Source organism: Erinaceus europaeus, unplaced genomic scaffold, assembly GCF_950295315.1.
Source record: "Erinaceus europaeus unplaced genomic scaffold, mEriEur2.1 scaffold_258, whole genome shotgun sequence".
Taxonomy (NCBI): Eukaryota; Metazoa; Chordata; class Mammalia; order Eulipotyphla; family Erinaceidae; genus Erinaceus; species Erinaceus europaeus.
In genome coordinates, this window is record NW_026647665.1 from 64,335 (window position 1) to 191,361 (window position 127,027).

General features: G+C 39.3%; 1 protein-coding gene across 2 annotated transcripts; it reads left to right on the plus strand.

The window, feature by feature from the left end:
* Positions 1-22,262: 22,262 nt before the first annotated feature.
* On the plus strand, positions 22,263-108,478 carry LOC103128537 (calcium uptake protein 1, mitochondrial). Of its 2 annotated transcripts, none has more exons than XM_060184225.1 (8): positions 22,263-22,417; positions 53,266-53,427; positions 55,500-55,674; positions 62,960-63,122; positions 68,318-68,361; positions 81,187-81,301; positions 105,496-105,578; positions 108,218-108,478. In XM_060184225.1, exons 2-8 carry the CDS (start codon positions 53,267-53,269, stop codon positions 108,461-108,463), a joined length of 987 nt encoding a protein of 328 aa, XP_060040208.1. In that variant the 5' UTR covers positions 22,263-22,417; position 53,266; the 3' UTR covers positions 108,464-108,478. The 2 variants fall into 2 exon arrangements, with proteins under 2 accessions (XP_060040208.1, XP_060040209.1); XM_060184226.1 differs by having other exon boundaries at positions 22,300-22,441.
* Positions 108,479-127,027: the final 18,549 nt, after the last annotated feature.

Consider the following 127,027-nt stretch of genomic DNA (forward strand, 5'->3'; position numbering starts at 1 on the left):
CTATCCCTCTGGGAGTATGGACACAGGGTCTTGCGGGTTGCAGAAGGTGGAAGGTCTGGCTTCTGTAATTGCTTCCCCGCTGAACATGGGCATTGACTGGTTGATCCATACTCCCAGTCTGCCTCTCTCTTTCCCTAGTAGGGTGGGGCTCTGGGGAAGTGGAGCAGTACACATTGGTGGGGTTGTCTGTCCAGGGAAGTCTGGTGGGCATCGTGCTGGCATTTGGAACCTGATGGCTGAAAAGAGAGTTAACATACAAAGCCAAACAAATTGTTGAACGACCATGGACCTAAAGACTGGAATAGTGCAGATGAAGTGTTGGGAGGTATTCCCTCCAGGCTCTTGTGTACTTCAGCTTTCAGGTATATATTTTTCCCTAGCTTATGGGCACTTGTGAACCTATGCTCTATCTCAGGGGACCTGAACTATATCTAGGTTTGGGGACTTTATTGGGGAGTGGAACACTGGGAATGGAATTAGAGAATACTGTGAAAGGAAAGGTCTCACCCGAGTGATGAAGCTGAAGGGTTGTCATTCCACACCTGAAGTCTCTGGACACAGTCTGAAGTGAAGCATGCTGGGGTGGCACTCGTTGCGTTGATTGTGTTTCGATCCGCGGATGCAATTATTATTTGATTTAAATTGAGAGAAGCATGCAGGAAAGTGGGCCTCACCCTAAGGTTCCAGGACTGGGGGAAATATAGGCTCTATAGTGGAAATGTGAGGTTCCTGCTGTCATAGGGTTCAAGAAGACAATGGATAGTTATTGTTATCATCACATTATTTGGTGATTGGGTTAACTTTGAAAAGTCCCTTTGTTAGGGTTTGGGGTATAATACCCAGCATCTTGTATATAGCCATGCTACCAGTTGCTTCTGTTCTCCCTGGTCTAGGCTTTTGAGAGAGTCAACATATCAAAGACAGCCCATGTATTAAAAAGACTCAGTCTGTTTTAAGAAGTTCTAGACATATGATCAATTTTTCCCCTCTCATATTAAATAAATAGTGGTTTATATGTCTACAATTTAATAGGAGGGAGTGTACATAAACACCATTCCCACCACCAAAAGACTGTGTCCCATCCCAACCCCCCCCACCGCGATGGGAAGCCCAATGGCCATCCTCCCCTTCACCACAGGGTTTTTACTTTGGTGCCCTGCTCTAGATTTAATCAGATCCTGCTTTTAATTCCCCTTTCTGTTCTTCTTAACTTCTGTTGATGAGTGGGGACATTCCATACTCATCTTTATCTTTCTGGCTTAGCTGACTTAACATAATTCCTTCTAGCTCTGTCCAAGATGAGTCAGATAAGGTGGGTTCATTGTTCTTAATAGCTGCATAGTATTCCATTATGTATATGTACCACAGCTTTCTCAGCCACTCATCTGTTGTTGGGCACCTGGGTTCCTTCCAGGTTTTAGCTATTATGAATTGTGCTGCTATGAACATAGATGTACACATATATTTTTGGTTGGGCATTATGGAATACTTGGGGTATATCCCCAGGAGAGGAATTACTGGGTCATATGGAAGGTCTATGTCTAGCCTTGTGAGAGTTCTCCAAACTGCTCTCCAGAGAGGCTGGACCAATTTACATTCCCACCAGCAGTGCAGAAGGGTTCCTCTGTCCCCACAGCCTCTCCAACATTTGTTGCTGCTGTCCTTTTTGATGTATGCCATTCTCACAGGAGTGAGGTGGTATCTCAATGTTGTCTTTATTTGCATTTCTCTGACAATCAGCAATCTGGATCAGTTTTTCATATGTTTGTTAGCCTTTTGGATCTCCTCTGAGGTGAATGTTTTGTTCATATCCTCTGCCCATTTTTGGATGGGGTCATTTGCTTTTTTGGTGGTAAGTTTGCTGAGTTCTTTATATATTTTGGTGATTAGTCTCTTGTCTGATGTATGGCATGTGAAGATCTTTTCCCATTCTGTGAGGGGTCTCCTTGTTTGTGTGATAGTTTCTTTGGCAGTGCAGAAGCTTTTTAATTTGATGTAGTCCCATTGGTTTGTTTCTGATTTAGTCTTCCTTGCAATTGGGTTTGTTATTGGGTTTGTTTCATCAAAGATGCCCTTGAGGTTTAGGTGGGAAAGTGTTCCACCAATATTTACCTCTAAGTATTTGATAGTATACGGTCTGACACCCAGGTCCTTGATCCATTTGGAGTTGATTTTTGTTTCTGGTGAGATAAGGTGGTTCAATTTCATTTTTCTGCATGTTACAACCCAGTTTTCCCAGCACCATTTATTGAAGAGAGCCTCCTTCTTCCATTTAATACTTTGGGCCCCCTTACCAAAGATTAGATGTCCATAGGTGTGCGAGACCAGTTTTAATTTTACAGAAAAGCTGAACAGATAGTAAAGTTCCTGTATTTACCCCACCTCCACTACTGCAATATTTCCTATCCCTAACATTTTACATTAATGTCTTTGTTAGTATTAATAAACCAATATTGATACCCTGTTAGTAACTAAAGTAATAGCATATTCAGTTTTTGTTAGTTTTCTTCCTAATGTTTTTATGTGCCAAGATCCATCACTTAGTAATTATTAAATTTATTGATAATAATGGTAATTGTGGTTAATGGCTTCCAGTATTTTGGGGGACTGAGGGAGAGGGGGTAAATCCATTATAACATTTTCCCTTTAATCTTTCTCTTGGTGGTTTTAACATCTGTTGGTTATCATTGCTTACTTACATCTACTCAAACATTGGGAATTGCAAAATTGTGATAAAAAATAAATAGGGTTGAGGACCATTGGTATTAAAACAGTTTTTTATGCCTGAGGCACCAGAGGTCCCAAATTCAATAAATCTCTGGCACCCACTATAAACCTGAGCTGAGCAGTGATCTGAAAAGAGAGAGAGAGAGAGAAGGGAAAAAGGAGGAACAAAAACCTCTGGCTTTAACAATTATTGACTAGAATTCAGTAAAAAAATAATTTTTCCTGTTCAACTATTTGGTTACTTTGAAATACTACATAATTTCTCTTGCATACAGTTTAATGGTCTTAAATGTTAATGATTCTATAATACCCATGTGATATGTACAAAGAATCCCAATTACTTTTAATTTGTTAATTATTCACACAAAAACACAAAGAAGTTATTTTATACTGATATGTAAAACTGTAGTTTTCATCATCTTTCTTTTTATATATATTTTTAATCTTTATTTATTTGCTAGATAGAGACAGTCAGATATTGAGAGGGAAGGGGTGATAGAGATGGAGAGAGACAGAGAGACACCTGCAGCACTGCTTCACCACTTGTGAAGATTTCCCCCTGTAGGTGGGTGCCAGGGGCTCCAACCTGGGTCCTTGCGCACTGTAAGATGTGCACTCAGCCAGGTGCACCACCACCTGGCCCCTGTCATCTTTCATGAAGGAATTTCTGCCACTTAAACAAACCACCTGAAAACATGTTCATGTTGAAAGTTTAATTGTTAAGTTGCTTTAAAAGAAGACTATATTGTGGTGGCCCAGGAGGTGGTGCAGTGGATAAAGCATTGGACTCTCAAGCATGAGGTCTTGAGTTCAAACCCTGGCCGCACATGTACTAGAGTGATGTCTGATTCTTTCTTTCTCCCCTCCTATCTTTCTCATTAATAAATAAATAAAATGTTTTTAAAAAGACTATATTGAGTATATTTATTTTGAGTCAAAAAATGTTAGGCACATAATTGACATTAACAATTACTCCTCACAGATTTTTTTTTGCCTCCAGGGTTATCATTGGGGCTCCATGCCTGAGCTATGAACCCAATGCTCCTGGAGGCAATTCCATCCCCCCCACCCAACCCCCGATTTTTGGAAAGAGAGAGATTGAGAGGGGAGGGGGAGATAGAAAAATAGACACCTGCAGACTTACTTTACCTCCATCCTTTCCCTTTTTTTTTTTTCTTTTCCTGATAGCAACAGAGAGAAATTGAGAGGGGAGAGAGAGGAAAAGGGAGAGGAAGGAAGACAGACACCTACAGCATTGCTTCATTGTACAAAACCCTCCGCCTGCAGGTGGGGGAGTGGAGACTTGCGTCTGGAGACTTGGACATTAAGGTGAAGCCTAAGCAGGTGGACATATTCCTAGACTATGAGGCAGGCAATCTGTCCTTTTGCAGTGTCTCAGGTCCTTCTCATATCTACACCTTCCCTGATACTTTTACTGAGAAACTGTGGCCTCTCTTCTACCCAGGCATCCGGGCTGGTCAGAAGAATGCTGCACCACTCACCATCAGCCCCCCCCCCCCCCCCCGCACGAGCGCAGGGTAATTAATATATGTGCTCTACCAGGTTGCCACTACCCGACTCCCACAATATAGTACTATAATTCCCATGATTTTTTTTTGTTGGTTTTGACACTTGTTATTTATATATTTTAAAAATTGTGACTTTTAATAATTAAAATCGTCAAACAAAAAACCGGCACTCATTAAACTGCAATTTAGAGCCTGCAGGCACTTTGGACCAACACATGCTATTCCTTGTCTTTTGGATAATAGTTATTCTATCAGATGTGAGATGATATCTCACTGTGGTTTTGATTTACATTTCCTTAATGATTAGTGATGCTGAGCACCCTTCTATGTACCTACTGACCTTGATGAAAGACTTTATGTTAATCTGGGATGCTTTTTTTCCTATTCTTTTTCTGTAATGTGTAAATCACATTAAGTAAAATGGGAATTTAGACATTGATCTGCTAAATACTTTTTGGAAAGAAATGCCACTTATGAAGAAGTTTCATAAAGTATCAAAGAAACATAGAGGAAAAAATTGTCAAAGAAATAAATCAAGAGTTCTTAAAATTCTAAGACAAGAGCCTCCTGATAAAGAACCAACAGACTGACGAGCAGATTAAGTAAGAGAAAGGTCCACAATACTACACTCCATGCACGGGTGGAAAGTGAGGGCAGAGAAGATCCTAAGCACTTTTCAAGAAAAAAATATAAAAAGGTCAGTTACTAAAATTGCACCTCATTTCTTGAGACCAACACTGGCAGCAATAAGATAGTGGTACAAGTTTTTCAAAATTCTCAAAGAAAATTACATCGAATCTAGAGCACTATACCTAGTCATACTGTGAATTAAACATACAACTAGACTGAAAACGAATTTAGACATTTAAAAAAATCTCAAAATCTTTCATTTTTCTCCTATCCATTTTATTGGGGGAGGGGACATAATGGTTTACAGGGCAGTTGCTGATACATAAATACATTTTCTTCCTTCCTTCCTTCCTTTCTTTCTCTCTCTCTCTCTCTTTTCCCCCCAGAGTTATCGTTGGGGCTCGGTGCCTGCATTACGAATCCACTGGAAGCCATTTTTTCCCTTTTGTTGCCCTTGTTGTTTATTGTTGTTGTTATTACTGTTGTTATTGCTGTCATTGTTGTTGGGTAGGACAGAGAGAAATCGAGAGAGGAAGGGGAAATAAAGAGGGGGAGAGAAAGAGAGACACCTACAGACCTGCTTCACCTTCAGTGAGGCGACCCCCCTGCAGGTGGGGACCCAGGTCTAACCTGAATCTTTATGCTGGTCGTGCGCTTTGAGCCATGTGCGCTTAACCCGCTGTGCTACCGCCGCCCCCCTCCATGAGTACAGTTTCTTATCTCCCTATGACAGATATTTGCACATGGCTCCTACCACCAGCCCAAGTCTCCTTTCACCATTATGTCTTGGTTACCCAGTTTTCTCTCCCCACTCCTATTTCTCCCTAGTCCAGGGATTTTCACTTTGCTGTAACAAGGATACCACAAGAAAGAAATAAAGTAAGAACATGAAAATAGTCATTGAAAAAGAGAAAGAACATAAAAAAGATGAAGAATTGCTACATTGTACCATAAGCTACACTTGAGCAGTGCTCTGGTAAAACAAAACAAAAACAAAATATGAAGACAAGCAAATGGAAGGCAGCTGTAGAGGAGTGAAGAGAGGAAGGTGAAAACCAGAAGTTCCAAAAAGGGTTAGCTTTTCTGATGACCTTGAACATCTTAAGAGTGAAGATATTCATTCACAACGAATATTCTCTGAGTCTCCACCTGGGTTCATAAATATTAATATTTTCTTGGAACTTTCATTCTAGGATAGGGAGTAAATATTGTAATTAAGTTCTATTTTAGAAAACAAATCAATGAGGGTCTGGTGGTGGCACACTTGGTTAAGTGCTCACAATATAGTGCTGAAGGACCCAGGTTCAAGTCCCCGGCCCCCACCTGCAGGGGGAAAGTTTTTCGAGTGGTGAAGCAGGACTGCAGGTGTCTCTCTGTCTCTCTCTCTCTCTGTCTCCACCTTCCCTCTCAATTTCTGGTTGTGTCTAGCCAATAAATAAATAAATAAACATTAAAAAACAAAAAAGGAAGAAAAGAAATCAATAATAATAAAAAAAAGTAAACCAGGGCAAGGAGAATTAAAATTGCTCTACATGAGAGGTATGGTAGTGTGACTATTACAAATTAAAATAGAATGATGAGAATAGACCTCTTTGTAACTCCATATGTTAGCTAGTATCTGAGGGGAGGTAAGGAATTAGTTATGTGCCCATCTGGTACATAACTTTCTAGGTAGAGAGGCCTGCCAGTTGAGGAACAGAAGTAAGAAAGAGAAAGAGGGGAGAGAGAGAGAGAGAGTCGTGAACAGTAGGAAATAAAGTTGGATAAGTACAGGGTGAAGGCAGTGTCATGTAGGGTTTTGCAGATGATTATAATAACTAGCTTTTGTGAAATGACACATCAGAGAAGACTGAATCAGAGAAAGATTAAGAAAGTAAATGGAGGGGGCTGGGTGGTGTCACACCTGGTTGAGCACACGCACTACAATGCGCAAGGACCCAGGTTCAAACCCCCAGTCCCCACCTGCAAGGGGAAAGCTTCACACGTGGTGAGCTGGTCTGCAGGTGTCTCTCTGTCTCTTCCTCTCTAACTCCCCCTTCCCTCTCAATATCTGGCTGCCTCTATCAAATAAATGAAGATAATAAAAAAAATTTTTTTAAAGGAAGTAAATGGTTTGCCTTATAGAGGTTAAGAGGTTACCTCAATAATGCAAGCAAGGGGTATTGGTAGCACAAACTATATTCTTACATCTGTTGAATGGATGTACAATGAATTAGTCACTCAGCAAAGTTAAGAAGTGAATCAATTGTAATCTATAGGAAAATCAGAAATAGTGTAAGAAAGAAAAGGCAAGAAAGTAGTCCACATAACTCCATGATGAATAGCACATCTTTCTTTGTTTCTTTGCCTCCAGGTTTATTACTGGGACTCAGTGCCAGCACTATGAGTCCACTGCTCCTGTGGCCAATTTTTCAATTTTTTTTTTTTATAGGACAGGGAGAAATTGAGAGGGAAGGGGGAAGAGACAGAGGGAGAGAGAAAGACAGACATCTGCAGACCTGCTTCACCACTTGTGAAGCGACACTCTAAAAGTGAGGAGCCTGTGGCTCAAAGTGGGATCCTTGCCTAGGTCCTTATACTTTGTACTATGTGTGCTCAAACCAGAGAGCCACTACCTAGCCCCCGTGAATAACATTTCAATTAAAATAATTTTACCATGTGTTTATATAGGAAGGATATGTGGTGAGATTGTGGGTAATTTCCTAACACTGAGTTCCTATATAACATTTATTTTTTAAAAAGGGAGGGGCATGTGTAAATGCTATAAATAAATACATGTAAATACTATAAACACTATAAACAAGTAGTTCAAGGAAGGGGATGGGGACAAATGAGTCTTATCCATATTAAAAAAAAAGGTTCAACTTGTCTAAAAATTAAATAAGATATAGGAAAAAAATAAAACTATATTTTTATCTAATTAGATTGGCAAAGATATAGCAAAAGTCAGAAGCATGATAAGACTAAGTTGGGAGAGAGTATTGGCAAAAAGGCATTCCATTTTTTACCTCCAGGGTTATTGCTGGGGCTCAGTGCCAGCACTATGTATCCAGTTCTCCTGAAGGATATTTTTCACCCTTTTTTTATTGGGTAGGACAGAGAGATCTAGAGAGGAGGGGAAGATAGTGAGGGGGGAGAGAAGGATAGACACCTGCAGAGCTGCTTCACCACTTGTGAAGTGACTCCTATCCCCCAGGTGGGGAGCCGGGGCTCGAACTGGGATTCTTGTGTGGGTCCTTGCTGTTCTTACAATGTGTTGTAAATTAACTTTAAAAAGGGGTTGGGTTGGGGGCTGCTGAGGCGCGTACACTGTGTCACCACAACAATGTGTGCTTAACTTGGTGTGCTACTGCCCGGTCCCCCAAAAGGCATTCTTATACATTGCTGGTGAGAGTATGAATTGGTTTGGTAGTGTGGCAAGACACAAAAATAACAAACTAAAAAAACTCTGTCTCACACAAGGTCTCACTCAGTAGGGCAAACATATCCGATTACTCATGGAGAAGGAGTATAAAAAGGCCTCCTCATTTCCGTAAGGGCTGACTTTGATGGGTTATTTTAGTTCCATGGCTTTCCTATGGGGTCAGTAGAGGCAGCATAGAGAACCTCAAAGCTCTACTTCTCCTTCTGCCTAACCCCACTTCCTCCTTCTCTTTGCCACATATGTTAAACCTAGTAAGCATCCAGAACTCTGAATTTCTGTTCCAGAACCCACAAAACTTTTGACCTACAGATTTACCTCCAGGAACTTATTACATAAATTATTCACACATAAGCAAAATAATGTCTATTGCAGATTATACATAGCAGAATATTTGTAACAACATAAAATTGGAAACATACTAAATGTCTGATTAAATCAAGTGACTGACTAAAAGCATATGTATAAACAGGACACCATTTATCAATATAGCAAACCAAGGAATCCTTTACATAATAATAATAAAAGAAATCTTCAAAGGGAAATGATGAATCATTGTAGGAGTGAAGTAGCGTATCAAAGAAAGCTCATCTGTCTATCTCTAGATCATTGTGTATGCATTTGTAAATGCATGAAGGAGACACCAACACTACTCTTATATAATGTCAATGTTGTTTATACCCCATTCAAGAAAGCAATTATTATCTGTTGCCTTTGAGATTTAAGTGTCTCAGAGATTGAGGTAAAAAGTGAATTTTCATAGTATATACCTTGTATGTACCATTTTAAAAACTGAAATGAGAGATTCGACTTCCGGAGGCGGAGCTACGAGCAGCAGATCACTTTCTCTCCTCTCCTCTCCTCTCCCAGATCAACTAGGAATACCAAAGGAGACCACCCGGACCGAAACAAAACAGGACTAGAATGACCACAGAAACCCAGTAAATCACCTGTGAGTACAAACACACGTGGCTGGTGACAGAGAGGAGAGAGGGGCCTAAGGAGAGATTAAGTGACTGCTAACAGTTCAACAGTTTGTCAGTGGAGACACCACCTCCAGTCTGCTCCACCAACAAGGGGACAGCTGAAGGGAGGAAAGGACTCCCTAGAGACTCACCAAGTGCAACTCTGAGTCTCCATTGCTACTACCCTCAGAATCTGGAGCAGCAACAGGGAGGGACACCAGGGTACAGAGATCTAACCGGGAAACTCAGGAGAAGACCTATACCTCGGTGGCATAGCTGAGGGGCTGTGAAAGTCTCTCTGCATAACCACTGGATTATCTCTGCCACACCCTGCTTTATCTCTTGGTCAGGAGTCAGTGGTTAAGCTAAGAAGCCTATTGATAGTTTAAAAGCCCTCAGGCTCCCATAGCCTACAGGGGAAAAAAAAAAAGGCTTTTACACCACTGAACTCCAACTCAGGGATTGAAAAAACTGTTAACTTATATAAAATGGTTAAAACAACAAGAAAAAATATTGGAGACTCGAACCAGGACAAGGAGTCCAGCTAAAAGTCCTCCAGAGGGTGAAGCACAAAACAACGAGTTCAACATCCAAACATTAGCTAAGGAAATAATAACAGGAGTGAGTAAAGAATTTGAAAAAATTGTAATCAGAAATGCAGGAACAACAAATGAGAATATGGAAGAAAATTCTAATTATCTCATGGTTATTAGAGAACTGAAAGCTGAAATCGCTGAGCTAAGAAGGCAACTAGCTGAACAAGCTAAAACAGTATCAGAGCAGGGCAACAAAATAGGTGAACTCCAGAAAGCAGTAGAGGGCAGAGAGAATAGAATTAATGAGGCTGAAGACAGAATTAGCAAGATTGAGGATGAATTAGAGACAACTAAAAAAGAAGTAAGAGATCTCAAAAAGAGATTAAGAGATGCTGAAAACAACAACAGAGTCCTATGGGATGACTTCAAAAGAAACAATATACGCATTATTGGCTTACCAGAGGAAGAAAGAGAAGGGGAGGAAGAAAGCGTTCTCCAGGCCATAATAGCTGAAAATTTCTCTAGTCTAGACAACACCAAAAACATAAAGATTCAAGAAGCCCAGAGAGTCCCAAACAGAATTAACCCAGACCTAAAGACACCAAGACATGTCATACTTAGATTGGAAAGGAATAAGGATAAAGAAAGGATCCTCAAGGCTGCAAGAGAAAAACAAAGAGTCACCTACAAAGGAAAACCCATAAGATTAGCAGCAGACTTCTCCATACAAACACTACAGGCCAGAAGAGAATGGCAAGATATCTATCGAGTGCTCAATGAGAAAGGCTTTCAGCCAAGAATACTATATCCTGCCAGACTGTCATTCAGACTAGATGGAGGCATCAAAACCTTCTCAGACAAGGAACAGTTGAAGGAAGCAACCATCACCAAGCCTGCCCTGAAAGAAGTTCTGAAAGGTCTCCTATAAACAACCAGACCACCACAAATAGGACATATATCAAAAACACTCTAAAACTCTACAAGAATGGCGTTAAAATATCTTCAATCTTTGATATCAATAAATGTGAATGGCCTGAATTCACCTATTAAAAGACACAGAGTAGGAAGATGGATCAGAAAACACAACCCAACAATATGTTGTCTACAGGAAACTCACCTAACGCAACAAGACAAACACAGACTTAAAGTGAAAGGATGGAAAACTATCATTCAAGACAATGGCCCACAAAAAAGGGCAGGAACAGCTATTCTCATATCTGACATGATAGACTTTAAAATAGATAAGATTAAAAAAGATAGGAATGGACACTACTTAATGCTCAGAGGATCAGTCAATCAAGAGGACTTAACAATTATTAATATCTATGCACCCAATGAGAAGCCATCTAAATACATCAAACTTCTACTGAAAGAGCTACAGCAATATATTAACAGTAACACAATCATAGTAAGGGACTTCAACACCCCACTATCTCAACTTGGCAGATCATCCAGGAAGAAAATCAGTAAAGACATAAGGGAGCTAAATGAAGAGATAGATAAACTAGAACTATTGGACATTTTCAGAGTCATTCATCCCAAGAAACTGGAATACACATTTTACTCAAATCCACATGGATCATTCTCAAGGATAGACCATATGTTAGGCCACAAAGACAGCATCAGCCTATTCAAGAGCACTGAAATCATCCCAAGCATCTTCTCAGACCACAGTGGAATTAAACTAACACTTAACAATCAACAAAAGATTAGTAACAGTGCCAAAATGTGGAAGCTCAACAGTACACTTCTTAACAACTTCTGGGTCAAAGAGGAAATCAAGGAAGAAATCAAAATGTTTCGAGAGTTCAATGAAAATGAAGACACAAGCTATCAAAATATTTGGGACACAGCTAAAGCAGTCCTAAGAGGGAAGTTCATAGCTATACAAGCACACATTAGGAAACAAGAAAAGGCACAAATAAACAGCCTGATTGCACATCTTAAAGACCTAGAAGAAGAACAACAAAGGAATCCTAAAGCAACCAGAAGGACAGAAATTACTAAAGTTAGGGCAGAAATAAATAACATTGAGAATAGGAAAACCATACAAAAGATCAATGAAAGTAAATGTTGGTTCTTCGAAAGAGTAAACAAAATCGACAAACCTTTAGCCAGACTCACAAAACAAAAAAGGGAGAAGACCCAAATAAATCGGATAGTAAATGAAAGAGGAGAAATCACAACAGACACTGCAGAAATTCAACATATCATGCGAGGCTTCTATGAACAACTATATGCCACCAAGCTAGAGAACCTGGAAGAAATGAATGATTTCCTAGATACCTACCAACTTCCAAAACTAAGTAAAGAGGAAGTGGATAACATGAACAGACCCATCACAGCTAATGAAATTGAAACAGTTATCAAAAATCTTCCCAAAAATAAAAGTCCTGGACCAGATGGTTTTAAAAATGAATTCTACAAAACTTTCAAAGAAGAACTAATACCTCTACTTTTAAAAGTCTTCCAGAAGATTGAAGACACTGGAATACTCCCTGCCAGCTTCTATGAAGCCAACATCACCCTGATACCAAAAGCAGACAGGGACACAACCAAAAAAGAAAACTACAGACCAATATCTCTGATGAACTTAGATGCGAAAATATTGAACAAAATTCTAGCCAACCGGATACAGCAGTATATCAAAAAAATTGTTCATCTTGACCAAGTGGGGTTTATCCCAGGCATGCAAGGTTGGTTTAATATACGTAAATCAATCACTGTGATCCACCACATCAACAAAAGCAAGATCAAAAACCACATGGTCATATCAATAGATGCAGAGAAAGCCTTTGACAAAATACAACATCCCTTTATTATCAAAACACTACAAAAAATAGGAATAGATGGAAAATTCCTGAAGATAGTGGAGTCTATATATAGCAAACATACAGCCAACATCATACTCAATGGTGAAAAACTGGAAGCATTTCCCCTCAGATCAGGTACTAGACAGGGCTGCCCACTATCACCATTACTATTCAACATAGTGTGGGAAGTTCTTGCCATAGCAATCAGGCAGGAGCAAGGAATTAAAGACATACAGATTGGAAGAGAAGAAGTCAAACTCTCCTTATTTGCAGATGACATGATAGTATACATGGAAAAACCTAAGGAATCCAGCAAGAAGCTTTTGGAAATCATCAGGCAATACAGTAATGTGTCAGGCTATAAAATTAACATTCAAAAGTCAGTGGCATTCCTCTATGCAAACACTAAGTTAGAAGAAATTGAAATCCAGAAATCAGTTCCTTTTTCTATAGCAACAAAAACTATAAAATATCTAGGAGTAAACCTAACCAAAGAAGTGAAAGACTTGTATACTGAAAATTATGAGTCACTACTCAAAGAAACTGAAAAAGACACAAAGAAGTGGAAAGATATTCCATGTTCATGGGTTGGAAGAATTAACATCATCAAAATGAATATATTACCCAGAGCCATCTACAAATTTAATGCTATACCCATCAAGATCCCAAGCACATTTTTTAGGAGAATAGAAAAAATGCTACAAATGTTTATCTGGAACCAGAAAAGACCTAGAATTGCCAAAACAATCTTGAGAAAAAAGAACAGAACCGGAGGCATCACACTCCCAGATCTCAAACTGTATTATAGGGCCATTGTCATCAAAACTGCTTGGTACTGGAACATGGGCAGATACACTGACCAGTGGAATAGAAATGAGAGCCCAGAAATGAGGCCCCACACGTATGGACATCTAATCTTTGACAAAGGGGCCCAGACTATTATATGGGGGAAGCAGAGTCTCTTCAACAAATGGTGTTGGAAACAATGGGTTGAAACATGCAGAAGAATGAAACTGAATCACTGTATTTCACCTAATACAAAAGTAAATTCCAAGTGGATCAAGGACTTGGATGTTAGACCAGAAACTATCAGATACTTAGAGGAAAATATTGGAAGAACTTTTTTCTGCATAAATTTTAAAGACATTTTCAATGAAACGAATCCAATTACAAGGAAGACTAAGGCAAGTATAAACCTATGGGACTACATCAAATTAAAAAGCTTCTTCACAGCAAAAGAAACCACTACCCAAATCAAGAGACCCCTCACAGAATGGGAGAAGATCTTTACATGCCATACATCAGATAAGAGTTTAATAACCAACATATATAAAGAGCTTGCCAAACTCAACAACAAGACAACAAATAACTCCATCCAAAAATGGGGGGAGGACTTGGACAGAATATTCACCACAGAAGAGATCCAAAAGGCCGAGAAACACATGAAAAAATGCTCCAAGTCTCTGATTGTCAGAGAAATGCAAATCAAGACAACAATGAGATATCACTTCACTCCTGTGAGAATGTCACACATCAGAAAAGGTAACAACAGCAAATGCTGGAGAGGGTGTGGGGTCAAAGGAACCCTCCTGCACTGCTGGTGGGAATGTCAATTGGTCCAACCACTGTGGAGAACAGTCCCGAGAACTCTCAGAAGGCTAGAAATGGACCTACCCTATGACCCTGCAATTCCCCTCCTGGGGATATATCCTAAGGAACCCAACACATCCATCCAAAAAGATCTGTGTACACATATGTTCTTGGCAGCACAATTTGTAATAGCCAAAACCTGGAAGCAACCCAGGTGTCCAACAACAGATGAGTGGCTGAGCAAGTTGTGGTATATATACACAATGGAATACTACTCAGCTGTAAAAAATGGTGACTTCACCGTTTTCAGCCGATCTTGGATGGACCTTGAAAAAATCATGTTGAGTGAAATAAGTCAGAAACAGAAGGATGAATTCGGGATGATCTCACTGTCAGGCCGAAGTTGAAAAACAAGATTAGAAAAGAAAACACAAGTCGAACCTGAAATGGAATTGGAGTATTACACCAAAGTAAAAGACTCTGGGGTGAATACAGGTCCATGAAAAATGATGAATGAAATAGTGGGGGTTGTATTGTTAAATGGGATTCTGGGGAATGTTATGCATGTAAAAAAAAAAAAAAAAGAAGTAGAAACGCAAAGCAGAAATTGACTGAGTTTGGAGTATGGCACCAAAGTAAGAAAGCAGAAGTACACTAGAGTTTGCAGTGAGTACCTCCCTAACACTTCCTCTCCACTTTTGCAAGCTTTGGGTCCATGATTGCTCAACAATTTGTTTGGCTTTGTATGTTAACTCTCTTTTCAGTCACCAGGTTCCAGGTGTCATCAGGATGCCGGCCAGACTTCCCTGGATTGAAGACCCCACCAATGTGTCCTGGAGCTCCGCTTCCCCAGAGACCCACCCTACTAGGGAAAGAGAGAGGCAGACTGGGAGTATGGACCGACCAGTCAATGCCCATGTTCAGCGGGGAAGCAATTACTGAAGCCAGACCTTCTACCTTCTGCAACCCACAATGACCCTGGGTCCATGCTCCCAGAGGGATAGAGAATGGGAAGGCTATCGGGGGAGGGGGTGGGATATGGAGATTGGGCGGTGGGAATTGTGTGGAGTTGTACCCCTCCTACCCTATGGTTTTGTTAATTAATCCTTTCTTAAATAAAATAAATAAATAAATAAATAAATACACCTAGAGTTTCACAAGCAGGAAGTCCACAGTAAGTCGTTAGAGAGAGACACCAAGACTTGCTCCACCACTCATGAAGCTTCCCCACTGCAGGTTGGGGCTGGGGGCTTAAAACCAGGTCCTTGTGCATGGTAACATGGACTCTACCAAGGATCCCACTACCTGGCCCCTGCAGTTGCTACCTTAATGACATGAAAAATAGGGTTATGGGAGTCAGGCGGTAGCGCAGGGGGTTAAGTGCAGGCGGCCCAAAGAAAAAAAATAAAAAATAAAAAATAAACTGAAATGCCACACCTGTCTGGCCAGATAGGCAGGCCACGACCGCGGTGTGACAAAACAGTGCGGGTGACCTGGTTAGGGAACCGGACAGGGGCCTTACAAGCTCCTGTACGGAAGACCGTACCCAAGATAGGTGGTGGACAGAAGCCTGGATATTTGTGTGGACGGATCCCTGGGTCTCCCGGTTGGCGGAAAGGCCTTGGATGGCTAGGTGGACTTGGTTTCGCTTCTGAAAGCTTACTGTTGTTGTTTATCATGCTTTATGCAGGCCACCCAGGGAATGTCCAGGAGACTCCGGAGACGCTTACAGTGGAACCCCCCAAGTCTAGTCTGGACATTCCAGATGGGACCCCACTGGATGAAAAGCCCCTTACAACAGTAAATCCCAGCACTTCAAGCCCCAATGACTTGGCTATCCAGGTTGAGCAAGGACTGAGCACTATTCTCAGAAATATTACATTCAATCATACAGACAATGGTCCTTTAGCTTTCCCAGGAAACATGTTACATAGCAACCCTGAAATGCACCTGCATATTGTCTTAGGTAGATTACAGGAAAGGGAGCTTGGCATAAGGATCAGAGCAAGACGCCGTGTTCCCACTAGTGCCTCCCCTATTCTGGGTATTAAGGTCCAGTGCTTGGAAGGAGAAAGAATAGCCCTTTGGATAAATGAGAGCAGTGAAAGCATTTAGTTCTTACTGATAAATTGACTTTTGTCTGAAACCAAAGGGATGTGGTTAATAACCCATGAAAGAACAGTATGGCTGTGCTTTCGTTTTGATGGTAGTTGTATGCCTTCAGTTCCTCCTGTCTGTGTTACTTATAAAAAATGTACCCTGCGTACTTTGTGGTCAACTGACTTGGCCAGCTTTTGATTTATGCTTCTTTGTTATGCTATTATAAAAAGAATCTCTATATCAGTAAAAGATTGCAGCAGCATTGAAACTCATGTGTCTCAGTGTTGTCTGTCGCGCCGAATCCACCTCCCACCTATAAGTCTCATTCTCCCTGGATCAGCCTGCTGAGCCCCCAGTTGGGAGGTCGGCGGCACTGAAATGATTAGTTACATGCTTACCTGCTGGGTTAACTTTCAAAACTACCTATAAAAGTCATATACACACATCGTTAGAATAGAAACAAGGTTAAAAAAGAAAACAAGCAGGGGCCGGGAGGAGGCACATCAGGTGAAGTGCACATAGTGCCAAGCACAAGGACCAGCACAAGTAACCCAGTCCAAACCCCTGGCTTCCTACCTGCATGGGGGTCACTTCACAAGCGGTGAAGCAGGTCTGCAGGCTCTCTATCTACCCTCCCCTCTCAATTTCTCTCTATCTTATAGACACTGAGCCCCCGCAATAGGAGGGGAAAAAAAAAGAAGAAATTCAATACAGAAAAATACATAGTTTTTAAAAATACCATAGTATACTGTAGAACTCTGAAGATAAATATAATGAAGTTTAGGACATATCACTGGATTCATTTTTATATGAAATTGAATCATATTTCTATAAAATAGTGCCATTTGCAGTTAGGTGCTTGTTGAAAAGTACATTTAAAAAAAAATGATATGATATGCTGAAAACTGCTGTGATAACACCTCACATTTTGTTTTTATGTGATAAAAGCAGACGAACTACAAAAGTTTGAAATGAGTACTACAATCTCTATTTCTTTATTTGAATGGAATTATTAACTGTCCTTTATAACACAGATCTTCCCAATAATGATCTGTTTTTGACACATTGAAGATGAAAGAATGAGATCACATTTGCAGTATGACAGTAACAGGAACAAAGACTAAAGTGCTTTCCTTATTCATGTATTTAGTATTTACTGTCAAACTCATCATTACAGGGGCATCACTTGCATCACTTTAAAAAAAATCCTATGTTCTGATCACCACCTTTGTTCACTTAAATAGAATATCTCATGATTCCAGAATCTACATTTCAAAAATCTTAGATAATTCTGAAACATTGAGACATTTATCATCAAACTGATTTGGGAATTATGACATGGTGAAAAATACATTTATACCAGTAATAAGCATTACTGGTATAAATGTATTTGTTATATATATATATATATATATATATATATATATATATATATATATATATCAATACAAGTTACCAAAGGGTAGAAACTGTCTTTATAGGATATTTATACATATATATTTTATATGTATATATATTTATATTTATAGGATCAACACCTGTTATTATGAGCCTTGTATATAATAGACATCAAATACATGCTTATGAAAAAGCTTTTCAGTTTCAAATTTTATTTGTCAAAGTAGTTATAATATCAATTTTGGGATCCAAACCTACTTTTGTGATATTATATATACTCATATGACAGGAACTACCTTATATATCAGATTGAAAGATGCTTATAGATTGGGTGAACTGATTTCTAATGCAGAATGTAGCTGTGCTCAGTTATGACCCTGAATCCTCCTAACTTAACTCTACTCCTGATAAATGAGAAAAAAAACTTACATGTCTAGTAGATCTAGTTTACTTTGCATTTTTTGCCTCGAGTTATAACTGGGGCCCGATGCCAGCACCGTGAATCCACTGCTCCTGGAAGTCATGTTTTTCTCTCTCTCTCTCCTTCTCTCTCTCTTTTTGACAGGGCAGAGAGAAATTGAGAAGGGAGGGGAAGGGAAGACAGAGATACCTGCAGACCTGCTTGACCTCTTGTGAAGCTTCCTCTCTGCAGGTGGGAAGCTGGGAATAGAACCCAGATCTACAGCCCCCTAATTTGTAAATTGTTCCTGTCTTATTATGGTTTCCACCTAATGTCCTACTTGATGACAAAATGATTAGACAAAAAACAAAACAAAACAAAACAACAAAAACACAGTAGTAGTAACATTTGTATGATTTAAAATAATGGTTCTCCACAGGAGCTTGAAACAAACAAAAAGCCAACCCATATTCAGAATGTTGAAAACTATAGTGGTTATCTGGGGGTGGGGGGGTGGGGGTGGTCCAGACCTTTGGTGGTGGAAAGGTAGGAAATTATAATTCTATTAAATTATAATCTCATAAATGTCACTATTAATTTAACATGTCAGGGGGAATATAGATTTAATACTTCAAGTTCTCCGACTGCCTAAACCATAGCTCTGAATAAAATATTTTCTTTAGCCTAAAGAAGGCATCATAAATTCTCTAATTGATCAGAATTGGAACAAATAAGCTTGGCAATCTAGCATAAAGGACCAAAGAAGATAGACCCCATAAGCCTAATACCGGTTGAATACAACACATGATACCCAATAGTTCAACAACTGGGAGAAAGTCTAAGCTCGTCAGGTAGAGGAAAGAGTGTAAAATCTGGATAAGGACAAGAGATGGGCACACTTAATAATGGCCTTTTTGGTCAACACCAGACCACCTCATTATCTGGGGCCCTAGTTAGGGAATCCTTGGATTCTCGCACAAATATGATGGGCCAAGACCTCTAATAGATCCCTCTCTCCACCATAATGTCACTTCCATCAGGAACATCATCATAAACTCTCTTGTTGGCCTCTCTGTGACCCTGCCCTCACTATCAAGTAGCAATGGTAGGGACTGCCCTACTCTCAAGGGAGGCTGGGTCATCTGGCTCTGCCACTCAAGTAAGACTGGTCCTGAAGTGAGTGCAGCCTGCAGTGTTCCCAGCTGTGATCATGAACTATGAGCTCAGACTGATAGGCACTCAGAGGGTACACAGGTTCCTCTGTGAGATATGAAAATATATGGGCACTAGGTCAGGTGGATGGGGCAAACAGTTAATTTTATTCATAGATTTTCTTCAAGACTGGGAGCTACTCTCTGCCCTAATTTAACTTTCTAATTCTATTCTCATCTCTGCCACCGTATTCCCAAATATTTTTGTCTGATTCCATGTTATCTATCAAACTCAAGCAAAAACTATGATAGTCACAGGCCCTTAGGAACATACCTAAAATAGATTTCCTAGATTCTTTTTTACCCTAAGATCTCTATTCTCATCTGTCCTACTCCTGCTTTTGGGTTCCTGTTTATGAGACATTTTGTCCTTCTTTATATCTTATTGCTTTTCAGCCACCAAGTTGCAGATGCTCCTATGATTCCATCTTGAACTCCCTAGGCAGACAACCTCACCAACATGTCCTGGAACTACATCTCTAGAGCCCTAGCCCACTAGGGAAAGACAGCAACAGGCTGGGACTATGGACTGGCCTGCCAATGCCCACGTCCAGCAGAGAAGCAGTTAAGGAAGCCAGAACTCCCACCTCTGCACGCCAAAAAGAATTTTGGTCCATACTACCAACAGGGAGAAACAACAGAAGATGACTAGAGGGCTCTGAACTCCCAACTCCATCAGGACTCAGAAAGAGAAGAGGAAAAATGGGAGGGCATTCAGGAATAGTGGTGGGTGTATGTGTGACTTAGAAAGGAAGAGAAGATGGGACCATGGAAAAAAAATGGGCAAATATGTACAAATATAGACAGATAGTTGTAGAAATAATAGTTAACCCATGTCTGCAACCTTTGAAGAACTGCTGTAGCTCCCAATAGAGGGAATAAGGAACAGAACTCTGGTGGTGGAAGCAGTGTGTAATTATACCCCTGTATCTTGTAATTTTGTAAATCAATATTAAATTACTAGTAAAAATGAAAGTAAAATAAAATAGTGGTTCTCAAGGTCTCCTAAGGGTTCCTGAAATACTTCCCATTGATCTATAAGGTCAAGATATTTTTTCTTAGCAATAAGATGCTATTTATCTTTATCATTCTGATTCTCTCGAGTGTTTAATGGAGTTTTCTAAAGGTGATATAACTTGTGATTGCAAAATGGGTAAAGAAAAAATATGAGAGTTAGATGCCTAGGATGAAACTAGACAGTAAAGAGATTTACAAGAATGCAAAAACATTCTGCTCTTATATTTTCTTGAGAAAATATAGTTATTAATAAAATGTTATTTAAGTTAAATATGCCTTAATTATGAAATGAACATTATTTTTAAATTTCTAATATAAGCATTGATACATTTAAGACACATGAACAAAAACTGTTCAAAATCCTCAGTGATTTTGAACTTAAAAGGATCCTGAGACTAGAAGGTTTAAGAACCAGTGACTTGTGTTTTTACATGTTACTAGTTTTATATATACAAATGTTGAATAATTAAGTATGAATTTCACAATTCTTAATAATAGATTTTATCCAACATTTAAAAACAAATTTATATGTAAAACTATTTTTTTTATTTTGGCTACAGATGGAAATTGTTGCTGAAGGGGTAGACATCTGCAGCACTGTTTCATTGCTAGTGAAGCCTCCTCCCTGTAGGTGGGGTCAACTATTGTGTTTTAATGATTTAATATTCTTTTTTTTCTCTCGTGAACTGGAAACATCTGACTTCGCTTTTACTTAAGATACCACGAACCCCTAAAGTGTTCCATAGTAATCTGTGACAATTTGGCATTTCAGTCATTTGAGTTAACAATCTGTCTAGAAGGGGTAACATAGTAAATGACTACTAATAAATGGGGAAATCGTTCTTTAACAAATTTCTCACTTAACAAAGAACAGTCCCTACACGGAAAAGGAAACACAAAAGGTACATTCTGATGACTGAGAAACAAATTATCAAAGATTCCTAACTTTTGCGACAGATCCTGAAGACAGCAGGTTAAAGAACATTGCCGCAGATCCAGGCCTGTGTCCTACTTCCAATGTTTACTGCATACCTTCGAGTCTTAGACTCCACCCGTGAGAGAATATGCAAACACATACTTAACAAAGGAACATTGGGTCATACGCAAAGTGCTAATACGGTGTCTAGGGCACACAATAATCCTTCTCCTTGGGTTATTAGGGAGGCAAACTCTTCTGAGAAGAAATGGAGACAATAATAGTTCGATTACTACACATTTAGCCCAGTAATAGTTATACTTTCTTTTTCTCAGGAGTACTGCTCAGTTTAGGCTTAGTACCTGAGACCTGGGAGTTTCAGGCATGAGGGTCTTTTTGCATAATCGTTATGCTATCTGCTTAACCCAATAGTTAAACTTTCTCTTGTCTACATAGCTGTAGACTTTTCTACAGTTCCGCTAAAGACATTCTTGAAGAGGAAACTTTTATTTGAAAGCTCTTTGGTTCATAATAAAAAATATTTCCATCTTATTTCCACAGCAGGAGGGGCAATCCTTCTTTAAATTTTTCTCTCCAGAGAGCAGCATCTTCCAGGATGAACATGTTGTCTAATTTCTTTAATACTACTACTTTGCAAAACTAATACTTAAGAAACCCATGTGTGGAGGAAGCTGTTAAGGGATTTCTAAATTCAAAGAAAGAAGTTTTCAGGTCAGGAACTAGGGAAGTTACACCAGAAGCTTGAACCTCAAACTCTTGCGAATTCGCAGTGGTCTGGTTTTCTTTCCATCGCCTTCCTTTTGCATAGGCAACGCGGCTGCAGCAGGTACAACACAGCTGTCAGTGGACCGCAGTACCCAGCGCGCGCTTGCCGCCAGCACGCGGAAGGGGGGGCGCGTGGCAGGGCGCGGCCACGCTTGGTCACTGGGCCCCGCCCCCGCCCAGCTCGGTTCCCCCTGCGCCCCACCCACTTTCATTTCGCCGCGATCCCGACATGCCCCAGGGCTAGGAGAGTCACGTGAGGGTGGCCGGGCGGGGGGCGGGGGAGGATGGGAGGTGGAGACTTGACTGTTTCTTCGTCTCGATGGTTATTCGAGGTAGGCGGCTTTGAAGGCGCGGCCGCTGGAACTGGATCTTGGATGCGTGAGCCTGGAGTCTGGAAAGGGGGTGAGGAGACGGCCATTTAGGAAAAGGGGAGGAGGCTGTGTGTGGTGTGCGCGCGCGGAAACAGGTGAAGGAGCTCGACCTCAGCGGCCGGTCGGCCCTGGGGCCCGGCGACTGCTCGGGCCGGGGGCTGAGCTGCCTGCAGCTGCTGCGCCCCGCGCTCGCCTCTGACAGCCGCCCCGCAGCGCTGCTCGCCGCGTGCCCTGCGCTCTCCTCCTCGCCGAGCTCCTGCTCCCCGTCCGGGGAGAACTTTTCCCAGTGCCCGGTGCAGGGCCGATTCATTGGGGCACCCAGGTCCGTGTTCTCAGGTCAACTTGACTTTTCCTTCTGGGCTTTATAGGTGTAGATGCAAATGGGTATGTGTGTACAGCTAGAGCTGTGATTGGGGACAATTGTTAAAACATTGAACCAGAAAGAAAAAGTGACAAATCAGATCCTAGTGCACGCTTTCTAAAAACAAACAAAAAACCCTTTCCCAGCATCGACCCGTTCTCATTTTCTCAAGTTTATCTCCCCCCCTTCTTTAATTGTATTTTCTCATCATCCTCTAGTGACCCACAGAAAGAACTGGGAGTTATTATTCAATGTTGGAAGAGGAGTTTAGAAACGGACTGCTTTTTAAGTTGCTATTTTATGTTTTCTTTTTTAACTTCCCTGTTGGATGCCTAAAAAGTATTGTAGCTATCTGTAAAGATAAGTGGAATAACCATTTTGTTGCCAAGAGAAAACAGAAAAATACTCTTTTCTCACTGTGTCACCTGGCACCTGGAAGGGCTTCTTTTTATTCTTTTTTTCCCCTTTGTTATTTTTTATTGTAGTTATTATTGTTGTTGTTATTGATGTAGTCGTTGTTGGATAGGACAGAGAAATGGAGAGAGGAGGGGAAGACAGAGAAGGGGGAGAGAAAGATAGACAGCTGCAGACCTACTTCACCGCCTGTGAAGCGACTCCCCTGCAGGTGGGGAGCTGGGGGCTCGAACCGGGATCCTTAGACACTTTGCACCGCCGCGCCACCTGCTCTTAACCCGCTGCACTACCGCCCGACTCCTCAGATTCTAGATTTCTTTTTTTTTTAATTGGGCAATTAATCTTTTACATTCAACAGTAAGTACAATAGTTTGTACATACATAACATTCCCCAGTTTCCCACATAACAATACAACCCCCACTAGGTCCTCTGAATCCTTCTTGGACCTGTATTCTCCCCACCCACCTACCCACCCCAGAATCTTTTACTTTGGTGCTATACGCCAATTCCATTTCAGGTTCTACTTGCGTTTTCTTTTCTGATCTTGTTTTTCAACTTCTGCCCGTGAGATCATCCCATATTCATCCTTCTGTTTTCTGGCTTATTTCACTTAACATGAATTTTTCAAGGTCCATCCAAGATCGGTTGAAAACGGTGAAGTCACCATTTTTTACAGCTGAGTAGTATTCCATTGTGTATATAGAACACAACATGCTCAGCCACTCATCTGTTGTTGGACACCTGGGTTGCTTCCAGGTTTTGGCTATTACAAATTGTGCTGCCAAGAACATATGTGTACACAGATCTTTTTGGATGGGTGTGTTGGGTTCCTTAGCATATATCCCCAGGAGAGGAATTGCAGGATCATAGGGTAGGTCCATTTCTAGCCTTCTGAGAGTTCTCCAGACTGTTCTCCACAGAGGTTGGACCAATTGACATTCTCACCAGCAGTGCAGGAGGGTTCCTTTGACCCCACACCCTCTCCAGCATTTGCTGCTGTTACCTTTTCTGATGTGTGACATTCTCACAGGAGTGAAGTGATATCTCATTGTTGTCTTGATTTGCATTTCTCTGACAATCAGAGACTTGGAGCATTTTTCCATGTGTTTCTCAGACTTTTGGATCTCTTCAGTGGTGAATATTCTGTCCATGTCCTCCCCCCATTTTTGGATGGGGTTATTTGTTGTCTTGTTGTTGAGTTTGGCAAGCTCTTTATATATTCTGGTTATTAAACTCCTGTCTGATGTATGGCATGTAAAGATCTTCTCCCATTCTGTGAGGGGTCTCTTGGTTTGGGTAGTGGTTTCTTTTGCTGTGAAGAAGCTTTTTAATTTGATGTAGTCCCATAGGTTTATGCTTGCCTTAGTCTTCTTTGATTCGTAATTGGATTCATTTCATTGAAGATGTCTTTGAAATTTATGCAGAAAAAAGTTCTGCCAATATTTTCTTTTTATTCTTTTTATGAAGAAATGTGACTATCACAGTTTTTGTGAGTGGGGGACTTTTTTTTGTTGTTGTTAGCATGCCAATATTTAAAAAAATTTTTTTTTTTAAATTTTTTATTTAAGAAAGGATTAATGAACAAAAACATAAGGTAGGAGGGGTACAACTCCACATAATTCCCACCACCCAATCTCCATAACTCACCCCCTCCCCTGATAGCTTTCCCATTCTCTAGCCCTCTGGGAGCATGGACCCAGGGTCATTGTGGATTGCAGAAGGTGGAAGGCCTGGCTTCTGTAATTGCTTCCCCGCTGAACATGGGCGTTGACTGGTCGGTCCATACTCCCAGTCTGCCTCTCTCTTTCCATAGTAGGGTGGGTCTCTGGGGAAGCTGAGCTCCAGGACACATTGGTGGGGGTCTTCAATCCAGGGAAGCCTGGCCAGCATGCTGGTGGCATCTGGAACTTGGTGATTGAAAAGAGAGTTAACATACGAAGCCAAACAATTTGTTGAGCAATCATGGATCCCAAGCTTGGAATAGTGGAGAGGAAGTGTTAGGGAGGTACTCACTGCAAACTCTAGTGTACTTCTGCTTTCAGATATATGTTTTGCAGTAGTTTATGGATACATGTGAACATAAGCTCTCTCTCACAGAAACTGGTGTGTATCTAGGTTATGGGACTTTGTTAGAAAGTGAGCCACCTGAGATGAAATTAGAGTGTACTATAAAAGGAAAGGTCTCACCCGAGTAATGAAGCTGAAGGGTTGTCATTCCACACGTGAAGTCTCTGGACACAGTCTGAGGTGAAGCATGTTGAGGTGGCAATCGTTGTGTTGGTTATGTTGTGATCGGCGGATACAATATTATTTGGTATGGATTGGGAGAGGCATACGGGAAAGTGGTCCCTATCCAAGGGTTCCAGGACTGGGGGAAGTAGGGGCTCTATAGTGGAGATGTGAGGTTCCTGCTGTCTTAGGGTTCAAAAAGATAGTTAATGTTATCATCACATTATTTGTTAGTTGGGTTAACTTTGAAAAGTCCTTTTGTTATGGTTTGCTGTACAGTATCCAGTATCTTGTATATAGCTGTGCTATTGGATGCTTCTAATCTACTTGGTCTAGGCTTTTGAGAGAGTCCGCATATCAAATACACAGCCTATATATTAAAAAGATTCAGTTTGTGTTTTGAGAAACTTTGAGACATACAATTGATTTTCCCCCTCATATTAATTAACTACTGATTTATATGTCTACATTTTGCTAGGAGTGTACATAAACACCATTCCCACCACCAAAGGACTGTGACCCAACCCTCCCGCCCACTCCCACCCCCCACTGGCCCAGGAAGCTGCATGTCTACCCCTCACCACTGGGTTTTTTACTTTGGTCCCCTACTTACAATTTGATCAGGTCCTGCTTTTAGTTTCCCTTTCTGTTCTTCTTAGTCAACTTCTGTTGATGAGTGGGATCATCCCATACTCATCTTTATCTTTCTGACTTAGTTCACTTAACATAATTCCTTCTAGCTCTGTCCAAGATGGGTCAGAGAAGGTGGGTTCATTGTTCTTGATAGCTGCATAGTATTCCATTGTGTATATATACCACAGCTTTCTCAGCCACTCATCTGGTGTTGGGCACCTGGGTTGCTTCCAGGTTTTAGCTATTATGAATTGTGCTGCTATGAACATAGGAGTACACACCTCTTTTTGGTTGGGTGTTATGGAGTCCTTGGGGTAAAACCCCAGGAGAAGAATTACTGGATCATATGGAAGGTCCATGTCTAGCCTTCTGAGAGTTTTCCAGACTGCTCTCCACAGAGGCTGTACCAATTTACATTCCCACCAGCAATGTAAAAGGGTTCCTCTGTCAGCATGCCAATATTTTAAAGCATTTCTTTGGGTCACCTGTGAAAGTGGTCGAGCAGCAGAAGAAAGGAATTTGTAGATAATGTGAAATAGTTTGGAGTTGATCATTGTATTAGAGTTTGTTTCATTGAACCAGATGATAAATTAATAACGTGTGATCATCCGTATATATAGATAGGTATTGGCTAGAGAACCAACGTACTGTCTTTCTGGTGTGGGCATGGTAATGACCTTGCTGAGTAGTGCCTTTAGACCCTACTGCTGTTTGTCTGTGAGAGACGTATCTGGCCCTGGCCTGCAGCTACTTAAACTTTTTTTAAATTTACTTTTTAAAATTTTATTATCTTTATTTACTGGCTAGAGATAGTCAGAAGTTGAGAGGGAATGGGGATATAGAGAGGGAGAGAAAAAGAGAGACACCTGCAGTACAGTTTCACCACTGGCAAAGCTTTCCCCCTGCAAGTGGTGACAGCTTGAACCTGTCTCCTTGTGCCTTGTAACATGTGCACTCAACCAGGTGCACCACCACCCAGCCCCTTAAATGTATTGATTTCCTAGTTGAAGTAACATTGGAACATGGCATTATGTAAGTTTCAGGTGCGGTAGCCACAATTTATCATCAGATTTGATCTCTAATTGTCACTTCCATTTAAAGACATCACTGTGGCCACCTAATTATATCATGAAAGGGTCATTGACACCCTTTAAGTGTTTTTTTCCTGAGGCTACAAAATACAGTATGATACTAACAAAAGGAATATTTAGGAGTATATTCTTTGGGGAGAAAGTGAGAGAGACTTATGAAAGCTAGTAAAAGTGGAGCTGGGAGGTGGTGCAGGCAGTAGAGTATCTGTCTGATTTGTAGGTGTGAATTTAGTACCTAATGTTGTGTGTGCCAGAGTGATGCTCTGGTTCTCTGCCTGTCTCTCCTATCAGTCAGTCTTTTTTTTTTTTTTTTCTTTTAGTAGAAGCTAGTAGAATTTAAAGAACATAAGCACATTTTGGTATCTTCTTCTGTAATCTATAGATTACACTTACAGTTTTCAGTAGACTTTTTGTATTCCAAAGGAGTGTTGTTTAATTTTTCCCCATAAAGCAGTATTATATAGAATGATTATAACTGAAAGTTTTTTTTGTAAACTTTTTTTTCATAGTTTGACATTAAATTTATTATGATCTGGTAAACTTTTTAATTAAAACAATTATTGGGATAACTGTGTTTCTTCTAGAGATTATCAAGGGTTCACAATATTGCTGATGCTGTCAGAAGAGATTAGAGATAGATCTTTCTTTTGGTAGTTGAGTAGCTAGAGTGTTTGAGGGAAGTGAAGTAGGGGGTGTCTAGGCCTATGTAATAAATATTTGATTAAAAACTTATGGTGTCTTCTTTGGGCCATTCTACTGGATTGCCAAGATGATTAGATCTAAGTCTAATCACAGAGGACGTTCCTGAGTAATTTTACTATGAGGTATAATGGTATATGGTTGCCTCTAAGGAAATAATTGATCTTTGTGCCAAGGGGAAAAGTTTATTTTTAGGTAGATGTTCTGTTTACTTTGGCAAATTATGAAGACACTGTTGGTACTTTAACAATAGTAAATATTTGTTGGACTGGCTTCATGAACGGGAGACAGACGACCAGGGACTCATGGCTGGGTTGTACGCAGTATCTCTTTATTCATGCAGAACGCAGCACACTCTAAGCCAAATTAAACTAAACTAAACTAATATACTTGCCAAGTAGGGTATAAACAGGATGTGACGTAGAGAGGGTGGAGCGAAAAGTGACTGGTGCAAATCAGGGTGTACTACAAGAGGGGGTGGAGCAAAAACACATCATGAACCAGTGGGGATTAAACCAATGCCCTGCAGTGGTTATGTAAATAGAATACAGTGGTTATGTAAATAGAATACAGCGTTAAGCAGGGGGGGATTAAACCAATGAAACAGAAGGGGTCTTAGAAGCATACCAACAAATATTGATGAAAGAAAAATTTTCAGCTGGTGATGAACTCAGTGGTAGAGGGTAGGCTGCACATTTTTGAGGCTCTGGCTTTGATCCTGGCAGCAAGGTATTTGAGAAGCAAACACAGGTGTAATATTTTTGAATGTCTTTTATTTCCTACTATAAAGGTAATGTGGACTTACTCTGGGAAAAAATGGAAACTTAGAAAATACAGCATTGAAAATTGAAATCCCCAGTTTATCTTTTGTACTTTCACAAGGTAACCACTAGTTCCCTTTGTATATTTAAGGATAAATTCTGGAAAAGTTTTTTTGGGAAATAGAGTCAGACTTTGGGAAAGGCTGAACTAATAGCAGTACACTTAGCATCCTACAATCTTAGAAGACCCAGGCGAGAGAAAATGTCCCTTTGACTAGTGTAGCAAACTACTGTGTGTGAATCTCATTGCCTTTTGTGGAGGCAGTTTTTGGCTAAAGTAGTGGAATAGTTTGACCAGGATTAGATTTTGTTTTTAGTATAGATTGGGCATAGAGATGTATGGTTTCAAACTGTGTGAATTCAGTGTAGGCAAAAGTAATTTGTCAAAGAAAATGAGTTGTTCGGCCTGGCATTGGCTCCCTTGGTGTAAAAGCCTACGTGTGACCAAGAAGAGGATCTGGGTTTCCTCCCTCCCTCCCTCCCTCCCTTCCTTCCTTCCTTCCATCTCAAGGGTTATTGCTGGGACGTGTGCCTGCACTACGAATCCACTGCTCCTGGAGGCTATTTTTCCCTTTTGTTGCCCTTGTTGTTGATCATTGTTATTGCTGTTGTTGTTGGATAGGACAGAGAGAAATTGAGAGAGGAGGGGAAGACAGAGAGTGGGAGAGAAAGATAGACACCTGTGGATCGACACCCCCCCCCCCACAGGTGGGGAGCCTGGGGGCTCGAACCAGGATCCTTACACCCCCCTTCTTTTTTCCCCTCCTCTCTTTTCCCCTCCCCTTCCACTTCTTTATTCATTGCTCAGCTCTGGCTTATGGTGTTGCAGGGGAGTTGGAGGATTGAACTTGGGACATTGGCGCCTCAGGCATGAGAGTCTCTTTGCATAACCATTATGCTATCTACCTCTACCCTGGATCTGGGTTTCAAGCCCCCAGTCCTCACCCGTGAGGGGGGGAAGTTTCACAAGTGGTGGAACAATACTGCTGGTGTTTCACTTTCTCTCTACCCTTCTCTCCCCGTATCCCTCTCTCATTTATCTGTCTCTATCATAAATAGAAATTAATAAGATTAAATTGATGGCTGGGAGCAGCAGAGTTATTATGTAGTCATTAGCCCCAGTAGTAACCTTGGTGGCAGAAAGAAAGGGAAAAAAGAAAAAATGAAGTGTCATTTTCTAAAAGAAAAGATTAATGCTGTATAGGTAAAAATGATACTTAATAGGATTATTTATATGTACATATTTTTATCATTATTCTTTTTAAATTTATGATTAATATGCCTTAATTCAACCCATCACCATTTTTTTGTTCTTCAAAAAAAAATTAATAAAACATTACATTGCCTACTATCCTAGTATGACTGAAATTTCTGTAACATGACACTTAGAAGGACTTTAGAATCTAATTCAAGTATATTTTTTGTGTTTTAGTCTTTCATATTCCTTCTCCCGTGTTCTAGTCATAGTGAACTTCACCCTACAAGCCAAGCCTTTTAGTGTCTGTGCCTTTCCTTAGGTTGTCTGTGGTGCTTGGGATGCCTCTCTACCCTCCTACCATCTTCTAGCTGGTGTGCTCCTGTTTGTTTTCAAATTAAATTAATTAGCAGGTCTTTGACTTATAAAGCTTTCCTCTGCCCTGTGATGGCTGTTTTAGTTGGTTGTCCCCTTAATATTTTTACTTGTAAAAAACATCGTTAGAGCTAGTGAAATAACCTCATTTAGATAGTGTACATAACCCAGGTTTGAGCCAGTCTTCCACCACATTGGAGTAAACGTTGGTGCTGTAGTATCTTTCTCCCTCTATCCCTGTCACTGTCTCTGTCTCTTTATCTCTGTCTCGTTTGAAAACGTTAACCTGGAATGTTGAAGCCCTGGCAGTGACAAAAAAAGAATTCCCTATATTGTGGAGCAATTATATGTATTTTCTGAGTTTGAATGGTTCTTAATGTCAGATTAAGTTGTATGTTGAACATCCAGGAGGGTATCTGTTACCTATACAAATTTAGGGCATGCTTGTTGAGTAAATGAGTAAATAAGATAACACAACACTAGATCATTTCCAATACTGAATGCATAAATTGTGTAAAAACTTTTAGAGAATTGTAATTAATGTTTTGCATTTTTTTTGCAAATTTGACTGCTGAAGTGTATTATAGCAACATTGACTTTGTGTAAGCATTGTGTATGTATATTAAAACAGTGAAATTTGCTCTATAAATAAAAAGATTTTTTTTTACATTTGCATTTGTAGAGCAAAATCTTGTAGGTTTTGATGAAAAATAAAATCTCCTGGGTGGAGGGTATATAGCATAATGGTTATACAAACAGACTCTCATGCCTGAGCCTCCAAAGTCTCAGGTTCAATCCCCTACACCATCATAAGCCAGAGCTGAACAGTGCTCTGGTTAAGAAATTAAAAAAACAAAAAAAAAGAAAATCTCCTTATAGACATTTTTTGTTGTGTAAAGTGATTTTTTAATTTTGTTTTTAAAATTTTTTGTTATCTTTATTTATTTAGTAGATAAAGACAACCAGGTATTGACTGTCGGGCTGCGCTGCTGAGGAGAGAGAGAGAGGAGGTCCTGAGCAAGTGGGGTACACAAATCTTTATTATTGGATCAGGAGGGGGGGCTCAGGCCACGTGGAGTCAGCCGAAAATGGCGTCCCCACTACCTCACCACCCCTGGCAAAGAGCGAGAGAGAGAGAGAGAGGAGGGGGAGGAGAGAGAGAGAGCCCAGAGAGCAAGGGGTGGGGAGTGGGAGAGCTTTTATTGGGCAACAACCAGGGGTGACGTGTGGGGACAGATTGGTTGAAAGGGGCACTGCTAGGATTTCGCTGGGAAAGGGGCACTGCTAGGATTTCGCTGGGTGTGGTAAAACCTGGGGGCAGAGACTGCATCAGAATAATTCCTCAGCATCAGGCTCAACCTGACACTGTTGACTGGCTACAGAAGAAGGGCAAACGCTAGAAGAAGAAGCTTCAATTGACAGGAAGGGGGAATAGAGAGGGAGAGAGATGGAGAGACACCTGCAGCCCTGCTTCACCACTCATGAAGCTTCCCCCCTGCAGATGGGGACAGGGAGCTTGAACCTGGGTGCTTACATATTGTAACGTGTACTCAACCAAGTGCACCACCACCTGGCCCCGTGTAAAGTGAATTTTGACATATTCTGTGGTATTTTTGTTTCTCAAATCTTTGTTGTAAAATGTAAATAAATGTCTTTTAAATATAGTTCAATTATTTTTTCACAAATTTTTATTTTTATTATCTTAATCTTCAAGATTATGATTTTTGTGATTTTAGATGTTAGGGATTTTGATCTTTTAGAACTTGAGTTTACAGTGTTCAGGATTATGTTTTTCAGGAGTATGAACTAAGCTCATGTAGAATATGCAGGATAGTTTTGCATCACAGTGGGTTAAATTAACTTTCATGTGAGAACCATTCTGACTCAGTTTTGTTTGTTTGTCTTGTTTATTTTTTTACCTGAGCACTTTTTATTTTGTGGGTGTCCCTCAAGTCACGGAGGCTTGGTGATATAAATTCACTCTTCTGGTGGGAAGCGGGGGCTCGAACACGGGTACTGGCACACAGTACTGTGTGTGCTTAAAACCCATTGTACCACCGCCTGGCCCTCTACCTGAGCGCTTCTCAGCTCTGGCTTATTGTGTTGCTGGGATTGAACCTGGGACTTCAGGTATTTTGTGAAAGGCATGAAAATCTATTGCGCTATTGCTGGCAGTATTTCCCCAAACCAAACCTAGCCAAAAGTTATTAGAAGCAAGATCAGAAAAGGTCAAGCTCTTTCCAAGAATTTTAATCATGCCCAAGAACCAAGTTCAGGAATAGCTACAGAAATGCAGAAGGAAGAAGGTAAAGTTGACAGTGTGTGGTATCTCATCAGCAATTACTAGAAATGCAAAGTAGCTGGGAAGTATGGCCCATAATGATGACAGATGTAAACCAAACTGAAATAGAAGTGCTACCAGTGATAAAACTGCTAAAAAGAGATGTCACAAGGTTTTATAACTGTATTCTGTATGCCCAAGATATTTGAAGAAAGACTGATCATGTTAATTGGAAACACTGAAGACACATCAACCAAATTTAACTTCCAGTGGTGGAAACTACAGTCTGAGTTGAAAAATATACTTGATGGAATTTTTTTTCTTTTTTTTTTTTTTCCCCCTCCAGGATTATTGCTGGGCTCCGTGCCTGCACCATGAATCCACCGCTCCTGGAGGCCATTTTTTTCCCCCTTTTGTTGCCCTTGTTGTTGTAGCCTCATTGTGGTTATTATTATTGCCATTGTTGATGCTGTTCGTTGTTGGATAGGACAGAGAAATGGAGAGAGGAGGGGAAGACAGAGAGGGGGAGAGAAAGACACACCTGCAGACCTGCTTCACCGCCTGTGAAGCGACTTCCCTGCAGGTGGGGAGCCAGGGGCCCTAACTGGGATCCTTACGCCTGTCCCTGCGCTTTGCGCCATATGCTCTTAACCCACTGCACCACCGCCCGACCCCCAAGGAATTTTTTTTCTTGGAGAAGAAAACCTAAGTCATGCTCATGAAGAATTCAGAATAATCTGTGAAGAATTTTTGCTAAAAGTGCTTGATTTGTTTCTCATCGAGCTTTTAGATGTGCCACTCAGTAAACACAAGGGACTAGGGAAACAATTTAAACCATTCTGCAAGGAAGCAATTAAATAAATCTGGAGTGTGGGAAATGCTGCCCTACAGGTGCCTTTAAAAAAAATTCAAGATTGGTCTGATTAATTCAGCTGATTATATGTTTAAAGATGGTGAAACTGGTAAATTGTATATATATCTTACCACAATTAAAAGCTTACACTTTTGAATCTTTTTTTTTTATCATCTTTATTTATTGGATAGAGACAGCTAGAAATTAAGAGAGTGATAGAGAGGGGAAGGGACAGAGACACCTGTAGCACTGCTTCACCACTTGCAAAGCTTTCCCCCTGCAGGTGGGGGGGGGCTCGAACCTGGGTCCTTGTGCATTGTAATACATGCACTCAACCAGGTGTGCCACCACCTGGCCCCACTTTTGAATCTTTTTAAGTATATAGTTATTTGGAAATCATTAAGCACGTTTGCATTGTTGTACAACCATCCAAAAGCACTTACTTTTCCCCAAACAAAAAATACTTCACAAGGATTATCTATTCCTGCCTCCATCTGGTCCTAGGCATCACCTCTCAACTCTGTTTCTATGAATTTCACTGCTGCAAATAACCTGTGTAAGTTGTAACTCATGAAAGTGGAATGATAAGGTACTTGTCTTTTGGTGGCTGACTTATTTTACTTACCACAAAATCTTTGAGATTCATCCATGTTACAGGATGGATCAAAATCTCCCTCACCCTTTCTATTATGGTGTAAGTAAATAAAATTCACCATCCTAACCATTCTTTATTGGACAGTTTATTAAGTGCATTCAGATGTTTGTGAAACCACCCATCACTTTTGACTATCTCTGGAACTATTTTCATCCTTCAAGAGAGAAACTCTGCAGTAATTAAAAAAAAAATTAACCCTCAAGCCCCTCACAATTACAATTTTATTGTATGTCTATTATTTTTACATACTAAGTAAAATCATACTGTGTCTTTATTTTTTTTCCATTAATATTATAATAGGCACTCAGTGCCTGCATGATGACTCATTCCACTGCTCCTGGTGGCCTTTTTTTCCCCCCATAGACACAGAAATTGAGAAGGGGGTATATATATATATATATATATATATATATATAGAGAGAGAGAGAGAGAGAGAGAGAGAGAGAGAGGGAGAGAGAAGAGAGAGAAACCCCTACAGAACTGCTTCACTGCTTGTAAATTTCCCTCCAGCATCTGAGGGCTGCGGGCTTGATGTTTTGTTAATTTCAGTTTCTACTTATTTTATTTATTCTCACAGGGACAAGAAACCAAACCAAAATACAAAAACCTTTCTGACCTCAGTAAGAATACAGACAATAAACTTTATTCTGACAATCTCATAATATTGCTCTTAAGTATCACTGTAATTTCAGACACTACAAAACATATAGAGTATAAAAATAAACAACTTCAGCTTGGGAAAGATAGCATAGTGGTTATAAAAACAGACTTATATCTGAGGCTCTGTAGTTTGAGGTTCAGTCCCCTGAGCCACCATAAGCCAGAGCTGAGCAGTATTCTGGTAAAACAAACAGCTTTAAATACATGGTTAGAGGCCAGGTGGTGGCATACTCTGTTGAGCACACATGTTGCCATGAACATGGGCCTGGGTTCAAGTCCTGGATTCCCATCTACAGGGGGGAAGCTTCAAAGCTAGTGAAATGGGGCCTGGCGTTAGCATAGTGGGTTAAGCGCACATGGCGCGAAGCGCAAGGACTGCCGTAGGGATCCTGGTTCGAGGCCCCGGTTCCCCACCTGCATAGGGGTTGCTTCACAAGTAGCGAAAGCAGGTCTGCAGGTGTCTATCTTTCTCTCCCTCTCTCTGTCTTCCCCTCCTCTCTCCATTTCTCTCTGTCCTATCCAACAACAGCAATAACAACAATGATGAACAACAAGGGCAACAAAAGGGGAAAAATAGCCTCCAGGAGCAGTGGATTCATAGTGCAGGCACTGAGCCCCAGCTACAACCCTGGAGGCAAAAAAAAAAAGTGGTGAAGTGTTGGTATGCATGAGACCCCTTCTGTTTTATTTGGTTTAAATCCCCCCTGCTTAACACTATTCTATTTACATAACCACTTCATTCTATTTACATAACCGCTGTTAACAAACACCTCCCTCCAGGGCATTGGTTCAATCCCCACTGTTTCATGATATGTTTTTGCTCCACCCCCCCTCCTTGTCACACCCTGATCCCTTCTTTATCACACCCTGATTTTCACCAGTCACTTTTCTCTCCACCCTCTCTATGTCACATCCTGTTTCCACCCTACTTGGGAAGTATATATAAAGACAGCATTGTGAGTTTTAGAGTACTGTACTGTACTTTGAGTTTAACTTAGCTCGTCTTAGATTGTGCTGCGTCCTGCATGAATAAAGAGATACTGCCTACAACCCAGCCATGAGTCCTGGGTTGTCTGTTACCCGCCCGTGAAGCCAGCCTGGCGAAAACAACATAACCCGTTGAAAACAACAGTGAAGAAGTGCTATGGATGTCTTTTTTCTCTTTCCCTATCTTCCCCTTCTCTCTCATTAAGGAGTATAAAAAGATGTAGTTAGCATGCAGTATCTTTTGTGATTAATTTATTTCACTTAGCATTTGTAATATTTTCAGAATGTTCCTTTTTATGGCTGAACACTATTCTGTATATATGTATGTACATTACATTTTTTTTTCTCTATTAATAATTGATGGACACTTGGGTTGCCTCCATATTTTGAGTCTTGTGACTAATGCTGCCAGTGAGCATTCCCCAAAATGCAGTGACTGGATTGTGTGGTAATTGTGTGTTTAATATTTTGAGGCACCTCTATAGGTGGCTGAACTTTTTTTTTTATTAGGGGGAATTAATGGTTTACAGTCAAGAGTAAAATATACTCGTTTCTACATGTGTAACATTTCCCAGTTTTCCACATAACAATTCAGCCCCCTCTAGGTCCTCCTCTGCATGGCCACCAAATGAACACATTGGAGGATGGCAATCCATAGCAAGAGTGAAGTTGCACTAGACTGGAAAAAGGTGTCATCAGCCAGGATTTTGTTTTCCAGTGTTATAACTAAAAGGGCATTGGATGAAACATCAGAGGACTAAATTTTCTTATATTGCCACACAATAAAGTGAAATTGTTGAAGTGAATTTTTAATGAGTTTTCACATATGTGTATGTGAAAAAAATCTTTATGGCCAAGATCATGATCTTTTCACCAAAAAGTGTTGGGCAGTACACCAGCTCCCCCCTGCTTAATGCTGTGGTCTATTTACATAATCACTGTTTTACCTGGGACCGGTTTTGCCTGCAGGGCACTGGTTTAATCCCACTGTTTCGCACTCTCTTTTCACTCCGCCCCCTCTCCTAGTCACACCCTGTTTTTACACCCTACCACTTCCTTCTTGGAGAGTATAAATGCAGATGGATAAAGCCAGCATGGCATTGCATTCCAGCTCAGCCAGGAGAGTTCCTGGTTCCTCTCCCGCATCACTGAGTAGGCAGCAGCCTAGGTTGGCTCCAGAAGAGTTCTCTCCAACCCAGAGAGCACATGCCTGGGAAAAAGCACCCTCAGGCTATCCTGGCAGAAGAGGTTTCCTTGTAATCCATTCTTTTGTCTCTACCTGCAATATGCCACTGCTTTGCTTTCTGTCACTAAATTTATAGGGGCATTTCCGAAGATTTTTTTATTAAATTTTTTAATTATTATTATTTATTTTCTCTTTTGTTGCCCTTTTTTATTGTTGTAGTTGTTGTTGTTGATGTCATCATCATTGTTGTTGGATAGGAATGAGAGCTGGGGTTGGGGCGGGGAGGAATCCAAGTACCACTCCACCATCCATGGTACTTTCCTTCTTGCTCTCTTGTGGTGTCTGGGATCAAACCCCGGAGCCTCCTTTGTGCAAGGCCAGTGCTCCACCATTGAGCCTCCTCCTTGTCTCACGTATGTATGTTGTCTCTTTGCCTAACATAGTAACTTTGAAATATTTTCAGGTTTCACATGCATCATATTTTATTTCTTTTAATTGTGAGATTGTATTTGATTTTATCTATTGTGTTGATGAATCTTTAGGGTACTTCCAGTTTGGGGTTACTATAAATAAAACCAGTATAAACACTTGCTTACTGGCTTTTGTGGAATAATAAAGCATTCATCGGGAGTCGGGCGGTAGCACAGTGGCTTAGGCACACATGGTGCAAAGTACAAGGATTGTCTTAAGGATCCCGGTTTGAGCCCCCAGCTCCCCACCTGCAGGGGAGTCACTTCACAAGCGGTGAAGCAGGTCTGCAGGTATCTATCTTTCTCTCCCCCTCTCTGTGTTCCCCTCCTCTCTCCATTTCTCTCTGACCTATCCAACAACAACAACATTAATAACAACAATAATAACTACAACAAGGGCACCAAAAGGAAATAAATAAATATTAAAAAATCTTTAAAAAAGTAAAGCATTCATCTTGCTAATAAACTTGAGTAGGATGACTGGATCATGTGCTTACTAACTCCATTTAGCATGATGAGAAACATCTGTTGAGTTGCTCCATGTCCTCTCCAACATTTGGTATCTTCAGGCTTTAAAATGCTTGCCATTCATTTGATTGTGTGTTGATATCCCACTTTGGTTTTCATTTGTATCTCACTGATGTTGAGCCTTCTTCCTGTATTCATTTGTCATCCGTTTGTCTTTTATGGCTGAGTGTCTGTGATAAACCTTTGGAACATTAAAAAAAATGGATATTGTCTGAGCTGTGAAAGTTCATTGTATATTCTGCCAGAAATCTTTTTTTTTTAATTTTTAATTATGTTTATTTATTGGATAGGGACAGTCAGAAATCAAGAGGGAAGGGGGAGATAGAGAGTGTGAGAGACAGAGAGACACCTGCAGCCCTGCTTCACCACTTGTGAAGCTTTTCCCCTGCAGGTGGAGACTGGGGGTTTGAACCTGAGTCCTTGCGCATTATAATGTGTGCTCAACCAGGTGCACCACCACCCAGCCCCTTGCCAGAAATCTTTTATTGCTGATGTTTTTTCACATATTTTCTCCCAGTCTATGGTCTACCTTTTTGTTTCATGAATCTTTAAAAAAAAAATTCCTGTATTTATTTATTAGATAGAGACAGCCAAAATTTGAGAGGGATAGAGAGTGAGAGAGAGAGAGAGAGAGAGAGTGTGTGTGTGTGTGTGTGTGTGTGAGAGAGAGAGAGAGAGAGTGTGTGTGTGTGTGTGAGAGAGAGAGAGAGAGAGAGAGAAGCCTGCAGCACTGCTTCACCACCTGCAAACCTTTCCCTCTGCAGGTAGGGACTATGGTCTCAAACCCGGTCCTTGTGCATTGTAATGTGTGTGCTCAATCAGGCGCACGTGTGCACCACCCAGCCCCCTCAGGACAGTCTTTTTAAGAGCCGGAGATTTTTGTTCTGATGTGTAATCTAATTTATCTTTTCCATCTAATTCATTTTCCTCACTTGTTCTTCTGTTATATTAAAAATATTTGTCAAAAGTGAGTCACAAACAGGTTGTAGGATGTAGATCTGTGGTAGAAAGTATGCTTCCATATATAAGACTCTTAGTTTAGTCTCTGGCATCACAAAGAAAGAAGACGAAGATGAAGGGAAAAAAAGAAACTAAAACAGAAAGTGAGTCACAAATATTTTCCTTTTCCAGTATGTAAGTCTTATAGTTTGAGTCTGTGATTCATTTCAAGTAGTTATATGGCATGCAGTCATGATTCATGTTTTTTGCACTTGCTATTCAATTATTTTTGCACCAGTGACTGAATGAATGGGTATTGAAATTTTTATCATCTGTGGAAATGACCATATGGTTCCCCCCCCTTACATCTGTTATGATGGTGCATGTTATTATAGTGTACATAGTTTTAAATAAACCATGCATTTTGGATGCATTCCATTTTTTATTTCTTTATTGGGGATTAATGTTTTATAGTTGAGAATAAATACAATAGTTTGTATATGCATAACATTTCTCACTTTTCCGCATAACAGTACAACCCCTACTACGTCCTCTACCATCATATTCCAGTACCTGACTTTATACACCAACTCCAGTCCAAATTCTGCTGAGTGTTTTCTCTTCTGATCTTGTTTTTCAATTTCTGCATGTGAGTGAGATCATCCCATATTCATCCTTCTGTTTCTGACTTATTTCACTTAACATGACTTCTTCAAGCTCCATCCAAGATGGGCTGAAAATGGTGAATTCACTGTTTTTAGTGCTGAGTAATATTCCATTCTATATATAGACCACAGCTTGCTCAGCCACTTATCTGTTGTTGGACACCTGGGTTGCTTCCAGGTTTTGGCTATTACAAATTGTGCTGCTATGAACATAGGTATACACAAATGCTTTTTTGCATGGGTGTATTGGGTTCCTTAGGATATATCCTCAAGAGATATTTCTATCCTTTTGAGAGTTCTCCAGAGTGCTCTCCACAGGGATTACACCAATTGACATTCCCACCAACAGTGCAGGAGGGTTCCTGTGTCCCCACAACCACTCCAGAATTTATTGCTGCTATCTTTTCTGATGTATGACATTCTCACAGGGGTGACGTGGTATCTCACTGTTGTCTTCATTTGCACTTCTCAGACACTCAATGACTTGAAGCATATGATTGTCGGCCTTTTGGATCTCTTCTGTGGTGAATATTCTGTCCATGTTCTCTCCTCTCCCCATTTTTGGATGGGGTCATTTGTTTTCTTGTTGTTGAGTTTGGCAAGCCCTTTACATATTTTGGTTATTAAACTCTTGTCTGATGTATAGCATGCAAAGGTCTTTTCCCATTCTGTGGGAGGTCTCTTTGTTTGGGTATTGATTTTTTTCTTTTTTTTTTCTGCTGTGCAGAAGCTTTTTAATTTGATGTAGTCCCATTGGTTTATTCTTGCCTTAGTCTTCTTTGTAATTGGATTCATTTCATTGAAGATGTCTTTAAAATTTATGCGGAAAAGAGTTCTGCCAATATTTTCCTCTAAGTATCTGATAGTTTCTCATTTTGTTTTAATTTAAAAACTTCATATTCCATTCTATTTACTGATCTGTAGTTTCATTTTTTCATATCACTATTTCAAAGTGACTTTGCTATGTAGTTTGTTTTTGTATATACTGTCAGGGTTATCTATTAATGTTATGCTTCATAGAAGTATTTGGTGGGGGGTGGTAGCACAACAGATTAAGTGCACACAAAGCACAAGGACCAGTGTAAGGATCCCGGTTCAAGCCCTGGGCTCTCCACCTACAGAGGGGTGACTTCACAAGTGGTGAAGCAGGTCTGCAGGTATCTGTCTTACTCTCCTCCTCTCTATCTTTCCTTCCTCTCTCTGTCCTATCCAACAACAATGACAGTAATAACAATAACAACAACAACAATGATAAACAAGGGCAACAAAAGGGACAGAATAGCCACCAGGAGGAGTGGGTTCGTAGTGCAGGCACGGAGCCCCAGCAGTAACCCTGGAGGAAAAAAAAAGTATTTGAGAAATTCTGTGTCATTATGGATACTTTTGGGGAATATTTCATCTTTGAAGATATGTTAGAATTGCCGTGTGAGAGTATGGACCGACCAGTCAACGCCCATGTTCAGCGGGGAAGCAATTACAGAAGCCAGACCTTCCACCTTCTGCATCCCACAATGACCCTGAGTCCATACTCCCAGAGGTTTAAAGAATAGGAAAGCTATCAGGGGAGGGGATGGGATATGGAGTTCTGGTGGTGGGAATTGTACCCATCTTATCCTATGGTTTTGTCAGTGTTTCCTTTTTATATAAAAAAATTTTTTTTTGCTCTGTGAAGCCATGAAGTCCATTTGCTTTTATAAATGGGGTTAGTTCTGTAGTGATTTTTCTGTTTTAAAACTTGCTCATTTTAAGTTTTTTCTAACTATGACGAGGTATGTTGTGTACACCTTTGTTTCCTTCAGGTAATTTTTGCTGTACCTACACTTTCAAATTTACTTACATAGACATCTGTAAAATAGAAATATTTAAAATTCCTTTGGGATATTCTCCTGTTTGTGTTACAACAGTCTTTTTTCTTTTTTTTTATTTCTTTATTGGGGAATTAATGTTTTACATTCAACAGTAATTACAATAGTTTGTACATGCATAACATTTCCCAGTTTTCCATATAACAGTACAACCCCCACTAGGTCCTCTGTCATCCTTCTTGGATCTATATTCTCCCCACCCACCCACCCCAGAGTCAGAGTCTTTTACTTTGGTACAATACTCCAATTCCAGTTCAGGTTCTACTTGTGTTTTCTTTTCTGATCTTGTTTTTCAACTTCTGCCTGAGAGTGAGATCATCCCATATTCATCCTTCTGTTTCTGACTTATTTCACTTAACATGAATTTTTCAAGGTCCATCCAAGATCAGCTGAAAACGGTGAAGTCACCATTTTTTACAGCTGAGTAGTATTCCATTGTGTATACAGACCACAACTTGCTCAGCCACTCATCTGTTGTTGGACACCTGGGTTGCTTCCAGGGTTTGGCTATTACAAATTGTGCTGCCAAGAACATATGTGTACACAAATCTTTTTGGATGGATATTTTGGGTTCCTTAGGATATATCCCTAGGAGAGGAATTGCAGGATCATAGGGTAGGTACAACATTTCTAACCTTCTGAGAGTTCTCCAGACTGTTCTCCACAGAGGTTGGACCAATTGACATTCCCACCAGCAGTGCAGGAGGGTTCCTTTGACCCCACACCCTCTCCAGCATTTGCTGCTGTTACCTTTTCTGATGTATGACATTCTCACAGGAGTGAAGTGGTATCTGCATTTCTCTGATAATCAAAGACTTGGAGCATTATTCCATGTGTTTCTCGGACTTTTGGATCTCTTGTGTGGTGAATAGTCTGTCCATGACCTCTCCCCATTTTTAGATGGGGTTATTTGTTTTCTTGTTGAGTTTGCCAAGTTCTTTATATATTCTGGTTATTAGCCTCTTGTCTGATATATGGCATGTAAAGATCTTCTCCCATTCTGTGAGGGGTCTCTTGGTTTGGCTAGTGGTTTCTTTTGCTGTGAAGAAGCTTTTTAATTTGATGTAGCCCATAGGTTTATGCTTGCCTTAGTTTTATTTGTAATTGGATTTGTTTCATTGAAGATGTCTTTAAAATTTATGGGGAAAAGAGTTCTGCCAATATTTTCCTCTAAGTATCTGATAGTTTGTGGTCTAACATCCAAGTCCTTGATCCACTTGGAATTTACTTTTGTGTTTAGTGAAATATAGTGGTTCAGTTTCATTCTTCTGCATGTTTCAACCCATTTTTTCCAACACCATCTGTTGAAGAGACTCTGCTTTCCCCATTTAATAGTCTGGGCACCTTTGTCAAAGATTAGATGTCTATAGGTGTGGGGGAGTCTTTTTTTTCTTAATTGAGTTAAATAGTATTCTGTTTATTTTATTTATTTTTATTTTTTTTAAATATTTATTTTATTTATTTATTCCCTTTGTTGCCCTTGTTGTTTTATTGTTGTAGTTATTATTGTTGTTGTCATTGTTGGATAGGACAGAGAGAAATGGAGAGAGGAGGGGAAGACTGAGAGGAGGAGAGAAAGATAGACACCTGCAGACCTGCTTTCACCACCTGTGAAGCGACTCCCCTGCAGGTGGGGAGCCGGGGTTCGAACCAGGATCCTTATGCCGGTCCTTGTGCTTTGCGCCACCTGCGCTTAACCCGCTGCACTACAGCCCGACTCCCTGTTTATTTTATTTTTAAAAAGCACAATATTTAAATAGTTTTTTTTTTGGTGGAGCCTGGGCTTTGCGCATGTGCAGTTTCACTGCTCTCCAACCAACTTTCCCCTATTCAGATAGAGAGGCAGAGAGCAGGGGAAGACAGCATGGCAGCGTTTCTCTGATGCCTTGGTACTTATATATGGTGCTAGGGTTCCAGCATGGGCAAAACATGTGCCTTCCTGATGATCTCTCTCCCTGTGTGTCTTGTGTTTTAATTTACTACTTAGGCTTACTGATTTTCTCTTCTCTCCCTCATTTATCTAATGAGGGAGGTGGAGGGATAAAGAGAATTATCTGGATATGTGGTTCTGAGGATGAATCTGGGGCCTAAGCCTTTTTTTTTTTTAATTTTTATTTACAAAAAGGAAACACTGACAACAACCATAGGATAAGAGGGGTACAACTCCACACAATTCCCACCACCAGAACTCCACATCTCATCTCCTCCCCTGATAGCTTCCCTATTCTTTATCCCTCTGGGAGTATGGACCCTGGGTCATTATGTGGTCAGAAAGTGGGAGGTCTGGCTTCTGTAATTGCTTCTCTGCTGAACATGGGCATTGACAGGTCAATCCATACTCCCAGCCTGTCTCTCTGTTTCCCTAGTAGGGCGGGGCTCTGGGGAAGCAGGGCTCCAGGACATATTGGTGAGGCTGTCTTCTAAGGAAGTCTGGTTGTCATCATGGTAGCATTTGGAACATGGTGGCTGGAAAAAGAGTTAAGATAGAAAGCCAAATAAATGTTGACTAATTATGAACCTAAAGGCTGGAATATTGCAGATGAAGATTTAGGGGTTTCCATTGTGTAGATAGTTAGTAAGCCTATTTTAGTTATATTCCAAAGAGCCCATGACTATATTATTTTTTCTTCCCTGAGCCTGACATCTGATATTCAGGTGGACCCAAGTTATTGTCTGAGGAAGATGATATCATGGATGGAAAAAGGGCTAGAAAGCTGGATCAGGGAAGAGAGTAGCTCCCAAATATGGGAAAGGTGTTATAAATATTGTTGACTGTAAACCCCATCAATTTGATCTGGGGCCTGTATTCAGCTTAGAAGCCTATGTAACCTCTGCATTCCTGTTATCTGAGCTCACATTCTGTGGTCATGAGTAGGAACTTTCCAAGCTGCCCCAGTTTCAGGACCTGTTTTCCTCAGGTAGAAGACAGAGTATGTTGTCCAGCCTTCCTCTACCGTTGTTGCTCCACGTTGTGGGCAAGGTCGTATGGGGGCCCACAAAGGGGTCACTGTGTTGTTCCTGATGGAACAACAGTGATAATGGAGAGAGGGATCTATTCGAGGTCTGTTTGGGAATCTCAGGACTCCCTGACTAGGGGCCTCACACTTGTAAGGCCTGTGCTCTATACCTGCTGAGCCACCTCTTTGGTCACATGGTCCCTCCCCCCAAACCCCTTTTTTTTGGTTTTAGTATGGCCTTTATTGCCTTTTCTGTTTAAGCTTTAGAAAATCTCAAGCAAACAGGGTCAATCCAATTAGGTTAAAATACCTAATTGGATTGACCCTACATAAATAAGAATATTTTATCAAAATCACCTTTTAATTTTTTTCTCCAAGTTTTAAATTTTTATTGAGGCAATGTTAGTTTACAAGGATATATGGTCTAGAGGTATGATATACATCTTCCAACTTCATTCAACCACACCCCTGCCCACTCCCAAATTGTGCGTACTCCCACCCTTTACCTTCACCATCTTCTTCCCACTCCTATTTTTGGGGGCCTCAGCTTTGCAGCGAACCTAAGATCTTAATTCTTTTTGGTTTTGCTCCATGTAAAAGCACTTTAAATTAAATTTCATGGTATATGCTAAGATTTTGTGACTGCTGGCATTGCAACAATGTAGTACAGTTTGAGGTTTAGATGCACTCAAAATTGAAATGTATGGTAGTTTTTAGATACCCCACCTGTGGGGGGGGGGGGGGTCGTTTCACAAGCTGTGAAACAGGTGTCTGTCTTTCTGTCTTTCCTTTCCCTCCCAATTTCTCTGTCCTATCTAATAAAATGGGGGAAAATGTCCTCTAGGAGCAGTGGATTCATAGTGCTGGCACCAAGCCTCAGCGATAACCCTGGAGGCAAAAAAAAAAAAAAAAGATATTAGAAATTTATATTGGTATGGTGGCTTTTGTAACTTTGGGGGTAGCTTTTGTTTTGTTTTGGTATATTGTTTCTATTTTCACACCTTGTTTTCTAGCTTAATGATTTTCATTCTTCTTTCTCTATCACCAGATATATTTCAGTTTGCTGTTGCAATAAAGACTGGGGGTGCTGTGTCGTGTGTGTGTGTGTGTGTGTGTGTGTGTGTGTGTGTGTGTGTTTTGAAGTGAGCTATGGAGATGTTTGCTAGATGAAGGAGTATTTCACAGAAGGCTAATAAGCATTATAGGAACTTACCTGCTTTTCATCTTTCTTCAGCAAGAATATATACAAGAGTCCTATATTAAGCCTAAATTCTATGCAATAATTCTTATCCTTACAGTTATGATTTTTTTTACTGTTAGAAACTTGTATGACTTAAATAAGCTTTACATTCTTACTCAAATCATTAAAATAGCTCTCTGCTGTTAGAAAATACTTCTCAGAACAGAGTTAGTTAGTGTGAGCTCTTCTCACTTATTCTGTCAGCAATGTCACTAAGTGCTGTGAAATGACATTTTTCCTAGACACGAATGCTAATCTGATCTGTATTTTGGCAGTCATACTGATTTTGGTGTAGAACTTTCTGTGTGATTTGTTTCACCTGAAAAAATGTATGGAGATGTTTGAAAAGTTATTTGGCATAATTAGAGTAGAATACATTATTGCCTTTTTAGTAGTACCATAGTTAGGGGCTAACTACTTCCAGTAGCGTATCTCATGCCTCAGATAAAATGATAAAGCAATTTATAAAGACTTGGGGAGTCGGGTGGTAGCACAGTGGATTAAGCACAAGTGGCGCAAAGTGCAGGGACCAGTGTAAAGATCCCGGTTCAAGCCCATGGCTCTCCACAAGCGGTGAAGCAGGTCTGCAGGTGTCTGTCTTTCTCTCTCTCTCTGTCTTCCCCTCTTCTCTCTGTTTCTCTCTGCCCTGTCCAACAACAGCAACATCAATAACAACAACAATAATAACTACAATGATAAAACAATAAGGGCAACAAAAGGGAATAAATAAATAATTTTTAAAGGTTTAAAAATAAATAAAGACTTGTAAGATAATGTATTCAGTTAAACTCTTTTGTAGAGAATGCTTATCTTTTCTTTACCATTATGTAAACCTTGGAGCCTTTCATGAGTCTTTCTGCTTCCCAAATTAATGTAATTTTTATCTTCTTTGAACTGTAAATAGCTGTTTGTGGTTCTGACCTTTTTTCTTGCCTTCCTTTATGGTTACTTGAGGAGTTATTTCCACTATAAATGTTAAGGTTTTTGTGCACAGAACTCAGTCTTGCTCGTCCCTGTGCCTTTTACAGGACCCTCACAAAACTTTGCTCATTAAATTGCTGTTGAATGACTTGACTAAAACAATAGCAACTGGACACTTTTTCTCTTATTTGAAGTTTGCTTAACTTGGTTAAACTAATGCAGGATGTTATCTCATTAGTAATAATTTAGGGTAGCTTACTTTCTCCAAATGGCTCTTAAAAACACATTACATTTTTTAAAGAACTCCTAAAATTGGGGGTGGGGGAGAAGTACCACCTGTGCCCTACATATAGTCTCAGAGACGATATTTAATGGCTACATAGCTGGTTTGTTTTGATAGGTATTTACTGGCTACATAACTGGTTTGTTTTGATAGATATTTACTGGCTACATAGAAAGAGAACCTAAAATTTCTGTATCAATGATGGTATAATTGAACAGTGATACTTGTTGTTACTGCTAAGAATAACTTCATTAATTGGCACCAAGGAAGCTGAAAAACTATACATATCTTTAGATTTGCAACCTACGTTGCAAGCTGACAGGTGTGAATTAAAATTATGTAATAAACAGGAGGATTCCATAATGGTAACTCAGGATGTTAATTCTGGAGAAACTCAGAGGAAGAAATCAGGAGTGGTAATGATTTTATGTAACTTTCATAGGTGAGATGGAGTTTTATTTGAGCTTTAAGAAGCGGAGCCCTACCCCACTAGGGAAAGATAGAAGCATGAGGTATGGATTGACCTGTCAATGCCCATGTTCAGTGGAGAACCAGTTAAAGGAGCCAGACCTCCCACCTTCTGCTCCCCATAAAGAATTTTGATCCATAGTCCCAGAGGGATAAAGAACAGGGAAGATTCTAATGGAGGGGATATAGAAGTCTGGTGGTGGGAATTGTACCCCTTTGATCAAGGTGGGAGTTCTGGCTCCTATAGTTGCTTCTCCAGTGGACACAGGCTTTGGCAGTTTCATCCGTACACCAGACTGTTTCTTACTTTCCCCAGTGGGGTAGAGTTCTGCAGAGGTGAGATTCCAGGACACATTGGTGAGATTGTCTGTCCAGGGAGTTCAGGATGGAAAGCAGGACAAACTTTAATAAACAGGAGCCAAAAAATAGGAACAGAACAGATGAAAATAGGGATTTTAGGGTGGAAAGGAGCTAGGAAGTTAGTATGTTCCTAGGGGCCCATGGCTTTAGTAATTTTTTCTTGAGGTTGATAGCTAACATGCAGGTGAACTAAATATATTGTCTTGGAAGACGGTGTCAGAGTTGAGAATGGGGCTTGAAAGCTCCATTAGGGCAGAGTAGCTCTCAAACTTGAAGAAAATATGTAAATACAATTAACTGTTTACCCCATCCATTTGACCTAAGGCCTGTATATATGTTCTTCAGCACACGAGGCTGTGTAACCTCTGAACCCATGTCAGTCTGAGCTCGCAGTTCACAGTCACAGCTGGGAACATTCTAGGCTGCACTCATTTCAGGACCAGTCTTCCTCCAGTGGCAGAGTAGGATGACCCAGCCTCTCTTCAGAGAGTGGGGGAGCCCCTACCACTGCTACTTTGTAGTGAGGGCAAGGTCATAGAGAGGCCCTCTAGTTACACTATTTATTTGCCATAAAGATAGGACTTAAATTATGATAGATCCTGCTCTCAGAGTTTTTGATTGTAATTTGTTTGCTTGGTGTGTAAAAACTGCATTAAAGGAACAGATATATTTCCTGGTGTGTACTTGGGAAGGTGAGATTTAAACTGGTGGTAAATGACATAGACAGTAATATTTGAATTATTGCATAAAATGTAAATGGATTCTTAGTAAAACAATGATCTTTAAAGGTTTAAGTTTCTAGTAGGTTATAGAAATAGGTCCTCAAAACTACTAACTATTGCATATCGCATATAGTCTTAATTATTCCCCCAAGTGAAATAGCTTGCATTTTGCCATATAATTTTTAACAGAGATAAGAGAGTATTACAGAGATGTAAGAAGTAGGGCCAATAAGGTTGAGTAGGAATTGCAAGTTGGTAGGAGGAAAATATAATGTAATCTCCTTGGTGCTGGATATTACTAGAGCAAGTGCAATGCAGTGAGATGAAATTTGGGATTAAGGATGAATGATGACTACTATAGTAATTGTGTTGCTCTATCACAGGGAGATGGGAAACTGTACCCATGTGCCAGCTACTGTACTATAAACCATTAGCCCCCCTCCCCAGTAAAATTATTTTTTAAAATTATGTAGCAAAACTTTAGGCCAGAGGAAATAAAAATAAAATTAATCATTTTCCCACCTTGTTCACAGGGGCAGGAATTAGTTCTAAGTATACATTGGACCTAGGTTGAGTGATGGAGACTAGGAGAAAGGTTTTCTTAAGACATTTTTGTAATATATTAGTGACCAAGAAGCAGACTTACATTTTAAGGATCAGTACTTTTTAGTAATTTGTACCCTGAATTTTTATGGGAAAGTAATACAGCATCTGCATTGTTATTGGCCTTTTGCTGCACTATATATTTATACAGAAGAAGCAATTCTTTTGACATTAAAGCCATTAAAGAACTCAATGGAGGAGGCAATTTTATGTATAAAATACATGTTAATTGCCATAGGAATTTTCCGACAAAGCACAAGATAATTTTGATTAGAAAGCAGTGGATTATGTTTTGAGAAAATCACAGGTACATGGGCAGTTGATGTGGTTTTAATGAACTGCCACTGAAAAAGTCTTGGGGCTGAGTGATGGCACACTTGGTTGAGTGCACATGTTACAGTGCACAAGGACCCAGGTTCGAGCCCCTCCTCCCCACCTGCAAGGAGAAAGCTTTGCAAGTGGCAAAGCAGTTCTGTAGGTATCTCTCTGTCTCTCTTCATCTCTACTTCCCCCTTCCCTCTAGATTTCTGACGGTCTATCCAATAAATAAATAAAGATTAAAATAAAAAGTCTTGGAACCAGAAGGAAATGCCACATTTTCTGTAAGTCTTCCATATGGAATGAAAGAATGTGGAACTTTCAAATCATTGTCTAAGGGAGTTGGGTGGTAGCACAGCAGGTTAAGCACATGGCGCCAGGCGCAAGGACCGGTGTAAGGATCCTGGTTTGAGCCCCTGGCTCCCCACCTGTAGGGGGATCGCTTCACAGGTGGTGAAGCAGGTCTGCAGGTGTCTTTCTCTCCCTTCTCTGTCTTCCCCTCCTCTCTCCATTTCTCTCTGTCCTATCCAACAACAACGGCATCAATAATAACTACGACAACAATAAAAAAAAGATTTAAAAAAATCATCATCTAAAAGAAAAATGTCATTTTTCAATTAAATTTTTGGATAAAGTTTCCAGAAATGATCCTAAGTCTTAAGGGACATTTCTATCACTTGATCAAAATTTTTTACCAGTCTGAGACTCAAGACTAAACAAAAGCCATTGCTGACTGACCATGCTGCATAGTGGTCTTTTTTTCTTAAATCTCTGGCAGCTGTTCCCTAATAATTCTATACCTCTCCAACTGTAAAACTTAAATTTGAAAATTTAAGTACAAAAATTTCATTTTAGAAATATATCATGTCTTAAAAGTTTCATGTGTATCTTGCCTCATTAGAGTATTAAAACAATCTTTTTAGTTTTGAACATAGGACTGGATAGCATTAACTTAATAAATCCTTCTTGTATGAAAACTTATAATTCTCCTAAATACTGGATTATCAGCTTTTGCTGTAGCAGTAAGTAACTCTGAAATCTTATTACATTTATTTCTTACTCTCTGTTTCTGGTTTGGCTTAGCTGGGATGGTCAGTTCTTGATTCCAGATTGAGATCTGTTTATTATGAAGTCCATGTTGAAGTATCAATGTCTACATTTGTTATGACAATCTCTTGGAAGGGTAAAGGAGCATAATAAAACTAAACAGTAATACTTCTTAAAAATAATTCTTAGAACTGACCCACATTCCATTGGTCAAAGCAAACCATATGGCATATGATATATACCATCAATGAACAGCAGGAAAATAATATTTGCCTATGGGGTAGGATGTGAGAGAGTGAATACTCACCAAGAATAATATAGACCAGTGCAGATGTTTCTGATATAAAACAAAGAATAAAGGGACAGATGGAGTTGCAGGTCTTACACCAAAGTATCTGGTAGTGAGAAAGATTTCCAGTAAATTTGTAGGAAGAAGGATTTTATTAAAACTCAATTTCACAAAAGCAATATCAATATTACAAAGTAGGGGAGCAACCATATGTACTGTTTTTTTTAATATTTATTTTATTTATTTATTCCCTTTTTTGCCCTTGTTTTATTGTTGTAGTTATTATTGTTGTTGTCGTCATTGTTGGATAGGACAGAGAGAAATGGAGAGAGGAGGGGAAGACAGAGAGGAAAGAAAGATAGACACCCGCAGACCTGCTTCACCACCTGTGAAGCGACTCCCCTGCAGGTGGGGAGCCGGGGTTCCAACCGGGATCCTTATGCTGGTCCTTGTGCTTTGCGCCACCTGCGCTTAACCCGCGGCGCTACAGCCCGACTTCCCTATATGTACTGGTTTTAAAAGTCGGGATCTAGAATCAGTTTCATCTTAGATTCTAGATCCACTACTAGTTAGCTGTATACTCCTGTGACTAATGCCTCAGTTAGTGTTTGAATGTTGTCCTCATTCTTATGGGCTTCTACCTCTGGGGGTCTATTAGCTGGCTTTTGTCCTGGTTCATTTCTCCAATGCTTCTTCTTGGTTTAATGGTATATGGTATGTTGTGAGGTCCCTCTCTTAGTACTTTTCAATCCACTAGTGTCATTTGCCTGGATTGACTTTTCTCTAAGTAAGGTGCTTAAAGAGTCCACAGATGTGGAAATTAACAGTTATTTCAATGTTATCTCAATCCCTGAGTTGAAGCATGGTCCCTTGAAGGCTGGAGCAGCAGTTGGGAGGCCCTGTGCCGACATGGGGGTAGGGAGTAGGGAGAGCACCTAATCAGGCAACTCAGAAAACACACTCCTGGTGGTCTAGAAGTGGGGCTGTATAGTGGCAGCCTTTCCACACTGTTCTCCTATTAAATTCAGAGACACTTTGAATAATTGCTTCAGAACCCATGGAGTACAAACAGTTTTTTTTTTTTTTAAAAGAAACTCACAGGGCCAAGGACTACTGCCCAGTTTGGTTCTGGCTGCTGTCTGAGCAGCTGAATTGGGCCTGGGGCTTTGGAACCTGCGGGTGTGGGAGTCTCTTTGCATAACCACTCTGCTATCTCTTCCCTGCCCTATTTTATCTCTTGGTCAGGAGTGAGTGATTAAGCTATAAAAACCTACTTATAGGTAAAAAGTCCTCAGGCTCCCATATCCTATACGGAAGAAAAAGAACACAGGAGGGTTTAACAGCCACCATGCTTCAACGCAGGGATTGAGATAACATTGAAATAACTGTTAATTTCCACATATATAGCAGACCTGCAGCCAACATCAAACTCAATGGTGAGAAACTGGAAACATTTCCCATTAGATCAGGTACTAGACAGGGCTGCCCACTATCACCATTACTATTCGATATACCGTTGAAGTTCTTGCCAAGGAGCAAGGAATTAAAAAAGTACAGTTTGGAAGTTAAACTGTCACTATTTGCAGATGATATGATAGTGTACATAGAAAACCCTAAACCTGAATGTAGCAGGAACTTCCTGAAAGTGTTTTTTTTTTTTTTTTCACGGATGTATCCCATTATTGTTACTCTGCACAGGAACTGAAGTGGTTGCTCCTTATATCTGTTGTTTCTTTGCCCACAGTACTTGTTATATAAGTTATATAAGTAATGGTGCTTTATGATAGACTTTTCCTGTTGAAATTATCATGCTGTTTCTTGTTTTCTGATTGTACTTGAAGCTGAACAAGTGCCTCCTGCCCTACTCCATAGAAAAACTAACTCTCACTCTAGCTTTTACATGGAGAGAAATTGTTTTGTTACTGTTGAAACTTGCCATCAGAGGTCAGAGTATATTAATTCAAATTAACTTCCTTAACTCTACAGAGTATTAAATTTTTGTACAGGTTCAGGGGCAGGTTCGAAAGCCCAAAGTTGGATTTGGGGCAGTCAGGGAATGTTGAACGGCCCCCAGATCCTCCGGTCTCTGGTACTGTGGAGTCTCAAACTTCTTCTTAGAACATAGTTTATAACTGGTTTCACCTATTCTCCATTATTTTGAAAGGACAAGGCCAGCTGGCAGAGGTTGATTATAGGAATCCTTGGGACACTTATTTTGTTTTCAGGTTCAGTTTTAGCATATTGACTATTAGAGTTGAGTTCAACCCAAAATATCCAGCTCAGGTCCCACCTCTCCCCCACCCCCATGCCATATCAGATGATTGGTCCTTTTATGCTCATTTCATTCGTGTGTGTATATGTGTGTGTGTGTGTGTGTGTATTTTTTACATAGTATTTTTCTCTTGTCATTTTCCTGGAGAATAAATGGAATAATGCATACAAAGTTTTTAGAATAGTGTCCTTCCATTGAGTATGTACTTAGTGTGCCTTCATGAGATTAATGCTTATACCACCATCACTGTTATCATCATCTCTTACCACAAACACTAATTAGGAGTAAAATTCTTTTTAAAAAAATATTTTATTTATTTATTAATGAGAGGGGTAGGAGGGGAGAGAGAAAAAACCAGACATGCGCTGCTGGGGATTGAGCTCAGGACCTCATGCTTAAGAGTCCAACACTTTATCCACTGTGCCACCTCTCAGACCACAGGAGTAAAATTCTTCTTTTACCCACAGGATGTTCCGTCTTAACTCACTGACTGTGTTGGCAGAACTGGCTGTGCGTTCTCGATGGTACCATGGAGGAGCACAGCCCACCCAGGTTAGGCGGCGACTGATGATGGTGGCTTTTCTGGGGGCATCTGCGGTCACTGCAAGTACTGGTCTCTTGTGGAAGAGGTGAGTGTTAGCTGAGCACCTTTTCCCTGCATGTTCTTTCATTCTTGCAGCTCTCTTTGTTATCAGAAAGCGGTTGGTTTCTAGTCTAGTGTTGTATTCAAGTTTCTTCCCAATATAGTTTGGCATTAATAGTGTATATTTCTAAAATATGGATGTTTCAAAGAATACAGTTCTCATTTTAAGGCAACAAATGGGAGATACATTAAGGAAATGGATTTGAGGGGCTGGGAGTTTTATTATAATCTATCTTAGAACACATTAATGAATTTCTTCAGGTTTCTAGTTGAAGTCTATTTGGTTGAATATTCATTTCCTTCTCTACATCTGGAAGTTTTGGGCCATAATTTCTCTAAATAAGCTTCCTGCCCTTTTCTCTTCTTTCTGTTGTAACTTGCTTAATGGATATATTGGTTCTTTTGACAGTGACCCTGTTCTCTTAGGTTCTGCTGATTTTTATTCTTCCTCCTTCTCTCTCTCTCTCTCTGTTTTGTTTTTCTAAATACTATCAAATGACCCATCTTAGAGTTTGGAGATTCTTTTTTCTGTTTGATCAAGTCTACCCTTGAACTCCTCTAGTCTTTTTTTCTTCTCTCTTTTCCCAGTTAGTACTTTCTCAGGTCAGCACCATGATTTCTGTTTGGTTCTTTTATATTTTCTCTTGTTGATATTCATGTTTTCATGTATTGTTTTGTTTTTGTTTTCCACTTACAAAGTATCTTTATAAGGTATTTTAAATTCTTCTCTAGATCATCCATGTCTTCTTTTTCTTTAGGATCAATTTTTGAAGATGAATTTTGCCCCTTTGTTTGAAGGTCATATCCCCCTATTTCTTCATGTATCTTGTAACTTAATTTTGAAAACTGCTTATTTGAATAGACAGTCCTTATCTTTGTCTTTATGAACTGGCTTCATACAGGAGAAGACTTTCATCAGTCAGCCCAGATAAAAAATTGGGGCTTTACCAAGTTCTTTTTTGTAGGGGAAGATATCACTCTCCATGGAGATGGACTATTTGTCAATTAAAAAGTCTTTCTGGTTTCTCACTTAGGAACCTGTGATCTTTTGCTCCCTCTGGTGCCTATCTGTGACACTACAAATTTCTGCGTCTGTAGCCCCAAACTATCCTACTTGCTCTCTTCTCAGAAAGCAGTAGGCATTTGAAGTGGATCAGATCTTCATCAGTGCCCCAAGTCCAGCGAGTTCTTTGACAACCCTCTGGAAAATGAGCAATCCAGATTCACAATGAAAATTCTTTCACTTTGCAAGTGAAGCCTTTAGCTGTACTCCTCTCCTGATTATACTCACTGGCATAAAGTCACCCCTGCTCTTCTTTGTTCTCAGTGGCCCTCTGCAATGCAGACTATCTCACTCTCATCAGGGCTCCCAAGTGAAGGAGTCAGAAGTGAGTTCCTCAGGCAACCTTCTGGATAGCTAAAGTCCTGAACACCCATTCCATTCTTTGTGTTCCACTCTGATGGAGAAGTTCCTAGCCAGGGCATTCTCTCCTGGCACTAACCTGTGCCCTCTTGGAGAAAAAGCCAATATGGATAAAAGGGAATACCTTCTTTTTTTTCCCCACTTCAGTGTGGTTGCTCTTGGTATTGTGCTAGCCTGTTATACTGCAGTTTTTAAACTGGATTTTAGAAATCTCAATGGGTATTTAATTTATTTTTTATTATTTATTTTTTAAATATTTATTTATTTAATCCCTTTTGTTGCCCTTGTTGTTTTATTGTTGTAGTTATTATTGTTGTTGTTATTGATATCGTCATTGTTGGATAGGACAGAGAGAAATGGAGAGAGGAGGGAAAGACAGAGAGGGGGAGAGAAAGATAGACACCCACAGACTTGCTTCACCACTTGTGAAGCGACTCCCCTGCAGGTGGGGAGCCGGGGCTTGAACTGGGATCCTTATTCCAGTCCTTGCGCTTTATGCCACGTGCGCTTAACCCGCTGCACTACCGCCTGATTCCCTTCAATGGGTATTTTAATAATATGCCATTGTTAAATCTTTATTAATATGATGAACCATCTTGATTGATAGAGATTTTTTTCTCTTTTTGCATATTCAGGGCCCATGCAGAATCTCCACCATCTGTAAACAACTTAAAGACTGAACTTGGTGATGAAGGAAAAAATAAAGATGAAGGGAAAGTTTGTGACCCTGAACAAAAGGGTGCAGATGCTTGTGTTGAACCTTATCCAGAAGAGAAAAAGAAGAAACGTTCTGGATTCAGAGATAGAAAAGTATGAAACTCATTAGTATAAACTAACTACAACTATATTTACTCCTAAAATGGAATAATGCAATTGGCTGGCTTTTGTCAGCTATTTCAGATAGTTCCTCTTTTCTTTGAAGTTACTCACCTGTCTGCTGGAGCCTCAAACATACTAGTCTTATCTTGTCTTCTGACACTGAACTAACTCCCTGACTCCTTTCATGTGTTTGGTACCACAATTTACATGTGTTTCCATTACCCATTAACAAAGATTGTGGCTTTAGTTATTTTCAGTACTTTTTTCTTCTAACTTATAGTCTTGAGGCACAAGTGTTTCACCCATAACTAGTATAAGAATAAACAGTTCTTATTAGATAAGTGGTATATAAATATTTTCTCCCACTCTGTATGTTACCTTTGTTACTGTGTTATTTTTGTCAGGAGGTACTTAATATCTCATTGTTTTTTTCTTTTGTACTTTTTATTGATGTGACATTGGTTTACAAGGCTATATGTATGTCACCTCACATCACCCACTACCAAAGTACTAGTCATCTCCTACTAAAGTCAGTTTGAATTCCTTTACCCTTCCTTTACTCTTACATCTCCATCACCTCCCACACTTGGGTGACATCATTTCTACAATCACTCTAAGGGCTTGTGTCCCTTGCTTTGTTTTTTATACCCCATATATTGGTGAAGTCAGCTGTAATGGTCCTTCTTTTGAGTTATTACATTTAGCATATTACACACTTCATTTCTGTCCATAATATAGTATAGCAAAGGACAATATTTTAATAGCTGGGTAGTATTCCAGTGTGTGTGTGTGTGTGTGTGTGTGTGGTGACTTTCGCCTGTGCCACAAGAGGTGGTACAGTGGATCAAGCATTGGGTTTTCTGTCATGATGTCTGATTTCAGTCCCCAGTATTACTGCAGGTTTGAAAATCAGAGCCAGCCCATGGAGTCAACAGGAGGAACCTTATTAATGTTAATGGGCCGCAGAAAGAGCTCATGCTCTTAAAGAATTCTGGGCCACGAACAAAGGGATGGTAAAAGCTTATATAGGGGCTGCCGGCTGAGAGCAGAAAGCTTCATCCTAGAAGCAGAGGCTGCAAGTTTAAGGGGTGGGATTTGTAGCCATTGTTCAGGTTCTGGTTGCCTTAGTTACTGTTATGGTTACTGTTACATTTTCTTGCTTAGCTGTCTGGGAAAGTTTAGCCTCAGGACTTAGAAGCTTCATGTCCTTTCAGGATAAGATACACCACTGGGGGGTGGGAGTACCTTTCTCAAGGTCTCCTGTTATCTGGGGACTCTCCCATTCCTGCAGTTTGGTTAGTTAACTCTTTCTTTGGCTTGACAATCTCATTTCCAGCTCAGCTTCACATAATACTCTGGTTCTCTCTCTTTCTTTTCTTCTTTCTCCTCCTTATTTTCTCATTAGTAAGTAAATAAATACTTTAAACACAATACAACTGTTTTTGTATTGGAATCTATATTGCTAATATTTCTATTGGCATCTACCTTGCTCAGGGACACTTTTTCATTCAGAGAGACAGAGGCAGGCAGAAACACCATAGCACCTCCAGTGTGGTGCTAGGTCTTGAACCTGGGTGATCTTCATAGTGAGATATGTGCCCTACCCAGTGAACTAGCTATTCACCTCTATACCACAACTTCTTTTTTTTTTTTTCTAGTACTTCTATTGGCAGGATTAATGTTTTACAGTAAACACAGTGTTGGTACATGTGTAAGATTTCTGTGTCCTGAAAAAATAAAAAAACCCTCACCCCTAGCCTAGGTCCTCCCCCACCATCATGCAGCAGGACCTGAAAGCACCCCACCCCCAGAGTCCTTTGGTGCAGCACACCAAACACAGCTTCTTAATCTGCAGATCTTTTGTTGGACACTTGCATCCTATATTCTGAGCCGTGTGTGTCTGTGTTTCTGTGTGTGTATATGTGTGTGTGTGTGTGTGTGTGTGTGTGTGTATGGTTAGTCTTCCTTTTTAACATGACCACTTGAAGGATCAGTTAATATGGATCTCTAAAATGCATTGCTAAATGGAGATAAAGCAAAATAGATGTCTCTACTATATGTCAGTTTTTAAAATTTTTTATTTGTAAAGTGGAAATATTGACAAGACCATAGGATAAGAGGGGTACATTTCCACACAGTTCCTACCACCAGAACTCCATATTCAATTCCCTCCCTTTACAGCTTTCCTATTCTTTAACCCTCTGGGAGTATGGACCCAGGATTATTGTGGGATGCAGAAGGTGGAAGGTCTGGCTTCTGTAATTGCTTCCCTGCTGAACCTGGCCATTGGCAGCTTGATCTGTACTCTCAGCCTTTCTTTCTCTTTCCCTAGTGGGGCAGGGCTCTGGGGAGGTGGGGCTCCAGGATACATTGGTGGGGTTGTCTGCCCAGGAAAGTCAAGTTGGCATCATGGTAGCATCTGGAACTTGGTGGCTGAAAAAAGAGGTAAAATGTAAAGCAGAACAAATTGTTGGCTAATCATGAACCTAAAGGCAAGAATATTGCAGATGAAGATTTCGGGGTCTCTGTTTTGGAAGAAGCTAGTAGGTCTATTTTAGGTATATTCCAGAGGGCCCATGACTTTGCTAGTTTTTGCCTGAGCCTGACATCTAATATAGTAGGTAGAACCAAGTTATTGTCTGGGGAGATGGTGTCATAGTTGGAAAAAGGACTAGAAAGCTGGATCAGGGAAGATATTTTCCCCAAATATGGGGAAAGTAGATAAATATTGTAAACTGCAAACCCCATCAATTTGATCTAGGGCCCCTAGTCAGCACAGGAGCTGACGTAACCTCTGCATCCCTGTAGTTTCTGAGCTCACATTCTGTGGTCACAGCTAGGAACATTCCAGGCTGCACTAATTTCAAGACCCATCTTCCTTGGGTGGTAGGTAGAGTATCCAACCTCCCTTCAGAGAATGGAACATTCCCTACCATTGTTGATCCACATTGAGGGCAAGGTTCTATAGGAGCCCACTAACGGGTCCATTATGTTGTTCCTCATGGAGATGACAGGTGACAGTGGCTAGAGGGATCTGTTAGAGGTCTAGGTCCATCACGTCATCACGTCTGTGTGGGAATCCCAGGACTTTCTGACTAGGGCCCCAGGTGATGGGGTACTATGTTAGTTTTGTCTCTACTAATATCTTTTTGGGAATGCAAAAAGTCTTATTTTCGTATACTTATTGTATCAAGCTAAAGATAATCAATGTTATTTAGTATGGTAGCATAATTCAATAACTAGTAACAATCAAGGAAATATAATTTTTATATTTATAAATATTGATCTTTTTACCTTTATTTTGTGTATGCTTAACAAAGTCATCTGGCACTACCTGCAGCTAATATCCTAAACATTGTCAAACAGTTTATTTGTTGTTATTTAGAAGGAGAACAATATAGAAGGCCTACTGAAAGGTATCTCTTCTGTTAGCTCTTGCAGATAGTTGTATTCTAATTAAAAATACCTCTGATACTTGTAGCTAAGTCTCAAGACTGCTAAAGAATTGAAACACTCCTTGGTGCATTTGCCACATGCCACATCTTTTGATAAAAGGTCTCCTGAGGTAAAACTTAAAACACACCTACCAGATGATTTTGCTCATATTGGAATATAGAGAATTGAAACACATGAAGTTGGGGGAAAAAAAGAGAAGACAAGAAAGCAGCCAGACTGCAAACTGTCTGTAAGACTTAGAACTATGGAGTGTGTGTGTGTGTGTGTGTGTGTGTGTGTGTATGTGGTGTGTGTGTGGGTGTGGGTGTGTGTGTGGTGTGTGTGTGTGTGTGGGTGTGTGTGTGTGGGTGTGTGTGGTGTGTGTGTGGGTGTGTGTGGGTATGTGTGTGTGGGTGTGTGTGTGGTGTGTGGGTGTGTGTGTGGGTGTGTGTGGGTGTGGGTGTGTGTGTGTGGGTGTGTGTGTGTGTGGTGTGTGTGTGGGTGTGTGTGGGTGTGTGTGTGTGTGTGTGGTGTGGGTGTGTGGGTGTGTGGGTGTGTGTGGGTGTGTGTGTGTGTGTGGGTGTGTGTGTGGGTGTGAATATACATACACGGACATGTTCTGTGGAGATGGTGTGATGTGGAACTATGTCCCTGTAATTTTAATGTAAACCACTAATATTTTGTTAAGATCTCTGAAAACAATTTCTGGTTTTAATGAAAATTGGCATTAAAAAATTCCTGTCATGTCTAGTTACAAATTAGCTAATTTCCTAACTGCTGAAAGCACATCTGGTAGTGTGATTTAGACCTTTGTTAAACATCTGCTTTCAGTGACCTCAGAGTGAGCGTCTAGCCAGGACTGACAGTTACTGTAATAGATGAGCTTATGTGGCAAGTTCAAAACATTAATAATATTTTAATACTATTGAATGTACTTATAGATACAGTTGAACTGGCAGGGTGTTTTTTTGGTCATACTGCCTTGACACGTTTTTCTAAGCACTTATTTTGCAAAGTACATTTATTGTTGGCTAATTCATATATACAATTCAAAATATGAGAGAAATATCAATTAGCCTTTTGGTGGAAAAGATTTTTCTCGTATTTGTAGAAGGTTACTATGCAAAAGATACAGTACATTGAATGTTGCACGCATAGAATTGGAACTTGGGTACAAGATAGGGAAGTGGACTTTCTTGTTGACATCATATTCTTTTAGTTAAATATATCTTAACTAAATATTTGTTTTTGATCTTCCTTTAATATTTGCTTGTGTTTTTCTGAACACCATTCTTACGAGATCAAATGAGACCAGGCGTGTTGAGGGTGGTATGGTCGTAGACACTATTCTTTTCTTTTTAAAAAAAAATTTTTTTTTAATTTACTTATTCCCTTTTGTTACCCTTGTTGTTTTATTGTTGTAGTTATTATTGATAGAACAGAGAGAAATGGAGAGAGGAGGGGAAGACAGAGAGAGGGAGAGAGAGAGAGAGAGACACCTGCAGACCTGCTTCACCGCCTGTGAAGCAACTCTCCTGCAGGTGGGGAGCCGGGGGCTTGAATCGGAATCTTTACACAGGTCCTTGCGCTTTGCACCATGTGCACTTAACCCGCTGCACTACTGCCTCCCACACTATTCTTTTCTTACTATGCTCTTTGTGGTGGACCTCAGCAGTTTGCTTAATTTCATAGTCAAAAGTAAAAGTCTTATTGCTTCAGAACTGTTAATAAGTGAATAAAATTTTTTTATATTTATTTATTTTCCCTTTTGTTGCCTTGTTTTTTATTATTGTTGTTGTTATTGATGTCGTCATTTGTTAGATAGGACAGAGAGAAAAGGAGAGAGGAGGGGAAGACAGAGGGGGAGAGAAAGATAGATACCTGTAGACCTGCTTCACCACCTGTGAAGTGATTCCCCTGCAGGTGGAGAGCTTGGGGCTCAAACCAGGATCCTTACACAGGGTGCTGTTGTTTAATATAGTCTTTTCCAAATACTATTATTCAAATCTGTGAAGTCTTAAATTTGTTTTAGGATTTGGGAAATTGTATTGAAATAAAAGATGCAAAGCCATAGCCCCTCCCCCTTTTAAATTTTTATTTATTAAAAAGGAAACACTGACAAGACCATAGGGTAAGAGGGGTACAACTCCACACAATTCTCACCACTAGAACTCAATATCCCATCCCCTCCCCTGATAGCTTTCCTATTCTTTATCCCTCTGGGAGTATGGACCCAGACTTATTATGGGGTACAGAAGGTGGAAGGTCTGACTTCTGTCATTGCTTCCCTGCTGAACGTGGGTGTTGACAGGTCAATCCATACTCCCAGCCTGTCTCTCTCTTTCCCTAGTGGGGCGGGGCTCTAGGGAAGCGGGGCTTCAGGACACATTGGTGGGGTCGTCTCCCTAGGGAAGTCCAGTTGGCATCATGTTAGCATGTGGAACCTGGTGGCTAAAAAGAGAGTTAACATATAAAGCCAAACAAATTGTTGACTAATCATGAACCTAAAGGCCGGAATATTGCAGATGAAGATTTGGAGTCTCTGTTTTGAAGATAGCTATAGTAGGTCTATTTTAGTTATAAGATAGAGACAGGGCAGAAAGAGAGATTGAAAGAGAACACAGCACCAAAGCTTCTTTCAGTGTGGTAGGGGTTGTGCTCAAACCATGGCCGCTCATCTGGCAGAGCAGCACACTATCCATGTGAGCCATTTGGCTGACCTCATCCATTCTTTTAAAATCTGTAACCAAGGGGGAGTCGGGCTGTAGCACAGTGGGTTAAACGCAGGTGATGCAAAGCGCAAGGACCAGTGTAAGGATCCCAGTTCGAGCCCCCGGCTCCCCACCTGCAGAGGAGTCACTTCACAAGCGGTGAAGCAGATCTGCAGGTCTATCTTTCTCTACCCCTCTCTGTCTTCCCACCTCCTCTCTCCATTTCTCTCTGTCCTATCCAACAACGATGACAGCAATAACCACAACAATAAAACGTCAAGGGCAACAAAAGGGAATAAATAAAAATTTAAAAAATAATAAAAAAATAATAAAAAATCTGGAACCAAAAAACTTACAGCCTACTGTATAGATGGCAATATATTTTGGGGCTGGGTGGTGGCACACCTGGTTGGATGTACATTACAGTGCCCAATGACCTGGGTTAAAGCCCCCAGCCCCCATCTGCAGGGAGGCAGCTTTGCAAGTAGTGAGGCAATAAATACTGCAGGTGTCTCTCTGTCTCTCCCTTTCTCTATCCCCCCTTCCCTCTAGATTTCTGGCTGTCTCCATCCAATAAATAAATGTAGTTAAAGAAATTTTAAATAAATGAATGGCATTATGCTTTTACTTAAATCTTTTGGTCCTGTGTGGTATTTTTCAGTTTTGCTAGCTTGCAATGACTTATGAAGTAAGAATAATTTCAGAACAATTCCAAGTGAGAGTTAGATGAGCATTGGCTCAATTAGAATATAATTTATATAACAAAGGAAAAATTCAACAATTTATGAAATTCTAGTTTATTTTTTAATGGTTAATGATTAATGGTTTACAGTCAGCAGTAAAGTGTAGTAATTTATACATGTGTAACATTTCTCAGTTTTCCACATAACAGTCTAACCTAAGCCCCCCTAGGGCCTCCTCTGCCATCGTGTTCCAGGGCCTGAACCCTCCCTTCCCCCAGCCCTAGAGTCTTTTACTTTGGTACACCATCTAGCTTATTTTTATATTAAAAATGCAGCTATAAAAATCATGTAACATATATTCCAAAAATAGGATAGAAAATATATGTATGTATATGTGAAAATGAGAATTGCTAAATATAGTGTGATTCTGTGAACTTCTAATTTTAGGTGATGGAATATGAAAACAGGATCCGAGCATATTCCACACCAGACAAAATCTTCCGATATTTTGCCACCTTGAAAGTAATCAGTGAACCTGGTGAATCTGAAGTGTTTATGACTCCACAAGATTTTGTGCGATCCATAACACCTAATGAAAAACAACCTGAATGTAAGTAGCTAATAATATGAAAAACAGGATTCTAACATTTATTTTGTTATACGCTACTTTGTTTCTCGCATGTATTGCCTAAACTTTAGAGATGCATGCAATAGTTATATTCACTATATACTGATACTAATGTATACATATTTATTTACAAACTATATGTAGTAATATTAGGCATTGTTTTAGGCTTTAGTATTGATTTACCTTTATTCTGCATTTTGTGAGAGAGAGTGGGGAAGACTCTTAACATACCACTCTACAATCCATGGAGTTCCCTTGGCACTGTCTAGGGTGCTTCATTGTGGTGCTGAGGACCCAGCCAAGGCCCCCAAGTATGAGGCATCTGCTTTACCCAGTTTGACATCTCTCAGACTCCTTGCTAGGCTCTAGAGGTACAGAAGAGGAGCCTAGAGTCGAATGTGACATTTCCTAGCCATAGTCAAGGGTTGAAAGATTGTATCCCTCTGGCCAAAATTCATTGTGCGTAATGAAACTGTTCCTGAAGGCAACAGATCACACATGTACCTGCTCAAAACTTCCTCTTTAGTGAGGTAGGTACCGTGGTTTGTTAAAGAATAAAGGTGCTAAAAAAAAGAATAAAAGTGCTATGGCAATGTTAAGAAGGGATATTTAACTCAATCTGGGGGTTTGGAGAATATTTTCTAGGGAATACATCTAAGTTTGTATAAAACTAAGGTAAAGAACAGTGGAAAGAATGTCTCATGTAGACTAAATTGCCTGAACAAAGGAGGTGGATAGAAAGAAACCAAATGGCTTCATAGTACAAGTTTCATGTGATAATTTGTATGTGTATGAGAGACAGTGTCGGAATGGTGGAGTCGGGAACTTAAATAATTATAGTGAATTAATCAGCCACCAAGGTGCCAAATGGACAAAATGTTTTTTTGTTTTGTTTTGTTTTCTTTTAGAGCTTTAGTACCTAATAAGAAAAGCAACTTGGGTTTAGGTTAATAAAGAAAAAAAGCTGCAAACTTTTGCTAAGACAGTGTCGTGACCTTTTGTTTACTTGTGAATCCTTTCCCAGCTCTGCTGAAACCTGAGGACAGCAGCCTGCATTCCAGCTTGACTTACTGGTGATAGAGTTGTAGTTGTACACTTTGATTGCTTTCACAACTCTTTGAGGAACTAGCAAAAGATCTGTGCTGCCTCAAGCTGGAGTGACTTTGTGGGTGTTATCCACCAAATAAATTTATAGACATACACTATTCATAGTAACGAGGCCAAGAGAGTCCAGATGGGATAAGTAGCAGACAGACTGAAAAAGTCAGGGAAAGAAGAGCGTGAGTAGGAAAACATTTTAGGGACTAAAAGCTTTGCAAGGCTACTTGCATAGACTTGGGAGTCAGAATGTAGTGTGCTTGCTTAAGACTAGATACAAATGTGGAAAATGCTTGAGTGGACTTGTGGTTCTTACTGATCTTTGGGTACTGGGAATCAGCGCCGATCCCCTCCACAGAACCTCAGTTTACATCTGAGGCATGCACTCAGCCACCAAGCTGCATCTCTAGTCCCTTTTGCTGATTTTTGCACCTTTTGCAAGAAGGTAAACATTTGAGTTTTAGAAGGTCTAGTTAAACATCACTGGAAGCACCCCCCCCCAACTTGGGCTAATATGCAAGCCTAAAAAAAAAGGTAGGGGGGGTGAGTGGTAGCACACCTGGTTGAATGCACAGTACAGTGCACAAGGACCCATTTTCAAGCCCCTGGTCCCCACCTGCAGGAGGAAAGCTTTGAGAGAGGTGAAGCAGTGCTGCAGGTGCCTTTATTTCTCTCTCCCTCTCTGTCTCCCCCTTTACTCTTGATTTCTGGCTGTCTCTACCCAATAAATAAAGATAATTTAAAAAATAAAAATAATAGGTTCCCTTATTTCTCTCTCTAAAGCATCTAAGGAAATCTCTGTTAAATCACTTATTGACTGCTTAACAGTGGGACAGAAACATCAGTGAAAACACATGACAAAGAATGCACTCTTTGCAAAAGTAGTTTGAAAGAAATCACTATATAAAGTGATGACTCAAGTAGTCTGGGAGTGGCACAGTGGGTAAAGCATTGGGCTCTTAAGCATGAGATCCTGAGTTCAATCCCCGGTGGCAGCACATGTACCAGAGTGATATCTGGTTATTTTTCTTACCTTTCTCATGAATAAATAAAGTGATGACTCAACAAGTCATAGTACCAATCCTGGGAAGCAGGGAAAATCTGATTTCCAGAGTTACCACAGTATAATATTTGTAACATGCCAATAAGAAATTACATTGCTTAATAATAATCAGGAATGTACAACCAGTTAAGATGGGGGTGGGAGAAATTAATGTAAATCCTTACTGAGGAAGCCCAAACATTGCATTTGTTAGACTTCAATTCTTAAATTTGATCAAAGAGCTGACAGAGCAATGTGTTATTAGAAATTCATAACAAAATTGAAATCATAAAAGGGGACAAAGTAGATATTCTTTATAACTGATGAAATAAAATTGTTAGATACTTTTCTATAACTATTAGAAGAGTTAAAAAAAAAAAAAGTTCTGAAGCTGAAGGGTTATCATTCCACACGTGAAGTCTCTGGACACAGTCTGAGGTGAAGCATGTTGAGGTGGCAATCGTTGTGTTGGTTAGGTTGTGATCGGCAGATGCAATATTATTTGATATGGATTGGGAGAGGCATACAGGAAAGTGGGCCCTATTCAAGGGTTGCAGGACTAGGGGAAGTAGAGGCTCTATAGTGGAGATGTGAGGTTCCTGTTGTCTTAGGGTTCAAAAAGACAATGGATAGTTAATGTTATCATCACATTATTTAGTAATTGGGTTAACTTTGAAAAGTCCTTTTGTTAGGGTTTGCTGTACAGTACCCAGTATCTTGTATATAGCTGTGCTATTGGTTGCTTCTGATCTCCAGTCCTGTTCTTTTTTCTCAAGATTGCTTTGGCTTTTGTAGCTTTTGTTTTATTCTTAAAAAAAAAAAAATTGGTAAGATCTTGATAGGGATTGCATTAAATTTGTATATGGCTCTAGGTAGCAAAATTAACATTTTGCTGATGTTAATTCGCTGACTTCTTTTGTTAGGTTTATTCATATATTCATATATTCTCTAGGTTTTTCTATGTGTTCATCTGCAAATGGTGACAGTTTGACTTCTTTTATTCTAATCTATATCCCTTTAGTCCCTTTCTTTTGCCTAATTGCTATGGCAAGAACTTCCAGCGCTATGCTGAAGAGTAAAGGTGATAGTGGGCAGCCCTGTCTAGTACCTGACCTGAGGGGAAATACTTCGTTTCTCACTGTTGAGCATGGTGTTGGCGGTAGATTTGTTGTATGTAGACTCCACTAGATTAAGAATTTTTCCACCTATTCACATTTTCTTTTTGACTTATCTCACTTGGTATGATTCCTTTAGGATCCATCCAAGATGAAGCAAAGGAAGTGAATTCATCATTTTTAACAGCTGAGAAGTATTTCATTGTGTATATACACCACAGTTTTCTTAGCCACTCATCTGTTGTTGGGCATCTGGGATACTTCCAAGTTTGGTCTATTATAAATTGTGCTGCTATGAACATAAGTGTACATAGATCTCTTTGGATGTATATGTTTGTTTCCTTTGGGCATATATGTCCAGAGGAGAGGAGTTTCTAGGTCTTAGGGTAGATCCATTTCTAGTGTTCTGAGAAGTCTCCAGACTGTTTTACACATGTGTTGAACCAATTTGCATTCCTACCAGCAGTGTAGAAGGGTCCCTTATGGAGAAGAATTCTTGTCTGTTATATCCCATGCATAGTGGAAAGGCTGCTGACTGAAATATTCAGTATTTCTGTGAAATACATTTTTTCCTAGGAAGATAGGTCCCTTCAGTATAGTGACTTTGTCTTGAACTTTTTTGTGTATGAGAGGCACCAGTGAATGAACCGAGTGCCTATTGTATATCCTACAACACTGAGTAGCTTCCTGGCCTTTTCTTATTTTTTAATATTCTGTATTCTTGGGGGTGGGTTGGAGAGACAGAGAGAAGGAGACAACAGTACTCTGCTCCACCATCTGTGGTAGCTTCTTCATGCTGTCCATGGTCCTACGTATGGTGCTTGGGATAAAACTCAAGACCTAGACATGGTAAGGCATGTGCTCTACGTACTGAGCTTTCTCCTAACCAGAGCTTCTGTGTTTGTTTTTAATTCCCTGCAGCGCTGCTGAATGTAGAGCAGGCATCAATCCCAGCTGTAGCCATTTGCTTGTTTCTCTATACTCTGTGAGCAGAGTGGACATCATGTTTTTAAGTGGATTTTAAAAAAACAAATCAATAGAATTTTTTTGACAGTTGGAAATTACATAAAATTCACATATCAATGTCCATATAATGATTTTTATTGGAGTACATCCATCCTCATTCATTATGTATTGTCCTCGGCGGCCTTTGTACTGTTGTAGCAGAGTTTAATAGTTGCAGTAGAGTCCATATGTGGCCCGTAGATGCCCAAAAAACTTAACTTACCTGACCCTGACCACTTACAGAAGAAAACTGCTAATCCCTTGTGAAGTAATGAGAGTCACATATATTCATCTTTGTCTCTAGTTTTTTGACAGAAAATGCTTAAGACCTTTGTAAGTACATGCAAGGAGGTGAGATATGTTCTTCCATAGTCATAGCAGAAATACAGGAAAGCAGACCAATTTCAGAAGTCCATACTGTTCCCTCCCAGGCTTCCTTTACATATTCTGTCTCCGAGACTAAACCAGTTCACACATAAATAGTAAATTGGACTTACACTTTTTTTTTTGCATTTAGAAATGAAAGAACATAAAGAATATTCTTATAGCCATTACGATTTCCTCAAATTTTATGATTTATCCATCTTTATTTAAGATAATAGAGGTATAATTCCATACTATTCCTACTACCAGAGTTCTGTATCCCCTCCCCCTCTGTTGGAAAATGCAGTAGTTCTCACAAGATCACAGGTTAACTCTCTCTCTCTCTCTCATATATATACATCTGTATATATACATGGTGATAGAAAGAGAGAGAGAGAAAGTGTGTGGTCTGGTGTCAATAAAAAATAGTAATGATAATGTTGTGGAAAAACTAGTACATTTGGTTCAATAATTAAAAGCAAAGATGAGAAACGTATGTTTCATTTGGATTATCATTAGTGACTGAATATTTGATTTTTTTTTCTCTTTTACAGACTTGGGTCTGGATCAGTATATTATAAAACGCTTTGATGGAAAGGTGAGCAAACCATGATACGTGTGTGTGTAGATATATAGTGTGTATGTATTTTCTTGCATATAAAGAAGTTTTTAATTTTCCTCTCGAATTATATGTGATACATAATTCTCAGTATCTGTTTTCTTATTTTAAAAAGCGTGTTTTTAGATTAGGAGGCCTATAAAGTGCCTTCAGGTGCTTCTACAGAAAGAGTCAAGCAGAAGGTACTTCTGTGTTTTTTCTGTATCAGATGTGAGCTGGGAGCAGTGGATGAGTTGTGTAGGCACCGAGCCCCAGTGATAACCCACCCTGGTGGCAATAAAAAAAAAAAGAATAATAATGTTCTATGTTTTTTCCATATGAAGGGTTGCCTGATGCACACCCACACACACACACACGAACAGCTATTTCAGCATTCATATTTGATTCTGATTTCATTCAGTAGCCATCATAATGGTCAACAGGTTCCTCAATATTACATTTTCTCTTATAAGGACACCCATCTGGCTTGATTGTTCTCAGCCTTAGATGTCAAAGGATATAGAAGTCTTCACTAGTGCTCTTATAAAAATTAGTAAGACTGCCCAAATTTGCATTAAACTTACTTTTAGAACAAAATGATTTACTTACTTCTTAGGTGCTGGGTGGAGGGGAAGAACCCTTTACCCCTGTCATATGTGGTGCCGGGAATCAAACCTCACTCTTGTAAAGTATGTATTCTCCCTGTGTTGCCTCTACAGAGGTACATTATACTTTTAAGTTTTTACTTTATACTTGAATAGATCATTCTTAAGCATAGTAAATGAAGCTTTTGGGAGTGGGGCAGTAGCACAGCAAGTTAAGCACATATGGCGCAAAGTGCAAGGACCGGCATAAGGATCCTGGTTCGAGCCCCCGGTTCCCCACCTGCAAGGGAGTCACTTCACAGGTGGTGAAGCAGGTCTACAGGTGTCTTTCTCTCGCCCTCTCTGTCTTCCCCTCCTCTCTCCATTTCTTTCTGTCCTATCTAACAACGATGACAATAATAACTACAACAATAAAACAACAAGGGCAACAAAAGGGAATAAATAAGTAAACAAATACTAAAAAAAAGAAAATGAAGCTTTTAATTCTATTATCTCATAAAGCAGTCAGTTAAATATATTTTTCCCTTTCAGGTTCCTTTCTCAAAAAAGGAAGTGAAAACATTGCACAGGTTCAGAAAAAAAAGTAAAAGGCTAATTTTAAAGAGGATGAAGGAAGTCTATCAGAAAGAAGAAAGAGACAGGATTGGCTCTGCATATCTTAAACAGCAGAAAGTCAGAATGACAATCATAAGATGGCTTCAAAAGGCAGGATCAAAAAAGAGGGTCTAAGTTAGTAGAGGTTAAGGTTGGTTAATAGAAACTTATCTTATCGGAATGTGTCGACCCTGCGTCAGTACTTCAGATTCCATATACCGGTAAGGTTGTATAAGTGCCAAGGTCTTTTGCACAAGTAGAAGGAATGGGTGCCCTAAGATCTGAGGTATCTCAGTCATGGCTACCTACGTACAAATGACTTCTCCCTCTCAGGTGGCATAGTGCCTCCATCTCTGAGTATCTTCTTTTCACTTTATTTTTTATCTTTAAGAGGATTGTGTGTGTTATTTTTATGAGAGTAAGAGACAGAGCACTGCTAAGCTCTGGCACCTGCTGTGCTGTTGATTCAACTTGCCACCTCAGACATTACAAATCCTGTGCTCTGCAGTTAAGCTGTCTCCTCCCAGGCTTGGACATTCTCTTCTTATTTAATTTTTTTTTCACCACTCCTATCACCAAAGGTTTGTGTCCCCATCCCAACCCCCAGAGATAACCATTATAATTCTCAGACTTGGAAATAGGTGGACATTTTGGTTTGGGGTTTTTGGGGTTTTTTTTCACATTTTTATACTCAAGTGTCTGTATTCCACATTAGCGTGAAGCCATACTGTAGTCCTTCACCTCCTTACTTGCTCACTGAACATCATTTTCTCTAAGATTTTTTCTTTTTAAAGTCACATTTTCTTTTTTCTTTTCTTTTTTTTTTTTTTTGGCCACTTGGTTGCCTTTCTCTCTTAATTTATTTCTGTTAGTGATTAAATATTGATTTACAGAATTATGGGATAACAGGGGTATAATTCTACACTGTTTCCACCCCACCAGAGTTTTGTGTCCCCATCTCCATTGGAAACTGTAGTAATTCTCCCAAGGTCATAGATATGGGCTGACTTTATCTCTTCCCCCATATATATATATATATGATTTTTTATACATTTATATAAAAATATATCTCCCATTTTTGTATATAGAATATTTATATGTGTATATATATACATATCCCATTTTATCTATGGTCCTGCCTTCATTTCCTTTCTAACTCACACCTACACCTATTACTACTCCTGAGGCAAAGTCACATTTTCTGTGTAAGTACCGCGCGCTAACTGATTGCGCCACTGGAGCTCCTACAAAGTCGCATTTTCTAAAAGAAAGAATGATAGTGAAAAGGAAGGGGCACAGGAGGTAACCAGTAAATAAATATTTGATGACTTAGAAAAACTCACCTATGGCAGTCGGGTGGTGGCACACCTAGTTAAGTGCACAAAGTACAAAGTGCAACGACATGCACAAGGATCCTGGTTCGACCCCCCCAGTTTCCCACCTGCAGGAGGGTTGCTTTACAAGCAGTGAAGCAGGTCTTCAAGAGTCTTTCTCTTCCCCTCTATGTCTTCCCCTCTCCTCCAGTCTCTGTCATATTCAATAATAAAAAAAAAAAGTGAAAAAAATGGCTGCCAGGAGCAGTGGCTTCATAGTGCAGGCACCAAGCTCCAGGGATAAACCTAGAAAAGAAGAAAGAAAGAAAGAAAGAAAAAATCAACTATTCCTTGGCAATAGGACTCATTAAGCAGTAATATCTTACAGCAAATTTAATTAAACAAATCACTTTTTTTGGTCACTAAAGAGATCCATAAGAGCATAAGCATTCAGTTATCACTTGTTGTAGCTATATAAACGTCAAAGCATAGAACAAATTCAAATATGTGCAAGTTGAACAGCAAACTTGCATGTTATAAGGGTAATTCCCATTCTTAGAAATCTCCCAAAATGGAAAAAAAAAATGACTTTGATTTTTATTTAACTATTTTGCAGAGCTCAAGCCTCATGCATTCACATTTTATCACTCCCAGGCCTGCCTTCATCAACCTGTCAGCGCCCATGTTCAGCAATTACAGAAGCAATTACAGAAGCCAGATCTTCCACCTTCTGCACCCCACAATGACCTTGGGTCCATACTCCCAGAGGGTTAAAGAATAGGAAAGCTATCAGGGGAGGGGATGGGATACGGAGAGCTGGTGGTGTGAATTGTACCCCTCTTATCCTATGGTCTTGTCAGTGTTTGCATTCTATAAATAAATTAATTTAAAAGAAAGGCAGAGAAGGGAAGAGACACCACAGTGCTGGAGTTTCCCCATGGTGCTCCTGTGCAGTATTGGGTCTTCCCCCTGGGCTGTGCACCTGTGTATCCTACCTCAGCTATTTCCAGGCCCTGACTGTGCTTTTTTACTCAGCTTATCAAAGTTAATGGTTGCCATATATCTTCTCTTCTCTTTTGGCTTATATGAAATGCTGCAAAGTACCTTGTCCTCCGAATAATTGCTCTCTTCCTGGCATCTTACTGCCCAGTTAATTAGGTATAAAAGTCTCATTGTGCTGTTTTCATAATGAGTAGTTGGCCTGGATTAAAATGCTAGTTTATGAACTAAAGAGAGACCTGATTTGATTTCTCGTATTTGTGCTGTACTATGCTCACAGTGATTTATTTCAGCCCTGTGCTGTAAAATCCACTGGGAATCTGTAATGCTAATCTAGCCTGAGACATGTATTTTTCAGTCAAGAACTTTTATAACCTAGGTTTGAGAATTATGGTAAGTTCATGACATTTTATTTCATAGCTAGTGAAATTTAAAAAAAATTTTGATATTTGAATTTATTTTGGAAGTGTTACCCAACTAAATTATATTATATAAACTGCTTCATCAAATACTCAGCCTCCATGATTTTTCATGATGTATTAGGAATATTACTGTTATTAATGATAATATTGACACTAGTAATAGTATTAGGATAATACTTTATTTAGTATAGCATAATTTCACAGACATTTTTCCAAGTAGTCATCTGGAATCTTCTTTTGGGTAGTTACTAAAGTGTATAAGTCATCTGGGTTCAATTACCTATATTTTATATGGATGGTAAAGCAACAAATTTGTCTTGAAGTTTTAAAAGAGAATTTATATATAAAGTCATACTAAGATATCTTAATAGGAAACTTTAATTAAAGAAATGATTTGATTACCCATGCAAAAAGTAGAATGTTTATTTTCCATTTTGTTTAGGAAACAGGTAATTGATTATTCATATGGGGTTTTTTTGTTTGATTTTTTTTGGGGGGGGTGTAATGTGAAGCTTTTTCTATGGTTGTATATTTTATTTAGGGAAAGTTAGAAATTGAGCTAATAGGTTTTTTATTTTGTTGTATTATACATAGAAATTAATGCCAGAAACATTTTTGTGTATCCCTTAGTCCCTGTCTTCAATGTTTAGTGATTTTAGTTGATGTCTTTCATATGTTATAATATTTGAGGTATCTGTATGTACATATTTGATATGGAAATTTTTGTTTATATTATTTTAAAATGTCCATTTTTTTTTCTTTTTCTTATCTTCTGATCAGGATTTCTGGCAGGTACTGACTCAGCAGCATGTGCTTTAAGTTAATTAAGGTTCCTAAAGTCACGGTAGTGCTCTCGGGACAAAGGTTCAATGCATGCTCATGTCCTTTTCCTGTTCCCCTGAGACTGATTTGTTCCTGCCACTTGAAATTAACATAACTTTATCCTTAGTATGACAATATAAATACTTTACAAGCCCTTGATAATATAACAACCAGCATAACTTAAAAGGAAATTTTAGCATTATGTGTCACACAAAAGGTCAATAAATATCTTAATCCTCTATTGTATAAGGAATTTTCAGTTAATTGTGTTGACTAAGCAGTCTTACTTAAGATGTCCTATTCCTAGTTGAAATGTAGCAGGCATAGTGAAGTAACAGTAACTTTAAGTGAAACTCTTTGTATTTTTTCTTTTGAAAAATCTTACACAAATAAACGTGAGCAATTGCTTTGTTGCATTTTGCTCAATAAAATAACTGAGAAACAGAGGAACACCAGCACTACTTCACTGTTATGTACTAATCAGCAACTTTGATTTATAAAGTAAGCAAATAACATGGAGAAAACATGAGAATGAATATGCGCAGCTGTTAAAAATGATGAAGTCGGGAGCTGGGTGGTAGTGCAGCGGGTTAAGCGCACGTGGCGCAAAACTCAGGGACCGGCATAAGGAATCCAGTTGGAGTCTCCGGCACCCCTCCTGCAGGGGAATTTCTTCACAAGTAGTGAAGCAGATCTGCAGGTGTCTATCTTTCTCTCCCCCCTCTGTCTTCCCCTCCTCTCTCCATTTCTGTCTGTCCTATCTAACAACGACGACATCAGTAACAACAACAACAATAACTACAACAATAATAATAAAAAAGACAACAAGGGCAACAAAAGGGAAAACAAAAAAAAATTTTTTTAAATGATGAAGTTGTCTTCTTTGCATCTGATTGGATGAAATTGGGGACATTATGTTGAGTGAGATAAGCCAAAAAAAGGACAAATACCAAATGATCTTACTTATTAGTGGGACTTAATAAATAGGGATGGGGGTGGGGCGCAGACCACAAAGTAAAACATGGAGTGGACATGTTTTTATTTATTCATTTATTTATTTTATGCGTGTTGCATTAAAGTTAAGAACTCTGGGGAGGGAGGAGAAGAGGAAAACTTTGGGGGCCATGTACATAATGAAATTGTATGCATGTGTCAATGAATGCACTCTTAAGCATTAATGCCCTCAATAAAGAGAAAAAAAAGTAAAGAAAGTCAGTATGTATAATTAGCAAGGAGAAGAGCTCCCAAGGACACATCTAAGAAGTACTTTTAAAATTAATCTTCAAAAGTTTATTAGACTCTTTAATTACAAATTGTCAAAATTGACTCATTTAAAAACATTACTCTTATATTTCCTAATAAAATATGAACCAATACCTGTTATGAACTGTAGATGAAGATACAGCTTTTGATGTTAAATAATTTACTTAATAAAGTTCATAGAATGTTTATTTTTATATAACACCTTTTCTGTGCTAAAAATCATTTTTAAAAGGAGATACATTACTGAATATTGTCCTTAACAAACCTTGAACCCGATCATCCTCTCACTCATTACTTGTATAGATTATCTCACCTCTAACTTTAACTGCATTCTTAACCAATAAATAGATAAATATGTCGAAGTCATGTATTGATAACCCCATTAATGATGTTTGTGATCCTTTAGTTTCTCTTTTAGGATAACTTTGACACAGATATCATTCAGAGTGCTAAAGAGAGTAAATCTGATGAGGTCCCAAAACCTGTGGCTGAGAAAGCCTCTTCCTGTTCTCTTATTAAAGTGCAAGGCAGTTGGTAGGGATCTGCTAAAAAAAAACAAAACAAAAAAAAACTTCACCTTTGATAATTGTATGATTTAAGACATTTGAACATTTAAAAATAAGTCCCAGATGATAATAGCGATAGCACAATGGTTGTACAAAAAATAATAATAATAAACATATGCCTGAGGCTTATGAGGCCTCAAATTCAGTCCCAGGCACCACCAAATAGCCATACTGAGCAGTACTTGAGTTAGAAGGAAGGACAATAATTTACCAAGATTTAAAATGAGTAGCCTCATTCAGAAGAGTTAGGAGAAGAGTGGAAGGAATATGTAAGACAGAGAATCTGCAGAGCGGAGTAGTCAGATGTAGAGTGTACAAAAGAACGATTTTTCTTTAAACTTCGAGTTTTGAAGGTAATAGCCTTTGTCAATCAAGGATTCAAAATCAAATGTTACTGTATTCTTAAGGATATTTTGTTAACATATAGTCAGTCTTAGAAATAATAAGAATTTTTTCTTGGTTAGTAAGAGAGTTGTTGATATTGGATTTTACCACTCATTTTGGTGACACAAGCCTAAATACTTTAAGCTTCCAAAGGTCAATGAGCAATTTCTTTGTAGAAAAGGGCTTTCTTGCTTGCTTCCTTACAGGGGTTTGTCCCGTGCATGCTGTGCTCTTTTGGCCTCTGAAAGGCTGGAATTGTTTTGTTTTGTTTTGTTTTCTGGTACCATGGTAGAGTGCTGTTCTTTAGATGCAGCTTGTGAATGTTGTCCAATACTTATTCATTTATATTGCTATGAGGATTAGCCATAATGTCTCTTTCCAGTCCCTGAGTTCCACCACTACTAGAGTATTGATTCAACCAGTGTGTTTAATTAGACTGAAAAAAGTCATAATAGTATTATCATTAAATGCTCCAAAAGGAAGGTGTAGTTTATTTAGTTGTCCCAAATATTCAAACTTCAATTAAGATGTCTTTACATTTTTATGTTAGATTCCATTGTTCATTTGAAAGCATAAACATACCTAACCATTACATCTGTTAACCCCTTCATGCTTAGCTTTCCTTCATAAGACAGACTTTGGAATGCAGAGTAAGATGAGATGAGAGGTATTGGCTCCAGACTAACTCCCTCTTTCTTATCATCTTAGTACAAATAACTGGAGCATGTTTTAGGCTACACAAAAGAGTTTTCTAGGTATGCTACCCAAAACAACTTATTTCTCCTATTGTGATTCAAATGAGTTCTCAACTAAGCATAAACATCTATTGATGATCTTCCTTTGCAGCAAATGTATGTGGGTAGTTCTTGCTTTGCATATATATATATATCTTTACTTTTTTAGATTCTAAACTTAAATAATAAAAAATTTTCTCCAACTACATATTAATATAATAACTATTAAGAATATAAGGAACCCAGTATACACTCATTTTGAAAATGACTACAGTATGAAGTTGAGCAAATCAAGGCATAAAAAAATTTACCTGCATCATTAACTAGACTTTTCTGTTCAATTTCAGAATAACTGAACTGTTAAGCCCCAAAGTTTAAATTTTACAATAAACATTAAACTAGGGCTTTACTGCTTTTTTCTAGTAACTACTAAAGTAGATTTATGCTCCAAAAATACTCAGCTCGCGTTAAAAACTTCAAAGAGTGAGAGTCCAAAGAGAAGGTAAGAATGTCTGCCTTGCCTTCCCTATAGTTCAGGTTCAAGCCCTGCCATACTGTGCAGGACTGCCTTGACCCCAGAGGAAACTCTAGTGCTGTAGTGTCTCTCCCCTCCATGTCTGTCTGTCTGTCTGTCTATCATCTGTCTGAAGAAGTCAGTCTAGAGTAGTGATACCATACATTTGCAAGGTCCTGCTGATTCCAACATTTTTTTTTTCTTCAGAACTTGCTAGTGATATAGATACCCAGTGCATTTCTTTGCATTTGCTATAGTAACATACAGTTCATGGCACGGACTCAGGATATTTCCTGTAGCATTATCAGCTGGAGTAACTTATTTAAAACTGATTTTTTTTTTTTAATCTCTAAAGTACAAATAGTTGCATCACTTGTCACATATAATTGCTGTGAGGAATTAAAGAGAAAATGTAGGGCCGGGGAGACTACATCATGATGATGAGTCTTTTGAGATTCATGCCTGAGGAGGCTCTGAGGGTTCAGGTTCAGTACCCAGTACTACTATAAGCCAGAGCTGAGCAGTGCTCTTGTCTCTCTTTCTAGCTTTCTCTCTGCATCTCTGTTTCATAAATAACAAATAAAATGTTTAAAAAGAAAAGAGAGAAAATGTAAGTGCTTAGTACAGAAACCTACATAGAATATGCAAACTATAACTTTTAAATTCTTGATACATCTTTTATGGTCATCTTATGGTTTCAAAATTCATCATCTAAAGGATTTCAACCCTGAGAGATTATAATTACAAGAATATTGAAAATCAAAGTTCTGAATGGTGAAATTCTTTTTTTTTTTGGTTCTTATATACATTTTTTTTTTCAAATTAGAAATGAAATACTGTATTGATTTAGATTTCAAAATATGTATGTGAGGTTGTTTTTCTACAACGTACAGGGAAGCCTTGTATCACCCATGTGACTAACAACAAGACTTGTTACAGAACTCAAGATGACTGTTTTCATCACTGGTCAGTTTGAGTGGCCAAAGTTCAAAGTTAAATTCCTTGATTTAGATTTAGGTAGTTGATAATGAATGATGGTAGGATGACATAGATAGTCCCACCCAGAGCTGATCTGAAGCATGGGGTCAGATATAATGTGGTAGAAAACAATAGAGTGGACATTTTTCCCTTTCTAGGACTTTAATAGTGTATCATCAGATAGCATGGCTTGAACTGAACCATTTCAGTAAAAATCTGTCAGTTCCTTGAAGCTAATGCTATTCTAGTAAAATTTTGATCACTGCTTTAATCAGGTCATGCGGCCACTGGCCTTTTTTTTTTTTTCAAAGCATCTTCACTTATATCCACTTTCTCTGTAGACATCTAGTTCAAAAAGTAGAAAAGCATTTGCATTTCCGGTATTTGGAGTTGTACTCAGAGCTAAGGTGGTTAGAATTGGGACTGAAAAGAGGATTGCTTTCCGGCAGTGAAATCACACTATCTTAAGCATTCACCTTCTGTAGTTCGTTGCACATTGATTTGTCTCACATAGAATGTTACCTTTGAAAAGGATTGGAAACTCTGAGGAGGAAAAAAATGATAGACTCCTCTAAATTACAAACATAATTGTATTTTTTAACCCAGTATATTTCCCAAATTCTATTTTTCTGCAAGTTTGGGTAGGGGTGAGAGAAGGAAAATAACCATATGTGTTTCACCTGTGCAACATTTCCTATTTGACTAGGAATAGTGGTGATTGTTTAAGAGTGATATTTAACCGAGGCTTGGGCATCTGTCTGTATATAATAGATAAATATGAGCATTAATTGCATGGGAAAGTTAATACATTTTCTACCTTTCTCCTCTCCCTGTTCTAACCCAACTATATAGGTAGAAAGAATATTTATCATTTAGAAATAGTATTACAAAGCTTTCCTTTCCAGAATAAGCATAAGATTATCATTGTTTCTGAAATTCAGCCTCCAGTGTTACTTTAAGGATTTTGATATGCTTTTTAGGACTATTGAGAAATGTTAATTTTTAAACAACCAGTTATCCAACCTTTCTTATCAAGAATGACTTCTTAATTTAAATAGTAGAGATGTGTTCTTTACTGGATTTTTTACATACTACATAACTTTTGAAGTTCTGGTTGAAATTTCAAGTTCTACTTTAACAGCATAGTCCATTTCAATTTTTTATTTGAAGTTTTATTTCAAAATTTAGAATTTGAAAAGTAAATCTTTTGAGCTGTCGGAAAAGTCATAATGTTAAGCCCCAAAGTTTATATTTTACAATAAACATTAAACTAGGGCTTTACTACTAGTTTTTTTTTTCTAGTAACTACTAAAGTAGATTTATGAGATACCACTTTATACTCACTGGGATGACGATAGTTTTTAAAGAGAAGTAAGAGTTGGTGAGAATGCCAAGAAACTGGGACCCTTGTTTATTGCTACCAGTACTGAAAAATGGTGTATTCCTCATGGAAAACACTAATTTTTCCTTAAAACTTAAATGTAAGCACCAACATTATGCCTCAGCAATGCTACTCCTAAATTCTAAAAGAATTAAAAAAAGATAACTCCAATACTTGAGCATGAATTTGCTTCATAGCACTATGCATGAAAGCCAAAAAGTAAAAATCTACATATCCTTGAATATACAATTAGATAAATTGTATATATAGTGGAATATCATTTGGTGATAAAAAGGAATGTTCAACATGGATGAATCTGGAAAATCATTACATGGAAGAAGATGAATCCAAGATGCCCATATACAGTATGGTTAAATGGTTAAAATGATTTTTATATTTGAATTTTACTGTAATCAAAAGTAGTGGTAAATCTAAAGAAGGGGGTGGCTAAAATAGCTTTTCTGGACTAATGGAGACTGAAGGGAGATGACAATTAAATGCCATATTTGATTGTGAATTAGGGGGGAGTTGTTATAAAGGAAATTTTTGGACAGTTACATAAATTTGAAAATAAACTTTATTTAGATATTAGCTATTACAATGGCATGTAAGAAAATGTCTTCGTTGAAGTATATACTTAAGTATTTAAGTAGAAAGGGCTATGTATCGCCAGCTTTCAAAATAATACAAAAATTATCTGTATAAGTAAGATGAGTAAAACATACACAACAGTTTCTTGGATGGCTCTTTTTACAGTCCTGAGTTTGAAATCAATTTCTTAGTGAAAAAATTTGCTGTTATAGTCCTCATGCATTAGCCTCTTTTTCTTCATCTGAAATTTATTTTTAATCTCGTGGTAAAAAACAAACATGGTATGAGAGCTATCTAAACCTATCTTGAAACATTGGACTATGTGCTCATTTTGTTGTCAGCTTGAAGAGTGATCTCTGAAAGTTTTCAAGCAGGGCCATGCATTGTGTCTGCCACAAATAAAGACAGAAAAGCACTGTCTTAAGTGGAATCTGATACCAAATCATGGTACTGTTTTGTTGGCTAAGAATGAATTTCCATACATCTTACGTTAACAGCCTTATATCTTAACAAGCAAATATCTAGTAGAGGCAATACTGAATTGGTTTACTAAGATCATAACAATATTTATGTTTTCAGTTGGTTAACCAGTATTTTTTTTCCTTTGTTGTGTGTGATGGGATCTTCACTAGACAGAGGTAACCTGTTGGGTAGTTGTGTACATGGATGCTGGTGTGATAGTGCTTGTTGGTTTATTTTTCATGGTACTCCTAACGAGGTTATGCTTGCAATGCCACTTATTATTTTGTGCTTGCATGACCTTACTTTGTACTTCGTTGGCTTGTGTTCTTAAAAACTCTTGTTTCTTCTTTTGGTATCCAGAATAACTCCTGGAATATCTTTGTTTTGTCCAGAACTTATGGGAATTAGCTCCAAGCCTAACTCTTTGGTGGATCCTTTTCAGTTTATGTCATTATTTATGTTCTGTATAGGTATTGATATTCAGTATATGTTCTGACCAGGAATTCAGAAAACAGGACGATTTGCCTAAATACCCACAGACCATTACTGTAGCTGAGAATTAAATCTCCTTGTGGGTTTTATAAAGTAGAGAAAATGTATATATGCTTAGAGTAAAAGTTAAATTTTAGGAGAGTGTCACCAGATAGCTGAATTTTAGGAGCTTCTACCAAGGTAATGATAAATATCATTATATTAAATCATGCCTAAAGCTTGGCATGCATGTCTAAAGTGAATTTATTTCAGACTTGCTTTCTCTACAATCTGGTCTTGATTCCAAAACGTAGATTCATGGGGTCATAAATGAAGATTAAGATTCCACACATTAGTTTTCTGAGCATTTGTGTGGGCCTTTAATTGACTATATCCTCACTTCTGATCACTAACAGTGTAAGTTTTTTAAAGCTAAGAAACAAAACCAGCCCTGAAGTAACAATTGTGTATATTAAATAACAGGAGATCACAAAACTGAGATTATTTTCCAATGTTCGTCTTAAGACAGCGTTAAGACAAATAAGCAAAATCTTTTGTCTTATGATTTTCATCATCTTGAAAACTGTAAAGGATCCATTGGTCTGGAATGGCCAACAGAGAAATACTTATGAGAAATGTAAAATTGTCAGACAAATGACTCAAGCCTAACATTTAAATTTTCTTTTTTTTTTTTTAATCTTTTCATGGGACCTGTACACTTAACAGAGAATTGCCCAGGAACGAGAAATATTTGCTGATGAAGACAGTATATTTTATACCCTTGGAGAATGTGGACTCATATCATTTTCAGATTACATTTTCCTTACAACTGTTCTTTCTAGTAAGTATAACTTTCTTTTTATTCATTAAAACAAAATGCATAGAAGTGTAAAATATGTTGATTGGAAAGGAAAACATTTATAGAATCATTTAATTTCCCATTACATGAGATTTCATTTGTTTTCCTTTTTCTATAACATATGTAGGACCACCTTATAAGGAGAAAGAAAAAATGAGTGAGCAAAGGTTTTTTTTGTTAAAAAAAAAAAAGACTATAAAGGTACATCTACTTTTAACTATTGAAGATCTTTATTCTGCTGAGATAATTTATATATTGCCTTCTGCTGTAACCTCCTCTAACTTCACCAGTACACACACATCTGTCATTTCCTCCACTAAAGAAGAAGACTGACTTGGTTATTCTATTTGTGTTGTATATTTATTTTTGAATCATGACGAATTGCCTGTTAATACACAAAACTCAGGTCATTTGAAACACTGGTGAAGCTCTGATTTTTTTTTAAGCTAAACAATTTTATTAATTTGTATGCTAATCTGTTTCTTGATTAAATATTTCCTTTAGTTAGTGTGACTTTCTGGAAACCATTCAAAAGAAAAGAAGTCTTTCTAGCTCTCTGTGTACACTCTGTTAGAATCTACCTATTGAATCACAGAGATCTGATTGTGTATTTGAAGGAGATGGTTCTCATATCAAGCAGAAATAAAGATCTCTACCTTCCCTTCTATGTAACTTTATAAAACAAAAATATGTCAGTGTTTTTAATTTTTTTTCCAACTTCATTATTACTTAGTTGAGGAAACATTGATTTATAGGATTTCTGTCACAGGACTGCATGTCCACATTTTTATGATAACTATTAGTGTGGTATATTTCACCCTCCACCAAATCACCATCCTACTTCCAAAAGGTTGACTATTACAAACCGCAAGGCCACAAACATGGGTGTGCGTAAATCTTTTTAGATAGATGTTTCTGTGTTTATATATATATATATATATAATTTTCATTTATAAAAAGGAAACATTGACAAGAACCATAGGATAAGAGGGGTACAACTCCACACAATTCCCACCACCAGAACTCCGTATCCCATCCCCTCCTTCGATAGCTTTCCTATTCTTTATCCCTCTGGCAGAATGAACCCAGAGTCACTATGGGGTGCAGAAGGTGGAAGGTCTGGCTGAACGTGGGCACTGACAGGTCAATCCATACTCCCAGTCTGTCTCTCTCTTTCCTGGTGGGGTGGGGTTCTGGGGAAGTGGGTCTCCAGGACACATTGGTAGGGTCGTCTGCCCAGGAAAGTCCAGTTGGCATCATGTTAGCATCTGAACCTGGTGGCTAAAAAAAGTTAACATATAGAGCCAAATAAATTGTTGACTAATTATGAACCTAAAGACTGTTCAGATGAAGAGTTGGGGGGGGGAGGTGTCTCCATTGTTTAGATAGTTAGTAATCCTATTTTAGTTATATTCCAAAGAGCCCATGACTATAGTAGTTTTTTCTTTTCTTTTTTCTGAGCCTGGCATCAGATATGCAGGTGGATCCAAGTTATTCTTTGGAGAGATGATGTCATGGCTGGAAAAAGGACCAGAAAGCTGGATCAGAGAAGAGAGTAGCTCCCAAATATGGGAAAGGCGTATAAATATTGTTAACTGTAAATCCCATTGATTTTATCTGATCTGGGGCCTATATTCAGCTATGTGACCTCTGCATCCCTCTAGATCTGAGCTCACATTCTGTGGTCATGAGTAGAAACGTTCCAAGTTGCCCCAATTTCAGGACCCATCTTCCTCAAGTGGAAGATAAAAGTATGTTGTCCCCCCTCCCTTCAGAGGATGGAACATTCTCTACTGTGGTTGATCTTTGTTGAAGGCAAGGTCCTATGGGGGCCCACAGAGGGGTCTATTGTGTTGTTCCTGATATAGATGACCAGTAACAATGGAGAGAAGGATTTATTCAAGGTCTAGGCCCATCATGTCTGTTTGGGAATCTCAGGACTCCCTGATTAGTGCCCCAACTGATGGGGTGGCCTGATAGTGACTAAAGAGTCATCATTAAAGTATGCCAGTCTCTTGCCCTTATTCAGTTTTTGCAGTCCTTGCTTTTATAAGGTTAGCTTTGGAGTGACTAAGGAAAGTGTAATAGGAGGTAGGTGAGGAGGTTATCTACTAAGTAGACACTATTTCACTAGGAACTTTATGGTGTCTTTTTAGGTCTTTCTATTTGCTTGCTGCATATACTGACTCACTGCAGACTATTTTGTATTTTTGCTTTCAGGTATATATTTTGCCCTAAATTTTGGATACATGTGAACATATAGCCTATCTCATGGGACCTGGTCTATATCTAGGTTTTGGGACTTTGTTAGGAAGTGAACCACCTGCTTCACTACCTGTGAAGTGACCCCTTTGCAGGTGGGGAGCCAGGGACTCAAACCAGTCCTTGCGTTTTGCGCCATGTGCGTTTAACCTGCTGTGCTACCACCTGACTCCCTAGTTTCTGGGATTTTAAAAAGTTTTTCCTGGGGTGTAGCTATGAAGTAACAGCAGATTTATAGTGTTCTCCTCATCAACTAGAAAAAGCAAAGAAATCAAATGAAAAGTCAACAAAATACAACCAGGATTTCTTCAGAAACTCACCTAGCCACTGGCGAGTATAGGCATATGTGGCTCGTGGACAGAAAAGGGGTGAGGGAGAGATACCCAGGACTAAACAGTCCTACTCAGGGACAGATGGCACCAAATTGGGAGACAAGTAGCTGAGACGTACCACAAGAAGAAGAAGAAAACAACAACAACAATAAAAGGTGGGGGGGGGGAGAAAAGGATAAAAATCTCCCCTTCCCCACAACTGTAACTTCGAAAATAACTCACTTAGCCTGTACTCACAAGTGGGTACAGGGAAGCCTGATCAGGAGTGAGGGTGAGGGTAAAGGTCTGAAAACCTACGACGCCATGTCTAGTGGCAGTGGGTGTCATTTTGATACTTAAAAAACAGCACATGGAAGAAAGAAATCAAGGAATTTTGGAGGCCATAAATCTTGCTTTTTCTTTGAACAGTAAGGAGAAAGGAGTTCTCCAAGGCTGCAACCACCCCCACTGCAACAGCAGCAGGGAGACCTTAGGCTGACATCAAAGACACTAAACCAGCCTGGTGACAAAGGATGAACTCTCTCCTGCCCCATCAAGCTATGTAAACAGGGAAGTCAAACACCTTATCCACAGCACCTCCTGGGGGCACAGCAGCAAGAGCCACACTAATTGTGGAAACTGAGAAATACACAGTAATGACAGAAACCCCAAGTGACCACACACAGATCTAGAAAAATATGACAGATAAAGTTCAGAAAACTCATTATGAAGTCAATTCAAGAAACCTAAACTACAGAAAGATAGAGACAGGCTCAGGGTATGGAACAACCTATCAATGCCCATGTCCCCAGAGAAGCAATTACAGAAGCCAGAATTCCTACTCCCTGCACACCAAAACAGCCTTGGTCCATACTCCCAGTGGGGGAGAAGTGATAGGATAAAGATAAGAGGACTCTAAACTTTAGCTCCAACAGCACCCAGAGAGAGAGAAGGAAAAGGAGAGGGATATATGGAAGTAGTTATACTGTCATGAATGGCTTGGAGGGGAAGAGAGGATTGAATCAGGAAAAAAAGGGGGGAGGTTGGCAATTATGTATAAATGTGGACAGATAGTTGTAGAGATGATGGCTGGCCCTGTCTACAACCTCAGGGGGAACTGTAGTTAATTGCAGTGGGAAGACTGAAGATTCAGAACTCTGGTGTCAGGAATGGTATAATATAAAAAAAATAAAGAACATAAATGGTTAAAAAAAAAAAAAAGGAAAGAAAGAAAAGAAAAAAGAAACCTAAACTTAAGATTCAAGAACACCAAATAATTACAAAGTACAGGGGGGAAACCTCCAAATATAACTGCAGGGCATAAAGAACACATTTAAAATTTTTGTTTTTATTTATAAAAAAGAAAACATTAACTACACCACAGGATAAGAGGGCTGCACTTCCACACAGTTCCCACCACCAGAACTCTGTATCCCATCCCCTCCCCTGATAGCTTTCCTATTCTTTAACCCTCTGGGAGTATGGACCCAAGGTCATTGTGGGATGCAGAAGGTGGAAGGTCTGGCTTCTGTAATTGCTTCCCCGCTGAACATGGGCATTGACAGGTCGATCCATACTCCTGGCCTGCCTCTCTCTTTCCCTAGTGGGGCGGGGTTCTGGGGAATTGGAGCTCCAGGACACATTGGTGGGGTTGTCTGTCCAGGGAAGTCTGGCTGGCATCCTGCTGGCATTTGGAACCTGGTGACTGAAAAGAGAGTTAATATACAAAGCCAAACAAATTGTTGAGTAATCATGGACCTAAAGGCTGGAATAGTGCAGATGAAGGGTTGGGGGCCCTCCATTTTATAGATAGCTAGTAGGCATATTTTAGTTATATTCCAAAGGCCTGTGGCTATACTAGTTTTTTTTTCTTCATAAGTGTTGAAGTAGGTTTGCAGGTGTCTTTCTCTTTCCCCTCAGTCTTCCCCTCCTCTCTCAATTTCTTTCTATTCTATCCATCAACAATAGCAATGGCAACAATAAAAATAACAAGGACAACAATAAGGGCAACAAAATGAGAAAAATAGCCTCCAGGAGCAGTGGATTTGTAGTGCAGGCACCAAGCCCCAGCAATAACCGTGGAAGGAAAATAATAATAATAAGGAATGAGAGAGATGAAATTACAACTGAAGATGGGAAGATACAAATAATTATACATGATATTATCAACATCTCTAGTTTCCTATATTCAGAATTTATATATTTGAACCCCTCTTATTCCTAATTTATAAATTCTGTTGCTCTATATCTCATTTCTCTGATAGGCTTAGTGGACCAACTTGAATATTTTTTTTAATCATTTCATTAGGGAAATGGCAAACGCTAGAAGAAGAATTAGGGAAATGATGATTTACAAAACAGTTGTTACCTGAGTACAGATTTTTTAAATCTTTATTGGGGAATTAATGTTTTACATTTGAAAGTAAATACAATAGTTTGTACATGTATAATATTTCCCAGTTTCCCATATAACAAAACAACCCCCACTAGGTCCTCTGTCACTCTTTTTGGACCTGTATTCTCCCCCCATCCACCCCAGAGTCTTTCACTTTGGTGCAGTACGCCAACTCCAGTTCAGGTTCTACTTGTGTTTTCTCTTCTGATCTTGTTTTTCAATTTCTACCTGAGAGTGAGATCATCCCATATTCATCCTTCTGTTTCTGACTTATTTCACTTAACATGAATTTTTCTTTTTTTTAAATTTTTATTTATTTTTTTCTAATTTTTTTTACATTTATTTATTTTCCCTGTTGCCCTTTTTTTTTTTTCTTTTGTTATTGATGTCCTTGTTGTTGGATGGGACAGAGAGAAATGGAGAGAGGAGGGGAAGACAGAGGGGGAGAGAAAGATAGACACCTGCAGACCTGCTTCACCACCTGTGAAGCAACTGCTCTGCAGGTGGGGAGCCAGGGACTCGAACTGGGATCCTTCTGCTGGTCCTTGTGCTTAGTGCCACATGTGCTTAACCTGCTGTGCTACCGCCCGACTCCCAACATGAATTTTTCAAGCTCCATCCAAGATCAGTTGAAAATGATAAAGTCAACATTTTTTTTCCAAATAATCCTTTATTGAAGCATCTTCCTTTTTTTTTTAAGTCACCATTTTTAATAGCTGAGTAGTGTATATGCCACAACTTGCTCAGCCACTCATGTTGTTGGATACCTGAGTTGCTTCCAGGTTTTGGCTATTACAAATTGTGCTGCTAAGAACATATATGTACACAGATCTTTTTGCATGTGTGTGTTGGGTTCCTTAGCATACATCCCCAAGAGAGGAGTTGCAGTGTCATAGGGTAGGTCCATTTCTAGCCTTCTGAGAGTTCTCCAGACTGCTCTCCACAGAGGTTGGACCAATTGACATTTCCACCAGCAGTGCAGGAGGGTTCCTTTGACCCCACAACCTCTCCAGCATTTGTTGCTGTTACCTTTTCTGATGTATGACATTCTCACAGGAGTGAAGTGGTATCTCATTATTGTCTTTATTTGCATTTCTCTGACAATCAATGAATTGGAGCATTTTTCCTTGTTTCTCGGCCTTTTGGATCTCCTCTGTGGTGAATATTCTGTCCATGACCTCTCCCCATTTTTGGATGGAGTTACGTGCTTACTTGTGGTTGAGTTGGGCAAGCTCTTTATATATTCTGGTTATTAGCCTCTTGTCTAATGTATGGTATGTAGAGATCTTCTCCCATTCTGTGAGGGGTCTCTTGGTTTGGGTAGTAGTTTCTTTAGCTGTGCAGAAGCTTTTTAATTTGAGGTAGTCCCATATGTTTATACTTGCCTTAGTCTTCTTTGTAATTGGATTCGTTTCATTGAAGATGTCTTTAAAATTTATGCAGAAAGAGTTCTGCCAATATTTTCCTCTAAGTATCTGATAGTTTGTGGTCTAACATCCAAGTCCTTGATCCACTTGGAATTTGCTTTTGTATTTGGTAAAATATAATGGTTCAGTTTCATTCTTCTGCATGTTTCAACCCATTTTTTCTAGCACCATTTGTTGAAGAGACTGCTTTCCCTATTTAATAGTCTGGGCACCTTTGTCAAAGATTAGATGTCCATAGGTGTAATCTGTCAAGTTGAGAGAGAGGGGTATTGAAGTCCCCTACTATGACTGTATTGCTGTTAATATATTGCTGTAGCTCTTTCAGTAGATGTTTGATGTATTTAGAAGGCTTCTCATTGGGTGCATTGATCTTAATAATTGCTATTAAGATTAATTATTATTAATGCTCTGATCCTCTGAGCATTAAGTAATGTCCATCCCTATGTTTTTAAATTTTATTTATTTTAAAGTCTATTGTGTCAGATATGAGAATAGCTGTTCCTGCTCTTTTTTGTGGGCCATTGGTTTGTATGATAGTTTTCCATTCTTTCACTTTGAGTCTGTGTTTGTCTTGTTCAATTAGGTGGGTTTCCTGTAGACAGCATATTGTTGGATTCTGTTTTCTGATCCATCTTCCTACTCTGTGCCTTTTAATAGGTGAATTCAGGCCACTGACATTTATTGATATCAAATATTGAAGATATTTTACCGCCATTCTTGTAGATTATTTTAGAGTGTTCTGATCTGTGGCCTGTTTATGGTGGTCTGACTGTTCATAGAGACCTTTCAGAACTTCTTTCAGGGAAGGCTTGGTGATAGTTGATTCTTTCAACTGTTGCTTATCTGAGGTTTTTATGCCTCCATCTAGTCTGAATGACAGTCTAGCAGGATACAGTAGTCTTGGTTGAAAGCCCTTCTCATTGAGCACTCGATGGGTATCTTTCTTGCCATTCTCTTCTGGTCTGTTGTGTTTCTGTGGAGAAGTCTGCTACAAATTTTATGGGTTTTCCTGTTTAAATGACTCTTTGTTTTTCTCTTGCAGCCTTCAGGATCCTTTTTTATTCTTATTCCTTTCCATTCTAAATATGATGTGTCTTGGTGTTTTTGAGTCTGGGTTAATTCTGTTCCAGACCATCTGGGCTTCTTGAACCTTTATGTCTTTGATGTTGTCTAGTCTAGTGAAGTTCTCAGCTATTATGTCCTGAAGAATGCTTTCTTCCTCTCCCTCTCTTTCTTCCTCTGGTAAGCCAATAATATATTATTTCTTTTGAAGTCATCCTATAGGACTCTGTTGTTGTTTTCAGCATCTATTAATCTCTTTTTGAGATCTCTTACTTCTTTTTTAGTTGTCTCTAATTCATCCTCAATCTTGCTAATTCTGTCTTCAGCCTCATTGATTCTATTCTCTCTGCCCTCTACTGCTTTCTGGAGTTCATCTATTTTGTTGCCCTGCTCTGATACTGTTTTAGCTTGTTCAGCTAGTTGCCTTCTTAGCTCAGTGATTTCAGTTTTCAGCTCTCTAATAACCTTGAGATAGAGTTTCCTTCCAAAGTCTCATTTGTTGTTTTTACATTTCTGATGACAATTCTTTCAAACTTCTTACTCACTCCTGTTATTATTTCCTTAACTAGTGTTTGGATGTTAATGTCATTATTTTGTGCTTCACCCTTTGGGGGGCTTTTAGCTGGACTCTTGTCCTTGTTCATTTCTCCAATATTTCTTCTTATTGGTTTAACTATTCTATATAGTATGTTATGAGGTCTCTCGTATCTTTCAAATTCCTGATCACTCTTACCTGGATTGACTTGTGTCTAAGTAAGGTACATAAAGGGCTCAGAGTTGTGGAAATTAGCAGTTTCATATTATTTTAATCCCTGAGTTGGAGCATAGTGCCTTTTAAAGCCTCTTTTGTTCTTTTTTCCCCCTGTAGGCTATGGGAGCCTGAGAGCTTTTAAACTATAAGTAGGCTTCTTAGAGTAATCCCTCCTGACCAAGAGATAAAGCAGGGTGGGGGAGAGATAATACAGTGGTTATGCAAAGAGACTCTCACACCCCAAGGATACAAAGCTCCAGGCTCAATTCAGCCTCTCTGCCAAGCGGGGCAGCACTGCTGAGCCCTGTGAGTTTCTAAACAGTCCTGTTTATAGTCTGTAGGTTCTGAGGCAAGTATTCACTATGTTCTCATCAGGAGAACAGTATGGAAAGGCTCCCACCACACAGCCCCACCACTAGGACATCAAGGTGTAGCTCTTCTCCTGAGTTTTCCTGGTCAGTTCTCTGTTCCCAATTGTCAGCACAGGGCCTCCTCTCTACTGCTCCAGCCTCTGAGGGCAGTAGCAATGGAGACTCACAGTTGGCATCTGGTGAGTCTTAGGGGAGTCCTCTCCTCCCTTCAGCGCCTTTTTCTTGGTAAAACAGGTAAAACAGACTGGAGGTGGTGCCTCCACTGGTAAACTGCCGGACTGTTACCAGCCACTTAATCTCTCCCTAGGTTCCTCTCTGTCCACAGGCCACACGTATTTGCACACAGGGGTGATTTGGTGGGTTCCTGAAGTCGTTCTAGTCCTGCCTTGTTGCGGTCCCAGATGATCTATCTCCTTTGGTATTCCTAGTTGACCCAGCAGAGGAGAGGAGAGAAACACAGCTCCGGAGAGAGTACAGATTTGTATTTACTCATTTTAGGTGTCTGCATATCACTTAAATCCTCTTCTAGCATGTTGCGATGGTTCCCCAATCCCCTCTCTACTCTCCTCCTCCCCCTAGCCAGAGTCTCTGTCTTTGCTGCAACAGATCACACCTAATCCAATTTAACATGAGCCACTGGCACCTGCATTAAGTAGATTATTAAATATTTACTAAACAAGTAATCATTAATAAAATACATACTCACTTCAGGGGAGGTGAAGAGATTGTCAATAATTACTGTTAATAAATAATTTTCAAGAGCCTCTGATACTTAAAATAGTTTAATACAAATTAAATGGAAATGCAGAAGCATTATAATTAGTGACTTAATTTTCTGAATTAACTAGCGAAGCACCAACTGATGGTCACGAAGAAGGGTTACCACAATTTCTCTGGAATGCCATATGCCATTTATTCATTTGGATCATCCTTGCTAATGTTAATTGTCACTGGGTAATGGTTATGTAATTTACAATCTGGGTATTGACCAATGAGAATTATGAAATATTTATTTTGTACTTCTATCTTCAGATGTCTTCTAACAGGGTGGGAATAGATAACACAATAGTTTTGCAAAAAGACTTTCCTGCCTGAGTTTCCAAAGTCCCAGGTTCAATCCCCTGCACCACCAGGAACCAGAACTGAACAGTGCTCTGGTAAATAACAATAATAGTAATTTGTTTTTTGAGTAATGAGCAAATGTCCTCTAACTAGAGCCATTAACCCTGTGGACTGATAATAAGGAACCAAATATAGAGAGCTTAAGAAGGTATTAATAAAGCAATTTTAAAAGTTAATTATTAAACATCTTTTTATTGAGGGGGGTTAATGCCTTACAACTTCATTTTGCACCAGGACCCCAGTTCTCTTTCATCTCTCCCTCCCTCCCCTTCCCCAGATTCCTTTGATGTAGTACACCATTTCCAGTCCGCGTTTTGTGTTCTCCCTCCTTGTTCCTATTTATTACATCTGCCTTATAAGTGAGATCATTTGGTATTAGTTCTTCTATTTTGGGCTTATCTCACTTAATATAATGTCTTCTAGATCCACCCAAGATGAATCAAAGGAGCCGACCTCACTGTTTTTACAGCTGAATAGTATAGTCTATCGTACTTATATACCCCCTTTTTTTTTTTAAAGCACTTGTCTGTCTTTGGCCTTCTGGGTTGCTTCCAGATTGGGCTACTACAGATTGTGCTGCTATGAACATAGATATACATATATTGCTTCTGATAGGTGCTTTTGTTTCCTTTGGGTAAAATCCCCAGGAGAGAAATTGCTGAGTCATATTCCTAGGGTTCTGAGAAATCTCCAGACTGTATTAAACATCTTCTTTACTACATACTTTTATCAGTCTTTCAAAAGTCACTAGAAATAGAAAAAAAAAGTATATTTTCACTACCTAGAAACACAGCCCTAATGAAAATCAGATATAGTTCACTGTATCATGATTTTTGTGCCTTTAAAGGTCAGTAATCAGTGGTAAAATTGAATTTGGTGGGTTTCCACTGTAGCAGGACTTGGATTCACTAACAAACTGCATCCTTATTGCGATGCATCTTTGCCACACACATAAATCTTCTGAGAACTACAACAAAAGTTTGTAATATTATATTTCTCTTGCTGTGGAGAAGTTAATAGCATATCACAAAATGTATGTGACTTAGACAAAGTGCTACTCACCAGAGCCATCCTATCTAATGAAAATGATACTAAAGTTATCAATAAGTTTTTAATGTTTTGCATTGTTGAAAAATATGGGCAAGGCAGTGTACTGAAATCGATCAAAGATTTAAGTCAGTTACAAATCTTTTTAATTGGGACACCAGACTTGGAAAAGTCATAGAGAAAATTTCATTTAGCCAATTTTTAAAAATATTTATTTATTCCCTTTTGTTGCCTATGTTTTTTATTGTTGTAGTTATTGATGTCGTAATTGTTGGATAGGACAGAGAGAAGTGGAGAGACTAGGGGAAGACAGGGGGAGAGAAAGAGAGACACCTGCAGACCTGCTTCACCGCTTGTGAAGCGAACTCCCCTGCAGGTGGGGAGCTGGAGGCTCGAACTGGGATCCTCATGCCGGTCCTTGTGCTTTGCGCCATGTGCGCTTAACCTGTTGTGCTACCTCGTGACTCCTTTTTTAGCTAATTTTTATGTTTTATCTGCCAGTGCTAAATTGACATTATGAAGAATATCACAAAGAATTTTAAAGACTGATTTATCCAGTGTTATTTTAGCCCGCAGGATATACTTGCAATTTCAGAAACCGTATCTGCATGCTGTAAGACTAAAGTACCTCAGCATATTACTTACTACTAACTTTTTTCTCTTGCATGGCGTCTTCTTATGGCTAATTCATTGACTTTAGAATAATGCTTTTAAGTGCATCAACTATTTATAATGTTAAGTTCATGTTGAGTGAGGTGCATTCATAACACCATGTCATTTCAGCAGCACCCAGTGCTATAGAAAGTTGAAGCATTTTTAGTTACCAGTCACATAAGAATTTTAGTCCAGATAAGTAAGAAATAAGTAATATTTATGTTTGCTCTCCTAGAGCTGCTTGTGACTATATTTGGATACTAAATATTTTCTCTTATCCTTAAAAAGGAAGTTTGTCCTTTGGGATAGCAACTGTTTGAAATTTATTCAGGTGGTTCATAAGGTCAAAGAGAGAAGGAAATTTAAGGAAATAGGGACTGGGTGGTGGTGTAGCAGTTTAAGCTCTTCCTCTCTTCCTCTGTCTCCTTCTCCCCTCTCAGTTTCCCTCTGTCCTATCAAAAAAAAAAAGAAGGCTGCTGGGAGCAGTAGATTCATTATTCAGGCAGGCACTCAGGCCCAGCAATAGTCCTGGTGACGATATGTTAACTCCTTTTTCAGCCACCAGTTTCTAGATGGTACCATGATGCCAACTGGACTTCCCTGAGCAGATGACCCCACCAGTGTGTCCTGGAGCCCCACTTCCCCAAAGCCCCACCCCACTAGGGAAAGAGGGAGACAGACTGAGAGTATGGATAGACCTGTCAATGCCCATCTTCAGCGGGGAAGCAATTACAGAAGCCTGACCTTCCACCTTCTGTACCCCATAATGACCCTGGGTCCATACTCCCAGAAGGATAAAGAATAATGAAGCTATCAGGGGAGGAGGGGAGGGGATACGGAGTTCTGGTGGTGGGAATTGTGTGGAGTTGTGCCCCTCTTATCCTATGTTCTTTTCAGTGTTTTCTTTTTATAAATACAAAAGAAAAAAACTTTAAAAAGGTGGAGGAGACCACTCATGTGTACTACTCTGCAGTATTCCGTGGAACATACATCCCATAACTTATTTACACAGTCCGCTACTGATGGGCATTTAGGCTGCTTCCACTCTTTGGCTATTGTGAATAGTGCATCTATGAACATAGGGGTATGTCCCTTCAGATTAGTGTTTTTGTGTCCTTTGGATAAAAACCTGAGGCTGATATTACTGGATCATAATTCCATTTTCTATTTGTTTAAGGATTCTCTGGTCTTCCAAAGGGCTGCAGTAGTCTGCCTTCCCTCCAGCAGAGTACCTTTTTCTCCAGTCTCATCAAGACTGTCATTTCCTATTTTGCTTATGTAGGTCATTCTCTTAGGTGTGAGATAAAATCTCATAGTAATTTTAATTTACATTTTTCTAAACATAGGTGGAGTATTTCTTCATATGTCTGTGGGCCATGTGTATCTCTGCTCTAGAAAACATGTTTACTCGTTTCTTTGGCCCACTTTATTATTTTTTTTCTTTGTTGAGCTGTGTTATTTCTTTATAGATATTGGCTATCCATTGCCTACCAGAGTGTGATATGCAAATATCTTCTTCCAATTACTAGGCTACCTGTTTGTCATGGTGTAGTTTTAATATGTAGATACTTTTTACTTTGATGTAATCCAGTTTATTTAATCTTATTAATGGGGTTGAGTCCTCAACTACATCGTAGATGTTAAAGTCCTGCGGTATTTCACAGATGTTGTCTCCTATATATTCTAGCTTCTAGCCTAATATCTAGGTATTTGATCCACTTTAAGCTGATTTTAGTATATGGTACTTAGGATTTGTCTAATTTCATTGTCTACATGTGACTGTCCAGTTTTCCAGCTCCATTTGTTGAAGAGATTTTTCATTTCTCCACTGAATGCTTGTGACCCCTTTGTCATATATTAGGTGACTGTATTATATATAGGTTTATTTCTGGCCTCTCACTTCCGTTCCATTGATCCAAGTGTCCATTTCTATTCTGTTTCCACAATGCTTTAATTACTGTTGCTTTGTCATAGAAAGTGAAGTTGAGAAGTATGATTCCTTCATTTCCCCCTCCCCTTTTTCTTTCCCCCCTCTGGAGTACTTTGACTGTTCATGGCTTTTTGTGGTTGCACACAAATTTTTAAATAAGTCCTTCAGTTTCCTCGGAGAATGTCATTGGATTTTTGATAGAGATTGCATTAAATCTGTAGATTTCCTTTAGTAAGATATCCATTTTAATATTTATTTTTCCACTCCATGAACAAGGATGTATCCTGGAAGCTTCATAATACCTTTCTGTGGAGTTTGCTCTCTCTACTATGTGGGACTCAAGTAGGAGCTGTAGATGAGGGAAGAGGAGGAAGTCTGTCCTTGGTTCTGCTTCTCTGCACATTTGACTCTGAAGAAGAAAAAAGACTAGCAGAGAAAGCATTGGTAAATCTTTCTTTGGCTTTACCCATGGGATGAAATAGATGAGGTAATAAAAATAAAATTTTTCAAAATATTAAATTCTCTACCTTCTCCAGCTCAGTGATTAAAGAGTTGTTCTTCCTTTTGCTCTTTAAATCAAAATTGCCTTCTCTCCTAGCATTTCTCAGGCAGGACTTTACTCTCTCTTTCGAACAAATACCAGAATCTAAATGTATTCTGCATTAAATTGTGAATGAATCATGGTACATCATAACAGTCTATGACTTCACATCTCCAAAGTACCTCTTACTGTATCCTGCTAAGAATCATTCTAAATATCTAAATGAAATAATATTTGGAATGTGGTTTTCTTTAAATTCCTATAGGTAGAAAGAAGAGAGAGACAGCCACACACACATCTCCATACTTTTGATTAGTGTCAAATGCATTTTTGTCTTTCTGCCAGACTTTTTTCCCCTTCATTTCCCTTGAACAGATTGCAGAAATTTTCCCAGATTGCAGCCTCTTTTAACTCATAGAACCTTTGTCCTCATATCCTTATGCTGTACCTTGGCCTGATGGGAGGTTTGTTGGTTGGTTTTGTTTTGTTTTGTTTTCTCTTGTTCTGTCAGTGGTTCAGATTGTAGGAATTCAGATATCAATAACAGATGATGTTTTAAGATATTTACTTATGAGGCCAGGGAGATAACTCAGCAATAGGAGCACTGAACCTACAAACTTGAAGCCTCAGTTTTGATCTCTAGTGCCACCATATTCCAGAGCTGAGCAGTGCTCTGGTCAGCCTCTGTGTCTGTCTGTTTTTCTGTTGGTCTCAGTCTCTCTCTCTCTCTCACACCTAAAAATAAGTAACTTTAAAAAATAATAATTTACTCCCTTTCGTTGCCCTTGTTGTTTTATTGTTGTAGTTATTGATGTCGCTGTTGTTGGATAGGACAGAGAGAAATGGAGAGAGGAAGGGAAGACAGAGAGGGGGAGAGGAAGACAGACACCTGCAGACCTGCTTCACCGCCTGTGAAGTGACTCTTCTGCAGGTGGGGAGCCGGGGGCTCAAACTGGGATCCTTACATCAGTCCTTGTGCTTCGCGCCACCTGAGCTTAACCCGCTGCTCTACCGCCTGACTCCCAAGTAACATTTTTTTAAATGCTTATTATTTATTAGCCCTCTTCCCCTTTGTTTTTCATATTGTTTATCATGGGTGGAATGATATGCAAAATAATTTGGTCTGGTCCTGATAAGGCAGCCACAGGTAAGACTTGAAAGATTGCTTTTTTTTTTTTTCATAGTGGCATTCAATACTAATTTGGTTAATTTTTTAATATTTATTTATACCCTTTTTGTTGCCCTTGTTTGTTGTTAAAATTTCTGAGGCTCTTGCCGGGCCGGCTAGCTTCACGGTGGTGAACAGAGACGCGGAGAGTCTTACTCTCGATCGAGAGTAAGGGAGAGGGTTCCTGAGTTCGAGAGTGCGGGAGAGGGTTCCTGAGTTCGAGAGTGCCAGAGTTAGCCAGAGTTCCTGATTTCCTGAGTCCGAGAGTTCCTGAGTTCCCCAGAGACAGAGTTCCTGAGTTCCGGAGTTCGAGAGTGCGAGGGTGCGAGAGTTTCTGAGTTCGAGAGTAAGGGAGAGGGTTCCTGAGTTCGAGAGAAAAAGAAAGAGTGCTTGCGCCGCCGCAAAGAGACAGCAGAGTTCTGTTTGGTGATTAGTTTGTCTTAGTTTGTGAATCGTTGTTCCTGAATAAAGAAATACAGCTTCCCTGCCCAGCCGTTGTCTCCGCGTCTCTGTTACCCGCCGTGAAGCAAGCCAGCCCGACCAGAGCCTTCCAAAATTTTAACAACACTTGTTTTTATTATTGTAGTTATTGTTGTTATTGATGTCATCGTTGGTGGATAGGACAAGAGAGAAATGAAGAGAGGAGGCGAAGACAGAGAGGGAGAGAGAAAGATAGACACCTGCAGACCTGCTTCACTGCCTGTGAAGCGACTCCCCTGCAGGTGGGGAGCCATGGTCTCAACTGGGATCTTTACGCCAACTGTGCTTAACCCACTGCGCTACCGTCCGACTCCCTAAATACTAATTTTTATATTGATAATTTTGTATGACCCTCAGATGATGGATTACCAAATGACCCTTAGCAGAAAGAGGTTCCCCAATCCTGTGACTTAGAAAATGAACTAGAATCAGAATATCCTAGATCTATGACTGTGATCTTTTCATAAAACTTAAAGTTAATAGTATTTGGTTATGCTTAGACTTCATGCTTAGACTTCATCATGAGTCACTTAACTTGTTTCTGGAACAACTTTAGAAAATATTTATTTGTGCTGGAGAACTACCAAAATGAATCAAGGCAAGAAATAGTGCTTGTCATGGAATGTTTTGCCTAATTACTGCCCTTTTGGAGAAGCCAGCATAGTATCTGGTATATAATAAGTATTCTGTGTATACTTGTCTACTAAATAAATATTTAAAACTGACTGGGGCTGGGGAGATGTGCAGCATTAGCACATGGGGTTTGTAAGCAGGAGGTTCCAGGTTCAGTTCCCAATGTTATCAGTAGCCAAAAGCTAAGCAGTCTATACATACTAAAATTTAAAATTTCTCAGTTACCCATAACATCCCACATAGTAATTAAAACTGTTTCAAAATAACAAATATTCTCTACATATACACACATAATGAAAGCTAGAAAATTAATTAGAATATGTAGTTTCTATTTGAGTGAATGCCAAGCCTAGTCATATGTTAAGTGAATTCTTCAAATTAACATTATTAAGTGAAAAAAATCAGTTCTCTTTATTATGTAAGCATATATACAAAAAAAAATTTTTTCTTGGCTTAAGTGGTTACTTGGGCTGCTACTGAGCACATGAAATGAAGTGAAACCACACAGAGAGAAATCACAGAGTGAAATGAAAATCAAAGCAGATGATGCATTTTTAGTTCTCTGAAGATAGATATGGGGTTTAATTGTACAAGCGTATATACTTCAGGCATAAAAATAGTGACATACAATTAAAGGTAATATATTCCTAAAGTAAAATGCTCTTAATGCAAAGACTAGTCACTGGTGTACGTGCCTTTCAGGATCTCTTTTCAAGGAATTCGTAGGGAACCCAAATTTTTTGACATCTCTTGTATTGCGTATTCTTCCTGTAGCACAACTGTCAAACGGCAGGAAGTAAGGAAGAAGAATTTAAATGAAAGGCTTTTTCTTGCAGCCCTCTGAAGGTCATTTGGTAACTGAGACTGAAATAAAGCTCGGAGAATTGTATGTGCCATGAACTAGGCACATCAGCTATTTCTTTTGTTCTTGTGTGAAGTTATATATATATATATATATATATATATATATATATATATATATATATACATATTATAATCATGCCTCACACTATTTATTAGACGAGATGTAAATGGGAGAAAAGCAGTAGTTAGGAGAAGTTAAGTGTCTGTATAGCTGGCGTCTTGCTGAAATAATTTAGAAAAGAATTCACAACCTTATGGAGCTTTTAAATTCAGGTTCTGGCAAATGAATTGCTTCATATTAATTAGAAAACTTTGTCAATCTCCATGAAAATAAACCAACAAAAATTCAACAGAGAATAAAGGACTCATTTCATTGCCATTGTAGACCCTGTGTGGAATGACAATGAGCTCTTGCAGTTTCCTTAAGATACTCAAATAAATGCAGGATTAAGTCAACATGAATTATATGTGTGTAGTGTGTATGTATGTGTGGGGGGGTGGAATCAGAATTTGATTGAACAGAAGCAAGTATCAACTTCTTTTGTGTTCATGGCCACCATCACTAGGAATCTGAGCTCACACACCTCCCCTGCTTCTTTTGTCTTTTCTTTTCTTTTAACTTAAGAGTAAAAGTGGGAGAAGACAGGAAAAGAGAAACACTGTAGCACTGCTGTAAGTACTGTTTGTGATGCTTCCGCTCTGCAGGCACTGGCATGGGACTTCTACTTGAGTGAGCCATCTGCTGGACCCTGAAACCTGTGTCTTCTAACCAGCCCCTGCCAATAAGTGTTGCTGGGGTCCTGTACACTATATAGCTGATAAGTGAATCTGTTTAATGGTTTTCTACTGTAAAAAGTGTAGGCATTGTGTTGTATGCTGGACAGTTTTATCCCCAGGTCACCCTTACAATTAAACTGGCTTAGACTTAGACTTAGTCCTAAAGATTTCCCTAAATATAAATCACTTTTGAAGTATAAAGGTCTCTCAGAAACTAGAATACAGGTTAGGATTGATTACCTCTTTTGAAGGAGCAATTTATTCCTTCTCTCATTTGACTACCAAATTCACAGTGTAACCAAAACCATTAGAGTAGCAAATTTAATCTGTAGCTATTGGAATAACATGTAAATGTAATTGACTATAGAGTATTGGTGAGAATCTAGATTATTGGAATACCCTTTTAGAATCTTGACAGTGTTTATCAAACACTTTGATAAATACTGTTTGACTCAGAAATTCCATTTCTACATGTTTATGCTAATAAAATGATCAGATATATAGTGATATTGATAGTATAAAAAATAAATTGGAGGGTCTGGATGGTGGCACCCAGGAAGGAAACTTAATGAGCTGTGGAATAGTGCTACAGGTGTTTCTCTTTCTACCTCCCATGCTCCTTTCAATTTCTCTCTGTCCTATCACCTTAATTAATCATATTTAAAGGGAACAGTAATACTTGTATTGAAATAAATAAATAAAAAAGAACTCCAAGTACTAACATATGGCTGAAAAAGTTGTAATAAGTCTATGTGATGGACTTTATTACAATACATAATGTACATTAGACAGAAGTCTGTTAGCATAAAAGATAGAGTTAAAATGTACAAATTGTGATTCTGTTTGGGGAAACAAAAGTGTGTTGGTGTATATTTTTAAATAGTCTGGATATAAGAACTAGGAGACAGCTCAGTCAGTCACCCTTTGTCATGGTGAAGTCCTAGGTCCAAGCCCCCAGCCAGCACATGAGAGCAGCACTACAAGTGGTGGAATATAAATTTAATATATATATATTAAATCTAAAAATCTTTTTAAAAAAATGTCTGCAGGAACTAATAGAACCATGCATGTATGGAGCCCCAGTGATAACTCTCGTAAAGAAAATGAAAATAAAAATATATTTTAAAAAGAAAACCAAAAACCACCTTTTTTTCCCAACTCACACTCTAGCACAAGAACAATAGGAATCTTTTCCACCACCAGGAAATTCTCCTGCAGTAGGAGTGGATTTTTATTTATTTATTTTAGCTTCACTTCCAGAGAAAGTGTTATTCAGTTGTTCTCAGGCTTCCCTTTCTCTTTTCACATCTTTATTCACAGGTACAAAATAAGTGCAATTGAATGAAAAGCGATACATTGAACCTGTTGTTCTAGCAAAGCTATCTACTTCACAAAGATAATAATTCCGTTGAAAAATAGCCAGAGAAAAGCTTGCTTCCAGTTGCTAGGGTCCCATGGAAGCAAGACTGTCCCTTAAGAGGATATTTTGTCTAGTCATAATGGTAGCAGCAGTAATAATAGTAGTTTACGTTTATTAAACTTTATTAAAGATTTCTTCTTTGCTAGGCATTTCACTAAAGATGAAACACCAGAACATTTGACAACTATCAATAAAATAACCTTGTGGATCAAAAAAAAGTAAAAGAAAAAGTGTGTGTGTGTGTGTGTTCTAATTGTTAGCTAGTTGTGATCATTCCTTGAAATGAAACCATTTTTCACTATATTCGTTATAATTACTCTTGTCTAATAACCTCTCTCATATCTCAGTTAGATTATTTCATTTTCTTTCTTTTTTTTTTAAAGGAATTTTCTTTTTTTTTAATATTTTATTTTTATTTATTTATTCCCTTTTGTTGCCCTTGTTGTTTTATTGTTGTAGTTATTATTGTTGTTGTCATCGTTGTTGGATAGGACAGAGAGAAATGGAGAGAGGAGGGGAAGACAGAGAGGAGGAGAGAAAGATAGACACCTGCAGACCTGCTTCACCGCCTGTGAAGCGACTCCCCTGCAGGTGGGGAGCCGGGGTTCGAACCAGGATCCTTATGCCGGTCCTTGTGCTTTGCGCCACCTGCGCTTAACCCGCTGCGCTACAGCCCGACTCCCAGATTATTTCATTTTCTGACTGGTCACCTTTCTCTTACTGACTAGTGCTCTGGAAAAGAAAGAGAGAGAGAGAGAGAAAGAAAGAGTCAAGCCAGTCTTCACAGTGCCCTAAGCGCTCAGCCCATCACCATTCCCTTCAAGAAACACCTGGATGTCAACAGACACTAGGTTCCTACACTTCGTATTTTTGTCACAGCCCCAGTAGGGGGGTGGCGGGAACTATAACTGCTCTAACTGTAACATGTGCACTCTGCCAGGTGCACCACCGTCTGGCCCCTTAACTGCTCTAATTATTAATTAACAATAGTAGTTAAGGATGTTGGGATGGTAGGCATACCTTCTCTAGTGAAATATTGATTGATTCGTTGGTTGATTGATTGATTGAAGCCCTGGACCTTGCACATGCTCAATTTCCCTGCTTTGGGCTGCTTTCTCTTTCAACTTCATCTCGCCATCCAGCTTCCTCGAGTACCAGTACCATACTCCTCTGTGTACCAGTACACAATACCAGTACACCTCCTCTGTGGTGCCAGGGCTCAAGCCTGGGCTGCACACCAAGTAAGGCATAGACCCTTCATTGGTGCATCTGCAGACCTGAAACTTTTCCTTTTTTTTTTCTAGATATCCTAAGTTTAATTATTTTTAGTGCTTGCAAAGCCTGGTTTTCAGCACTGTCTAGTTGGCCAGTAATATAGAATCCATTACAATTTTTAAAAAAGAAAATAAGTTAGATTCTCTTTGTAGAAAAAGAAAACAGGTTTAAAATATAATCTGTATAGATGACTATCGGGTATACACTCAATGGGATACTAGTTTGTCATTAAAACAGATGGTATTGTGACTTTTTGGCTAACGTGAATGAGGTGTGAGGTGATTATGCCAAGTAAAATAAGTAAGGAAGTTAGAGACAGTGACCAGGCAGTTTCACTCATTTATGGCACATGGATAACTAAAACAAAGCTCCAAAAATTAGTAATGATAACAAGCTGACTCTTAGACTCTTGGAAGATATATTGGTTATTGGAGGTAGTGGAGAAGTGGGGACTATAGGTAGAGGGATCTCAAGTGTATATAGGTACCTTGGTGATGGGTGTGGTGAGTTATATGTAGTTGTGAAACTAATTGTGAAATGTATACTTTTGAATTTTACAACATTGTAGGCCAATGTTAAAGTGCTTACTAAATTCAAAATAGAAAATAAGAGCAGCTAAAATAAATTTTAAAATTACTCTATAGATTGCATTTAAAGAGAGACAGGGAAGTACATGAAAATAGATTACTCTGTAGCAGGTGTCATTTAAAACAAGTTGCTTTTCTTTTCTGCTTGTTTGTCTTAAATGCTTTGACATGTATTGCAAATGAAGATTGAATAGACTATGAGTGTCCTCCTGCCAGGACCTTCCCTGAGACTGGTAATGTCAAAAGGAGATCATGTAAGGCTGCTGCCCTGTGGAGCTCAGCCTCTATAGTGGGAGTGTGAATACTTTAATGAACACTGAGTAGCTGAACATAAGCAGATACTTTGAAAGTAATTAATCCAAGAGGATAAGATATATATATATATATATATATATATATATATATATATATATATATATATATTCCTCAAGTAGCACAGCTATGCTTTAGGGAAATTCATTTAACCTTAGCTGCAGAAGGACATATTCATTGTGTTGATTAGGGTTAACTCATTCATTAAAATGATTTTCACAGTGGAGGATAAAAAGTGCAGTTGCTCTAACTGCTAATTGACAATAGGAGTTAATTAACAGTAATTGTCTTATAAACGATGACGCTCAAGCTCAGATTTTAAGCACTGTGTCACGGAGTAGGGAATGTGTAGCACGCACTCAATTATCAAAGTCTCCCACTTCTCTTCACTCAGAATATACATATTCCAGTATAGCCCAATGTCATGAAGCTACATGCTCTTCTTTTTGCTTTTCCATTCACCTTTAATACTGGCTTTCAACTGCATTAAACCCTTTGCTCACCCTTCCCCACAGCCCCCAATTTTCCTTTGGGAACTTATTTCAGATTCTTCACATTAAGCATATATACGCTTGTGACACCCAGCTCTAACATCTTCCGAGATCAGACGAGATTGGGCATGTTGAGGGTGGTATGGCCGTAGACTCTAACATCTACCATATTTCAGACTGATTTCATCTGAATATGCTTTAAATACCTTGAATATAGCACATCCTAACTGGACACATTTTATTTCTCAAACATGGTCATCTATTTTATCTCTTGGTTAACAGCATGGAAGCCACCCAGTAAGCCAATCATACTTTATCACTCTCAAGTCATCTCAGCTGCTTAATCACTGAGTTGTAGCCCTTCTTCCTTCTTCAGGTATTTTAAAGTAGTTTCCTCATCTCCATTACTGCTTCCTCCATTACTGCAGTTTTTTTTTAATTTTTTTTTACATTTATTTATTTTCCCTTTTTAAAAAAATTTTTTTATATATTATATTTATTTATTCCCTTTTGCTGCCCTTGTTGTTTTATTGTTGTAGTTATTATTGTTGTTGTCATTGTTGGATAGGACAGAGAGAGAAATGGAGAGAGGAGGGGAAGACAGAGAGGAGGAGAGAAAGATAGATACCTGCAGACCTGCTTCACCGCCTGTGAAGCGACTCCCCTGGAGGTGGGGAGCCGGGGTTCCAACCGGGATCCTTATGCCGGTCCTTGTGCTTTGCGCCACCTGCACTTAACCCGCTGCGCTACAGCCCGACTCCCTATTTTCCCTTTTGTTGCCCTTGTTGTTTATCGTTGTTGTTGTTATTGCTGCCATTGTTGTTGGATAGGACAGAGAGAAATGGAGAGAGGAGGGGAAGACAGAGAGGGGGAGAGAAAGATAGACACCTGCAGACCTGCTTCACCACCTGTGAAGCAACTCCCCTGCAGGTGGGGAGCCGGGGGCTCGAGCCAGGATCCTTATGCCGATCTTTGTGCTTTGCGCCACCTGCGCTTAACCCGCTGAGCTACACTCGACTCCCTGCTGCAATTTTTATATGAGCTTCTGTGATACTATAAAACTGGTTTTATGGAAGTCGGGTAGTAGCACAGTAGGTTAAACGCAGTGGTGCAAAGCACAAGGACTGGCTCAAGGACCCCAGTTTGAGCCCCGGCTCCCACCTGCAGGGGAGTTGCTTCACAGGCGGTGAAGCAGGTCTATAGGTGTCTTTCTCTCCCCCTCTCTGTCGTCCCCTCCTCTCTCCATTTCTTTCTGTCCTATCCAACAACAACGACATCAATACAACAATAAAACAAGGACAACAAAAGAGGAAAAATGAAATAAATATTAAAACTGGTTTTATTCTTAGAAGATGTATTATTTTTTTGTGTGAGAGACTGAGACCAGAGCGCCATTCCATCATGTAGGGTGTTGGGGATCAAACCCTGAGCCTCACACATGTACACTAACTTCTGAAACATTTCCTTGGCTGCTTAAGTTAGTTCTTTTTTCCCTAGAGTATATCCAAAGATGTCCTTTATAAAGGGTTCTCCTGACTATAAACCTCCCCTACTTAACTCTTTCCATGGCATCATATAGTCTGAAACTGCTCCAGTCTCAGTAGTCTGTAAGAAATAGGCAAATAATGCATGAGTATTGTGTCATGTGTGAAACTTATAAAAAAAAATAGAAGACATATCCTTGTCTATAGAAATACATATTCTGACAACAAACAAGCTCATTCATAAAAATGAAATTCAGGGAGTCGGGCAGTAGCACAGTGGGTTAAGCGCATGTGGCGCAAAGCTCAAGAACTGGCGGAAGGATCCCGGTTCGAGCCCCCGGCTTCCCACCTGCAGTGGAGTCACTTCACAGACAGTGAAGTAGGTCTGCAGGTGTCTATCTTTCTCTCCCCTTCTCTGTCTTCCCCTCCTCTCTCCACTTCTCTCTGTCCTATCCAACAACAACAACATCAGTAACAACAACAATAATAACTACAACAATAAAACAACAAGGGCGACAAAAGGGAATAAATAAATAAATACAAAAAAAATTTTTTAAAAAATGCATAGCCATTGTGCTATCTTCATGGTCCAAGGTTTCACAATAAGCTTTTCTTTACAGGTCATCATAAAATTCTCTTTTAGCTTTAAGTAAATATTTTCAAAAGATTCTGGGATTTGATACTACATTTTAATGTTTGGCCATGTGTTTTTCTTAAAGGAATTAAAAAAAAATTTTTGACAGGCATTTTGTATATTTTTTTCTTTTTCCTCTGTCTATATTTCCTATGTTCCTATCCTTTCTTTCTTACAGCTCCTCAGAGAAATTTTGAAATTGCCTTCAAGATGTTTGACTTGAATGGAGATGGAGAGGTAGACATGGAGGAGTTTGAACAGGTAAGTTGTTCTGAAGAAGTATTTGGAGAGAGGGAGAGGGAAAGGGAGAGAGATACAGAGCATCAATTTGGCACATACACTCCCAGGGACCTCAGGACCTCATGCTTGTGGGTCTAACATTTAATCCACTGTGCCACCTCCTGGATTGAGTGAAGGGGTCCTTTAAATACAGTAATATTTATACAAGTTAAATGCCTTCAAGTTACTTTGACCTTGGCCAAGGACTATCTGGTTGTTTTTATTTGTTGACGTCACCAGAGCTTCACCACTGTGACCTGAGCAGAAGAGATAGCCCAGCAATGACGCTTCTCTAGATTGAGTCTGGCCTTCACCACACTAATTTTTGAAGTATCTAATAATAATCACTTTTCAAAATGTCCCCTTTTTACCATGTGGATTGTTTGTTTTAAGCCTGATGTAAAGAATTGTGTATGTGATTAATATCTCTGACTCCCCAATATGAATTAAAATATAATGCTAGCAGCTAAGTTATTCAATCATATATTCAGTTAGCATTCATCAAGAAGATTCTTTGTGTGAGGCAAAGTATAAGGATGAATAATAATGCTTTGAAAAGTATTTCATAAGAGAAGGAAAAATAGTCTCATATCTTTGACTATACCAGATTCCAGCCACAGATGTATATGGTTTGTTCTGAATTATAGGAAGTGATTACATTTATATAAAACTTATGTCATTGGAGAAATACAGTGCCTCTCTGTGGGCAGTTACAATGGGTGTCAGAAGCAGTTTTATATTAGAAAACTGTGTGTGTGTGTGTGTGTGTGTATGTGTAAGTAATACAAAATAAAATACACAAACATTTCAAAATACCCAGAGATTTTATTCATATTGTAGCCTGTATCTATCTAATGCTATTACTTTTCCATAATCTTGCACTTTATTGGTATTAACAAGTATCCTCAAATGATTATAAAATAATTTATTATCTTACAATTGGAAGTTTATACCTGTTGATCACCAAATATATAGAGGGTTGCTTGTTTATGTATCTTATAGCTAATGATTTCTGATTTAATTTCACTACAAATCAGGAAACACTCTGCATGATTTAATTCTTTTAGATTTATTGAGACTAGTTTAAAGAGCAGTAGATAGTATTTTAGTAAGCATCAGTGTATTTTTACAGTGAATGTGTATCTTGCAGCTTTGAGTATAGTGCACCATAAGTGTCAGTTCAGGGAAGCTGATTTATAATGTTGTTCAATCCCCAACAGAATAAAAGTCATATACAGCAAAGTGTTGGCTAGCAACAGACCCAGTGGTGAAAAGACTGACAACATTTGCCCTAAGATCAGGAACATGGCAGCTGTTCTACTCTTGCTCCTAGTGTTCTGGTGTGGTCCTAGAAGTCCTAGCCAGAGCAATCATACAGAAAGTAGGTATCAGAGGAATCCAGACTGGAAGAGAAGTTAAGCTATTGGTGTTTGCAGATGGCCTGATTACATAGATAGAAAACCCTAAAGACTCCACCAAAAATATACTAGAAGAATTAATAAATTTAGTAAAGTGACAAAATTTTTTTTAAAAAATACATTATCTGTTGCATATAATTGCACAAACAATGAGAGGGAAACAATCCCATTTATAACTTCACCAAAATAGATAATATATATTGCGGTAAATCTGACAATGGGGGTGAGATACCTTTAAATGAAAGCTATAAGGCGTTATTTTACTTAGTTTTGTTTTTTCTAGAGCACTCTCAGCTCTGGTTTATGGTGCTACATGGGACTGAACCTGGAATCTCAGAGCGTCAGGCATGAAAATCTTTTTATTGGGTTGTCAGGAAATTCATGGCAATTTTTGCATTATTATGCTATCTCCCCACCCAGGGGATTGTTTTTATAACTGTCTTTGTTTTTGAGGTAACCTTAGTTTCTTACCTCCTCCAAGCACATCACCACTATCATAGAACCAGTAAGCCTGCACCAAAGCCTGTTAGGTCACACACCACCACCACCACCACCACCACCACCACCACCACCACCACCATACCCAAGCAAGTTCCTTTGTGATCTTCATTTTTGCAGTTTGATTCCATAGTCTTCACTAACCTTTTTTGTTTTCCTTGCTTTATTTGTTTAGTTTCTGTGGATGAGATCATTCCATATTTTCATATCACGTGAATCCCTTTAGAATTTACTATAGTGCCAGCTTAGTGATGTTGCTTGTCTGAAAAACTCATCATTCCTTCAAATTTGATTGATAATTAATAAAGATAGAGTTTTCCCCTTGTTTTATTGATTTAATAATGATTGGCAAGATTGTAGGATAAGAGGAGCACAATTCCACACACCATCAGAGTTCTGTACCCCGTCCCCTCTATTGGAAGCTGCCCTATTCTTTCTCCCTCTGGGAGTATGGACTCAGGATCATTATGGAGTGCAGAAGGCAGGAGATCTGGCTTCTGTAATTGCTTTTCTGCTGGACATGAGCATTGGCAGGTTGATTTGTACCCCCCCACCTGTAAGACTTGTGAGATTGAGGTGAGCATTAAAAGAGAATTATAACTCAGTGAAGCCAAGTCATAAACAATCAATGGTTAATGGTCTGACTTGACTATATTTCCCCATTTTTGTAGTATTTTTCCTGATAGGAGCTTGTTTCTCTCTTAGGTTCAGAGCATCATTCGTTCCCAAACCAGTATGGGTATGCGTCACAGAGATCGTCCTACTACTGGCAATACCCTCAAGTCTGGCTTGTGTTCAGCCCTTACAACGTACTTTTTTGGAGCTGACCTCAAGGGGAAACTAACAATCAAAAACTTCCTTGAATTTCAGCGTAAACTTCAGCACGATGTTCTGAAGCTAGAGGTAGGTGTTCGTTGGACTCCAGGTTTGTGGGCAGTGTCTACCAAATAGGCAACGGGGCCTCTGAGTTAAGAAAGCCTGCACTGTAGACAGTCCTTCAGTCTACCTCCAACTGTGAAGACTGATTGGTTTGAATCTTATCAGTGAGCTACAATCTTATAGCAGGGAAGAAACAGTAAAGTTCTGTGAAAATGTCTTGATGTAAGATCATTCTGGTACTGAAAGCTCAAAATGTCGAAATTGAAAATCCTAGTTGTCTTTGAGTACCCACCGTTAGGAGAAAGAAATTCAATAGAGTAGCCCTCAGCCAACTCTCCTTGCACTTAGAACCTTGCACTCATCTTGGACTTAGAGCCTCTAGAATTATGAAAAAATAAATTTCTGTTAAGTCACCCAGTTGATAGTATTTTTTTATTTTATTTTATTTTATTTTTATTTTACTTATTTTTCCCCTTTTGTTGCCCTTCTTGTTGTTGTTATTGTTATTGTTGTTGGATAGGACAGAGAGACATCGAGAGAGATGGGGAAGACAGAGAGGGGGAGAGAAAGATAGACACCTGCAGACCTGCTTCACCACTTGTGAAGCAACCCCCCTGCAGGTGGGGAGCCAAGGGCTTGAACCGGGATCCTTACACCTGTCCTTGTGCTTCGTGCCATATGTGCTTGACCTGCTGCGCTACCACCCAGCCCCCTGGGGGTACTTTTTAATGGCAGCCCTAGCAAAGTAATATAATGCCTAACACCATTGGTCATATTCTTTGACTTAATAAGTGTTCTTCCACTTTTCTGTTGTATAACCTCTGCCACTTAGTGTGACAGTTGGCACTAGCTGGCAATTAAACAGACCATTTAAAATGAATGATTGAAAAGTGTTAGAGGTGTTGAAGTGATTTTAATTTTTAAAAATCTGGAAGAATAAAGCCATTTTTTGCTTTTATGAAACACTTTTGGTATCACTTTTCAAACTTTGGATAATTTTTCCCCTCACTGAGTATGAAATATATTCTCATCCTTATAGTTAAGAGGAAGATGAAAATGATTAATAACATCTTAGCTTTCATAAAGGTTTTATCTGTCTTTCTACCTCTTACTAGTTTTATTCCTTTACTTATATACTTTAAACTTTCAGATCAAGTAAATTATTCCATTTAATTTTTGTTTCTGTTTGGTCTTTTTTTTTTTTTTGGCCAATAAGGTTGTCCCTGGGACTCAGTGTATGATGACTCTGCTGTACCTGGTGGCCATTTTTGTTTCTTTTTTTTTTTTTTCTTATAAAGATAGAGAGGAAAGTGAAGGAGAGAGAGAATACTCATTGACACTGCTATTTATTTATACAATGGAAACACTGACAAACCCATAGGATAAGAGGGGTACAATCCCCACCACCAGAGCTCTGTATCCCATCCCCTCCCCTGATAGCTTTCCTATTCTTTAACCCTCTTGAAGTATGGACCCAAGGTCATTATGGGGTGCAGAAGGTGGAAGGTCTGGCTTCTGTAATTGCTTCCCTGCTGAATGTGGGCATTGGCAGGTTGATCCATACTCCCAGCCTGCCTCTCTCTTTCCCTAGAAGGGCAGGGCTCTGAGGAAGTGGAGCTCCAGGACACATTGGTGGGGGTCATCTGTCCAGGGAAGTCTGGTTTGGCATTATGCTAGCATCTGGAACCTGGTGGCTGAAAAGGAGTTAACGTAGAAAGCCATACAAATTGTTGACTAATCATGAACCTAAAGGCTGGAATATTGCAGATGAAGATTTGGAGGTCTCTGTTTTGGAAATAGCTAGTAGGTCTATTTTAGATATATTCCAAAGGGCCCATGACTTTATTAGTTTTTGCCTGAGCCTGACATCTGATATGCAGGTGGACCCAAGTTATTGTCTGGGGAGATGATGTCATGGCTGGAAAAAGGGCTAGAAAGCTAGATCAGGAAAGAGAGTAGCTCCCAAATATGGTAAAAGTGTATAAATATTGCTGACTGTAAACCCCATTTTTAATGTAATTTAATTTTTTATTCATCATAGTAGCTTTGAGAGAAAAGAGAATGCTACTCAAATTTAAATTGATCAATCAATTAAAATTTAAATTTAAATTGATTGATTTTAAATTGATCAAATTTAATTTCCAGAGGAGCAGAAAAGAAAGTAACATTCATGAACATTTATTGAATGCCCACATGAGCCAGACACCTTTCTGTGTATCACATGCCCTCTTATTTTAGTTTTAAGCCTATGGGGTTTGGTGGTGGTGTGCTCATGCTACATATGTAGAAACTGAAACTAAAGAAGATTAACTAGTTGAGCCAGAATACCAAACTCAGTCTTTCAGACTAAACTATTTCTGTTCATTATCTGAATATTATTACTGTTAGTCTCATATGGGGGTTTTGTGTCTGGCATATTTGGAACTCTAAAGAAAACAAAATGTTCTGAACTTTAAGGAACGGAAAGAGATCAAAATTTTAAAAATACTTAGTCTGTCTTTTTCAGCATTTTCTTTTCCCAGTTCTTTTGCCTTCCAGTTGAGTCTTATGACTCAGAGAAATACAGTGTGTGTGTGTGTGTGTGTGTGTGTGTGTGTGTGTGTGTGTGTGTGTAAGATACTACTTGAATTAGCAATTTAATTTTTCTTCATAGAAAGCACTATCTGGTTAGATTTTTTGGTTTGTTTGTTTGAATGCTAGTCATTTAAGCATTAAAACACTAGTCATGGGGGGTCAGGCAGTGGAGCACTGGGATAAGCGTACAAAGCACAGGGACTACTCAAGATCCCGATTTGAGCCCCCCTGGCTCCCCACCTGTATGGGGGTCACTTCAAAGGCGGTGAAGCAGGTCTTCAGGTGTCTATCTTTTTCTCCCCCTCTCTATCTTCTCTTCCCCTCTCAATTTCTCTGTCCTATCCAATAAAAAAAAAGAAAGAGAAAAAATGGCCTCCAGGAGCAGTGGATTCGTGTAGTGCTGGCACTGAGTCCCAGTGATAACCCCGGAGGCAAAAAAAGAAAGAGAGAGAGAGAGAGAGAGAGAGAGAGAGAGAAAGAAAGAAAGAAAGAAAGAAAGAAACCACTAGTCATATTTTAACTTAATTCTAGTTATATTTTTTAATTCTGTTCTTTTCTGTTTGAAAACTCAGAGAGCAATTAGTTTGAATTAATAACTTAAGAATACACAGGATTGGTATTTTTCTTAAATCTTTTCCAAAGTTATTAAAAATGCCATTTAAGGCTACCTAGAACTATCAAGTTGAGTTCCTTGGAGACAGGTGCCAAGTTTAATTCCAGTTAATATATTCAGTGATCTCCTGAGGACTGTAGCAAAGATGTCAGTCAAAAATGAAAAGGAATAGAGAATTATTTGAAAGATTATGATTAATTTAATTGGGGTGAGCAGAAAAGAGAGCTGTCATTATGTCAAAAAAAAGCAAAACTAATTTATACAAAATGAAGTTAATTCCAGAATATACAAGGAAGCTGAGGGTCATCATATAGAGTTCCCGTTTATAGTGTGATTTTCCTATAAATTTTTTAGGGGGAGTAGGGGGCTCAAGTTCTCATTACATAACCAATCATATTATCACATTTTAAGATGATCTGAGTGCCAGTTATCTGGAGGTAAATTAGACATAATTCAAAGAAAAGCAGTGACTTTTTAAACTTCTAGTTTTCAAAAAAATATATATATATTGAAATTAAGTAGACTTACTTAGAAAAAAAAGATAAAATGGAGACATATAAAACCAGTGCTAATTATTCTTATCTGTCAATAAAAATAAAGGGAAAAAGTGGATTCAACCTAAATATTAAGGAACTTTCAAAAGTGATAAATGTGACTACATTATTAAAAATGAGTGAAGGAGGGGCCTGATGGTGGCGCACCTGGTTGAGCGCACATGTTGCAGTGCACAAGGACCCAGCTTTGAGTCCCTGGTGCCCCTGTGTGTGTGTGGGGGGGGAGCTTCATGAGTGGTGAAGCAGTGCTGCAGGTGTCTCTCTGTGTCTCACTCTCTCTCTATCATCCCCTCCCCTCTCAATTTCTGGCTGTGTCTATCAAATAAATAAAGATTAAAAATTGTTAAAAAACAAAACAATGAGTGAAGGAGCCCTAGGGGATATGCAGTGGGAGCACCCAGGACTTGCATGTGACAGGTCCCTGGTTCGGTGCCTTGCACCACACGACTCCATAGTTGTGCAGTGCTCTGACCTCTCCCCCACACCCCTCTATCTCCCTCTCTTCCCTTTCTTCCCCCTCTTTTCCTCATGAACGTATTTTCCCCTCATATTTCTTTTTTTTTTTTTAACTATTTATTTATTAATGAGAAAGATAGGAGGAGAGAGAGAAAGAACCAGACATCTTTCTGGTACTTGTGCTGCTGGGGATTGAACCTAAGACCCCATGCTTGAGAGTCCAATGCTTTATCCACTGCACCACCTCCCGGACCACTCCCCTCATTCTTGTATCTAAACAGAATAAAAATAAAAGTGCCTGGGCAAGAGAGATAGCAAAATGGTTATGCAAAAAGACTTTCATACCTGATGCTCCAGAGTTCCAGGTTCAACCTCAAAAGTCCCAATGTTTATAATCTCCATCTGTATCTCTCTCATTAAAGCAAAAATATATTTATAAAAGATAAATTAAAAGTGGGGGCCAGGTGGTAGCACAGTGGGTTAAGCACACATGGTACGAAGCTCAAGGACTGGCATAAAGATTCTGATTCCAGCCCCAGGTCCCCACCTGCAGGGGTGGGGGGGTCACTTCACAAGCAGTAAAGCAGGTCTGCAGGTGTCTTCTCTTTCTCTCCCCCTCTCTGTCTTCCCCTCTTCTCTTGATTTCTCTCCGTCCTATCCAACAACAACAATAGCAGTGGCAACAGTAACAACAAGGGCAACAAAAATGGGGCAAAATGGCCTCCAGGAGCAGTGGATTCATAGTGCAGGCACCCAGCCCCAGTGATAACCCTGGAAGCAAAAAATAAATTAATTAAAATAAATTAAAATGACTATGGAGATCCCAGAATCACTTACCTTTTATATCATCAAAGTAGCATCTTTTCAAATGCTAAAGTAGAATCACATCTGTCTAACCATGACTTCTATGATCATATCAAGAGACAGACTTTAGGTCGTTCTCTGGCAAAAATATTGTGGGAAAGAGATAATTAAGAAAACTTTCTGTTGGGAGTCAGGTGGTAGCGCAGCAGGTTAAGAGCAGGTGGTACAAAGTGCAAGGACTGGCATAAGGATCCCGGTTCGAGCCCTCGGCACCCCACCTGCAGGGGAGTCGCTTCACAAGCGGTGAAGCAGGTCTGCAGGTGTCTGTCTTTCTCTCCCCCTCTCTGTCTTCCCCTCCTCTCTCCATTTCCCTCTGTCCTGTCCAACAATGATGACATCGATAATAACTACAACAATAAAACAACAAGGGCAACAAAAGGGAATAAATAAATATTTAAAAAAAGAAAGAAAACTTTCTGTCAAATATTGTAACTAGAACATTCTTGGCAAAGCAGGTTTCTTTTTATTCTAATAGCCAAGGTTTGTTTGTTTTTCTGGGAAACTGACTTATGGACAAAAAAAATGAGAGTTGACTTGATTTAATTAGGTGAAAGAAAAGAAATGAGATGTTCCCTGGTATTTAGTTTCTTCTTCCACTTTTGCCTCTACAAACTAGAATGTGTTTAGTAGTCTTCCATGAACTGCGAACTTACACTAGCTTTTCAGACTGCCTGGAAACAAATCCATTCCTCATTTATTATGCACGAAACATTGGACAGGTCGATTAGCATCTTTGTGCCTGGGTTTCCTGGCTATCATGAAAGTTTTACTGATTTGAATGTTTTCTTGAATAAGTGATTTATGACATCATCTAGGTTTCAGGTGTACAACATTATAAATCAACACCTGCATGTACCACATTATATCTTCACCATACAATTGATCCCTATACGTCCACTCAGTTGTTAAATGTGATCATTATAATAACAACCTTATAGCATTGCAAAGATTAAATTGAATAGTCCAAATAAAACAGGAATGAGTGGTGGATCTAGTTGAATGCATCCATCACAGTGGACAGGGGCCAGGGTTCAAGACCCAGTTCCCACCTGCTCCATGAGCGGTGAAGCAGTGCTTCAGGTGTTTCGCTTCCTCTCTCCTTCTCTGTCTCCTACTGTCTTCTCCATTTCTCTGTCTTCATCTAATAAATTAATTAATTAAATACATTTTTAAAAAGCTTAAACCTAAAAAAAAGTAAAACAAAGAGCTTAGAACTGTATCTGGCCAAAAGTAAATGCTCACGAAATGTTGGCTAATAGTCCCATCCTTTAGTATGAGCTCAAACTTTTGTTAAATTGCTTAGCATTCATTATCAAATCAATTAAAAACTGTCTAGCAGTGCTGGCGGTCTACAGTCACATACTGCTGAAGACCTGCTTCACCACTCATGAAGCAATGAAGCATTCCCCCCCCCCCATAGATGGGGAGTGGGGGCTCAAACCTAGGTTCTTGCACATTGTAATTTATGCGCTCAGCCAGGTGCACCACTATCCGGTCCTGTTGCATAGTTTCCAAGGGACAGAAACCTAGAAGCTTAGTGAGGTGGTTCTGTCTCTCAGGAGGTTACAGTCTCAAAGTCAGCCAGACTGTGCCCCTTTAAACTCTGATTAAGCTGGAATATCCTCTTCCAAGCTCACTCATATGACTATGGTTAGGACACCTCCTCATAGGATTCTCTTGACATGACAGCTGGCTTCCTGCAAAACAAGTGACCCAAGAGAGAAAAGGCAGCCAAGGTAGAAACTACACTGTCTTTTATAACCGGATCTCAAAAGTGACATACACCACTTCTGCAGTATTCTTTTTTTTTAATATTTATTTATTCCCTTTTGTTACCCTTATTGTTTTATTGTTGTGGTTATTACTGTTATTATTGATGTCATTGTTGGATAGGACAGAGAAATGGAGAGAGGAGGGGAAGACAGAGGGGGAGAGAAAGATAGACACCTGCAGACCTGCTTCACGGCTTGTAAAGTGACTCCCCTGCAGGTGGGAAGCCAGGGGCTCGAACCAGAATCCTTCCACCGGTCCTTGCGCTTTGTGCCACTTACGCTTTAACTCTCTGTGCTACCACCCGACACTTCTGCAGTATTTTTATGGTTGCACAGGTTGATCCTGGTCTTCTGGGTCATGGAGAAAATTATGCAACAGTGTGAATATTAGGAGAAGGGGGACACTGGGTGCCACCCACATAGAGACTGCCCCATTCACACACCAGGCACACACATCTACCCCAGGGAGTAAGACTGGTCGGTGTTGAGAGCAGTGCCAGCAACATGTTATTTTCACTGCGGCCATTTCTTGGACCATCTCCTCTTCCAAGCAATTGACTCATCACAGAGGCCATACTACCAATTTATCTTTCTTTCTGTGGTGATTTTATTTCAGATGCCTCATTACATTTCTGTGCCACTCAGCACTGCTCGGGGTTACCATAGTCCTCCCCCACATGCTTCCTTGGCTCTAAATCAAATGGCTGCAGAGTTAGCCTCATTCTCTTCCCTCCCAGAATACACTTGCTTCCCCGTAGTAATCAGGCACTGTATGTTCCTGCTTCACCCAGCTATGAAAATATGTGCTGTATTCCTCTCCCAGTCCCCTCCATCTCCAGGGAAATATGCCTGCCTATGTAGCTTGCAAACTGATGAGAAAAGCTCCTTTCAAACTAACAGTTGTTGTTTTTTTTTCAGGTATGAGGTTTAGTCCTTTTTTTTTTTTATTAAATATTTTATTTATTTATTCCCTTTTGTTGCCCTTGTTGTTTTATTGTTGTAGTTATTATTATTGTTGTTGTTGGATAGGACAGAGAGAAATGGAGAGAGATGGGGAAGACAGAGAGGAGGAGAGAAAGATAGACACCTGCAGACCTGCTTCACCGCCTGTGAAGCGACTCCCCTGCAGGTGGGGAGCCGGGGTTTGAACCGGGATCCTTACGCCGGTCCTTGTGCTTTGCGCCACCTGCGCTTAACCCGCTGCGCTACAGCCCGACTCCCGGTTTAGTCCTTTTTATGCTATGTCTTATTGCGATTATTAGTGGGAGACGACTGGGATATTTTAAACAAATGCCTTCTTACAAACAAAACAATGTAATGTGTTTTCATTTCCATGCTTGTGATTTGTTCCCTCAGTTTGAGGGAACAATTTGAGGGAAATATCTTTTTTTTTTTTGCCTCCAGGGTTATTGCTGGGGCTCAGTGCCTGCACCATGAATCCACTGCTCCTGGAGGCCATTTTTTTTTTCTCCTTTTTTGCCCTTCTTAGAGCCTTGTTGTGGTTATTATTGTTGTTGATGTCGTTCTTTGTTGGATAGGACAGAGAGAAATGTTGAGAGGAAGGGAAGACAGAGAGGGGGAAAGAAAGATAGACACCTGCAGACCTGCTTCACTGCCTGTGAAACAACTCCCCTTAGGTGGGGAGCTGGGGGCTTGAACCAGGATTGTTAGTCACGTGCGCTTAACCACTGCGCTACTGCACAACCCCCGGGGAAATACCTTTTTTTAAAAAATTTAATTCTTTATTTATAAAAAGGAAACATTGACTAAACCATAGGATAAGAGGGGTGGGTGCAATTTCACACAACTCCCACTACCAGAACTCTGTATCCCATCCCCTTCCCTGATAGCTTTCCGATTCCTTAATCTTCTGGGAGTATGGACCCAAGGTCATTGTGGGATGCAGAAGGTGGGAGGTTTGGCTTCTGTAATTGCTTCCCTGCTGAACATGGGCGTTGACAGGTCGATCCATACTCCTAGCCTGTCTCTCTCTTTCCCTAGTGGGGAAGGGCTCTGGGGAAGTGGAGCTCCAGGACACATTGGTGGGGTTGTCTGTCCAGGGAAGTCTGGTTGGCATCATGCTAGCATCTGGAACCTGGTGGTTGAAAAGAGAGTTAACATACAAAGCCAAACAAATTGTTGACCAATCATGGACCTTAAGGCTGGAATAGTGCAGATGAAGAGCTGGGGTCTCCATTTTGTAGATAGCTGGTAGGCATATTTTAGTTATATTCCAAAGGGCTTGTGGCTATGCTAAGTAAGATCCTATTGAGATTCAGAATGTTAGGAGAGTACTCTGTAGTTCTTTCTGTGGTGTTTTGTAATCAAGTTGGGAAATTCCTACTGTGATATAGCAATAGTGTGTTAAAAAGAATGAACAGATTCCTTTTTTTTTTTTTTTTTTTTACTGAAGACTAAAGGAAGTATACCTTCTTGATTTATAAAGTATGATACTTGGATAGTGTATCAGTGATAGCTTTTTGGGTGAGTGTCTGAAATATTTTTACTTTTTTGATCTGATGAACTTTGAAGTTTTAAGCAGTTACTAGAACCAGGTTTTAAGCTTACTTACCTTTTTACATAGTTTCTATTTACTTAGGTGTAAAATCTTTATTTTACTCCCCATAACATTAAGAAGTTGAAACAAACACTGTTAGGCATTAGGAATTCTCCTATCACTAGAAATTCTCCTATAAATTGAACTAGACTTTTCAGAGAACTTGTATTTCTTATTAAATAATTATGTGTAACATAGTGAATTTTGTTGACTCTAGTTATATATTTTTAATTTGAACCTACTTGTGCTGAGATGTTCTAATATTCAGATGTACTGTTAGGTTTGTTGATTTTTGTCTTATTCTTGTTTCAGAGAATACTTGGGGGTTGGCTTTCTTTTCTCTACCAAGGAAAGTTAGTTAACATTCATCTAGTGTAATATCTGCTCAGCTTATCTAAAAGAGCATTGTAATGTGTTCTTATGCTAACTGTGGGTTTGAATTAAGTTTTATAGCTCATGTTAGTAGCATTTATCTGTATTCTTTGACAGAGTTATGAGTGCTAGGGGACCATTCTCTCTAGCTTCCCTCACTTGTAAGTATGTGTAACCTCAACTGTGATATTAATGTGATTTTGTGTTCAATTTCTGCCAAAGAAAAATAATAAATTGTGGAGTTAGTGGTCCCAGTGAGTATGCTAAGCCCATGTATTTGAACATGCAGTCATTAACTCACCAAAATGAATCAGATTTTACACATATTTTGTCAACTGTACCCAAGGGCCTGTTCTGCCTGGTAAAACATAATGCATTTCAAACTGGCATGCTGGGGCCAAGCTTTCCAGTCCCTTCTAAACCTTCCTGTAGGAAACGTCCAGAAAGACTCACTCTCCCACTCAGGCTCTTCAGTTGTCACCAGAGCCTTCTGCCAGAGGGCTCAGTAGAACTGATCCTCATATAAGCTATATGGTTGTGGTAAATAAATATATTAGTAAATGTCAAACCCGTGTTGCTAGATAGCTTAAAATACTTTAAATACCTGCCTCTCTTTGATACAATGTGCTGATAAATATGTGACAAAAATATAACCATGGTTGTATAGTTTAAATGCATACAACTGGGCTGTCTGTGATCTAAAATACTAGCTATTTATTTTCTCTTCCTTCACACTGAAAGCGGCGGGTTCAAGCCCTGGCTCCACATAGAAGCACTATGACACCAGGGAAAATTCTGTATGTGGTGGAAACAACACTTCTTGGCTCTCTTCTCGGATCCCAACCCCCTCCTCCATGTCGCTATAGAATGAAACAGAGAAAAATAAATAAAATACTTTTTTTTTATTTAAGAAAGGAGACATTAACAAAACCATAGGATAAGAGGGGTACAGTTCCACACAATTCCCACCACCCAATCTCCATATCCCATCCCCTCCCCTGATAGCTTTCCCATTCTCTATCCCTCTGGGAGTATGGACACAGGGTCGTTGTGGGTTGCAGAAGGTGGAAGGTCTGGCTTCTGTAATTGCTTCCCCGCTGAACATGGGCGTTGACTGGTCGATCCATACTCCCAGTCTGCCTCTTTCTTTCTCTAGTAGGGTGGGGCTCTGGGGAAGTGGAGCTCCAGTACACATTGGTGGGGTTGTCTGTCCAGGGAAGTCTGGTGGGCATCGTGCTGGCATTTGGAACCTGATGGCTGAAAAGAGAGTTAACATACAAAGCCAAACAAATTGTTGAATGACCATGGACCTAAAGACTGGAAAAGTGTTGGGAGGTATTCCCTCCAGGCTCTTGTGTACTTTAGCTTTCAGGTATATGTTTTTCCCTAGCTTATGGGCACGGGTGAACCTATGCTCTATCTCAGGGGACCTGAACTATATCTAGGTTTGGGGACTTTATTGGGGAGTGGAACACCGGGAATGGAATTAGAGAATACTGTGAAAGGAAAGGCCTCACCCGAGTGATGAAGCTGAAGGGTTGTCATTCCACACCTGAAGTCTCTGGACACAGTCTGAAGTGAAGTATGCTGGGGTAGCACTCGTTGCGTTGATTGGGTTGCAATCCATGGATGCAATATTAATTGATTTGGATTGAGAAAAGCATGCAGGAAAGTGGGCCCCACCCTAAGGTTCCAGGACTGGGGGAAGTAGAGGCTCTATCTATGGAGATGTGAGGTTCCTGCTGTCTTAGGGTTCAAGAAGACAATGGATAGTTATTGTGATCATCACATTATTTGGTGATTGGGTTAACTTTGAAAAGTCCCTTTGTTAGGTTTTGGGGTATAATACCCAGCATCTTGTATATAGCCGTGCTACCAGTTGCTTCTGTTCTCCCTGGTCTAGGCTTTTGAGAGAGTCAACATATCAAAGACAGCCCATGTATTAAAAAGACTCAGTCTGTGTTTTAAGAAGTTCTAGACATATGATCAATTTTTACTCTCTCATATTAATTAGTGGTTTATATGACTGCACTTTAATAGGAGTGTATATAAACACCATTCCCACCACCAAAAGACTGTCCCATCCCAACCACCCCTCCACTCCCCCCACCCCCCGATGCGCCAGGAAGCCCAATAGCCACCCTCCCCTTCACCAGAGGGTTTTTACTTTGGTGCCCTGCTCTAGATTTAATCAGATCCTGCTTTAAAAGATATTAAAATACTTTTAATATCTTTTTGTATTTCTCCTTGATCCAAAAATTAAGAAAGGACAGAAATGAGCAGGTAAGTGGATAAGGCATTGAACACTCAAGCATGAAGCTGTAAGTTTGATCCCTAACAGTGATGTATTCATTTTCTCTGTCCTCCTATTTCATTAATACATAAGTAATTTTTTTTTGTCTCCAGGATTATTGCTATACTCAGTGCCTGCACTACCTACATATGAATCCACTGTTCCTGGAGGCCATTTTTTTTCCATTTTATTGCCCTTGTTGCCATTATTTTTATTGTTGTTGTTATTGCTGCTGTTGTTAGATAGGACAGAGAGAAATCAAGAGAGGAGGGGGAGACAGAGAGGGGGAGAGAAAGACAGACACCTGCAGACCTGCTTCATCTCTTGTGAGGCAACCCCCCTGCGGGTGGAGAGCAGGGAGCTCAAACCAGGATCCTTATGCTGGTCCTTGTGCTTTCTTTGCACCATGTATGCTTAACCCACTGTGCTACTGCCCAGCCCCCAAATAAAATTATTGTTAATTTTTTATTTATAAAATGGAAATATTGACAAGACATAGGATAAGAGGGATACATTTCCACACAATCCCCACCACCAGAGCCCCATATCCCATCCCCTCCCTGATAGCTTTCCTGTTCTTTATCCCTCTGGCAGTATGGACCCAGGATCATTCTGGGGTGCAGAAGGTGGAAGGTCTGGTTTCTGTAATTGCTTTCTTGCTGAACACGGACATTGGCAGGTCAATCCATACTCTCAACCTGTCTCTCTCTTTCCCTAGTGGGGCAGGGATCTGGAGACGTGGGGCTCCAGGACACATTGGGGTCATCTAACCAAGGAAGTCAGGTTGGCATCATGGTAACATCTGGAACCTGGTGGCTGAAAAAGAGTTAAGATATAAAGCAGAACAAATGATTGACTAATCATGAGCCTAAGGGCAAGAATATTGCAGATGAAGATTTGGAGGTCTCCGTTTTGGAAAAAGCTAGTAGGTATATTTTAGGTATCATCCAGAGGGCCCATGACTTTACTAGTTTTTGCTTGAGCCTGACATCTAATATGCAGGTGGACTCAGGTTATTGTCTGGGGAGATGGTGTCACAGTTGGAAAAGGACTAGAAAGCTGCATCAGGGAAGAGAGTAGTTCCCAAATATGGTGAAAGTATATAAATATTGTTAACTGTTAACCCCAAGCTGCCCCAGTATTATCGACCCATCTTCCTCAGGTGTAGCATAGAGTATGTTGTCCATTCTCCCTTCGGAGGATGGAACATTTTCTACCACTGTTGATCCAAGTTGAGGCCAATGTCCTATGGTGGGCCCACAAAGAGGTCTATTTTGTTGTTCCTGATAGAGATGACTGGTAACAATGGAGAGAGGGATTTATTTGAGGTCTACGCCTATCATGTCTGTTTGGGAATCTCAGGACTTCCCGAATAGGGCCCCAGCTGGTGGGGTGGCCTGATAGTGACTAAAGAGTCATCGTTAAAGTATGCCAGTCTCTTGCCCTTATTTAGCTTTTGCAGTCCTTGCTTTGATAAGGTTAGCTTTGAAGTGAGTGAGAGAACTGTAATAGGAAGGAGCTGAGGAGGGTATCTAAGTCTAAGTAGACACTATTTCATTAGGAACTTAATACTGACTCACTACAGACTATTGTGTACTTTTGCTTTCAGGTATATATTTTGCTTTAATTTATGGATACATTTGAACATATGCTCTGTCTCACAGGACCTGGTCTATATCGAGGTTTTAGGACTTTGTTAGGAAGTGAACCACCTGGAATGGAATTAGAGAATACTATGAAAGGGAAGGTCTCACCCGAGTAATGAGGGTGAAGGGTTGACATTCCACGCCTGACATCTCTGGACACAGTCTGAAGTGAAGCATGCTGAGAGGTGGTACTCATTGCATTGATTAGGTTGGGATCAATATCATTTTATATGAGTTGAGAGTAGCATGTAGGAACATGAGCCCCACCCTAGAGGTTCTAGGACTGGGGGAAATATAGGCTCTATAGAGGAATCAGGAGGTTCCTGCTGTCTTAGGGTTAAGAAGACAATAGATAGTTAATTGCTATAATCACATTATTTGGCAATTGGGTTAACTTTGAAATATCCCTTTGTTAGGATTTGCTGTATCATACACAACATCACCATAATTTATGTCCTTTGACATTATTTGTATATAGCTGTGCCACCAGTTGCTTCCCTGATCCAGCTTTCTGTTCCTTTTTGAGCCATGACATCATCTCCCCCAGGCAATAACTTGGATCCACCTGCATATCAGATTTCAGGCTCAGGGGGAAAAAAAAAAACCAATATAGCCACAGGCCCTTTGGAATATAACTAAAATATGCCTACTAGCTATCTACAAAATGGAGGGCCGCCCCATCTCTTCATCTGCACTATTCCAGCCTTTAGGTTCATGATTGGTCAACAATTTGTTTGCCTTTGTATGTTAACTCTCTTTTCAGCCACCAGGTTCCACCCCACTAGGGAAAGAGAGAGGCAGGCTGGGAGTATGGATTGACCAGTCAACCCCCATGTTCAGCAGGGAAGCAATTACAGAAGCCAGACCTTCCACCTTCTGCATCCCACAATGACCTTGGGTCCATACTCCCAGAGGGTTAAAGAATAGGAAAGCTATCAAGGGAGGAGGGAAGAGATATGGAGTTCTGGTGGTGGGTACAACTCTCTGTGGAGTTGTACCCCTCTTATCCTATGGTTTAGTCAATGTTTCCTTTTTATAAATAAATTTTAAAAAAGAAATAGAAAGCAGGTTCCTTCCTATGTTTCATAGAAGAACTTGATAACTTCCTTCCATTTTCCTATTCTTGGGGATGTGTGTGGGCGGGTGTTTTGTTTTCTGTTTTTCTTTACTTTTTCTCTCTTTTTTTTATGTGAAGGGTTATTGATACTGATAAGAGGCCTTGACTATTAGAAACTTTGCTTTTCATTTTCTTGTAAAGTTTGTATTCCTCATTTCTTCCCACTTTTCTCTATCAAAACTTCAGTAAAGCATATTTTTAGTTTCAGTCTCCCAATCTTGTATTTTTTTCTTTTCTTACCAGTCAACTTAATCTGAATTCTAATTTCTGTATATTTTGTTTGACTCTCTAGCTCTCTGTTTTTGGTTCTGAGTAATTGACAGTTTTCTTTCCAGAATATTAAAAAACTAGTAATAGTTATCTTAGCACCTGCTGACCATGACTATACAGTGACTTTCTGAATGATCAGAAATCAAGGAGGTGGGAGTCAGGTGGTAGTGCAGCGGGTTAAGCACACATGGTGCAAAGCACAAGGACCTGCATAAGGATTCCGGTTCTAGCCCTGGGCTCCCTGCTAGGCTAGCATGGGGGTGCCTCTTCCCGGGCGCGTACTCGATTGGAGCCAGCCTGGGCTGCTACTCACTCAGCAACACAACGGAGATGACTCAGGAACCAAATACGTGGTGCCAGGCAATGCAATATATTTATTGATCAGAGAGCCAAGGCTTTTAAAGGACAGACCTGGAAGTGGCAAGTCGGAAATGGAAATGGCTAGGAAAGGGGCGGAGAAAGGCAAAATGGAGCTGGAAAGATAGGAACTTCCTTAGCAACTGTTGCAAAGGTTTTAACTGGTGGGATTAATGTTACCCTGCAGTAAGGTTGGGTCTTGAGGGTAGAAAGAAGATAGATCAAAGGAATGGAATGGCAAAACAATGATTTTGTAGATAGGCCATATTATCAGGAATGCAGGGTGCTTTGTGAGGCTCCTCACAGTTTCCCCACATCTTCCCCTTTCTTTTTATCTAATGGCCATAATATCAGGAATGTGGGGTGCTTTGTGAGGCAGGGAGTCTGATAGATGGGGAAAACCTTTGGGGTTACTCCTGTCCCTCCTTGCTCAACCTCTCGGTAGAGAGACTGACAGGATAGACGCACTCCTCAGGTCAAGCCCTGCCAAGCTCAACCACATCCTCACAATTTCCTGACAGCTCCCCAACTGCAGGGGAATCACTTCACAAGCAGTGAAGCAGGTCTGCAGGTGTCTAGCTTTCTCTCCCCCTTTCTGTCTTCCCCTCCTCTCTCCATTTCTCTCTGTCCTATCCAAAAACGAAGACAGACTACAACAATAAAACAACAAGGGCAACAAAAAGAGAATAAATAAATAAAAATAAAAAAATCGAGGTGATCACATTTTTGTAGGATAAACTTATTTTTCATTTTTTTATTTGTGGTTAATAGTAGATTACGAGATTATAAAATTACAGTGAAAGTTCCACACCACATCCACCACCAAAGTTTCTGTATCCCCATCCTCCCACCTCCCAGAGATAACCATGATAGTTCTCACAAGTCTTAGAAACAGTTTGCTTGCTTCTCTTTTTTTGTTTTTCAAATTCATGTGTATCAATTCTCTAGATTTGCATATGACTGAAACCATCCACTAGTTATCTTTCATCTCTACTTGTTTCACTAAGCATCATCATCTTTTTGATTTCAGAGTAGTATTGCATGAAGTATATACCCCATAACTTACTTTTTTTATTTTTGTTTATTCATTATTGCATCGAGACTAAGAGACACCTGCAGCCCTGCTTCACCACTTGTGAAGTTTTCTCCCTGCAGGTGGGGCTATCCCATAGCTTCTTTAGCCAGTTATCTATTGATGGGCATTTAGGCAGGTGATAACATTTAGCAAGTGATAGCACTAAGCCAGTGTAAATATGGTTGATTGAAGAAGTGAAATAAAGAGTTGATGCTTGGAGATCAAAGAATAGAACATATCACAAATTTTACATATAGTACCCTCAAGCTGTTGTTTTTAGTGATGTGCAGATCAAGTAGTGAGTTGAGAATACACAGCTTGGTTTAGAACTAGGCTTCTATGGATAAAAAGATTTAAGATTGACTTTTTATTCTTTTAGTATTATAGACCTAAGCTTCCCTCACTTATGTCTAGTTTTTGTGGTATAGGGAGCAATGGATAGTGGATTTTCCTTGAACACAGCTTTTTTTCCCCATCATAATTGATATTTTCCATGTCTTAAATCTGTGATATTGTTCCTGTAGAGGGCACCAAGTAGTAATTATGTTTAATGTTGGTTCCTCCTGAATGTAAACTAGTGTAACTAGGTATTGTTCTATTTATATTTACTAGGATTGTATATAATTACATATATTTTTTTTTCCAGCAGGGTTATTACTGGAGCTGAGTGCCTGCACAGCTCCACACACTCAACAGCTTTTTTTTTTTATTATTATTTGCTTTGGGTTTCTTTTGTTTTTATAGAGCATGATTGACAGAAATAAAGAGAGAGGGAGAAAGACAGACACAGAAAGGAGACACCTGCAGCACTGTTCAGCTGCTCGTGAAACCTCCCCCCTACAGGTGGCACCAGGGGTTTGAAGCCAGGTGTCTTAGTCATGGTAACAGGGAACGCTGTTCTGGGTGCACCACCCCTATTCCCAGTTATTTAATATTTAAGTCAGCCTCTAGTCATGAACTTGTTAAGCCACTAAACTGTAAAAACAATTTTATGCAATTTTATCATAACTATAATCATGACAGTAATGCACATCCTTGTAAAATGATTTTAAAACCCACCAGACTGGGGCAAGGCAGTTGTGCACCTGGTTGAGCACATAATTGCAACACACAAGAACACCTGTTTGAGCCCGTAGTCCCCACCTGCAGCAGGGAAGCTTCATGAGTGGTGAATGGTGCAGGTGTCTCTCTTCTTCTCTCTCTCCCCTCTCTCTGTCTTATAAAAAAATTAATAATTAATTTTTAAAACCAGACAGTTCCAGTAATTGGCTTTTACTTATTAAGCATTAATGCTTCAATCTCAGGTTCCTTTTTTTTAAATTAGTGATTTAATAATTAACAAGATTGTTAAGATAACAGGGGTACAATTCCACACAGTTCCCAACATCAGAATTCTGTGTCCCATTCCCTCTATTGGAAGCTTTCCTATTCTTTATTCCTCTTCTAAAAGTATGGGCCAAAATTGTCTACGGAGTGCAGAAGGTGGAAGGTCTGGCTTTTGTAATTGTTTCTCTGCTGAACATGGACATTGGCAGGTCAATCCACACCCCTAACCTATTTCTATCTTTCCCTAGTGGGGTAGGGCTCTGGAGAGGTGGGGTTCCAGGACACACTGGTAAGGTCATCTGCCCAGGGAAGTCTGGATGGAGACAATGACTATTACACCTACTTCAGAGATAATTATGAAAGTTAAGTAAGAGAATGAGAAGGAAATGTTTTGTTGACATTTTTGTCCTGCAGCGTGTGTGTGTGTGTGTGTGTGTGTGTGTGTGTGTGTGTGTGTGTGTGTGTGTGTCCTCATCCCATGGATAATAACTATGGGGCTTAGTTTATTTGTACAGCTCCAAATTCTATAATTCTTACAGAAGGCCAGTGATATATATATATATATATATATATATATATGAAATAAGAGTTTATAATTCAACTTTCCATGTCCTAGTTATAGTTCCACTTTTATCTATTCTTTTCCTTCTCTTTTGACAACTGTGCATAATATTCATATGAAGAGTACAAAAAGAACAAGAAAATCAAAGGTTTTTTTTTTTTCTCTTTTGTTCTATGTTGTCTTTGTAGAACATGGAAAGGTTTTTTTCTTTTGTTTTTTTACCAGAGC

Bases quoted from the DNA above. Each gene is read 5' to 3' on its own strand.
- LOC103128537 (XM_060184225.1), top strand. From the start codon at position 53,267: ATGTTCCGTCTTAACTCACTGACTGTGTTGGCAGAACTGGCTGTGCGT. The intron at 63,123-68,317 runs GTAAGTAGCTAA...TCTCTTTTACAG, and splicing joins TAATGAAAAACAACCTGAAT to ACTTGGGTCTGGATCAGTAT. The intron at 105,579-108,217 runs GTAAGTTGTTCT...TTTCTCTCTTAG, and splicing joins ACATGGAGGAGTTTGAACAG to GTTCAGAGCATCATTCGTTC.